Consider the following 144,179-nt stretch of genomic DNA (forward strand, 5'->3'; position numbering starts at 1 on the left):
CACAAACAAACATGTTTATTCACCACACAGAAAATAACGGAGGTTTTGGGTTTTGTGGCAGTTCCGTGAGGGAGACGGGCAGGGAGATGCTGGACAGGGAGGGCTTTTTGTTCTCATTTGGCCTTTGGCAAAAGGTCTCCGACTCCAGCAGTGCTCTGGAGAGGGCTGAGATTCTCTGCTGCAAAGATGTGTGGAGGAGTGCTGGGCACCTGCCAGCCCGTTTCCTGCTGCACAACATCCATACTGTGCTGCAGAAGTGCGTTCCTAGCGGACAACAGGCAGGACCATTACAGTACTTATCTGCCTCAAGTGAGGGCTGGCTGAAAAGACAGACAAGTGACATGTTTTAAACAAATCAATTTTAACGGGTCAAAGATAAAGGCCAAATTAATTCGTACATCGTTCTCAGTCCATTAGCTTTCTGCCATTCCATCAGATCGGATAATAGATGAGATCTCAGTTCTATAAACTCAGTCAGTGTTTGTTGACAATTTTACTCTAAATTAGTTATGAAATGACTTCCTGGATCTTTGCACAGTTGAATTCTTTGCCCAGCACTGCTGTCAAGCAACGTGACAGTATGGAACCAGGTCGCAAGACAATTTGGAAAGTGCTCTAGCGAAGAGCACAGAAAGCACATATGGGATCAAATAGAATGATAATTCTGGGATAACTTACAACAATTACTACCTAATATACTTCGCATAGTACAGTCACTCAAAAGAGAAAGAAGGTTTATTCACACCAATTTACCAGCCGGGGTACAAGCCACCTCGCAACCTCCTGTGCTGGAGTTTTCAATGGCTGTTCCAGGTGTTTAGATCCCATGAAACTGCATGGAGCTTGCCTATTGCAAGTATGGTGGCATATACGGCATATTAAAGTGTCCTTTAAGACAGGATCCCGTGAATGAATGATATGGGGGTAAAGCTGCGAATGCTTTTTGCTTATGCACGAGAACCTCACGAGAAAACCTCTCTTCTCACCTCCATAAAAAAACCTATGAGTCAAAGAGGATGGAATATAACCCTGCTTGCCTCTGGTTGCAAGTTCGACTCGTCATAAAGCAAACCTTGCTCCTAGAGAAGCTAGCTGACTCTCTCTCACTGAACCACAGGCGCCATCTCTGGCTAGAAAGTAGTGAGCTCCAAGAAGAATCAGTGTACTGAGCTCCATGCTATGATCTATGGCCTCTAAGCACGCACTAGTCTAACCTCAGAGATTGGAAGAACTTAGACTGATGTGTGTGGAGGCTCTGGCACAGAGCTTCGCGCCGAAACACACCTCGAGGAGAAGATGGGACGGCACCAATGACTATTTCTCGTTCTCTCTGCATTTTCGTCCTGCCTCACTCTCATTTATTTTTAAGAAGGTAGTAGGAGGATAAAGGAAGATTCTCTCTAAATCTTTTATGATATCTAAGAATTTATGCGTTAAAAAGACTATGACAAATCAGTAAACAACCGCAGTAAGTGACCAACCTACCGATTTGCATACCATCCCTGCCCAACAGCTAGACTTAAGTCGGTGTATGTCACTCTCTGATGCACAGGCACTACACATCCTTCAATGTCTCAGGGCACCTCTGCACAGGCGCCTCCCCCTCGCAAGACAGCGAACTGGGAGCAGTGAACCCTGTACACCAACGCAATCGGTCATGTTTAGCAGCGCTTTCCATATCTCATAATCTCGATATACTGGAAACATGATATTCTGTGATTCCTCTATGACAAACTGAAACCTCCCCTGGATCAGAACCCAGACATGGCGTCGTAGTAACGCGCTTGAGACGCATAGACCGTTGCTGGGTACAATGAAGGAACTAGGCAAACAACAGGCAGCATTATATGCTTTTCGCAGAGGAGATGAATCTCCTTTGACTCTATATCCTGGTATGATCTTAGTCGCTACAAGCAAGTAAGCGAGCATGTGCGTAGGCAACCAGCAGGTTTAGAACGAAATTCTTAGCTGCAAACCAAGGTAACTCGTTCTTCAATGTCGAAGAGGAGTCATGAGCCCGGTAAGGGTCATACCAAGCAAGTACAGAGCCACAGACAGCTTCTCACTACACAAGCCGACCTTCGAGGCATTGCATGTAGCATTGGTCGACCTACTATCACTCTCGCCAAAGCGAGCGTCCATTACCGTCCAGATCTGACTGCGGCAGAAGTGTCAGGACGCAGAGGAGCAGGGCGGCGTTGGCCATCTCAAGGCAGGGCTGCAGAAGTCTCTACCATACTGAAGCACACAGAGATCCCTCGTGAGAATACAGAGGGAGTCTGGGCAAGAAGGAATATAAATGGGCAGACTCACTGAATAACGGAAAAACAGTATTTAAACCTAGAAGAGAATTAGGGATTGACCGCTCTTTGTCCGCAAAGGGCAAGCATGGCCAGCGCTTAAATCAATGGTGTAGCGATCTTCCTCTACTATAACTCTCCATGGTTGAGTCCGGTCAACGCAAGCTCTCAGTACGGGCAGGCAATTGTGCAATGTAATCACCCAGTACACGGGAGAAGGATGGAGATAGCTTGAGCCAGCCAGGTTGCTTATGAGGGACTGTAATGGATTGCTGTGGACTAGCATACAATGAGGCCTCTTTCTATCTTGCATGTGCTTCTCTCCCTTCAAAATTAAGCTTACGCCGTTGAATCAGTTTGAATGGTAACTAATGTTTTATATTACGTATTTGGAAACAGGAGAAGAAACTGGAAAAAAAAACAGAAAACAAAAAAAAACAGCGAAAATCTTGACCGGGCTTTTCCTTAATGAGGCAACTGAGAACGCGACATAACATTTGCTGTTGATGCTTACGGAGCAGCGTGTGGGAGTCTTGTGTTGTCTGACCTATAATAAGTAATTTATGGGGTAGAAAGGTTCATGGCGATGCTTGCGAGGAAAAGAGGAGCGTCAGGTGCGGAGGACAGAAGGACACTGGCCAGGCAACTGCCAGCACAGACCTGAAGTTTTCAGGAGAGACAGTATGTAAAGACAGCTTGTCTTGTTCCTGCTTATCTTTACAGTCCTAAGCAGGGATGGTATGATAACAACCATCATTCACCCTCCTGGATAGTTAGCAGTCGCCTGTCAGAGTCTTATCACCAGATAGGCCTCACGAAAGCAAGCTTTGAGACAACAAAAGAAAACCAGTTCTGTCTTTCACAGCTGGCTGTACCTAAGCCAGACTCATGAGGCATTTCTGTGCATTGGATAAGAGCTGTGTCTGTGGTAAGGAGACCTGCTCTACTCTTGGATGTGTGAGGGAGGAGCAGTCCTGTGATCAGTGGTGGCATGGGGCTGAGACTTCTACTGGCTTGCACTCTCCTGGCATGGGCAGAGCTGGCATACAGTCAGTCACTGTGTCTGACACTACAGACATACCCTGTAAGACCCCAGCTCAGCTTTTCAGGCAATAGTTAGAGGAGCCCGACTGCACACTGTAGTGTTATTACTATTTGTATATTGAATAGGAAGACCAGGCACAGGCAGCTGTTGGAGGCATTTGGGGCAGCAGTGTATCTGGGAGGAAGGAAAGGGCAAAGTTCCCCGCTGTTCTTTTTGTCAGCTTCAGAAAGACTGGGCAGGATGCTGCTGCTCTTAGGAAGGAGTCTGATTGTCTGGGACTGCAACAATCCTGCCGGCAAGAATCACTGTCCATTTGTCTTCCTCAATAGCAGGACAAGCAAACCCTGGATTTCCAGTCTCTAGCTGATTCTCCATCTAGCGCTGCCCCTTTGTCTGCCCCTTCCCTCCACATGCTCCTTAGCTTTGGGGCAGCAAATTTCAGTTTTGCTGACACAGCTGAGAAGGCTTTAGCTGGCTTTGCCAGGGAGAGGGCTTTTCTGAAAACTGCTGATGGCATCTAAGTCCTGGAGAGGGTCAAGATTGAGACATACTCATGTTTTTGGCACTCCCGTGGCTGGCTCAGCAACCTGCACTTTGTGGCTCTTGCTTGAAGGCATGCTGCTCTCATGCCTCTTTGTGGGAACTGAGGCTCCCATATTTTGGATGCTGCGAAATCCCCATGGCAACCCAGCATCTGAAAATTAGGCATGGCCTTACAAAGTGTAGCAATGCCCTGGAAAGACTCACTCTAAGTCAAAGAATAATGGACAAAAGCAAGTCAGGGAAAGAAATTTGTGATGTTGGACTTACTAGGCTTTGACAGATACATGGTCTTTCCAGTTTTTTGCTCTCTGTTCCTTCAAAAAAGGTTTGCTCTACCATACTTAGGACATTGCATTACTTTTAAGGAGCAACGTAGCCTCGGGGAAATGAATGGATGGCTCAGAAGGGGAAGTTCATTCAAAGAGATGTCTGAGGGGGGAAATGAGAGCACTTGTGCTTAGTTTCTCACAGATCAGGGATGTATTTAGCTGAATTCTGCAGCTCCGCTGTACAAAAGTACACAAACAAACATGTTTTATTCACACACAGAATAACTGAGTTTTGGGTTTTTTTTGTGCAGTTCGGGAGGGAGACGGGCAGGGAGTGGCTGGACAGAGGAGGGCTTTTTGTTCTCATTTTGCCTTTGGCAAATGCTCCGACTCCAGCAGTGCTTGGAGAAGGGCTGAGATTCTCTGCTGAAAGGTGTGGAGGAGTGCTGGGCACTGCAGCCCGTTCTGCTGGCACAACATCCATACGTGTGCAGAGTGGTCCTAGCTGTACAACAGGCAGACTATTAGTACTTTCTGCCTAAAGTGGGGCTGTCTGAAAAGAAGAACAGTGACATTTTTAAACAAATCAATTTTAACTGGCTCAAGATAAAGCAAATTAATTCTACATGTTCTCAGTCCATTGCTTTCTGCCATCCATCATTCAGGATAATGATAGATTCTCAGTTTATAACTCAGTCAGTGTTTGTTGACAATTTTCTCTAATTAGTTTGAAATACTTCCTGGATCTTTGATTCTTTGCAGTTGCTCAGCACAGGGGAAAGGAGGGCAGTGCAATTTGGAAGCTTAGGAGAGACAGAAAGCCATTGCAGATACATCTGGTAGCCATACAAACTTCTGCTTCAGAAGAGGTTTTATTCACCATTTACCAGCCATGGGTACAAGCCACCTCCAACCTCCTGTGCTGGAGTTTTCATGCTGTTCCAGTGTTTAGATCCCTGAAACTGCAATGGAGTTGCCTATTTGCAAGTGTGGCATATGGCATATAAAGTGTCCTTTAGCAGATCCCCTTGAAGTTGGGGAGGAATGCTTCTTGTCCGCTGACAAACCTTTAAACAGTGTCTGCAAAGCAAAGTTTGAGAGCTGCTGCCTGTACCAGGCCCACTCCAAAAGCTGTCAGAGTGCAGTGTGCCACAGAACAGCATCATGTTTGGCCAAGTGGGCCATGAGTGTTCTCAATTTCTGCAGTAGCAGGAGTTCAGTATGGTAAAAAGCACAGCAACAGGTTGTCCACAGTGATAGTGGATTCCCCATCCCTGGAGACACTCAAGGTCAGGCTGAACAGGGCTCTGAGCACCTGGGCTGAACCAGATGGTATTTAAAGGTCCCTTCTAACTCAAATGATTCTGTGATTCTATGAAAAATACCCAGACTGTATGAGAAGGGGACAGCCTTTGCTGGGACAGAGGAACAGAAAACAAACATTTTGCTTTTCAGGGAGAAGATTCCTTACTAACCTGTAGTCTAGGGACAGAGAACAGATGTGCTAGGTACACCAACCAGGCTTCTCTGAGATGGACTGAGCCTGTCATACAAGTCCTGGCATGAGCAGGTCACTTTGAGGATGGGCAGAGTGGACAGAGGGGAGCATCTGAGAGAGGGGCAAAAGGATAAATGGCGGAACAGAAGGAATTAGGGATTTAGGGTACAAAGATGAGTGTTTTATTAAAGAGCAGTGGGAAACAGTACCAGGGAGAAGGATGGAGATAGCTGAGCCAGCCAGGTTGTTATGAGGACTGTAATGTTGCTGTGGAGCTAGCATACCATGAGGGCTGCCTTTTCTATTGCATGCTGCTTCTCTCCCCTTCAAAATTAAGCTTACGCGTGAATCATTTTGAATGTAACTAATGTTTTATTATTAGGTATTTTGGAAACAGAAACTGGAAAAAAAACAGAAAACAAAAAAACAGCAAAATCTTGACCTGGCTTTTCTCTTAATGAGCAACTGAGAACGCGAATAACATTTGCTGTTGATGTACAGCAGCGTGCTGGGAGTCTGTGTTGTCTGACTAAATAAGTAATTTATTGTGTAGGTTCATGGCATGCTGGAGGAAGAGGAGGTCAGGTGGGAGGAAGAAGGACACTGGCCAGGCAACTGCCAGCAAGACCTGAGGTTTTCAGGAGAGGAAGTATGTTGGCATGAGTGCAGCTCCATCCTTGGACTGCAGAATCCTGGCTTTTGTAACAGGATCCTCTTGATAGGTGATAAAACACAGTTTTTATTTGGAGTGTGAATGAACTTTCACAGCTGTGGCTTCCATCTCATTGTGTGCTCTCCAGCTTCCTGGCTTCTCCAGCTGGTCCCCTCCCTGGGAGTCACCTGTGTGCTGCTGCATGGAGATGTGGGACCACCAGTGGGAAAGCAATGAGCAGGCCAGACAGTGGAGAGTGCCTGATTTGTCCTTGTCCAGCAATAAGTCTTTCTTGGGGTGTCTTCTGCCAACCACTCTTTGGTAAGAGCTTTCCTGTGGAAAGGAAGCAGTGGGTCTAGCCAATTCATTCTGAATAAAGGACACAAAGTTCTCTAAGAAGTATGGGCAAGAGAAAGTATTTGCACTACAGCTTACAATGCAAGGACGAATTTGGGAATAATGCTCTCTGAGAACATTCCAGGTGGACACTAACGGACAGCAAATGGAGGTAGAATGCTGCCACAAGCCTTGACAGGCATCAGAAAGTGATGAAACAAATTGGTAAAACAAAAACTTTCAGGGGGCCATAAGGAATAACAACAAAACTATCCTCTGCCTAACTCAGGTGTAGCTTGCTAAAGGCTGAAAGCACATCAAGGAGTTATAATATATACTTCTCTTGTTTTTGTAGTTCTGTCTGGATTTATCCTGTTGGATGTTTCCAGTGCAAGACATTAAAATAGATGGATTTGTGCTCTGAGCCGGCATGGGCTGTTCTTTGGTTCTTTCATGCTCTCAAATTTCTACTGCACTTTTAAGTACAGTACTGCATCAAATCTTTATTAATCGCATCAAATCTTCATGAATTGTTAAAATAGAGTAGAAAAGCCTGTGAAAGAATCTAGTTATTACTATCCTAGTGGCAGAGCTCTGAGACATCAGTGTCAGTCAGTTCCTGCTTTGCTAGCCTCTGTTTGAGCATATATGATATATGTGGCTTGCACTAAAAAAAAAAAAAAAAGAAAAAATAAGAGAGAGAGAAAAACTCAACCAGATATTGTTTCTAGTGTGCAATGGATGCTGAGGGCAGCTTGATGACCAAGAATCGGGATAAGGCTGAAGTACTGAATGCCTTCTTTGCCTTAGCTTTTAATAGGAAGACTTGTTACTCCCTGGGAATGCAGTCCCCTGCACTGTTAGATAGGGATGAGCAACAGAATAGGCCCTTAGCTGCTCTGATGTTCACCTGGGTGAGAAGGATGGAGCATCTCACAGGGTTGCATGGATCCTCTTAGGACTCCAGGTTCACTGTGCTCTGATGCTTGCTTGGAAATAGACTGTCTTACACCTCCTGTGGAACCTCCTGTGGCCTCTTGTTCCTGGGGGAAAGCTTGCAGCCAGACACTGTGTGGGGCTGCTGCAAACTACTACAGCAGGGGGTGAGCAGCCACTGGAGAGTGTGCCTGGGCACTGGGGGGCTGCAGTGATGCCAGTATAGAGCTCCTTAGGGATTAATTTAGTCAGCAGAGTAAGCAGCCACCTGGGTGGGTAAAGCCGGATGGGTGGAGAAGCAGCAAAATGGCTATTTTCTGCTGTCTATGCCTGTGCCAGAGCCCCAGGGAGGTGAGGCAGGAGCTGAATTATGTGGAGCATGTGGGTCCTGCTGGAGAGCAGGAGGTGGAGAAATGGGGAGCACGTGAAGGCCCTCCTCTGGCAATGGCAGATCTCATCCCTTTGACAGCAGCAGGAAGAATTCATTGGAGATATAGGGCTCTTTTGTCCTTGCCAGGATTGCTAAGTCCTACAGCCTGAGTGTTTGTCCACCCTTTCGTACAAGAAAGATGGAGGTTCTTCTTGCTCTCTTGAACAAGTCCTCATTCCAACAGGTTCAGCATACATTCACTTTTACCTACTGCAGTGGGGGGCCTTGAGTATTTAATGACCAGAAGGGCGTTTCTATATTGCAGAGAACTTGTTCTACCTGAGAACAGTTTGTGAGATCTAAGACCTTCTGCTGACAGAAGGTTCCAGGTTTGGGTTATCAGATTCTGCTGTGGACTTCAGCACCCATTTCATGTCCCTTCATGGCTGGCTGGCTGGCTGGCTGGCCGGCCTTGAAGCTTATGGGGCTTGACAGGATCCCAGCAACAGAAATCTCAGAGTTCCATAGGATTCTGGAAGCCTGTGCTGGCACAGTGAGATGCAGGCTCCCCTGTGATGAGCTCCCTCTTCTGTTGTCTCTGGAAGTGTTCAAGAACTGTGTGGATGTAGCACTGATGGACACGGCCAGAGGTCATGATGGTGATGAGCCAATGGTCAGACTAGACAATCTTAGTGAACTTTTCCAACCTTAATGATAGTAAGGCTGGCATCTGCTAATTGGAGAAAAGCAGCTGTGATGAAAGTGAGAAAAAGCACCTTCCCTGTACCTTTTGGAGATGCTGTGTATTGGCTGTACCAGGCTTATGGGCAAGCATCTAAAGTGGAGTATGTGCTCAAGGGTTTTGCTGAAGCTCTGCTTGCTCTTACACAGAGATGTAAAAAAATATCATATGATTAAGTGATTTTCTGAACCTGAGCACTAATGCCACAAACATATTGGTCAGGAAATAATGGCATTTTTTTTCTTGCAAGGTATGTACTTTGTCCCTCACAGTGTGAAGATTTAAAGCTCCATAATTTCTTGATTAGGACTAATGCAATAGGGCAAGCTGGGCTCTTGAAGAATGTATGTGATTCCCCTGAAAGGTAATGAAAAGTATATACAAGTTGAGTAGTTGGCTTAGCTTCTGAAGTCAGCTTTTTCATACCAAGACGAGTATTGCTGAATTTCTTGCTGAATGGTTTGTAAAGTACAAGCATGCTTGGCTTCACTCAAAAAAAAAGACTGTCCCCAAATTATGATTTATAATAATCTAGATTTATTTCATTTCATCTTTAAATTCATGTCAAATCAGAGGAGGGTGGTAGTAAAAAACAAACATTTTTCTGAAACAATAACAAGGACATCGTTATGATAATTGCAACATAATTTACTCCATCAATCACATAGTTGTGTGGGTTTTCTTCTTTTCTAAAAAAGAGAGGAGGATAAATGGTTAGAAAACCATGCAAAAACAAAACAAAACAAACAAACAAACAAAAAAAACCTCATGAATTTTTAGCCAAATGTTTGTCTGTTGTTAATTATAAGAATCTGAATTTGCTGGCTGACTTATGGCTATCTTTCCACAGAGACTAGCAAACCATATGCCCCTTAACTAGTACTAACCTGCCAAAGTTATGTTTTTTGCTGAAAGCAATCTGGAGTGGCTAGTGCACTCACTGCATCTGTTTTGCAGATTAAGAGAGAGGAGCACAAAGAAAACAATTGTGCTTCTGCTTTTTTTATGTTGGCATGTCATGTAACAGCCGGGAGGAACATCACAATGGTTAAAAACTAAGATGAAAGCAATGCAAACCTGGGAAGACTGTTTTTGTTAAGTTTAATGATTATAAGCCTATTAAAGCCAACACAAAGATCAGGAAGGTGTGAGACTCTTACATTCCTTTCAGTGTTTTCTCCAGTTGGATTTTGTACTTTGATGAAATTCCTGCAAAATGCTGTAAACACGCACAATTTGATATACAGTGAGTGCCAGCCCATGAGTCTGTGGTCCTTAACAAAGGCCAAGAGCATAGTTTTTTCGAGTTTGGTTGCTTTATTAGCTCCTTCACTGTCTCGTATTAAGCTATGGGCTTGACTTTTAATCTGTAACAAAATTCTTGCAAGAAATTTTACTGTCTCACTAAGAAATATTTCTTAGTCTGTTAAATTTGACCAAGGGGGAAATTGCAACATCGCTTAAAAAAAATAAAATCTGTTAACTTCATTTTATAAAACTGCTGCTAAGCATCATCAGTTCATGACAACTGAAAGAGAATAGTCCTGAAAGCTAAGCATGCAACTTTATTCATGTGAATGATTATCCCTCATGTATCAACAGGACAGCGGAGCTCTGATTAGTTCAACGGCGAGATCTGCAGGGATGAGTTTGGGTCCTTGCTCTTACACTGGAGCAGTCTTCTCTTACATAAGGAGCTCCATGAAATCCGACGGCCTCTTCATATAAGTGAGGTCTTCATAGATATGAGGGTCTGTATCTTTGGTGCAGACAGTAGTCAGTCTTGTTTTGTAGGCAGTCAGCAATGGCTTACTTCTAAGATTTTTTCATCTTGGACTCTTCTGTCCTCCCATGTATGTTATCCTTTTGTCTACTTTAAGCATTCTGACATGCTGATCCTTACAGCTTGTGGTGATGTGCATGGCTGTATGGTTTTCTCATGTTTATGTTAGTGAAAGGAGAGGGAAAGCTAGATTTTGCTTGAAAGGATTCAAACAAAGGCTAGCTCTTTAGCTGTAGGCATTTTCTTTATTTTAGTGTCATCTTTCCAAGATTTTTGTGGACCTTCTTGTATCAATACTTAAATGCTGCTTGAATTATATAATTGAGCACAAGGCAACAGAATAAAAAGAGTTTTTTCCACTTTTTAATCTCCATGGAGACAAGTAAGAGGACCAGAGATGTGCTTTTGAAAAGCTCTTTTAATTTTAGTGAAGAGCTTCTTTCCTGTTACGTGCCTCTGGATGGCAGATCCTGCCTCCAGGTTTTCTTCACACTTTTCTGTATAATCACCTCCAACCATTAAGAAGTCACAGACACACTGAATCATAGAATCCTTAAGGTCGGAAAGACCAATGAGAAAATACAAATACAAACACAGACACCCCACCAAACTTAACAGGAAGCCCTCTTCTCCCAGTTTGTTAATGCATTAAAGCAATGCTAGAAACTTCACATGGAAACAGGAGTGACCCATCAAAGAAGCTCAAGGCTGCACTGAGGTGCTATTAAACAATGTTAAGGGTGGATGACCTTTGAACATATTGGTTGTTCTTAGCAGCCTGACTAAATCAGATGCACAACACCTGTGCTCAGAAAGTTCACAAGCTGTTATGTTAGTTTACCTGTTTAAGAGCTCATCATATTCACAGACTCCCACTGGGGAAGTGTCCTTAAACACCACTCGAGAAGATTCCCATCATTATGATAAGCATGCCAGCTGCCTAAACTCTCTTATGTCTTAATCAAGGACTTCTTAGCTCTGATTTTTTATTTCTGTTTCTTAAACAGGATTTAATCCACTGACCCATGATGCTCTGTGCAGGGTTCCTCACCAAGCCCAAAGAAATGACAAGAGTGGGACTGCAAGTAGTAAGGAGGTGGCCTAGTGGAGAGGGTAACATGTGCCATCCCAGTATTTGCTCAACTCCTGTGGTCTGATGGGAATCATTTCCTTCTCACTCTGAGAGAAAGATGGAAATACCCTGATACACTGTTGGAGGAGCATAGTGATGTACTTTTTAGAGTCAAATATACACATGGGAGCTAGGTAATGATTCTCCTTAACAAAGGGAATGATTTCTCTTATCAAAAAACCCAACAAAACTATGTAGGGACACAAACAAGTGGTTATTTGACATACTAGACACAGGAAGAACAGTTTTCTCCGAGGCATGGTTTTGTGAGTGTGGTTTCTCTGGTGTCTAATACTACCTTGAAGTAATTTGCATTATAAGTCCTTCACTAGTCTGCCTATATTCATGAGATACTGGCTGAATGTATTATGTCTGAAACTTCTGTCAAGTTCTGTGAATCGGTCAACAGCTTCAAAGGGCATCAGTGAGAATGGGTAGTTTGTGTGAATATATAAACCTGATTTCCCTAAGAAAATCAAGATAAAATCCACACAGGAAAAAAAAAAAAAAAAGAATTAAATTGTACCTTCAGCAGAGCAATTTCAGCTAAGATGATTTAACAGCTAAGATAAACATGGTGTTTTATGGTTGATGCACTAACCACACTTCTCTAAAAGGCTTTTCTCCTGTCCTGAGTACCTAGCACAATTTTTCTTAGCTGATAGATGTAGTCATCCGAAGAAAATATAATGACAGTTTATGAAGCAAGGTGACATTTACAGCAAGTTTCATAAATTTAAGATACATCGTTGATTTTTCCCAAAGGAATAAAAAGAAGAAGAGTAGTCTAAGAAATTTGCTAAGTCACAGACTTGATGTTTGCCTTGTCTTTGCAAAATGTCTCAATTGTTTTGAGTATAAGCCAGATGGTCTCAACCTCTGCTTGAAAATAGCTTGCAGCAACATTTCATTCGCAAAATAAATCATTAGAAAGATGTATTTTAAAATATTTTTTGAAGGTGAGGGATGATCAGGTTTAAACATATGTTGCTTTTTCTTTTAATCAAATCAACTGAATCAACTTATTCTAGTTAATACTCATCATGGGTAGCAAATAAATGCTTTGTGTTTGTGTAGATTACGAGTAGCTCTTCTAAATCATAGTTTAGTAGAATATGTACACAACTATGTCTACCTCTAAGCAAGTGCCAATTTCTAGTGAAATCATTTATATGCAGAAGGGTCAGCTCATGGTGTTGATTTTTGTTTATCTATTTTTCTACTGGATCTTTGTAATTACCAAAAGGCTCACAAAGAACTGTGATAATCTTGGTAGCAGCCATGTTATAGGAGTTAGCCAATAAATAGCCAAACTGAGCAATACATTATTTAAGTCAACTTGATCATCATCTTCTTCATTTCCTTACTGTTGTAGCATGTGATTTTACAAATGCTTAGGATAACAGAATTAGGATGTATCTTCCAAAGTTTGACTCATGTCCTAGAACAACTGCTTTCTATTTAAGGTATTTACCGCTCACATCTTGCATTTCACCTTATTATTTTAAATAGGAATTGTGTCCATCCGGTTTGTAGGACTGTAGCAATGAACACTTATGTAAGCAAAGAACCTTATTAGAGAAATTTTTTACTTCTTGTTTGTTTGTTTGTTTAGGGGTTCAATTTTTGCCTGCCAGACTATACATTTTGCAACTTCTGTGACATTCTCTTAATTCTCTAGAACAGAGAACATCATTCTCTCCTGAATGACAGAACCAGCTGTGTGGGTGTAGGTCTGTGTGATGGATGAGTCTCGGTCTTACTCTCAAGCAATTTACTTGAGTCAGCATGATTTGTGTTGCAGCTGAGCTGATAGTGCTTTGGATGCTACATTTCCATACCAAGAAGGACACTTTAGAGATTGAAATTAATTCAGCTTTTATAACACAAATGCTTTTCATTTCATACAGCAGTACTGGTATGATGACCTTGCTGAGGCCCACCTGGCCAGCTGTCCCACATCTTGTTCAAATCTTAAAAGAGAAGAAGGATTTTGGTGTATACCTATGTGAAGAAAACAAAACAGATGGGAACACAGAAGGGTCATAAAATAATGAGCTTAATCTGGCCTGTCACTTAGAAGTTCAAATGTAAACTGGGTGTTAAACAGTGCAAATGAAAGCTCATAATGCTGGGCCTGGTAAAACCCAGAAAGGCAGTAAGCAGAAGGACTATTATGCTTTGAGAGAAGTGGATCCTGTAGACAGCTCGTTGCCTTACATTACACTACTGTGCAGAACCAGGTGCTTGAAGATAAACACTGTGCTGTGTAGGGACAAGGGACATGACATCACGCGATACCTTCATCTGTCATAACCCTGGGGCTACAGTTATAAGGCCGGAGCTTGATGGCATGTTTTGCACAGATCTTCAGGCTGCAATATTCTTTGTTTATTTATTTATTTTTTTAAACTTAATTCTCACAAGTTATATTGTATTTGACAAAGAAAAAGGATTAGCTCTACTTAAAGTCAAAGGACTGTTAAAAATCTCCATCATTGTCTGCTGGAGTTTTGTAACTTCAAATGCATCTGAGTACCCCTAGTAATAAGATCCTAAAAGCTTCTTGAGAGCAAAGGGGATATTCCTGGAGGAGCATGGAAAGGTGGATGTGTTTATTGAGAATTTGAAGAGAGTTAATGATAATCAAGAACTACTCCATGCTTGTGTGCATTGATTTGTATATTCATGTGTGTTTTTAATTATATATAGAATCATTATAGAATAATTTGAATCGGAAGGGACTATTAAAAGTCATCTGGTCCTACTTCCCTACAATGAACAGGGAGACCTACAGCTACCTCAAGTTGCTCAGAGCCCTGATCCAGCCTGACTTCGAATTTTTAAATATATTGGGCAAACTATCTTCCATCACGCCAACAAAACAGAAGAGAATAAAAATGTCCTTCTATAATATGAATTGGAAAGGTATAATGGTGTGAGGAATACTGCTTTGTACTTAATGAAGACAAAACCTAACTGAGTTAAAACAAAAACAAACAAACAACCACAAAACCCTCAACAAACAGGTTATTTCACATGTAACTATGTTTCTGCAGCTGCCATTTGAGAGTCACAAGAGATGGATCTTTTCCTGCTGAAGAGGGCAGAAGGCCTCAGTAGCATAAGCTTGAGTACAGGGTGTAGATAATCCCATTGTGGCGTGAGAAGCCTACTGCACACATTTCTTTATTTCTGTTAGAATAAAAGTATAGCTGTGTCATATTTACTGTGCCTCTCTTGAGAAAAGGAAGTGGACTGTCAATAAACAAGGAGAAAAACTGTATGAACCGTATCTGAAAGAAAAGAAGTTCACTAAAGGGTGTGCTGCTGTGTGATTAACACCAGAAGAGATGTGGTGTGTTTTAGCTTTAGGCTGTCATTTCTCAGCAAGACTTCCTACTAGTACAGAGTAAAAAAAAACAATAACACAGGTTCATGCAGTACAGTTACAAAGAAAGAAGATAAAATCATTGGCCTCGTAATTTTTGGCTCCCTTCCCTTCCTTTTTCTGCCCCTTCCCAATTCTCAGATGTGTTTCTGGTCATTGTCCAGCAATTCATTCTTTCTTCGCATCTGTTCATTGTTCATTTACACTCCTGGTCATTTTGCATTCACTTGTCTTTCCTTACAGTCTTACATTCTTTTCCTTGTTTGGTTTTGCTCACTTTTTCCTCCTTGCTTTCTAATTTTGCTTATGTTTAATTGCCTTTCTGCCTCTGTATTCCCCCTTCACTTTTTTCTAATCTTGGTTCTGGACTCTCCCTCTGATTTCCTTATGTGTTAACTTGAAAGTGGAGTCTCAGATAGTGTAAGTTGTCAAATCTGCCCTTCCTCTGACAGAAATCTTTGTGCTCCCTGCCTGAGAAGTCAGCTATTCACATTTCTTAGAAACTGCTATGATATGCTTACTGATGTGTTCAAGCACCTCATGGGAAAATGTAACCTCACATCATTTGTTGGATTCAGTGGAAATCCAGTACTTCATACACACAAAGAATACCTCATACTTCATGAGATTATGAATCACTGTTTAGCAATGAACGATGTTGGAGGCTCCAATTCTGATTCTACTCTGCGTTTTGGAGAGAGAAAATCAAGCAGCAGGCCCAGAGGGTCATTTGCACCAGTTTCTTGATCTGTGAGAGACTAGCAGCATAAAGTCTGTTAAGTTTATGGGAACATTTTGCTTCCACAGTTTGCTTTGCCAATCTCTGTAGCTGTCTCAAAGACAAAAAATTGTGCAGTACTTCAGGTAGTAGTTATCTCACTTCTGCACCATCATTTAAATGTTAGCTATGTAGCCTAAGCTAGTTTATTAGAAACTCTCTGGGGGTCAATAGAGAGAGATAACTCTGTCCTGGGATGCATTTGACTGCCTTTTGGATTGCTTTCTTTCTGTACAAATTACACAGGAATGTAGCTTAGCCTACATCACAGTTGTGTAAGATGTAAGATGAATCTCACTGTTTCCAAGTTGTCTTCAGTGTGATTTTCCTGCTCACTCAATACAATTAAGATTGCTTTTATCTAATTGTTGTTTTTTTTTTAATCATCCTACTGATCAACTGCTCCTCAGTTCTGAAATAAATGACATCTGAAGAACAAACAAACCTGTGACAGAAAAGAGTTTGGTGTTACATTAACCTTGAATTGGGCTTACAGTCTTTTCAGTTTTACAGTGCTTTCCAGTTGCATAGTTATATTTCTCAAAAAATAATATACATAGCTAGTAAAGTCATTGCTGATATCAGCTGGATTTGGGCCTCACTGTTCTTTTCTAGGCCGGTTCCTTGAAGGAATTGTTTCTGGTGCAAAATAATAGTTCTTCTGGTAGGTCTGTCTTGGATGGTACAAAAACTGTAGGAATACCCTTTGCCCTTTTCACTGGTCTCACAAACAGCTCCCAGAGAGTCTGAGCAGGTCTGAAAAAAGCATCAACTCAGATAAACTTCTTGAATAAAAACAAAGCCAACTTAGCAAGGAATTACAACGGGAATGCAATTGTTCTGTGCAGTATTGACAATCAACTTCTCCATATTTCTTTCACCGGAACTTAAAGTTAATGGCATATTGTACAATGGTGAATTCACATAATGATATCACCAAGCTTTCTTGCAATTAATCACATACTTTTCCAAACACACTTCAATGTAATTCTGGTACAAGTTTTGGAAAAGTTCTGGTCATTGTCTGAAAAGCCATTCTGCTGTCATGCCTGCTAATTGTAGAGCAGCCTCCTGGCTGCTGTCCCACCTGGGGAGTCCGGCATGGCTGACTTTGGGCAGCTCCCTGCAGCAGTGAGGCTGAGCTGCTTTTATTGGGGCACTCTCCGCTGCAATGATTTGTCCCTTTTAGTTTTGAAAACTGGTGTTTGGCAAGAGCTAAGGTTTTTTTCCTGTTTTTATGCCTTGGGAGTCTGCTAGATTGTAATGCAATAGCCTCCATTCATTCAGAGCTCCTCTCCACATCTGTGCCCATGTTCAACAACAATAGTAAGCCATGCTTACCTGCTCAAGGCTCAGCCTACAACAATCTTCCTCTTATTTATAAATCAAAGGAACTTAAACTCTGAGAGGAAATGGCTGGCACACAAGTAGGTGCAGCTATCCCGATGGATGCAAACTAAAAATGCCTTGACAAAGGCACACTGCTTGCCTGAGACAAGAAATGCCTGTGTTTGGGGAAAAACCCGAACCTCAATCTGTTCCCAGTAGAACAGTTATCTTGAGGATGAGTGGTCTGGAAGAGGAACTGGATACAGACTTAGATTTTGCCTTCCCACTGTCTGTCATGGGAACACCCCTTGGTGCTTCCCAAGGATAACGCATTGAAGGTCTATTGCTCTGACCCAAAATCTTGTCATTTGAGTCATATCTCTGCCTCCAATGATTGCACATTATACAGACCAAATATGATACTTCCTGCAAATAAGTAAAAGCTCATGTGAATGTCATCGCACGCATAAGTTATATTACATTTGCTGTCACCAGGAAAAAAGTGCCCCGAATACTGATGCATCAGTCTCTTTGGCAGGGACTGGTTTATCAGACCTAGTAGTCTAAATTTTTTCTGCAAAACGACAGACATTGTCCTGTCACTGTGTGTTTCCTTTTGATTTTATTGTACTGGAGGATGGACTTCTAATTTATATTTAATGAATATCTGCTTGTGTCATTGTTGAATGACTCCTCCTTTGGAAATGAAGAAAGTTTTTGTTGAATTCAGGTTGTGCCAATTAAGACTGTAAAGGTTTTCCATTTGTTTCCTGTTCACACCATCTGAGCACGGAAATATAAATTTCTTTAGTTGATGTATCTGAAGGCTTTTTGAAGCATAGATGAACCAGGACTGGCTCTCGCTTTTTCCTTGGTGCCCTTAGCCTTGCTGAAGTTAATGGGATTACTCTTGTGTAACCCAGAGCAGAATTTGGCCTTGCAGATGGGCGTAACTGCCTTATAAATTAGGGCATGATACAATACGTAACCATGACAAATGCTCTATTAGGAGACCAGACCAAAGTTTGGTGCCAAAGTGGTAATAATTTACCATCTGGCTGGTCACCTCAGGCATTTTGCAGCAAATTAAAAATATAAAACTTGTACATTTAATGCTAAGTGCTGGCCTGCTCTATTTGCATAGAAGTGCGTGTGCTGGGCTAACTGCAGTCTGACTGACAGCTGGAGCCTTGCTCTATAAACATCAACACAACATTTTCTCAGCGCTTCTATTCCACAACTGATGGGAAAGAATAGACTTGCAACTATAAAGTCTATTTTAAAGCCGTTTCCTTACCCACTGACCATTCCTTCTTCTGGGATGGGAGGGGTGCCTTTAGTGAAGGATGCACTTCAGGAGAGTGAAGCTCCTGTTTCTGCTGTTCAGGCTTTGAAAACCAGCCATATTTGGTCTGGAGGATCTTCTTAGGAATCCCAGACCATCAGTGCCAAACAGATCTTCTGTCCATGGGTAAACTGAGAATGGATCTACCCCACTGATAATACAAGTGATTTGTTTTTCATTGTCAATTCAACTGATTACAACAGCCCATTTGCTGTAAGAGAGAGAGGTGACCATGAATATCCTAAAGCGGACTCGTGATCTCTGAAAAACTGAGAACTTTTGAAAGAGATTAGAGAGATGATAGAAAGAATTCTTTTGGCAAATAAAAAGAGAAAATAACCCAAGCATTGCAGGTGTCCTGATTAAAGTTCTCCTGGCATTCCCGTCCAAGTCTACAGGAATTGCTGAGCTCTGTCCCACAGCTACAGCAGGAGCCAGGGTACTTCCAAAGGTAAGAATTATTATTTTATGCAAAAGCTTTACACATTTTCCACATAGAGAATGAAGGCTTAGCAGTTTCAGCTGTGTGTTCCAGGTTCTTGCTTCTAACCTTATGCAATGTTAGAACAGTATGTGCATACAGGAGAAAGGGAAAAAAAGAGAAGGAACAAAAAAAGAAAGTTTGGAGAAACAGCCAGCATGAAACTTCTTGATGATTTTAGCTCTGTGATGAAGAAATGGCTTCTGTGGTGATAGCATACCTGCTTGAAGTGACATTTCTTGCAGAGAGGCACAAAGTACCTAAAACATTCTCCTCAACGTGTCAAGTAACATTTTGTTCACATACGTGATGCCATGCCTGTATTCTCAAAGGCAATGAGGCACCATGACTTCCTTTACATCATCAGGGCATTGCTCTGCTTTGCAGTATATACTGACTCTTGTTCTACGTGTTTTTTTGATGGATTTTTTTTTTTTTTTCTGTGTGTGTGTGTGTATTCATTTAAAAAGTATTAAGAGCAACTTGGAAAAGTGATTTGGCTCAGCTAACAGCTACAATAGCTTAATCCAGGTTTTATTATACTGAGACTTCATTATATGAAGTGAGTCACTTTGCAGCAAGAAAGTGAACCTCGAGGAGTTTGAGGTTTTGTAAATCACAGAGTAGTTTGGGATTTGTGAATAGTGAGCCTTTTACCACTGCAAAATTCATCCATTTCTTTCTGCAAGAGAGTGGTGAATTAAAAACCCTGTGACTAAAGCAAACTCAGCGTGTGAGGGAGAAAACACTTCCTCACGGCTATGCTTTCAGAAACACCCTACGTATGATGGGTACATGGCAGTCTTAGATGAGAAGTTCTCTCTTGCTTCATCTTTTTTTCTTTCCTATTCAAAAAAGACATTGGAATAGACCATAGAGGGCCCAAAGGAGGTCTGCAAAGATGATCAAAGGGCTGGAGAACCTGCCCTTTAAGGAAAGACTGAAGGTGTTGAGTCTTTTCACTCTGGAAAAGGGAAGTCTCAGCTGAATCTTACCACAGTTCTCTAGCGTTAAAAGATTGGCTCCAAAGTAGACAGAGGCTTTTTATTTTTTCTCTTAAGGAGCCACATGAAGAGCACAAGGGGCAATAGATACAATCTGAAGTGGGAATGGTGTCATCTTGACATAAGAAAGACATTTTTTGCCATTGATCACAACTTTCCCAGAGAAGTGAAGGAGTCCTTATCTCTGGAGAATTTCAAGGCACAACTGGACAGGGTGCTAGACAGTCTCATCTAAACTCTCTTTTCCACAGAAGGTTGGACCTAATGATGGCCTTTCAAGGTCCATCTTCCAGCCTGGGCTGTTCTGTGATTCTCATTCTGTGTGCACTGACATTTGTTATACCCCCTTCTTGTTCCATTTTTGTCTTTTTTTTTTTTTTTTTCTTTTTTACATTTCCATGCTTTCTTCCAGCCAAACACCAGCTCAGTAACATTCAAACTTATTCAAGCTTATTGCGTACTACTAGTATGCTCACATGGATTACAGCTGAAGGAAAGTGTCTGAGATGAGAGGAAGGACATGACATACAATTCAGTGAAGCAGTTATGTACATACACATGGCTCATGGCTACAGAAACAATCCCAGGACAGAAACTGGACTGAAGCTGAAATACATACCCCAAACATACAACCCCTTTTAACTAGGAGTAAGCCCACAAAGCAGCAGCGTTTCATCCTTTCTTTTGCAAGGGCTGCACCAGCATGGAGAAAGGGATACTGATGAATCTGGGATCTTAGCAAAGTGACATTAACGTGTAGGTTGGAGCTGCCTTATCGCCAGGGCTGAGATATCCAGGTTGCCACTGGATTGAACTTGGGCTGTTGGGGAGCCTGGGCCTCCCCAAGTTCTAGGTCTCTCTGGGTGCTGCTGTGCGTCTCGCTTCTTTCCAAATCACTCCTGATCATCTTGATCCATCTCCCAGCCACTGGATGTTGCTGCAGCTTTGGTGACAGGGATTAAAAGTGCTGGCTGTTTTCTATGGTCTATCCATCTTCTGTTCCTGTGAGCTGGATAGCATGAGGTCTCTAAGACTGCCACTGCAAGAGTTATTTGCCAACTGCTGGATCATTCTCAGGCCCTCTTTTTTACTTCTGTTTAGCGTTCCCACATCTCTCATGAAGTGTCATGTCAAATTCACCCAATTCCTTTAGCCAAAAACACAAACCCCAAATAGGAAAAAAAACAAAACAAAAAAACATTTTGCTTCTACTCCTAAGCTGAAACATTCCCATATTTGAAATTCAGAGCAACAAACAGTTCATAGTGTGCTTGAATTTTATTTAAAAGAAAATGGAGATGTTTCTCTTTTGGTCAAATTAAACATCTCCCTTGGTACACAATGTTTTCTTTCCTCAGTCTTTAGGTTTACTACAAATAAATATGAGACACGATTACTATTTCAAATTGATTTGAAATGATATGAGGATTTTATTATGATCTGCTAGTTAAATGAAGTGTCAGAAATACACTGCCATTCTTGCTTGAAATTCTGGAGGACAGGGCACTGCTGTATTTACAAGATGAAACAAAAGTCTCCCTTATTCCCATCAGTTGCTAAAGCAGCCCAACATGCCTAGTCATCCTTACAGTATCACTCTGAGTTTACAGATAATATGTTTTATTTTCTGTGTTGCTGCCAAATGACCTTCCATTTCTGCTTTTCACTGATTTACCTGTCTGAGTTCAGTAAAAAGCAAATAACTATCCCTGCGGAGCAGAGCTGTTTCTGCTATTGCCAATAGTCCCATGAAGTTCACATAGTATGGAATAATTGACGAAACACTTTCAAGTTCTTCTCACCACATGAGAGAGGAAGCCATAGGGCACTGGTCAGTCATATGTTTTGGTACTTTCTTTATTTTTAGAAACTCTCATAAATCAAATTATTAATAAATAGAGGAAAGACAGACACCACTTTTCTTGTTTTCATTACTTTTTATCACAGTGGGATTCACATACCACGTTTACCCTGCAGGGAGAGAAGACACTGGGGCTTGGTGTAGCCTTTTGTGGAAGGTTTTCTTTCTCAAGTCCAATTCATAAAAGATATCCCGGCCTTGGTTACACACTGCCCAGATCCTTGAGAACTCTCATTCTAGACCTGCATGAGGATGGATTGTTCTCTACAGTGTTAATTCCTACCGTTTTGTCTCATCTGATTTTAAATATTTCAATCAGTAGGGACTCATGCTAATCCTTCTCAGTGTTTACTCATGAAATCCATGGCGGTGTTCTCTTTTCCTTGCAGGCAATAAACAGCTTGGTACCTTCTCTTACGACCTTGCATAGAGGAGAGAATTCTCAGTAGTTGCTGCATCTTCATGATATAGAAAGGCCTCCAAGCATAACTGCAGTTACTTAAGTTCAGTGACTACTGGCTGTGCCAATAGCTGAACATATGCGCGAGTGTTTTACTGTATTGTGGGCTTATTGCTGGCAATTTGAGGAAGGCAATGTAAGTGGGAGGTAAGGTAGTACCAGCTTGAGTTCTTCATTTGTGAATTTCTCTTTCCAGGTCATGATTAAAAAGTGTTAGGTAAGTTTTGTTATGCAAACCTTCAGAAGCGATCTGAATTTATATAGAGAATAAATAACTCTCTCCCTCCCTCCCTTTCTCCATCCTGAACATCAGCTCCAGACAATGAAAATATCCACACAGAGCAATGTATTTCTGGTACATTTCACACAGTATTATAAGGAGAGAGAAGGAAAGATCTAAATGCTTCAAAATGAAATACTCTGTTAAGCAGCACATGGTCTAACACTGATGTTTTAGGCATTGCTAGCCATACAGTTTACATGATGCTAGCTAGTATTTTTCTTTCCTATCTAGAAGTTCTGATACTGAAATAATTTACTGCCAAAAAACACAATTATTTTCATTATATTTTTATGGGAAAAAGAACCAAAACCATATATTTTATTCATGCTGGAACAAATGTTTTACTGTGAGGCTAATGCAGTTGTAATGCATGTATTGCTTTGTGTATTCTTACAGGCATTTTTTTTTCTTGTGTCAAAAAAGGCAGTCATATCTTTTTAAATGAATTTATTGTGCCATGTATTTCTCAATAGTTTGTTATTTTCCAGATGTTCAGTAATTTATTTTTCTTAATATTTGCTCCATTACTGCTAGATACAGCAGTCAGACTTACAAGGGGGTAATTTTGGGGACCATTCAATTTGTTGTTAATTGCTAGTAATTTTTGTTGTTTTTATTTTTAAAGCATCTAAATGCACCACCATGATCAGAACCCATTGTGGAAAGCACAATATGTACATTTAGGAGGAGACATGAGCAAGCTGCCCAGTGTAATAATAGAACCTCCCCTTTTATTGAAAAACTGCATTTTGCTTTCCTCTAGCACTCCAGTTCCTCCAGTCCCTCACAAATAAGGAAGAATTACTGGCATGAGCGATTCATTGAGTAACTCCCTTGATACATTAGCATGAACACCACATAGTGAAGAAAATGAGTTTGTATCTCGCTTAATCTCTCTCACATTCTTTTACAATAGCTTTTACAGCTTGATGAGCACATAAATGGATTTTCTTACCATTTCTAGTTAAACATGAATGTAAGAAGGGAGATTAGCACCTTTTATCATGTTTATGAATTCAGATCTACCTCTTCTGCTGTTGGTACATAGATATATTTTCTGTAGTATTTTCTTACCTCTTCCAGGTTGTCTGCTTGCTTGCATCTGACTTGGCTAGCTTCACTGCATAGCGAGGGGATCTTGTTTCTGACTCATTATTCAAGGCTATCAAAGAGCTTGAAATGAAGGGCACTGAAGAATACGGTTGTCCTAGTAGTGAGCCACAGGGTGATCATAAAAAATGGATGGCAGTGAAACACCAAAGTTAGTTCTGGTTGAGCAGTGTTCTACCTGGCCTACAACCTGGTTGTTCAGGGTCATTCAGGCATCACCATAGCTGTTTGTGATCTGCAGGGCAGAAACACTTTGTCTCTAACACCTTTCTTTAATTTTGCCTTTGCTTTTACCTGAGGAATATCCCCAGGTTACCACAACTGAGACCTAAGCTAGACACTGAGTGAATTTCATTGCCTTATAAAAGAGGGCTGTGACTTTCATTTCCCTAATTTAGAGCTAGAATCCAGAGATCCCATGTAGGAGCTGTTTGGAGTAAAGATGGTGCTGTCTTCCTCCTTTTGAAGCTACCATCCATCCCAAGATGCAGAGGAAGGAGCTTGGAATTGTGCTTCCCACACAATAAGAGATGCCAGTTTGCCCGGACTTGTCCTGAACACCAAGTGAAACACATGAGATTCATACTTGGTCCTTTCGATCAGTGCTCTTTTAGCTCTATCCATGGAGCCCAACCTTCAGCCTGGCAGGCCACAATAACCTTAACTACTCAGTAAGTTATAGTTTGCAATAGCCAAAACAGTTCTTCAAACTCGTGGACAATTCTTGGGCTGCTTCTATATTACTCAGCCCATGCATCCAGGCACGTCCATGTGTCCCTAAAAGCATCCAGGAAAAGTAGGAAGCTGACATGAAATTGCTACTTTGGTCTATTTCTGCTGGAGCAGACTGCGAGAAGTATTCTCATGGCAGAGGCCTGTGTTGGCTTCCCTTTTTCTCCTGGGAGCCTCTTGGAGTCAGCAACCGGGTGCATTGTAAGCCAGATGAATTCCTCTGGCAGTGGTGGTAGCCCAAGAGATTTCCTAGAGGCTCTGTATCCAATGTGTCCCCAGTAAGATGCAGTGGGAGAGGCTAGTAAATACCCCAGGAAGGAGCCATGTGAATCTCCCAGGAGCTGGCTGCAAATATTAAGAATTGTTCTGGCAGGCCATAGATCTTCATATTCTTCTACTGATACCCTCGGTTGTCTTGGATTTCAAACCTGTAATGCCAACAATGTGGGCGAAAAAATACTCCTCCTGGATAAATTTGGTGTGTGTTGACTATTGCTTGGCAATGTACTTGCAAGTGGGACTGTCACCAAAACTGAATGCCTGTCTCAGTATCCCAGTTCTGAGGCTATTTCATCAGAGGCAATGTAACAAACTCTTTCAGTAAAGGGTCTCACTCCACATCTGACCCAACATTAAGCCCACTCTGCCATGGTCCTGGAGAGTCTTTGAAATACGTTTTGACTTGAAATTATGATTAGTCTCTATATTAGCCATGTTAAATGGCAAATGGTTTCTCTTTCTTTCTAAGGTTTCTTTTTCTGAAAGAAGCCCAGTACTGAAGAGTTTCTTGTGGTCCCAAGAACACATTTTCCACATCTATAATTTTCACACAAAATGTGGAGAGGTCATGTAGCAGCACAAGTTTTGTTCCCCACAAGTTCTCAGTGGTGGTTTTACATCCATAATTAAGATGTCTGTTCTTACCACATAACTTGTTATATTATCTGCTAATGACCCAAATATTTCATTTTTCGGACATGGGACACAAGGATATCAGCATTATTATCTATAGAAAGCAGGAAACCACATGTGAGGCCTCAGAAATAGATGGGGTTTCTTCTCAGTTGGGCCTATATTCAAAAGATAAGGGAAAAAATGATTTCTTGTGTTGTTCTCAGGGCCATAAATTAGAGTGACTAAATCACAGGGCTGGGAAAAGCTGCTGTTCCTTATTGACCCAAGTGTGTGGTAGCTTGAGATTTGGGAGAAACTGACAGAAAAGATGCTCTTTTTGGTGTGAAAAGATTAATGGTGCCCATGAGCATCAGAGGCGAATCTGAGTTACCAGTGGTGGAAAAGGACATCAGGAAATACTAAAACTAACAAACTAGCAAATATACATTCCTTTGTAAATTTATTTCAGGACCTTGAAGTATTTATAACAAGGCAATATGTGCATGTAACTTTTTGAAGGGGCCTTGCTTTCTGCTGTATTACCTCTGATACGATCAGTGAGCATTTAGGCCTCATTCCTGTCATACTGTTGAGAGTGGGATCTGCTTCCAGGGTTACCTCTTGCACCTTCAAGAATCTGCTGAAGGTTTTCTCTGGGAAATGCATCTAGCAGCCTGGGATCCTTTCAGCTAATCCACTCTGGGCAGTAGGTATTTTTCTTCCTTGGAGATCTGGAAATGCACTCAAGTGTATGTTCCTTGTTTTGTAGCACAATACTCAGTGCCAAATTCTGCCTGCTTTACTTGTCTCAAGCTGTTACATGTTGCTCTCTAAGGGTTTGGATTAATGTTAGTTTTTAATTCCCCCTTCTTTTTTGTTCTTTATTTCTCTCTTTTTTTTCTTTTTCTTTTCCTTTTTCTTTTTCTTTTTCTTTTTCTTTTCCTTTTTCTTTTTCTTTTTCTTTTTCTTTTTCTTTTTCTTTTCCTTTTTCTTTTTCTTTTTCTTTTTCTTTTCCTTTTTCTTTTTCTTTTTCTTTTTCTTTTTCTTTTTCTTTTTCTTTTTCTTTTTCTTTTTCTTTTTCTTTTTCTTTTTCTTTTTCTTTTTCTTTTTCTTTTTCTTTTTCTTTTTCTTTTTCTTTTTTTCTTTTTCTTTTTCTTTTTCTTTTTCTTTTTCTTTTTCTTTTTCTTTTTCTTTTTCTTTTTCCTCCAACCTGGTTTGGAAGAAAAACAGCCACAGCGGTTAGAAGTATTGAATACCTTTTGTTGTTGTTATTTAGTTATGCAGTCTCTGCACACACTGTTTTAATACAAAATATTTTCAAATAATCGGTGATTAACTCAAGAGCTTATTTATATGTTAACCAACTGGGCTAGATATTGGCAGCAGCAGCTAATTGAGAGATTGCAAGGATATGACAAATACTATGGAGAGGTCATCTGTCTACTGAAATCAACTCAAATTATAGTAACAGCACATAATTAAATTTCAGCTTGCTTTCTTGACATGAATCCCTCTCTGGCTTGGTATTCATCTACTATTTGCCTGGCGTTATGCTTTCAGTGGTTTGTAACCTTGCTTTTCCGTCCGGCAATCACCTACTATTTTTCCAAGATTCTAAAAGACACCAAAGCTGTAAGGACTTTTTCTGGTTGCTTTTGTTTCTCTCTTACATATTTACACTTGTCTGACTGTAGCCAAAGAACCCAGAGTCAGCCTTTTTTCTCAGGGATACTACAAACTTTTGATGAAAGCTTTTATAGGTTATTCAATAAGTTAATTACTTAAAGTTCTACTAAAATAGAGCAACTCCTGAAGCCCTGCCCAGGTGTGCTTTCTCAACCTAATAAACCTAAGACCTTATTGTGGCCTTCCAGTACTAGGAGGGAACTTACAAGTTGGAAGGGAAACAATTTTTTACGTGATCTGATAATGATAGGAGAATGGTTTAAACTAAAAGAGGGGAGATTTAGATTGGGTGTTTGGGAGAAACTTTTCACTCAGAGGGCAGTGAGGCACTGGCACAGCTGCCCAGAGAAGCTGTGGTGCCCCATCCCTGGAGGTGCTCAAGGCCAGGTTGGATGGGGCCCTGGGCAGCCCTGCCCATGTCAGAGAGTTGGGGCTGGGTAGGCTTTAAGGTACCCTTCTACTCAAACCATTCTATGATAAACGGAGGTGGATTTCCTGTTTTTCATTGGAGATGGGTTCAACTAACCCATGCTGTCTATGGGAACAGCTCACCATGTGTGCATAAGCCATCACCAAAGAGCAGCTGAGCAGTTAGAAATACACACCTGGGTCTACATCTTGGTGACCATTACTGTGTATGTCTCCCTAGGTAATTTTAGGACCATGATTTTTTCCTTTTTCCCACTCCTCTTCCCTACACAGGCCTCTTGTGTCTGGGATCAGTATCTTGGCCAGATGTGGAGATCTGTTTTTGGGCTGAGCCTTCCCTCTTTCCACCCCCTCTCCTCTTCACCAGCACCTCATCTGTGTTGACATCCTCAGTCTTTTCTGTCTCCTGTGTCCGAGGCAGCTGACTTTCCTTGGTTTCCTTCCCACTCAAACCACTGGCTACCTTCCTTGCCTCCCCTGCAGTGCAGTGTTGTTATATTTCTTCTGATGTCTGTCTTTCTCCCTGCCTGGGAGAGTGGGTGTTCTCTGAAGGACAGTATGGGATGTCCTGATCCAGACTGGACCCTGCCTTATTGCCTTACCTCCATGGTACTGCCAACTTGGGAAAATACATGCATCACTCTGTCTCCTTCCTTTGCTCAAGGGCTTTTCTTTAACAGCCATCCTGACAGAAAAGCAACAACTTTGTCTCTGTTGTAAAGTTACTGAACTAGCAATAACTCCTTTATAGCTTTGCTGCCCTTGCTGTTAACAGAGAAGTGTTAAGTATCTGTATATTCTCACTTGGCTGCTGGCCATCCTTTCAATTTCTGGTGCAGTTTTTATCCTGACATCAGACCTGCTCATTGTAAAAACAGAACAGGTATGTTATGAGCTTTGGGATAAGCTTAAATGCTACTATCACTGTACAAGGATACTCCAGCCTTTATTAATGGACTTACTGTTTCTTTCCATTGCAGCTGTCTCCCTTTAGTACCTGCCAGTTGCTGATCAGCTCTATGCAACTCTCCAGCTCCAGCAGGAATTTGTTAGGTATTTCCTGCAAAGGGCTGAGAAGAAGCAGGAACAGGGGTGACAAGAGAGACAGGATGAAAGGGACAGTCGGGATGAAAGGGAAAGGCAAGAGAACCTGAATCTGTGGGTGGCCTGGAAGCTGCCTCTGAAGACATCAGAGCCAAGCGTGGGAGAGAAAATGTTTTACTTGATTGTTTGTCTCTGTAGCCTGCTGACATTTTGGACATGCCTGTGAATATCTTCTCATGGTGGCAGTATGGTATGAGGGACTTTATGCTGCAGAATACAGGGAGGCAACTAACCTTTAAAATTAAGATCAGCCAGTGAAGGAAAAACACTACTACTCTAATGTCTCCTAGCATCAACACAGAACTTCATTTTTGCCTCAGAAGTGACACTGTTTGGCTACTCTGATGCTGAGTAAGACTGTAAATGGGACTGGGAAGTTGTGATGAACCATCTTGTAGAATCAACAGAGAAAAGGATCTGCTAGTGTACCGCATACAGCATTGTCCATACCCTCTTCTTTCACCCACCATCCAGGGAGCCTGCAGCAAAACAAGTACAAATTCAGTGATGGTGGGTGCCCTGTGTCTCACTGGGATGAGTCAAAGCCCTTCAGTGCTGCTCTGGAGGGGTTGCTGTAAGACTTCAGCTGCTCCCACTGGAAGAGGTTGAGTGAATTAGTGCTAGATTTTCACTAGCCAGCCAGCTTGTGAATCATTTATAGCTTTTTGTTTCTTTTGTGTATTAGCTGATCTGGCAGATAAACAGGAAATAAATGAATAGTGACACTCCCATATGCAAAGAATTGGTACATCTGTCCCACTCAACATAGCACAGAGGATGACAAGCATTACAGTAGCTCACCTAATGCTGTTCTTTCTTAGATGGCAAAGGGGCATTTTCTCTTATCCAGTGATATAAAATAACTCTCAGGAAATAAATATTTATTCTTATGAGCAGAGATCACTATTATTTAAAAAAAAAAAAAAAAGAAAAAAAAAAGAAAAGAAAAAAAAGGATATTACTTGCATTAAGCTAAACTTTTTATTATTTTGCTTAAGTTTTATGTCCTCATGTACTTTTAGGCTTGTGCTGATTAGAGAAATATTGACAATTTTAGTGGCATTAAATTAACCCAGTTGCCATCAACTACATGAGAATTTGGGTATCTCATAGTTTTAAAATTTCAAGGAATATGTACATAAACAAATGCATATGGTGGAAAACAGGGAAAAAGAAGTATGTGAAAACTGGCTTCACTTCTGTTTCTAATAAGTAAGTGTATGGAGTGGAAGTGTAGGCCTCTCTAATTTACTGGTACCTGGAAATCTCATGCCAGACATCAGGTGTGTGACTTTCATCATCTCTTCCAATATTACATGGACAGGACTGTTGCAATACAGGTAAAGGTGATAAGTTCGAGTGTCACTCTAATTCTCCATACAGAAAGGTGAAGAGACTTAGGATGGAAACCCAGAAACAGTGATGATTTTCTATTCTCGCCACACAGGATCTACATTCTGCATGGTTTCCAAACATGGAAAGCATGGACATATGTCTAGAAGAGGTCATTTTTTGCTGTTTCTGATGTCTGTATTTTTCCGATACTAGGTGTTTCTATAGTACTGGAATGTTTCTAGTGTTTTTGGAATATTTGAAATCAGTAAGTTTCCAATATATGGAAACAGCTCTTATGTGACTGGATTTCGTTGAGTTGGGCACCCAGCTTTAAAAACAATAAAAATCTTCGTTCCACTGGGTAGTCCAAGTTAATTTAATGGAAGTCATGCAGTGTATGTAGAGCCATAGAATCAATAAGGTTGGAAAAGACCTCTAGGACCATCTAATGCAACTGTCCACTTACCACCAGTGTTGCCCACTAAACCATGTTCCTTAGTAACACATCTGCACGCTCCTTGAACACCTCCAGGGACTCCACCACCTCCCTGGGTGGACCATTCCACTGCCTGATCATTCTTTCAGAGAAGTTTTTCCTGTTATAAGGCAAGCAAAAATGATACTAATACTCCTCCTGTCCATCAAGATGGGAGGGGAGAAATCAGTTACATGACCCAGACCTTCAACTGAAGAAGCTTGAATTGGGATGTCTCATAAGGAGCCAAGGTTGTAGAGCCAGATATAATAAAATCCAATGTTATTTTGCTCCCTGCTGCAGTGATTAGAACTAGTCTGAAAGTTTCCTCCCACAGTTGCTTTCAGGGTTGGCTGGCCCATGGACAAGACCTCTGTGATCCAAAGCCTGATGATTGAGTTACTGGCTTGGCATACAAGAAATCTGGTTTCAAGTCCCTGCTTTGCCTGAAGCAGAGCTGACCTTTTTTTTTTCTTCCAAACCTTTACAGTGCTTCAATCGGAGGAACTTGAATTTAGGACTCCACATGCCAAACGCAATACCACAACCATCAGGGTATGGAATGTTTGTCTTGAAATGGAAATATTTCTATTAAAACCTTAGCTTTGCTGACAAAGAAACATACTTATATGAAGTGATATTTGTTTGATGAAGGTCAGTTATTAGATAAAATTAATTTCTTGAGAACAGAACCATTCAAGAGCTGGTACTCTCTGAAATAGAAATGCACTCTGGTCATGTCCTTTACCCTGTTGAAAGCAGACATGGGTTGGAAGAGCTACTGGCACCTGACATTACCCATTGCCCAGGATAATTTTTAAGAGGAGAAGCACCAATCAGCTGCAAGTCAAGTAATCACCTGTTCTTAGGTCATTAACACAGCTTTCTCTTTGTACAGAGGACCAGGCCACTGTACTGTTTATAGCCACGTGCATCGGCCAACTTACTACAGGGTAGCAAAAATAGCAGATAGATGAATATGAAAACAAGATATTTTATGATGAAATTAATTAGTACAAGTCATCTGTCTTAGAGTAAATCATCTCTGGACAGATCCTGAAGACCTGCCTCAGTTTGTTTTGGTTTAGCCTTTAGTGAGAAAAAACTGCTGTTGAAGCCAAGATCATTTTCTTCTCTCAGTGGAAAACTGCAATGATGCCTGGTTTGGCCCAATAAAATAATGATGATTCTCTACAAGCTGTGTTAAAATGATGACCTCAGTCTATTAAAACAATGTTAATCAATCTTCATTACCTGTGTGAGAGCTGGATGACAAGTGAAGATTTTTGCAAGCTAAGGCAAAGAAAGCAAAGAGCTATATCCGCGTCCATATTATGTGCTGCTTTTCAGTCATTTCTGCCAATGATTGATCAACTGACTTCAGCTATCTCTTCACAGTATTGGAAAGCCAAGGAAGAAAACATGAGGAAGTGTATATATATTTAAAAATACAGTGGTGGCTCAGCACATCCATGTACATATGGGTTTCGGAGAAAAATGTAATGATTCAAAGGGCCAATTTTAACTTTGCTAAAAGCAGCTAAATGATGCCCCTGTCCTACATTAAACTATGCTGTGATCAAAGAGGGCAGATGCCAAGTACTTGTGGTTTTACAGTTTTCAAATAAATATTGCTCAACCTCATAAAAAAGAACTTGAGAACAGTGAGTGTATTTGTCCTATTTTTTTTTTCTTCTTCCTGAGTATTTATTTCTTTATTTTCAGTATACTTTACAGGTATAGGGGATATTGCTGCTGTTCCTTCTCATGATTTCTACACAGAATTCAGCTGTGAATGCCACTTGACCACAAACCCAGCTAATTTAGATTGGCACGCTCAATCTCAGGATGTTTTATGGGCTGGCAGATAGAGAGCCCTGGCAGATCTGCTATGGAGCTGCAAAGTTCCGTACCCAACTGAAACTTTTAATTCAACACTGTCATTTTTAAATAACAGTGCAACTGCAAAACAAATTGGCAGGTACTTATGAACTGAATACTGCCTGAGGCTCTGTCTTTTCATTTTGCTGACCAGTGTGTCTGGTCTCCAATTTAGAAAGGCACTAGTGAAACCTTGTAATGCAGAGCTAACTGCGTAGTTCACAAAGCAGGAGATGCTTGCTCTGACTTGTTGATCCTTGCTAATTTCTTAGCTTCAGGAAGATGATAGAGGGCAACGTTTAAAAATAAAAGCACTCAGAAGCATTTATTGTAGTAACCAGTAGAGTATGAATCTTCTTTGCAAAGTTTAAGATTTCTGCCCTAGGTCCTGTATGAAGGTTGAAGGAGTTTTGAAGTATTAAACTAGAAGGGCCCTGTTGGGTAATGTACTCCTAGTGCTCTGCTGTCTTGGACAGCTACTTCCCATGATCTTTTTCGTGGACACTAAGTCACATCAGAGACATGTGGGCTGTCTGCTATAAATCAGCACAGTTCTGCTGAACCTGATCTGTGAAGCTCCAGCTTTTGTCTCGTTGTTTTGTAAAATACCTTGCTTCTTTACCTATGCTTTTGCATTGCTGCCTCCCTAGGCAGTGCAACCAGAAGTTGAATAGGATTTTTAAAACGAGTAGGGGCACACAAGTAATCTCACAAAATCCTGCATCACCATTGCATTAATCTTATTAACTGTCAATCTGCTAGCCATCAGTCTATGAACTAATCAGCTTATACTGCCATAAGGCATAGAAGTTGTATGTAATGACATGGCCCAGCAGCCAAAAATCATGGTTGCTTCACTTGTGCTGTGACAACCCAATGGAGAACACAGCTTTCATAGGTGGGTGTCTTCAATTTTTTGTTCTGTAGGAAAAACAGAAACCCAGAAAGCACCAACAAAAGCATCTTCAAAGGCATTTCCATTGCCATAAATCAGGATGTGTCTACTAGAAAAGAGAAGCAATCTCCAGACTTTGACCTTAAGCAACTTTCACACAACTTGAGACCATGTGCCAATACAATGTGGGCCTGAACCTTACACTGCTTAGGCTTCATTTTCCATTCACAGGATCTACCATGCAGTGGGCCACAGAACAGAGTGCCTTACAGACTATCCCCAGCCACTGGACCGTGTGAGCTACTGACATTTTAAGTGACAGATTACTGAAGATCATCTGGAAACTTGACCCTGCCACCCTTGATGAATGGAAAGGAGAGCATAAGGATGTTTTCCTGCAAAAATGTCTAGAATACAACACTGGCTATTCTAACCCAGGGCAGCAGAGGCAACATAAATGGCTGTTAGTTAGCTAAGAGCAGACTAGAGCAAGTAGAAAACAACAAGAGAGTGCTCTCTTCTCAGTTGCGTAGCATGTCTACAAGCAATGGAGAATCTAATCAGAGAACAGGAGTCTTAAGCATATTTGACACTCCCTAGTTTTTGCTGCTGGTATCTATGTTTATTCTTAAAAAAATAATAACCTACTCCATTTGCAAAACATTCCTTTATGAATCCATCTTGTGTGTGTGTGTCTTCAGGACTGATTTTTCAGAATGGCTTTGCTTACTCTAAAAGTCAATTACTATTAAAATAGAAGTTGAGACAATCAATATCATTAGTTCTACCTCCAGAAGGATGTCCTCCCTAGTCACATGGAAAGGAACTGTATTTGAAAGGAAGCAGATACATGGTTTCCCGACATAGAAAATCCATGGGAATAGGAGATACAACAGGCAAAAGTATCTTAGTTATTATCTTTCAGAAGGACAGAAGAGTTTCTGAGAATATTTGTGCAATAATTTTTCTGGCTGTGTGTGTAGGATGTTGAGGTTTTGGTCACCTGGTGTGTACTTGTCATTTTGCCAGTGCTGAAGGAAATATCCGCATACACTTGGAAGCAGTTTCTTCATTAATACAGTTATGCTTGTCTCTGTAATCATAAAAGTTCATGCAGTATGTTATGACTCTAAGAAAAGTCAAGCAACCCGTTGCTTTTTAAGGCAAAATCCTTTGTTTCAAGGCTTTCTCAGAAATGTGAATCATGTAGCATTGGGTGAGTCTTTTTGGTCACTTGTCTCTGCACATTGACCAGTTCAGCTGATTTATGGCCACACAAACTCTTTTTTAAATTTCTAGCTAAGTGCCATAGGAGTTCTAAAACAATCTTAGAGGTTTTGAGTCCCTCTTCTTCTCCTCTAGGGAAAGGAAGCTTGGGTATATGTGGTTATTCTGGGAAAGTCTGTGGTTTTCTTTTCACTCCCAATGGGTCAGAGATGTCTTCCAAACCTAGTACTGAGAAAAAGGACCACAATTCTACCTCAGGAAAGAAGATGTAACTTGAAGGCTGATCTGCATTTTCTTTCTCCAGTGACTTCTGAAGGAGAAGATACAAAGGGTGAATATATGGAACTCTGTCACCTGAACACTTTCTTTACTTCCCAGGGATCTTTCTTGCCAGTGAAATAATCAAAGCTAGCAAAGTCATTCCAGTGACTCCACAATGAGTGGGAGGAGGGAGGTATGCGAAAATTAGATGTATTATTTGGTAGATTCTCTGGATGCTTCTTACTTTTCTGTGGGGAGGATGGATCTGACATAGTCTGGTCCTATCTATTTTTTCCTCCTTAATCGGTTTCAAGATTTATCTATCATTTCTGTATAAGCAATGTGCTAACTCATACATACAATACCACATGCATTCATTACATTCCTCAGAGAACACAGGGTGAAGCTTGGAGTTTTGCAACTGTGGAATTCTCTTGCTCAGTCTAATCATACAATGAAGCAATTGCTTCCCTGTGCTTTGAAAATAGCTGTCAAAATGTTCTAGGGACTGCTCACCTAATCAGTTCAAATTACCTCATACCTTTAAATGATTGCTTCTCCTACTTTGTTGATGCTCTAAGTGTGACATCAAATGATGCTCGGAAAAGGAGTGAGCATTTCTCAGAAGGTTAATCTCTTTGCTGACTTGGGGCTTTAGGGATAATGAAAAGACCATGCCTATCTTGTAAACACAGGTCAGTTTACACCAGTGTAATCTCTTCTATGAACTGGAGAGCTTGGCCACAGATGAAGAAAATGAGATACATAAGAAAAGTAACATGTACTCAGATCTTAGCAATGAGCAGCTGTAACTGAGGTTGATACCCTTAACTGTACACTGGGGCAGTGGTTCCCTTCTCGCCTGGTGTTGCAGAAGCTACTAATGCAGTAGGTAAACAGAAGTATTAGCCTTATGCTATCCTAACACTGAAAAAAAAATTGTCTGGCCTACGATTCCAATCTCTTCCATCCTTAAAATCCAAGGCACTGACCTTCTCAAATACATGACTCATCTGTTGCCAGGAAGGTGAAAGTCCAGCTATTAATGAGTTGCTTTATTGTATACAGCTTTGAAAGCCCGGGTTCTGTTCAGCGCAGCTGAACGCTTTGGACCTCTTCCCATCACTTGATCCTAATCAAGCATCTGCACCTGGCCCAGCTTTCTATTTGGGACAATATGTTAAAAATTCATTGTTACACTTCTTTTCTTTCTTTCTTTCTTACTGTTTTATTTTTTCTTTTTTTCTTTTAATTGACTTTTTCTTCCTGTCTGAGTTAAATGAATGCTTTATAGGATGAAGACTGAACAATGTCAATGGAATGAATTGTGGAGGAGAGCCAGAGACACCGCTCAGATTTAGGAGAAAGTAGGAGTATTCAGCTGTATCCTGCTCACCCACTTTGATGTCTTTGGCTGAAAGAGTGACACATGATTCAGACCACCTACTCTCCAGGCCCTGGCTCCCTTGGTGGTCAAAGGGGAGAAGAAATCATGAACCCCACAACGCACACCTGTACCATGCCTCCTGCATCCTCCTTCACTGACTGCACAGGGATCAGGTGTCTGGCAGCTCTGGAGACTGTGTGGTTCCATGTGTTTGTCCCTTACTTGATCTTTAGCAGTGTAATATGGGCCATTGTCCAACTGAGACACCGGGGACACAGTCTGAGTGCACCTTGCAGTAAGCACGCTGTGTTTCTGTAAACATTTCTGAATAGGAATAGATGATATGTTTGCTTCATTTACAAGCATTAGGCAGCATCAGGACAAACTCCACTTGGCCTAGGAGGACCAGATCTGGAGCTGGATATGTCAGATGAGTCCAGGCAGCACTTCAACTTTCTTAGATTATCTTGGGCTTTTCATGTTGCTTTGTTTTAAACTCTACTTTTATTATTTCTTTTTAAAATGAGAAAGCTATTAGGAGATATGAGCAGGCTCAGAAAGCACAGCACTTTAGAGCTGATGGACACTTCACTTGTGGACTGCACTCATTTTGGACATCAGTGTGGACTTCAATTTCTGTCTTAAGCATCTCCATGTACTTGCAAGCAGAGTGAGTGACAGAAGTTTTATGGAACCTTCGCTGCAAGAAAGATTTTGAGGCTCTGGAACACATTCAGAGAAGGGCAATGAATCTGAGAGTGGTCTGGAGCACAAGTCTGGTGGGAAGTGACTGAGGGAACTGGGATTGTTCAGTCTGGAGAAGAGGAGGTTCAGGGGAGGCCTCATCAGCCTCTACAACCACCTGAGATGAGGTCATGGCAAGGTGCTAGTCAGCCTCTTCTGTCAGATAACAGCAGTAGGATGAGAGGTAATGGCCTCAAACTATGCCAGGGGAGGTTCAAGTTGGATATTAGGAAAAACTTCTCAGAAAGAGTAGTGCTGCAGTGGCACAAGCTGCCCAGGGAGATGGTGGAGTCACTGTCCCTGGTGGTGTTCAAGAAAAGGGTAGGGGTAGTACTTAGGAACATGGTCAGTGAGAAGAATGGTGGGAATGAGCTACCAGTTGGACTAGGTGATCTCAGAGGTCTTTTCCAAACTTTAATGATTCTATGGTTCTCTTCTATGGTTCTATTTTAAGTTGCTATAACAACTACAGATACCGAGAGAAACTATAGTCAAAGGCAGCTTATCTGCTAGGGCCTGTCCAGCTGCTGGTTATTGTTCCTGTTGCATCTGGCTTTTCACAGTACATCTGTTTAGCATAAATAACCTTTTTTATTGGAGTCCTATGGTACATCCAAACAATGAGCAAAAGAAAAAAGAGAAACTCTAAATAAGTTTTACAGTGTCAGTAAGAGCATTCACATTAAGGGAAACTATTTTGAGCAAATGCCAGTTCTTAATAAATTGCTATTATTCTGGTGTTTTTACAAAGTCCACAAGGGATTAAAAAAAAAAGAAGAAAAAAACCCACAGAAATTGTTGAAAAAATGGAAACGCTGAATGTCAATGTTCAATCACTCCTTTTAATCATAATATTTCTAGGCTGTTCTTCTAACAGATCGAGTGCCAAGATTTATTTATTTATTTATTTTTCTTCTTGTATCTATCTGAAAAGCCAGTGGCATAAAACAAGACCACAACTCACCTGGCTGAGCTCCCTTTCCTAAATGCTCCCTAGAAGGTTGTCTTTCAACCCATATTACCAACCCATGGTCTAAGCAGGCTTTCTGGAACCTTGAGGCTCTCCTGCACAGCTCAGAGCTCTACAGAAATGGCTGTAGTAAATCAGAACCTGCAAGCTCAGCCCTCAGAACAGGTGAGCCCTCCTACTGTTGCCCAGGTGATATATCACACTAAGAGGCAGCAGTATTTCTTAAAGACAGCAGGTTTTGCTAAGTATGCCCATAGTTTTCAGTCATGGCTATTGACTCCATTTTCTCGGTGTGATTTCTTAGAAATGGTTCCTTCCTGCCCACTAGCCCCTGGGGAACTCTGCTTGTTTCTACACTGATCAGGCTATTTTATGTTTGCATCTTTCACAGCTCCTGTGGGTGTCACTTGCTTAATTCCTGCCTGTGGTTATTCTGGGAAGCTGCTGCGTTTCCTTGGGATTTTCACACCTGGAGGAGCCCTTTGCTGATAAAAGCCATTGGCAGCACAAGAGTAGGGTAAGCAATGTGTGGCAGTGAAAAACAGATGCTTCACCTGGTGCTGGAAAATCAAGTGTTAGGCTGACTGTGACAGATGCTGGGTGAGGGTCATTTCCCAGCAGGAAGGAGCAGGGGAATATTGGAGACAATGGCAGGGGATCACAGAATGACAGTATCACAGAATTGCAGGGGTTGGATGGCACCTCTGGAGAACATCAAGTCCAATCCCTGCTAAAGCAGGTTCCTTATAGCAGGTCACACAGGAAAGCATCCAGGAGAGTCTTGAATATCTCCAGAGAAGAGGATGCCACAACCTCACTGGGCAGCCTGTTCCAGCACTCCATCACCCTGAAAGTAAAGATGTCTTCCTCATATTGCATAGAATGTCCTGTGTAGGATGTGGCTCTCAAGTTTCAGCGGTGCCGCCACTTGTCCTTCAACAGTTTGCAAAGCTTGCAAACACATTAACCGCAACAGGTAGCGCTTCCTTGCTGGGGAGGATTCGCTGAGCAAAGTGTCTGTGCATGACACTGAGCTCTGCGTTATCAAGCATCTGCAGATCAGAGGAAGCTGGGCTTTGTTGCAGTGACCAGGCTCTGGTAGGCCAGGACGTTTAGAGGGGGACCATACATTTGGAGCTGCAGCCAGAAAGTTTGCAGTCCTACAGGAGAGGCAGTTTTGCCAGTGGGGGAGGCTGGCAGGAGAGAGGACTTAACCCCCAGGAGCATTTGGGAGCTGGCTCTCCTGGCCATGGCTGGCTTTCCCTACCACAAGTTCACCCAGCCAAGGGATTGGGCCCTGAGCCTGAACCAACTCTTTTACTTTTCGGTACACACAGAAGTGCTTTTATAATGAGATTGGGCCAGAGTCCAGTGAGCCAGGGGGAATTAGAAACATTGTATGTGCTCTCATGCTTGCTTCATGGGGCAATTTTAATGAGTAATTGATTGCTAATTATATGTGCTGCTTTGTGGTGAAACATCATGGTACTTTGATATGGACCGGGAACCGAAAGTTGCAGTTGCTCTTGTTTTTGAAAAACATTTGGCCTGCTGATCTGTATGGGGTATTTTGTGCCTGATTAATTTAATGTATTGTCTTGGGTGAGTGTTGATTTACTTGCTGAATTCAAGATCAATTTTAATGAAGCTCTTAGAGCGTGATGGTTTGGGGACACAGGGTGCCATATTATTGGTTTGTTTAGATTGCTTACTGTTTTGTTAGATTTCAATAAGAAATTTTCTGGCATAGTGACAGCTTCCCACTTCCCTACAATTGAGCAGACAACAACAGAGCTTAAACAGACAACAAACTTTATTAAACTCACATGTACATACATAACAAGTACAAACTTTGGAGCAAGCAAGTCTGACCTATTTGCCAACAGCAACAAGAAATATGTTCCTTTTTAACTCCCAAACCAGGTGCAGTCTGGGAAACAGCAACTGCAGCTGAAGAATCAGACTGGAAATTAATTTGGAAAATAAAGTGCAGACATCGTGGAGGATATTAATACCTTCTCTGTTCTTCACCCCTGCTGTGTTCCTCCAACCTTTCTCTTAACGTTCACCTGGGGCAGGTCATAGAAGTCATCTTGGGAGAAGGATGGGGCAGGGCTCGGAGTACTGGGAAATGTCTTGCAGAGCTCTGTGTAATGAAAGCGTGGAGCTGGGATGCTGCTGGACTTCCAGTGTCCTTGGTGTGCAACTAGCTGTGGCACTACAAATCCACTGTGGAAATGTTCAAACCCAGAATGCTTGCAATAGCATTGCAACCATGACTACCTGTATTGATACAGCAGAAACCCTGGCGTTTGTTTTTATCTCTTCAGCAGGATATGGATGTGCCCCCTGGGTCCACTGCTGCATGTTTGGAAGAATATCCTGCTTCAACAAAGAAGTTAACTAGGACTTTGGAGTTGGTATTGGTTATGCTGGGAGCAGACCAAGGGGAATATTTGCTTTCCAATTCCAGAGGAAACTAAAAGTGGATCCAACTTGAAGGGAGTGTGGTGTGGGAGGACATGCAGAGACGTGGGAACAAGGAGACTCAGGAATGCTGTTGGAGAACTTTTCCACTCTTAAAATGCACGGCCATGGTTAGACTTGGTTAGCAGTGAGGCAAATCATGGCATTCCCAGGACTGGAAAGTACCCGTGAGCCACGCTCACCTTGGATAATGTCACTTGGCCCCTCCAGGCGAGACAAGTGGGTGGTGCTGGCAAGTACATGAACAACGTTTTTTCTTATTCTGCAGGGAAGGCACATACTAACTCGTCATGCTGTCTTTAATTTGATCTTGGATGATAAACAAGTCCAACAGTTTAATGTCCCGTGCAAAATAAATAAATAAAAAGCAATTATTATGTTATTTGAGAGGAAAAAGCCATTTGCTTGTTTGTGTTAGCAAAACATGAATTGGCACTTGCAGGGTCCAAAGGACCACAGATTTTTTGACGGTATTGGCTCCCACAATGCTGATTATTTTATTTTATTTTGTTTTGTTTTATTTATTTATTTTCCAGGGAGATTTAGTAGCAGGATGAGACAAAAGGATGCACAGCATGCCTGTAACATCCTTCCTCTCCTGAGTAGTGTCTGTCAAGGCAATGGGTAAACGCCTCCAGAAGAGGGACCACACCGAAGTTCTGGTGGTAGGTGAACAGCAGCACTTGCCAAGCAAGGCACCCCATTCAGTCTGTTTTCAATGATTTAAAACTGAACTAGAAAATGTGAATCCAGGCAGGGAGCTGCCATTTAAATTAAATTATCCACTTGAGATGACTGAGCTTTAAAAAATGATAATTCTGAGGGATGCAAAAAGAGTTAGGGCATAGAGATGACATGAAAGGAGTCCTTTCATGGCCTGCTTGACATTTCAGCAATTCTTCAAGCAGCATTTTAAATATCTTTTTAAATATAGTGCTTTCTCAGCCAAGTTTGCAGCATGAGAAAGCTGGAGTTTAATCTTTTTGATGTAAGCTGACTTGGTGTAGAGATTGTTCTTTCTTGTATGGTCACACTGCCTCTAGAGTATACACATATCCTCACGTGGCATGAAGCCAGGAAACACTAGGGTTAGAAATGTCACAGATAATGCATTAACTGAAACATTTGACTAAGTTATGTATTTGCATGATCTTGAGTGGAAAGGATATAAGAGGGCTGCTCCAAAAGTAATGCATTCTATTTTTATTATATTGGCCCACAATGTTAGAGGTGGATGTTAGTGATATGGCAATAGAGATTTAACCTTCCCACTCATATTCCATTACATTTTGTTGCCATGCAACAAATGGCAGCAGAAGGGTAATCTGGCAAAATGACATATGATATGGAAGTGCATACAAAATAAACGTGTGTCATTGAATTCCTCCATGTGGAAAAAATGGCACCCACTGACGTTCACTGACACTTATTGAACACTGATGGTGACCAAACAGTGGATGTGAGCACAGTGAGGGATGAGTGGTGCATTTCAGCAGTGGTGACAGTGATGTGAAAAACGAGCCATGTTGCAGGTGGCCATGGACCTATCTACAAGCATGGCATGCAGGCTCTTGTTCATTGCTGATGAAAATGCATGGCTAATGGTGGTGTCTGTATTGACAAATAGTGTTTTGTTGCTGAGAATCTGCTCTATTGAATAGTGTCAATCTGCTAATCCTATCTGTTGTAGTTTCCATGGGAATAAATAGGAGGTATTTTCTATCTCTCTACATATATAGATATACATCTATCTGTCTATCTAGATAGACAGAAAATTGGAGACTAACATACTTTGTATGTATTTACACTATAGGATATATACATAGAGTATATAAAATTATAAGTGCTTTTACAAGTTTTTACAATACTAACTTCCTACATGATTAGTAAGATTAGAAAGAAATTGGTGCAAATTGTCTTGTTCATCAGGAGTAACTTCACAGAATCACAGAATTGTAGGGGTTGGAAGGCACCTCTAGAGATCCCTTCATCGATTTGAAGTAATAATGTAATGAATATATATTAAAAGCAGAAAGATTAACAGAGTTAACCTGGGCCTTAAGAGCTTGGTCTTCATTTCCCTTCACTGTTATATTCTTCCTGTTTGGCTGCTGATTGTGTCAGTTCAGCAACTGAGTATCTGACTGTTAAAATCAGTGGCAGGTCATGCTCTTTTTGGGTGCTGCCAAGGAGTGCAGGAGTGAAGAACATTCAAGTGGTTGCCCAGAATTGTGGGCTGAGATAGCTACAGAATGTTTAGCCTAGAGAAGTTGATGTTCCATCTCTTCAGACATCTAAATCATTTCCTTTGGCGCTTGTGACAAAAAGTCACCTCTCTGCCACCATCTGACCATTATACACAGAGCAGGGTACTGCGCCTCTCTCCTACGCAGTGTCTCGAAGCAGCTAAGCTTCTCAGCCAAAATCAAAGCTCCTCCATAGGAGTCACAGTTTTCAGGACTTGAAAGGACTGCTATACATCTTTTACTTTTGTTATTATTTGTGCTTTATTTTTCCATCTGGATATGCCTCTCTTCTTTTCCCATCTGGAAATGCTAACTTGGCAGGTTCTGAATTTTTCTGAGAGCTTCCAGCTGTCTTGACAGCCAGAAGGTGCTACTTCATTTTGACAGTGTGATCATAGGATAGATCTGCACAAGAGCTCCTTGTGCTATTAGTCAAAATCATGGCTTTGTTTTGTTTTGTTTGTCCTTCTGCATTGACTCTGTGAAAGCTGTGTGGTATATTTCTATCACTTCAGGGTGAACTGGATCTATCTACTGCTTACATTCTGCATGTAAGTGCAAAGTTGAGCACGACTTGCTGTCAAGCACTGAGTAGATGTTGAGGCATCTCTGTCTCATGTTGATAGCTGTAATACTGGTCAGTGGCCATGGATCTCTGTTCAATGCACAAGGCATAGAAAACATCTGGGATTTGGGGACAGATGTCCTATTTGTGTTCTGCTTGAGCCCAGGCACACAGCTTTGTTCCTCTGAGACTCATTTAATTTGCTTTCAAGGCCACTTCCCAGAGCCATCTAATTGTCCCCAGGCTCTCTGTGAGGATCCTGTATGCCCAGGCACAGGGGTCTCAGCATGGGGGAGCCCACAAGCTGTCAGGGCCTCTCAAAGTAGATGTGACCACAGGGAGCGGCAACATGCCAGGGCTCAGCCATATGAACAGCACGTGCACGCCGTGCTGAGTGTGCCTTGTGATCAAGTATGAAAATGCCCCCATCCTTGGCTTTCTCCTTTTTTCCACAGTGGAGTGCCCTTCTGTCTTGGAGGCTGCAGCTCCAAGTAGCCCACCCAAAGGTCCCACCAGTAAGCTGGGTGGTCAGGGCCACTTACAAGAGTCATTGTCTGGTTCTGCTCACATGGTTTACTCTCCAAGTCTATTCTTCTTCTCCTACAGTCCCCCACTGGTGCAGTTTGTGCCACATATAAATTTAGAGAAATAAAACAATTTGCTTTGTTGAAAAGCAACCCATGATAGACTCGTTGCCTCTTCCTCTTTCAGTCTGCACTTGTTCGGTCCTGGCCCCTCTATGCTTTCTGCTCCATCAGCCTGACCACGCATCTTCATTTTTATCAGCATCTAGGGCCCACTGCTAACTCACTTACCAACACACCATCAATGCACAGGGGGAGAACAGAAGAATGTAATTCAGGGCTACGATACAGCAGTGTACTGGGAAGAGATGCTCAGATTGCTGTGGTGTGCCAGCAAGCTGCTGGCAACTGCGCATCATCCACCACACACCACAGCAAGTAGCCCTGCCAGCATTCGGCTGTACTGCCAGTGCTGTAACATGAGGTTACCATCACAAGAGCTTGTAGTAGCCATCTACCCTCGGAATCAGCTGCCTGGAAGATTCACCTCTCTGCTTTCACAGAAATACAGAATCACTTAGGCTGGAAAATACCTCTAAGATCACCCAGTCTAACCCCCAGCCCACCCCCACCATGCCCACTGCCCACGTCCCTCAGTGCCACATCCACACGGCTCTTGAACACCTCCAGGGACAGTGACTGCACCACCTCCTTGGGCAGCCTGTGCCACTGCATCACCCGGGTGCTTGCTGATGCTTTTTGGTGCTTTTTTTTACAAGATGTATGTTCCGCTGTGCATGGCAAGGTGGATTGATGTGGCTCAGCTGTTCCTCTGTTGTTTGACCGAGCTATATCCCACTCACAGCTAACCAGGAAAACTCAGCTCATTTAGCTCCCATGGACATCACTTTTGAATGCTGTGCATGTGAGCTTGAAACATAAGTGGATTTGTTTAAAAGGGAAACCAGAGAAGGGATTGACTAAAGTACTTTTTATCCTCTGTTTGTAAATGCACATACACCAATGAGTGTGAGACTGGATTGGGATTGGCTCCTCTTTGTCTTTGTCCTCATCCACATCCCCTACTGCCCCTGTCTCCTGCAGAAAGTCTCTTTGTTGGCATGCCAACCGTTGTTTCCCAGCACACTTCTCTTAGAAATCCCCGCTAAGTGCATATTGTTGTCTCTCAAAGAAGATATGAGTGTGGCAATGGGCAGTTATGCAGAAAGCCTGTGTGCACAGCAACTCATTAGCTAGGGCTTTTTTTCATAGAATTTTCAACTTTATTTTTGGTTGCTTCATCTGAAGGAAAGCTCCAAGGAAGGCGCAGAGAGAATGAGAAGAGTGTAAAAGGTGGGGAGACTGAACTGCATTGAGGAATCCTCTGTGACTTGCTTGTAGTGTAAGCCCATCAGATGGAGAAGGGGAATAAACAAAAGAATTTTCTTCTCAGCAGCGTGTGCTGGGACCCAGCACTGCAAATAAATTCATTGTTAGTTGGAGTCAGTGTTTTGGTTTCTCCCTTCCTTTGTGCGATGCTGTAGAGGAAGTAGATTAAAGATTGCCAGCTTTCTGGCAAAATATACTGGTGGCATCAGAATGACTTCATTATAGTCTCTAAATGAGCTAACAGACTAATAATATGTTCAGGAAAAAATACACATTATGAACATGCACACAGGTGTAGATTTAACCCCTTCCTTGGCACCCTTTGCTATGAATCCAGCTATTGCAGCTTAAGCCACAATTCAATGCTCTGCTAGCTGGGCAGTAAAGGATTTAATTCAACAGTTGCGTGCCAACTAATTGCAGCTGTATTTTCTTTTGAGTTCATCTACAATGCAAAGAAGATGGCAGCTGTTTGTTTGTTTGCTTGTTTGCTTGCCTGGTTGTGGCTGGGAATGCTGCTGCTAGGTGGAAATGCCAGCACAGTGATGCAGAGGCTCTGTGAGGCCATACAACTCTAATCTTTTATTTAAAATGCTTTCAGAAGCAACTTATACCTCACACCTCTGTTTGTTACCCCTGCGTAATGCCTGAGGTTTTCTGGGTGCAATAACAATAATGATATTGTGTTTCCAGAATGAGCCCATGGAAACCCTGGATGCCCTTGTATGTGCTCAACAAAGCCAACGTTTTCAGAATGTGTGTGATTTTTATTGTGTGTGAAGGTCAACTATCAAGCACTTGTTCAGGCATCTCTTATATGGGTCAGAAGACTGAACTTTGCCTGTCAGGTCATTGTCCTGATAGATGCTAGCCAGGTATCTGTGCTGTATGGTGGAGTATACTCATGTAATGAGTATATCTGTGTATATCTGTGATGTGTATCAGCTTTGCTACTCAGGTCTCACTGCATCTGCCAGAGGTCCAGGATTCCAAACAAACATAGGAAGTCCTGAAAATGTCCTGAAATATCCTAAAAATAGGAAGAATTTCCAGGTGGAAGAAGAGCAGGGGTTCAGGAAAACATGTCAGCAAATCCGTCTTTAACGTAAGCTATCTTTAATGTACAGACATTGCTATTCTGTGCCATGAATTTTTGAACTTATAATTCCTGCTTTCTGATGTATCCAGATGTATCTGATGTATCTGACTTTGGTATGCAGGAAGATGCAATGTTCGATGGAATCTCTTATCTCATGGCAATCATTTGTGTGGCCTTTTCTCTCTCATATGATGTTAACAGAGGGTGTTTTCATACTGCAGCCCATGGATAGTGTGATCAAGGCAAAACCTCTTCAAGGGTCTCAGTCTTCTGCTTGCCCACTATTTGCATAAACTGTTTAGGAGTGTTGTGAGCTTGATCTATGCTGCTTTACCACACTCTCTGCTGTCCTTGCCAGAACTGGTGACTATATGCAGATGTATGTGTAGGACGAGGCATCTGGGATTGGTTTATAAACAGTATATAATGAGCAGTTCTTCTGTAAAACAAGCTATTGTTTATGTAGGACTGCAACACCACTGCATCTTATTTTTAGGGTTTCTGTGAGAAGTGGGCAGTTGCCTTCAGCAAGCACATAAGGAGCCTGGCTGTTTGGTAAAAAATGGAAAACAGAGAAGCTTTTTGATTGAGGGTGAAATAAAAGCTATGAGTGGCTATTATCCATATCTCCTATTCCTCTGAGTTTGCAATAAAGCAGTCTCAGGGGTGTTAAGAGCTGTTGAGCTGGCACGAATGATTCTTTAGATAGTGTTCTGTTTAAGCCTTCACTCCTTTCAAGGTATTTTCTTGCTTTAAAACTGATTTATAATGTATGTGGTTTAGGAGCTATCAGAAACAAGCAGAGAACTCAGACTGCATGCAGGTACCATTCTTGATTCAACAAAGTCACCTTAGAAGAACATATGGATTTTCTATGGAGGTGCAAGGGGATTCTTTAGAAGGAACTCTATTGAAACAGATGATGTGCCTAAAAAGCAGAGAATCATTTTCTGCTGCCACTGAACACACTCAAGCCATTTCAGACATAGTCAGGTATCTGACAATCTGAGGTTACATAGAAAGTGGTGACCTGTATGCTTTAGTTAGTCACTAAAATGGTTGGGAATGAACCTGAATGTAAGTGGCCCATAGCCTGGACTGATTTTACTGGAGTAGCCCAAACTCATACCAGACAGATGTCTGGCTGCAAAAACTGAGTCCGTAGCCATTGATTGTTCAGTTGTTTTTCCTATTTGCTGCCAGGTCTTGAAAAGGCTGGTGGTGAGATCTTGTTCTCAGTTCACGACTGAAACGTGGGTGCGATGCAGACTTGATGGCTCACATCTTCCTTTTTTCCTGATATTTTTCCCCGAACTGTAGAGGAAAAATATAGCACACAATGCATCAGCTTTGTGTTCCAATACTGTGAATGTTTCATGGAGACAAGCCAGCTTTGTTCCCAGTAGCATTTTTGAATAGGATTTGGATGCAGAGTGTTCCTATAGGAGCAAATAATATGTCACCTGGAACAGCAGCTGGTTTGCATATGGTCACAACTACTGAGCTTTTTAATGCCAGAAGTGAAGAGCATGGCACCCCTAAAATGTCTTGTATTCATGCTAGGGTAAGGCTTAGCAGAAGTTGACTTTGCATGGTCTTGTCACCTTTCTGTTTGTCTACTCTAAAGGTAAAACCTGTCACCAGCATGGAGAACATATTCATCAGTGAACATTTATTGACAGGAAAACAATTGAAGGAACTGAACACTTTCCAAAAACAATAAGTGGGCTATAAAGAAGGTATATTTGATGGCTAAAATTCCACTTGTTACTGTGCAACACCCCTTGTAAGCATACAACACCCAGCAGAAGTATGCAGGAGTTAGTGGGAACAGGACTGTGCATGTAGGAGAACATGAAATGATCTTGTAACAAGCTATAATACAATCCTGACTCCTTTGGTGGTGATGTGTAAACTTCCACTAATTCTGAATAAGTTTGGTTGAGTCCTAGAGCAAGTACAAGATAAGCAGTATGGGGAATCCAGGTTCTAGCAATGCAGTCAACTATTTTCTTGGAACTGGAAATCTTTTTGGGAAAGGCTTCTTATTGGCTTTGTGGTTTAACACCAATAGGCATTAGATGGAAATGATTTCATTCTTGTTGGACTACTGTAGAAATTAAAAAACATTATTCATACAGATGAGGACAGTACAGATACTCAAACTCAATTACATGCTTCTACTGAGATGAAAAAGCAAAAATGACCTGAATTAATACTGTGAGTGTTAAGAGGGTATGAAGGAAAGCAAGAAAGCTGAAAGAAGACCTAGATGTACAAAAGTCATATACTTTATAGGGTATGGTTTAAGAAAGAAGTGAAGAACCCAGTGAAGCCTAGCAGAGGGCTGGGAAGATGGCTGGTGAGGGGGAGTCTCAGAAAAGAAAGGAAAGAGAAACTAAAACATTGTTTGGAGGATGTAGGACATCTGTGACAGTTCCCCACTGATTATACACTGTTAAAAATGGCAAGTCACTGGTTGCTTTCTATGTTTGATATTCAGAGGAGATTTTGTCTCTCAGCATTCTTTTTCTGCCTCCGTTGGACTGGCATAACTCTATAATAAAGTCACAAGACATCCTTCTAAATAAAACAAGGACTGAAGGCTTTTTGTTGTTTTTTTTTCTGGGTTATTTACTTATTTATTTTCTCCAGAAAGAGCCTAGCTTTGACCTAGGATGGTTCCCAGTGAAGTCAGTGGTGAAACTCCTACCATCATTTCATTAGAGAATGCCTGTAGTGTTATGGAGGCATTCTGAAAACTCTGCTTGCAAGACAAATCAAGAGCAAACAATACAAAATGGATCCTGCAGATGAACTTGTTTCTGTCACCTTTTCTGGGCCAGAAATGATAGGACATGTGTGCAACCAAAGTTTCAAAGTCTTTCAGAGTTTTCTGATGTTTTCTGATCAATGGACCCCAACAGTTTTTTAAAACATAGATAAAACATAGCATAAGCATACTGTCAGCCATGCTTCCCAGTCACTTTTCCCAGATCCTTGTAAGCACTTTACATGCTGTAACTGGCCTTTAGACCAGAGAATGACCAGTGCTAATAGACTCTCTTATGGCATCTGCCCTTAGGCAGTGTAAAACCACAGTGAAAGTAAGTGATATCCACTGCCCCAGACAAGTGAGAAATTAAACAGGGAAGACCTAGTAAGCATAGGCACAAAGGGGGGAACTTTGAACTCCTTTATTTGGAAATATTTGAAGCAACACCACAACACTAAGTCAATGATTTGTACATTTTTTCACATCCAAAAACTGTCCACAGTCAAGACTGCAGTCTAACATGCCTGAATGTAACTAGGTCGTTCTATAAATATATTGTGAATGGGATCTTGATTTCCCCATTTGTGTAAATACATACCTGTTTCATGTAAGTGCTGGAAATAAGTAATTAATTTATGCCAACAGAACACTCTGAAAGTCTGAAACACTGTGAGTGGCTCATATTACTATCATGATAGGTCAGGTCCTTCAATTCTGGTACATTAGTTGGCTTTGGGCAGATGTGGAAATGCTGCATGTTGTTTTCATTTCCTGCTCTCTTCTGAACATCCTGTCTTCCACTTATACCCCAAGGTGCTCTGCCAGGTAGTGCTGTTGTTTCATTAAGGCTGGCACTTTCATTAAGGCTGGCAGCTGCCTCCTCCTAGAAAGTCAAGATAGCACCTATTAACTGACTGACAGTAACTTCTTCCCATGTGAGGTCAGAGGGTGTTGATCTGGCTGAGATCAGGTCTTACTGGGGAGCCAGAAGCCTGAACATTGTCTTATGACCTACGAACCAGTGACTTCCCATTTAGAGCATCCTAGTGAACCCAGAATTTGCCCCCACAACAGCCATGATAACCACCCTGTGGCCTTCTCCCTAATGCTACCTACCATTTTTCAGGTATGAGGATCTCCAGTTGTTTTGCCAGGAGCCAGCCACTTGAGATCACCCCAGAAACCAATAGACCTTATTTAAAGCCTCTCCAGTGGGATTCCTCTGGATGAATGCCGAGGACGGTTTCTAATAGGAGAGTATCTGTTTTGGAGGGTGGGGTGCTTCTGGCTTCATTTCCCCTTGAAGTTTTCAGGTTAGTGCTTGCACACAGCGAGAGGCTTGAGATGAGATCTCATCCACAGTTGTTCATTTTATGATTCTATTTAAAAAAATAACATGGGGGAATTTTCTAGATTCCATCCAATCCATAATAACTTTTGAAAAGTTAATTTGGTGCAGCTGCTTTATAACTCCTCCTAAGGCCACAACTCAACATGATTACACAACCGCAGTAACTTTTATGGCTGAGTGGAAACACTATCTTGGTTTTGTTGTTCTACAAAAGCCAATATTTGGTTTAAAGTTTCCCTTGGATTTTTAATCCACTTTGCTAGGAAATCTCACTCACCACCAGTATTTTGAGATACTTCACCTGCTTTTGTACTTGCTTCGTACCGCATATTCACTAGGTCTAATGCACATTGGAAAAAAATGACAGCCTTTCTTCTTCCAGGGGAAGTTTCTGAACACGAAATGCATCATATTGATATCTTTTGTTAGGCTGTACCGTGCAGGTCTTTATGGGGACTCGGCTTACGTTCTTTATTCCTTCTTCCTGATAATCCACCCCCCTTGTGAGAATGGTGTCAAACATAGCATCCAGCTGGCTGGCCCCTGGGTATGCTAATAAAAGTTCTGCTTCTCCAATCATCCAGCTTTGCCCGAGGAGTCTGTCAGCAAAAATAAAAAGGGTATTTCTATTTAAATACCATACAGTGTCTGCTCATTGGAAATATTTTTACCGTGGTAGCATACATGCCACTACCAATAATGGTGTATTGTTGTTATATGTTGGCTGTTAAAATTCAGCCAGCACTAAAAATTGCCATAGAAAGTCCTAGTCTAGAAGGTATTTGTTTGTTTTGACAGGTTATTTAAAACAGGGAATGAAAAATAATTAGTGGTTTTGGACTTCTACCTTGCATTTTTTTTCTGTCTAAAAAGGTCTTAGATGATATTTGATGGTGATTGGATCCTAACAGAAGGCTTATATCCTGGGAAGGAGTGGGACTGAAGATCTATCAGGCAAATTCTGTGGTTCCTTTTTTTAGGGGGAAAAAAAACAAAAAAAACACGCTATTTCGTTTTCAGGATGAGAACAACTGCTACAGCTTTCTGCCCAGCAAGTGTTGAGTTTACACCACTAAAAATACAAAAGGGATATTTGATGACAATTCAAAATCAAGTATAATTACAGAGGAGTAATAAACATTAGTACTAACAATCATTTTTGCATTTCTCTGTTTGGACAAGGGATTAAAACATTTCTACCTATAACGTACTGAGCCTCTGAAAGGCCTCAAGTGATCCAAGTGTGCTCCAGGGTCCTCTTCATTCGTAGGTGGAAGTTATTGGCTCAGAGAGATGAATCCCCATATGGTCAGCCTTGTAACTGAAGACAGACGCCTAAATTTGTACATAGATAATTGGCCTGACAGCTAGAGAACACAGTGCTCTTCCCTCAGTTTGATACGAAGTTTGGCTGGCTGTACAGCGTGGCCATAAAGGTGTCCAAACTGAAGACGTATAGGCCAAAGATTTTATTTTTAAATGGCTGCTGAGAATAAGGGTCCTAAATCTATACTTAGACAAACAAACAAACACCTGATTTTCAAGCTGCTGAGCACCCAGTGGCTTGGCCACAGGTTTGAATATTTTGGCTTACGTGACATGTCCAAAGCCACACAGGAAATCTGCTGCAATTCCAGGAATAGAGCAAAGATCCTGTGCTTTAACCACAAGTTGGCTATGTTTTATTTGTCAGCAGTCATTCCCACAAGGAGACTAAACCAGGGATCTCACTGCATCTAAAGTCAGCAGGGTTACCTACTAGCAATGTAGCTAAAAGATATTCCTTGTTCTCTGAGCAGAGAAGCTGTATAGGGGACCCTGGAACAAAGGCTCAGTGCTTTGAAGAATCTGAATCCTTAGGACACACAGAAGTAGACATTAGGGATAAAGAATAGTATGTCTGCATCTGTGACATCTGCATTTCAGACTGCTGCGTGGGTTGAAACTGCAGATTGGAAATGCTGTTGTAGGAGGGAAGGGGAGCAGTAGGTGCTTAAAAAGCTGCTTCTGTGGTATGCAGCAGGACCGAAGATCCACTATGCAAAGCTGATCCTTTTTTGATCAAGGCACATGAAGGTAGCAATCTAATCCTACTTGTGGAAGTGAGTACACAGGACATTGCTTGTGTCCCCTACCTCATATGACTGCAGAGCCAGTATCAGCCTCTGTGTTGCTCTCTGACTTTGAGTCTACTCTGAAGTCTAGTCTTGCCCTCTGCCCACACTGCTTGCATACACATGGCAGCAGAGGTGGACTTTTGACTCTGTAAAGCAGAAGAGTTTGAAGGTCAGTGGCTGGAGCTGGAGCCTACATTCTCCTTTCAGTGGGCTGCATGCAGAAGCACAAAGCGCATCACAGGCCAGGTGTCAAACAAACAGCCCAAGTGTGGTTTCTCCAAGAAGGGCATGGAACAAGTTGCCCAGAGAGGTGGTGGATGCCCCATTCCTGGAGACACTCAAGGTCAGGCTGAACGGGGCTCTGAGCACCTGATGGAGCTGTGGGTGTCACTGTTCATTGCAGAGGAGTTGGGCCAAGTGGCCCTTAAGGTTCCCTTCCAACTCAAAAGGGTCTGTGATTCTACGATTCTATGAGTAGTCCTTGTAGCATGGATGACAAGTGTGCTTTAAGCCAGCCTGTAAGTCCAACTTTGCAATACAGGGATGATCTCCACTACCATCATGCTACCAAGCTGTGAATGCTGAGTGATACTGTGTATACTGAGACCAGTAGAATCCTAAGTCTAAACTGATGGAACTCAGGATTTAGTGATGCAGTACTGCTTTATATCAGCAAGGAATTACTCCTTCTTTTTCTTTTAAATGGAAGAACCAATTGCTGTCTCTCTGCTTACACGCTTAACTATATTTCCCATAAGTACCAGAGCAGACTTGAAAATCTGTTTTTGCACATTGTAGTTTATGCCTATTAGTATGAACTATTTTATATGGAGCTGTTTAGCAGGTGAGAATGTGCCGCAGGAAAGAGGCACTGAGCCATAACTTTTATAAGGAAAATGTTGAGGCTCTCTTCAGGGTATATGCATTTGACATTGTACAATACCAGACGGTGGTTTCTAAATGACATCTTATGTAACTCCTAAGTCAAGTAAGATAACAAAAAGGGCTGCATTGCAGTCAAATTACTATAACTAAAAACCTTCTCAACATGATACTTATATGCTTATTGCTAAATCGATAAAGACAATTACAGATTACAAAGTAGAAAATGTTCAAACATTCGTTACCATATTTTTTATCTCAAGGCAAGCTGCACATTCCTCTTAGACACATGCCAAATGTGTGACTTTAAACAAAACGTTTCTTGAGCTACATACGTATGAAGAGAATACGAGTCATTTTCTTAATTGTTCTGATCATTTGGTTCTATCTGAAGAGATTTTTTTCTCTCTCAAAAGGAAACATATTGAACTGTGGACAGGGCAAACACGGAAAAATTTAGGCCACGCAGTAATATGAATGGGAACCCGGGAATTGTGAGAGACAAGTGGGTTTCATTGGAAGTCCCATCTTGGTTTCAACAATAGGACTGATATCTTGTTACTTGCATTTAAGAAATGTGGATTTCCACATTCTAAACATCTTTCATGAATTACTGCAGATCTGACACATTTGAGTTATTACACTCCTCCTGGGAGATTTCTAAATCCAGTTGTAACAGCAGATTATATGAAACAGCTGGTCAAACAGAATGAGGAACCAGTTCATTGGCATCTGATGAATTAATAAAAACAGGCACAATACAAATTTCAGTGTATCTATTGTGTATCTATTCCCTGTATATATCGTGTACATATTGTATATCTATTATCTGTGTATATATATGTATATATATGTGTATATATATATGTATATATATGTGTGTGTATCTATATCTGTGTACATATTGTGTATCTATTCTGTGTATAAATTTCAGTGAATCTAGTGATTCTCCAGGTGAACAGGGAACAAGAAGAAAAGAGCAGGTACCAAATTACAGAAGCTGTTTGGCCAACAGGTAGAGGGTAACTAGTTCTTCATGGCTAAGGCTTGGAAGACATGTAAGAGATTCCCTGGGAAAAGAAGCACACTTCTTGCAGCTTATGCAAATAATAACAAAAGAACAGTGCTTACATAAGTTCATGCATCAGACAATCTGCTAATGCAAGTACAGAGAAGAACAGGCTTTGTTTTCTCGTAGGGGATGAGTAGCTTTACAGACAGCAATCCTTTGCATGTCACAGATCCAGTGGCAAGAAGAGGGCTGTGAGTTTCAAGACTATTTGAAGAAATGGGGAAAGGTGTTTCACAACAGTGATAGCACTGATTCTGTTTTCTTCATGGTGCTCTGTTTTCTTCATATGGAAGTTTCCATGCAGCATGTTATCTTTACAGGGAATACCCTGAGAAAGCATATTAAGGTGAAATGTTATTGTTCAGCTTGTTCAGAAGAAGCTGAACAAGCAACTTGTAAAATGAATAGAAAGGAATTAGCAGGGCTAGGTGGCTTTTACCCTGGACTGTAAAGGGAAACCACGTGGCAACAACTGAACTGGTGCTTACAGTGTGTGATCTGTCACCACATCTCTGGCATAAAAGAATCATGGAGCATGTAGACATGGTGACTGGGCTAAAATAGGGAAATGGTTTCAAACTTAGAGAGAGGATATTTAGGTCGGATATGAGGAAAAAGGTTTTTACAGTGAGAGTGGTGAGGCACTGGAACAGGTTTCTCAGATAGGAGGGGGATGCCCCCATATCTGGAGACACTCAGGGTCAGGCTGGACGGGGCTCTGAGCACCTGAAGGAGCTGTGGGTGTCCATGTTCACTAAAGGAGGTTGGACCAGATGGCCTTGAAGAGTCCCTTTCAACCTAAGGAAGTTCTATGATTCTATGATTCTAAAAAGACAGAAGAGAGAGCAATAAAGATGATGAGAAAAAAAAACAGGTTTCTGTAGGAGAGGAGACTAACAGATTAGAAAAAGGTGGATAGTAATATAGGTCCATAAAACCATGAAGAATGAGGAACAGGGAAGGATTACTCATTGTTTCTTGTAATAAAAGCAGTAAAGACAAGCTAGTAAAAGTATCAAGTAGAGGTCTTAAAACAGATGAGAGGAAGCACTTCTTAATGCAGTGAGTAATTAAGTTGTGATAGTCTTCATCAAAATGTACTGCGGAGGCCAAAGGTTTAAATCGGTTAGAAGACAGATTAAACAAATTCATATAGGACAGCTTTCTTTGTTGTTCATCAACATTGGCTGCAGGCTCCAGCCCAAAGAGTAAATCACCGATTGCCAGAAATGCGGGTGTGTTAGGGAAAGGAGTGCATTGTATCCGCTGCCTTCTATGCTCTTCCAAGTCATGAGCAAATACTGTGTTTTGGGAAGTGGACTCTTTCCCAAGGTAATCCTCAGGTTGTGCCTATCTCTGGTGGGGAGGTGGATCTTGAACCCTATGCTTGTGGCAGAGGCATGAGAGGGAGAACTCCCCACATTTAAAGAATGGCTGTTTGAAAGGACAGTTTAGTTCAATTCCTGTGGCAAAGTTACCGTTTTTGAGCACTCCACCACTGTTTGAGTGGTTGTGTTCATTTCTAGAGGTTTCTTGGATTGTCTTTTTAATCAAGTTAAAACAGGTAAACTTGTGTCTGTAACCTGTGTCCCAAGCTCTGCCATTTGTGGCTTACATGAAGGCGGTACAGATTGAGCTGGAGCAATAATCACAATCCTTGACTTCATCTGAGACAAATGAATATTAAAGGTTTGTCGGCTTGCTTTACAGGAAATGAATCTGGAGGGTTTGTTATTGAATCTCTGGCATTGCTATTGTGGAGGTAGCCCTCACTGACAGTGAGACTAGTATTAAGACTTCACCGGAGACTTAACTGTGGTGTTTATTACATGTACATTTTCTAGCAGTTCTTGCTTATGCTGCCATTATTCCTTACATTGAAGAAATGGCTGGGTAACAAGGACTGCCTCAGCTGGGGATAACATGTTATTAGTCGCTAAATGCTGAAGTAATCACAGTAAGGAAGAATCACAATACTGAGGTGCATGATGACTGAAGATTTTCTGTTTGTTTCTGTATGCTTCTGTCTTGTTCAGAACTGGGGAGATCCTACCATAACTCTGGACTATCTTTCTGCTAGGGCCAATACACTGGAGCCCTGTTACTATCATTGGTCTTAAATGCATGAAGACTCCAGAGAAACACCTTGGAATTTCTGGCAATTTGTTTAAGTGCATTTAAAGGTGAGAAGACATTTTGATGATAACAGATTTCTTTTTTCAAAGAAACGTGATGTTTTTTAGTTTTTTTGTTTTTTTTGTTTTTTTGGTTTTTTGGTTTTTTGTTTTTTGTTTTTTTGTAATGGCAATGCAGGCTTCTCCACAGTCCTTCAGTATGGTTAGCTCTGATCTAAAGCAAACCAGAGTTCTGCACTACTACTGCACTACTACTTTTGAGGCATGAGATTCTAACAGATGAAATTATTAAAGACTCAACTCAGTCTTCTGCAGTAGGGTACGCTATCATTATTACCTAAGAGGGAATAACAAGTGAAAGAGAATAAAAAGTTGTGTGGGAGTTGAAGTAAATAAACTTCAGGCTATTGGCTCTTTTGAATTCTGCCCTTCAACTGGTAGACATAAATCATCTTCAGGATTAACCTGGAACAGTTTGTTTGGTATCTCAGTGGAACAGCACTCCATCTCCCACCTGCAAATACCAAATGGTTTAGATGTTCTGCACCCACAAATCAAAGCCAAGTTTTCAATGGATCTCACACATATTACTTTTTGGAGGGCAATATTCTTTTTATTTTTCACTAGATGTAATGAGGTTACTTTTTATTCTTTTCTTTCCTTTTCTTTCCTTTTCTTTTTTCTTTTCTTTTCTTTTCTTTTCTTTTCTTTTCTTTTCTTTTCTTTTCTTTTCTTTTCTTTTCTTTTTTCTTTTCTTTTCTTTTCTTTTCTTTTCTTTTCTTTTCTTTTCTTTTCTTTTCTTTTCTTTTCTTTTCTTTTCTTTTCTTTTCTTTTCTTTTCTNGAAGAAAAGAAAAGAAAAAAGAAAAGGAAAGGAAAAGGAAAGAAAAGATAAAAAGTAACCTCATTACATCTAGTGGAAAAATAAAAAGAATATTGCCCTCCAAAAAGTAATATGTGTGAGATCCATTGAAAACTTGGCTTTGGATTTGTGGGTGCAGAACATCTAAACCATTTGGTATTTGCAGGTGGGAGATGGAGTGCTTGTTCACTGGGAGATACCAAAAACAAACTGTTCCAGGTTAATCCTGAAGATGATTTATGTCTACCAGTTGAAGGGCAGAATTCAAAAGAGCCAATAGCCTGAAGTTTATTTACTTCAACTCCCACACAACTTTTTATTCTCTTTCACTTGTTATTCCCTCTTAGGTAATAATGATAGCGTACCCTACTGCAGAAGACTGAGTTGAGTCTTTAATAATTTCATCTGTTAGAATCTCATGCCTCAAAAGTAGTAGTGCAGTAGTAGTGCAGAACTCTGGTTTGCTTTAGATCAGAGCTAACCATACTGAAGGACTGTGGAGAAGCCTGCATTGCCATTACAAAAAAACAAAAAACAAAAAACCAAAAAACCAAAAAAACAAAAAAAACAAAAAAACTAAAAAACATCACGTTTCTTTGAAAAAAGAAATCTGTTATCATCAAAATGTCTTCTCACCTTTAAATGCACTTAAACAAATTGCCAGAAATTCCAAGGTGTTTCTCTGGAGTCTTCATGCTGGTTTACGGCCAGTTGTTATTAAGACCAATGATAGTAACAGGGCTCAGTGTATTGGCCCTAGCAGAAAGATAGTCCAGAGTTATGGTAGGATCTCCCCAGTTCTGAACAAGACAGAAGCATACAGAAACAAACAGAAAATCTTCAGTCATCATGCACCTCAGTATTGTGATTCTTCCTTACTGTGATTACTTCAGCATTTAGCGACTAATAACATGTTATCCCCAGCTGAGGCAGTCCTTGTTACCCAGCCATTTCTTCAATGTAAGGAATAATGGCAGCATAAGCAAGAACTGCTAGAAATGTACATGTAATACCACGCACCACAGTTAAGTCTCCGGTGAAGTCCTCAATAGACTAGTCCTCACTGTCAAGTGAGGGCTACCTCCACAATAGCAATGCCAGAGATTCAATAACAAACCCTCCAGATTCATTTCCTGTAAAGCAAGCCGACAACCTTTAATATTCATTTGTCCTCAGATGAAGTCAAGGATTGTGATTATTGCTCCAGCTCAATCTGTACCGCCTTCATGTAAGCCACAAATGGCAGAGCTTGGGACACAGGTTACAGACACAAGTTTACCTGTTTTAACTTGATTAAAAAAGTTTCTTTTCTTTTCTTTTCTTTTCTTTTCTTTTCTTTTCTTTTCTTTTCTTTTCTTTTCTTTTCTTTTCTTTTCTTTTCTTTTCTTTTCTTTTTTACTCAGGACTTTCTTAGACATTTTTTTTCCTCGCCAAATACGAATCACATGTTGTGATCTATTTGATAGAACTTGGTTGTGACATTAGCCATTTCCCATCGCCTATCTAAGATAGAAAACATTACTTGTCCCTGGAGTCTGAACTCAGTTAACAATAAACACTCCATTGAAATATCCACAAGATCTTTTTCAACAGGCAAAAGCCCAATAAATTCTCAGCTGTTCAAAACGTGCAAGGATGAGTAAGAAAGTGTGGCATAAAGGTTTTGGATGAAAACCTAAGTATTCTGTTATCATGCTGAATGCAAATTGAGGATTTTCCATGGGGAACTAAGCTGTTTGGCTGATTTACTGTATAGTAGTCAAATATTTCTGGCTTAGAGCCTTTTGTAAAGTTATTTTAACAGATTAAATAGGAATCAGGGAAGCTATTAATTTTTCAGTCATATGATCTTATATTTACTCTTGTAATCAAATCATATTCCCACCCCCACGGTTTTACTAAAGAAATGCGAATCTCATACTCTGCCTGGAGTTCAAAGAAATTAAATTACAGTGAGTTTACTTTATATGAAATTGCTTAATCAGAATGCAGAGTTCCACTAATCATATTTAAATATAGTCACTGTAAGCCAAATATTGACCTTAGGTTAGAAGATTTTTATGGCTTACTTAACGGAGACCCATTTATAGAGCAGCACGAAGAATTCTAAATCATGTAGATGCAGGGCAAAATGAGATGCTTAGAAATGCAACAATGAGCTGCCACAGCCATTGCCATTCTTTGGAAATGGTGTTATTTTAAATTGCTTGAAAGATACTGTAAGTCTAATAAAAATAGTGGGGAAAAGGCAAGAAAAGAATAATTTTTTGGCTCCTGAACAGTAGAGTTTTCTAGAAGACAAAAATAAAATGCAATTCATTTTCACCTTAGATTTTGACATTTCCAGCATAGTCTTCTGGACCATCAACACAGCGTGAGTGAAGGTAAATATGTATGTGTGAAGACATCTGCCCATCTCTGTCTTCTTAATTTTATTTCTTGTGGTAGTTACAGGGTCAACAAAGATTCTCAAGTGCAGTAGTGACAATTAGTGCTCACAACGTAAAGCTGTAGAAAAGAATTCAGAGGATGCTCAGGTTAGGACATACAGCTTTACTGGATGATAGGGCTGCAAGTGAATAAACTTGAACTGGTGGACTCAGTACTCTTGCATGGTGAGTTTCTTATGATGTCTGTATTTCCATTGCTTTTCCTTATGATTGCACAAGTATTTCTCTGGACTTAGTGGCAAACAATGGGCAACATAAGTCACTCTGTCATAAGCAGGACCTATTTTTTTTTCTTGTATACCATTATTATCCATTTTAATCTTAAAGTGTGTACACTTTCACATGCAGTTTTTACAATAGACGCATAAAAATCAAGCTTTCTTGGCACTGTAGCTATTTGCAACAACAAACTCCTTCCTTTGCTCTGTCTTTTTTTTTTTTTTTTTTTTTTCATTTCACTTTCAATTTAATACAGTCTGAGTCTTCTTTAAATAACATTTCTGAGAATGAGAGGTAGAGGTGAGTTGGCACTTTCTTAGGTTTAGACACAGTGGAGCAAACCAAGGGGTGAATGTGGGCCAAACAGCCTCAGAACTGTAGTGTTGATGGGCCAAAATGGAAATCCTGCATGCCAGCAGTCCCCTGCAGATGGGCTCACAGGAAAATAGCATTTAAATTCTCATCTGGGTTCAATCAAATCATTACAAGCTTTGTTAGTTCTGACTGTTTTATCTTTCAGTGCAGTGGCCAACTTTTCAAGGCTCAGACTGGCTCCTTGGGGAAGTTCATGTTGCAGCACTGAAACTAAGTGCAAACCCTCTATCTGTCTGTCTGCCTTTCTAGTTCTAAACCAAGATTTTTATATCCCATGTCTCACCGAAGCAGAGCACTGTGCAGAATTTCATGTATCCCACAAACTTGCATGGATGTGAGTAGGCAGAATTTGGCCTTGACCAATGTACTGTGAAGCTGAATCAGCCCTATTTCATTCCAGTCTTTCACAGATTTGTCCACGGGAATGGTTTCTGTTGTTCTGCTCCTCATCCAACCTCCATGGCTTTCTTGAGGCCTTGGGCTGTCATCCATTCATGGAAACAAGAGGCCAAGTTCCTTGCAGGGCTTAAGGAATGCAAGCGTGCAGTTGGTAGCTAATCAGCACAGACGATCTTAGGTCCAAGAGAGGGAAAAGGTGAGAGAGAAGCATGCAGTGTCTCATCCTAGTTTCTCTTCTGTATGGCATGTATGTCCACAGACTGGAAGGACAGTGAGCTGTTACAGATACACTTAGCTGAGATTAAACAACTCCTTGGCCTTTGCAGAGTAAAAGGAATGAATCTTAAATCCAGGTGAAGACAAGAAGAAAACATCAGACACTCCTGGTCTTTTTCTGTGCTCTGAGAATAAGAAAAGTGCTCAGAAAAGAGCTTTCCTCCACTAGAATGGCAGATACCCTATATGGAGCAGCAGCACTGCAGAAAGAAGAGAGTGACTAAGGATGGGAAAAGACCATTCTAAACTGGACTGACAAGTAAGAGCAATACACGTAGATGAATATGGTTAGGAAAGAATGCATCAGGAGGTGCAAATAGGAGGCAAAGGGGTAAATGTGTCACAAGGGGAGTCGCCTAGGGGCAGGGTTCCATGTTCCCAGGGAACTCAAGAAGAAAGGAGTGAAAATGAGCAACTGTAAATGCAGATTCCCAAGTGACACTATTCTTGTGTCCCATGATCTTCTGCTACAGTGGGAGTCAGGCCAGCAGAGACTTGTGCCATTATAGCACAGTGGAGTCCTTTATTCTTATGTCCCTTAAGAAAATCACATGTGCTGGGAAGAGAGAGCACAGGAGTCAGTGTGAGGACAGAGAGGGGAGGACGTCTCCCAAAGTTCTCACTGACTCCCAAGCCTTTCCTGGTTACCCTGGACTCCAGTGATCCACTACCTTCTATTATTTCCCTATTCCTAGAGGTGTTGACTTGAAGTTTGAAGAGCTCTACTGAAATTAATCCACTTTAAGGACTGCAGCATGGGCTGAAGGTCTGAAAGATCTGAACTAGCAAGACCTCTGTGTTAGCATTTCTTACCACAGAGCGATATAGAAACCAAATGCAGAAGAACAGAGCACCTGAAGAAGGGAGCAGAATATACAAGGATCTGCAACAACCAAGAAATAAATAGAAAGAAAAGATCATCCACATCTCAGTAAATACTGACAACTCCTGCGTCTCTTAAAGATAGTCATGACCAGTAGCAAATGGGGAAACCCTTGGTCACTGATGATTAGGAGCACACTGACATTTTCCTTATACAAGTTCCAAGGGTTCTGCTCCTGGAAATGAGATTTCTTGCATGAGGAAGGCTTAGGTTGAGACAGACCTTTCACGTTTCTTTGTGGTGTTCTATCTCATACCTCACTGTTTTGGGTTATTAATTCCCATTTATATTTTCTTTTTTCCTCAATCTCTCTTTCTTATGTCCTATAAAAATTTTCTTCCTGTGCTCAGAATTACCCATCTCCTCATTGTTCAGTCTGGGTTCCTACAGCAATGAGCAACATGTTATGCTGATTCTTGTTTACCTGAAGTAATCATCAAGAAACCATTTTATAAGCTATCTCTCTGCTTCATATTAAAAAAAATATAAAATCAACAGATTTTGCATAGTTGTCACAGCCCTCGTTTACTTCATTTTCTTTTTTCTAGCACTCAAATAAGGAACAGAAGTTAATAATAGTAACATGCTGCTTTGTAATATTTACAGTCGGGATATTATCTGTTAGATGTGGTCAGTGTCCTCACTTCCACAGAAAGCAGCACTAGGACAACATCTGTTCACGTGCAGATATTGACAACGTAGGCATTTAAAACAGGTCACCCTGCACATCCTTTGTAGTCAATAATGACAAATAAGCACTTGCAGAGCACATTTCATCTTATATTAAATCAATCATCTACTTTAGGCCAGATGAGTCACACCCTAAAAGCACTTGTTTCTAGCATGAGTGGTTTAATGCAGGTGTCCATACTGTTTTTGCTTAAGCTAAAGGGATTCATATCCACATATCTTGAAGCTACACAAACATGAATCCTAGAGAAAAAAATCTTTAGTTTTCAAAGACAATTGGAATACTTTTCAGACTAATCATTGTTTTGGACCAGGGTATGCACTTTGTGCATGGCAATCTCCAATTTGTACCAGATGCAAAGGCAAAGATACTTACTACACATGCCCCAAACTGCGCAAATTCCTTTCTCTTTGTGTTCACTTAACCTCAGCTTCCATTCCACATAACTTGTTTCACCTCAACTATGTTTCTTGGAATAACATTGAATTTTGGTCAGTTCATTATTGGCTTTGTTTGTCTTTGGTGCACTGTGCGTTGGCTTGAAACACAAAATACTGTGGTGAAGGAATCCAATATGGTAATACAATCGCTTGCCTACTATTGCAAGAATAGTTTCCATTATGGCCCCTATTTTTCACACTCTTGTAACTTTCCAAAACACTCACCTTTGGAGGCAGTTCTCCCTGCTTGATGTTTGCCTGGAGGTTAAACTTGCCTGTGAGAGCAGAAATTTTAACAAAGACTTCTAGTCACTTTTACATTATGGGAGAGTGGAAAAAAAAAAAACAACCTACATTTTTTTCTGACTTGGAAAGAAAAATGTCTAACCACATTTCTAAGGAGAGCAGCAGTAAAGCTGCTGAGTGTTGTAATTTGACGGATAAAATCAGTTGAGAGCCCAGCTGTATCTTATAGATTCCGCTTTTTTGACTTGTCTCAATGGTCCTGGTGTCCACAGAAGTCTATTTGTGTCTATTTACAGCCTATGGGATCAGAGCAAAAATGACCAGTCATCCCAACTGCTAGCAACTAATTTTTGTCCCTTCTTTCCCATGCAAAATTAGGAGCAGTACTAACAGTTTTGTCTGTGGGAATCTGGAAATTATAAAGTAAAATTTCTATTCATTTCAACTCTGTCTCTCTGAATGCAGGTAAGTTTGTGCCTAAATGAGCTGTTTGTCCGGTTGAATACAGAGAACTGAGTGGTATTGGGAGTTTCTGTCTTTCTTCTGTCATTTCTTTGCTTAAAAAATCTGCATGATCTGACTGAAAGACTTGGGGCTGGATTGTAATAGTTTGTGAATCCTACACGAAGTCTGGCTATCAAGATAGTTATTGTATGACTACATCTGGTTATTGGATTATTACCCATGTGTACAAGTTGTCTTAGCTTAATATTCAAGCCACTAAGGAAAAAAGAAGGAAAGAAATGCAATAGTTCCAGAAGAACAACTTCTTAGTCAACTTATATGAAACTCTTAAAACTATTACCTGTGCTGCAAGCTGTAAAGAAGCTGCATCCACGTGAGTCAAAAAGTCAGTAAGATCACCATCGCTGTTGAAAGAGACCTCACTGACAGTCACTGCCTGGTTGAGAAGGCCAAATTTACTCAGGACCATTACAAGTTTTAGGTAAGATAAAAGTGCAGGTTTCTTTACAATTCTGGGAATGTAAATGTGCATGGAGGCTGTTTTAAGCTTTAAAACTCAACATCATTCTTCTACTGCTGAGAAGACCTTTTTCAGTCCCCTGGGTTAATGAACAGTCGTTAGCAATTTGCTCTAAACTAGTAGATTCCAGTGGCAAAGGAAGTGCTAAGAAGCAGTATCTGGGAACTCAGGCTTGTCTCTGAGCAGGTGCTTGATGAGATTAGAGAGGGGCAGGGCTAGAGCTGGTACCTACCGCAGCTTTCATGCTCATAAGATGAAATGATTCCAGCAGTAATTCCAGTGCAGGAGCAGTGAATGAACAAACCTGCCTCACTCTGGCTTTATCTACATTGCTCTTTAAGGAGCTTCAATGAAAGGCTAGAACACCCTGTCAGTCTTCAGATATCACTAGTCCATAGAGTATGGCATTTCTGCCACAAATCCCTGTAGCATTTCAGGCAGCCCCCCCTTAGTACTTAACCACAGTCACAGCCTATCACAGCCTTTTACTATGCACACAATTTTTAGCTGACCATGTTTGAGAGCAAGGCCTCCTAAAGTCACTTTCAAACTTAACTATATTGTGATCATGGAATCACAGAAATATAGAATCATGAGGACTGGAAAAGACGTGAGATTATCTAGTCCAAACATCAGCCCACCCCACCATGCCCCCTAACCATGTCCCTCAGTGCCACATCCACACAGCTCTTGAACACTTCCAGGGATAGTGAGTCCACTGCTCCTCTGAGAAGCCTGTTCCAATGCATGCTTAAAACTTCAGGCTCAGATGGGATCCGTGCAAGGCTGTTTGAGCAAACCTTAGTTCTTTTGCATCCATATGCACTGTTTGGTTTTTGTATAGCAACAAGTAAACTCACGCTACAGCCCCTTTCTTAACAAGGACCTTCACAGAACCACCCTTGTTTTATCTGGTTATGCATTTTCTTGAAGCTGTTCCTATGACCATGCTGCAGAGCAGGCCTGCTTTCTGATTTTGACACGGAGCTTGGTAAAGAGAATGATGCTGGTGGTACATTGGCTGGATTATTCTTCTGTTCTTGCTGCCAGGAGATGCTGTGAGGGAAAACCTCTCCATTTTTGAGCTCACAGTCAGGACATGTGTTGTCCTCTGGTATTCCTGAATATGGTAATCACAAAATGTTTTCTTGTATTGGGGCTTCTCTGGTCACTGCAGGTGGCAGTGCACACAGGTCAGAAGCATCAGTTGTGTGCATTGCACCCGTACTTCTTGGAAGTCCTCAGCCTGCCACTCGTGACAGATGTTTACTCTCAACTATTGACATATCAGTCTCCACAGTGTGATTATCCCCACTTTCATCTTTATCAGTGCTGTGTGACCCTCCACCCAGATGACCATGGGGAGTTTAGTCACATCCCGAGTTCCTGCCAAATGTGTCTTTGGGTGCCCAAGAGCTGCCAGGGCACTCAGCTGGGTGCCAGCATGGCCAGTGCTTTCTCACTCTGAAGTGAGAGTCTCTTCACCTGGTGCTCCAGGATGAGCAGAGATCCTGCTCAGCCAAAAACAGGGATGGGACATGGTGAGGACACTGTGCTCATGGAGCTGAGGTAAGGGCCCTCATACAGGTCAACGAGTGCAGAGAAAGGCATGTGCTGCAAAAATACTTTATGGTTGTCAAGTGTAAAGCTTTTTCCTGTGGTCATGGACCAGCAAACTGCATTGGCCTCACACAGAGAAGCTTCTGGCAAGAAATCATTCCTGAAAGCCAGCTCACATTATACTGCACTCCTGGGACTGCTGGCTCCATGGACAGAGCACAAGGCCAGGGGAAATGTGCAGACTGGTCAGCCCTTTCACCGCTGCATCTCCCTGGATGTTGTGGACCAGCTTAGAGTGGTGAGAAATTGCAGCTGTTGTAACCCAGGCATGGTACAGGAAGGGAGAAGGTGAGGAGAGGACAGAGCAGCAACAGGCTTGGCATAGAGATCCCCTCACCCCACACACACCACATATGTCTTGCTCAACCAGAGGAGAAAGGATCAAGTCAGCTCAAATTAGACATCAAGTGCAGAAGAAAGCTCCCCATTGATTACTGGGGCAATTTGCAATCCCTGAGATCATTCATCTTCACCGTACCCAGAAGAGATGGGTCATGATGCTGGTAAAAAGGATGTGAACATAATCACAAGCCACATGCTGTCCTGGCCTTTTTTCTTGAAATACAAGTTAGGCCTGAAATCCCTCTGCTGATTGCTCATGACAGTGACTCCAGGCTAAGGGTTATTTGCTTTTCCACATGTTAAATAGTCTGTAGAGTCAGAGCTTGTCAAAGAAGGTGCACAAAGCATCCTTCCCTAAAAATTATAAAAATCAAGAGAACTATAAAATATGAAGCTGAAACAGAATCCCAGGGCCCTCATGGTGCACGGAGCCCCACAGGCTCCATTTCAAGGAGCTCCCTGACCCTCATGGCTTGATTGCCTCTGACTTAAGGGCTCAGCCTTGATGTTGACGGCACACAATTGAGTCTCTTACCACCTTGTCTGGCTGAATTCCTGAAGCTCAAGTCTTGGGGCCTCAAAGAGCATGCTGATGACCTAACCAAAGCAGAACCCCTTCACTCCAAGACCACTTGGTCTCCCTAATGCATTCCACAGCCTGTGAAAAACTTCTGATAGTCAAGCTTTTACCCGGTGAGCAGTTGGGAAAGACAGGATATGGAGTTTCTCTACATTTCACTTCTGGGTGGACATACATTGCCCACAGTGAACAGCTTCTTCCATCTGGGGTAAAACTATATGAAGCAAATTACTTGTATAACGCTAGGCAGGTAGAACAGCTATGATTTTACATTAGGATGGCATGCACAGTGCAGGAATCCATATTTTGCTGTCTCTCTAAGGTGAAAGCCTATGTGCTAATGGGGAGGGTAAACAATTATGCTCAGATCTGCTTTTAGGAGCTTATCTTCTGGCTTTCACTTCTGCAGCTAGTGCTGCAGGGTCATGTCCCATGTCTCTCCACTGGCCTCCTCCACAATGATTCTTCAACAGAAATTTCTTTGGTCAAGCATAACAGGACAGGTGTGGCCTTGAGGCAAGGTGTACATTGCTTTGCTCTGATCCCTCTGACATGGAGACATTGTGTTAAAGAGCAAATGGAAAACAAAACCCCACGTTGTCCCCTTATCACTCATACTTGGAACTGCAGTCCAACAGGGCAATACTAGACAGCCGGGTGCCTGATCTGGTTCAGCACCGCTACGTTCCTGCTGTGTGGTCTTGGCAATGGGCTCGCTTTTCCATCTGTGAAATGGAGCTAGTGGTGCTTACCTTTGTTTTCAGGACGTTTCAGGTCTCAGCACGAAATGTTTTATGCAAACTAGGAGGGTTTCTGGTGCTATTTCTTAGTAATGAGCAGCAGACCTTGAATTTTGACCTTTACATGTTGTTGCCTTTTTTTTTTTTTTTTTTTTTTTTATGATTATCTGTACTCGCCTCACCGGGCCTGGACTGAGTGGACTGGTAGCAACTGAAGGTCAGAATGATTTTCCTGCCAGCTCTAACCATATAAGTGAGGGTTAGAGCTGTGCTGGAGGGGGGTGTATTTATGGCCATGCAGATGCGCTACCACCGCTTGGACGCCTTTCTGTTGGGAGCAGAGGGATGGAAGTGCAGCTCTGTGGGGACACGGTGTGGTCACTCCTGAAAACGGCACCTGCATGAGCCGAGACTCGGGATTTTTCCGCTGTCTGGATCAACCTCTCTCCGAACTTGTTGACAAGCACACTCAGGAGCTCCTGTCAAACAAGAGGGAGAACTGCAGCTTGGAGTGTGCTCTGCTCTCCAGAATACAACAGCAGTATTTTGTTGGCATCCTGGGTCCCTCACTGTGACAGCTGGTTGAAGAAACAGAAATAAAACAAGGAGCTCAACAGCTTGTCAAAACATAAGGGTGAGATTTGGACAGGCCCATCTCACACCTCCTTGGTCACTCAGACAGCCTTTGTGGTTCCCCGTGCCCCTCCCCAACCACCGACCTGAGACTTCATTCCCTTTCCAGGAGGAAAATGAAATATTTCTGTTTTCTCTGGGGTGAAAAGCAACTGGATTTAGTAATAAAAAAATCTCGGTGAAAAGGAATTGCTGTGCTCTGCCTGCTTCTCATTGTGATACTGTACAGGCTGTGATTTTAGACCTCATTTTGCATATGAATTTGACATTGTTTCCCTTATTAGTGTTGATGGTGCCATAAAATTTACTAGGGACATTATTTTTGGGATCCTGGCTAACATACGGAGAGCTCACGTACACACTGATATGTATCAGGATCATATTCTATTGCAAAGGTGGCTCTGAGCTCCTGAATTCCTCTTGCTAAATGGGATAATTGGTTTCAATCTTGAATGGGATAATTGGTTTCAATCCATTATTAATGATACCTGACACAGCATCTGATCTCTAGTTTCACAAAGCTCAGGATTGCTCAGATGAGCCTTTGGTCCTTACTTCTCTCATGAAGTGAGCTTCAGCCACCTTTGATATGATATTTATGATCAATTTAAAATACTGGTTAGCTATAAATTAATACAGGGACCTTCGTGTAAAAGAGCAAGGGAAATTCTAGGGCCCTGTCAGGTTTTTGGAAGCTCTCAAGTGGAATTTTATCATCTGCATAGTATGGATGTTAGGTGTAAGGTGGGGCCTCCTGGGACAGCATACCCAAAGACAGCTCTGTGCTGGTAGCCATGCGTTGTCTCTGGGTGGTAGGTCTCTGCGTCCTTCAGAAACAATGCTCTCACTCTTTCTAAGTCTCATATTGGCTATGAGATGCTGCAGGGTACGGCTCATGCTGTTCCCTCTTGGTGAGATAAAGCTCCCTTCAAGGTTCCAACTTGTTGAAGAAAATCTCACACCACATGCAGTGCGTCTGGAAGCTTCCAGATTGTTTAGAGCCACGTGAGCAAAACCGTATCTGTATTTTCAGCAAATACTTTCAGAAAAGATAGAGCCTTAAAATACATTGAGGTTGTAAAAAGATTCCAGTAAAAAGTGTATAAGACTGAGCTGGTCTTGTGGTTAAAAAACTTTGACACAGAACTATATGTATCACTGCAAGAAATACAAACAAAATGCCTTTAGCTTAATCATAGAACATCCCGAGTTAGAAGGAACCCACAAGGATCACAAAGTGCAACTCCAGGCTCCACAAGGCAACACCCCAAAATCAGATTGTATGTCTGAGAGTTTTGTCCAAACTCTCCTTGAACTCCGGCACTGGGGGCCGTGCCCACAGCCCTATGCATCTCATTCCATACCCACGTCCCTCTGGTGCAGCCCCTTTCCCTGACCCCCAGCTGCCCCTCCCCTGGCACAGCTCCATGCCGTTCCCTCGGGCCCTGTCGCTGTCACACAGAGCAGAGCTCAGCGCTGCCCCTCTGTGAGGAAGCTGTAGTAGAGCATCATTTTTCCCTTTGTTGCCTTTTCTTCATGGCCATTTCTGCATGGCCTGCCCCTTTGCATCATAGTTTGCGTCTTCGTGGAGAAAGAAATGAACAGAACCCATTTTGGTTCTCACTGTAGAGTGCTGACTGACTTTTGCTATTGGCCTGACATCTGAAGGGAAAGATAAGCATTTTGCTATTTTAATAAGACTGCAATTGCCCCTTCCAACAGGAAATATTATTTAGAGCAATAATGCCAGAGGGGTTGGAAGGACCTGCAGCATCTGTTGTGTTCCGTGTACTCGGAGCGGAAAAGAAGGGACATCCCATTGTTCTGATCTATGGAAAAACATATCTCTGGAAGACATTTAATTCACTTTTGCTTCACTGGCAGGCACTCCAAAGACCCAGATATTTTTTATATCTAATTAGCTTCCTTGTCATGGATGATGATGTTCAGCCAGGGTTCCAGGTCAGGAGCACAGCTTTGAGATGTGCGCCAGATGCAGACAGATATGGAGCTTTTGAAGTGAGTGATCTCCTCCCCATGGGTTTGGTCCTCTTGATAAATGGGCATACAGGTGATACACTGCTCTCTTCAACCCATTTTGGAGCACCTTGCTAGTGTGTTGACTTTATGGTAATTCTCATCAGTGAGCACAAAGCTTATCAAAGCTAAAATCTGAATTGAGAAAGCAGAAAATAATCAAGTTTTACAGATCAGTTCTAAGAAAAAGCCTGTCTTTGTTGAAAGGTCAGAGTCTTGCCTTCCAAGAAGATGAAGGAGGAATAAATACAGCTGAAGTTCAGCTTATTATACAGATGTACAGATGGTCTGCAGAATCGAGCCATACCCAAGTTCGGGGAATTGAGGTCAGAAAGGTCAGGTCTGTCCCCATGTGAAGCAATGCACCTGAATTATGCCACAGAATAATTATTAAATGAAAGAAAGTAGGAGCCTAGCTCAAAATAGTGCCTATGGTAAGCATATTAACTGTATCCTGGATAATATATAACACAATATTAGTCATCTTTCTTTAGGATATAAATGCAAGCAATTTTTTGATCATTCTACATATCTGCTGGGCAAAACATAGTCACCCTTTCAGTCCTGAAAACATCATAACATTTCCTTGGAAGTTTGCATGGTACATTACCCTTTACTCCATGTTTCTGGGCAGAGAGAAATTTCCTTTTGTTGAAAATAACCCCCCCCCCCGCCATAGGCCAATGTGGTGTGTACAGCCTTTGTATCCCAGGGCTGTTATCTCCTGCTGTCACTGACCAAACTCTTGTGGCATTCAGGAGGCAGTGAAAGTTCTCATGTTGACTTTAGTGAGAGGAGGCTGAATTCTTGATCTTTCTTTAAATCTAAGAACCCTTTTTTCTTCTGTTAAAGCAATTATTTGCTTGTAGAACTCTTTAAATTGAGGCTGGAGTAACACAGTGCCATGAGGGCTTTGATGTGGAAAGTGAGTAAATATTACATTTAGGACTTGGATTAAGGTTTCAAGGATGCCCCCTAAGCACATTAATGATTTCTAAAGGTTGTTGCTTATGCTGACTTCACTGTAAACGTTCTAAGTGAAGTAAGTGCCCACCAGCAGATGGTGCTTCTGCCTGAGAATTGCTTTCTTTCATGATGGTTGAAAGACCATTTCCTCACTCACATCATTATTATAAATGGTCCACTGAGTGGCAAAACAGTTGCTATTACATCATATGGGTTCTATATTTGAGATAGTTCCTGTATATGCCTTTCTGTCCACTCATCCTTTACCCCTAGTGCTGATTATGTTTGTAGCGCCTTTAATTAAATGGAGAGTTTCAGTTTTAAAAAGAATCCTGTAAAAAGTGCTTATTAAGCAGATGTGGTATCTGGCTACAGAATTTCAGTGGTAGGAAAGACAGAGCAGAATGATGTTTATTTTAGCTTGGGATGCCTTCCTTGCTGCCTTCAGTTGAGACATGTACATTCAAAACTAGGCAGACAAGCTTTTTTTCTGCTGTTACCATAGCAGTAAGTACACTGAAATGAAGATATAGGACCCCTTTAATTAGACAATACATTATCATGTTGCACATAGGTGTCTTGATACACTTCTCCTCCAGCATTTAAGATACCTCGATGGTTGATACATCCAGTCCCATGGTCCACGTGCCACTGTTTATGCTTAGCATATTGTTGCATGTGGCAGCATATAAACTCAGGTTAAGCCAGTACGATGCCAGTTTTGGACTTGAAGGTTGTAGATAACACTGAGCTTGTGGGCGACACTGGGAATGGAGAAGGATTGGTGGTAATGTGAATCTCTGCAAGTACATGAGGTATGGTTCTCCTTGCAGAAGAGCAAAAACCAGGAGTCTGATTCAACGTTTTGAGTTGGATTATGGAACTACTCCTTGTCATAGAGATCACAGAATCACAGAATAGCTTGGGTAGGAAGGGACCTCAGTGATCACCAAGTTCCAAAATCTGCACTAGATCACACATTAGATTAGGTTGTTCAGGGCCCCATCCAACCTAGCCTTGGTACTGAGACCCAAACTTGCCCTCAGGCTGCTGTGCCCTGCTGCATTCTATGCAGCTGTGAACATGTTCCTCTCAGCCAGGAGATGCCAGGATGAGGACAGTGTTACCCCAGTGAGAAGGTGAGAACTCTAAATGGGTCAGGCAGGGTAAGGTATCAATACGAGATGGAAATATCGTAAACTCATTCTTACTTTAACCACAGCAATCACACACTTGCACACAGAAAAAAGTGCATACTCCAATAATGTTGGTCTGCAGACATTCTTGAGTATTATGAATAATCTGATTTGTTTTAGAAGTGATGCGATTGTTATGAAAATGGTAATTTCTTCTCTTTCTCTCATCTCAGAAAGGATGAGAGAAACCCAGCAGTAGATGTGCTAAATTCAGCTTTTCTGAAGAGGCTGCTTTGAGGAACTGCTACGAAGGCCCAAAACTAAAAGAAGGAAGGACCATAAAGCATCCTTATGATTTTGAGGGGATAAATGTACATTCCATGCCGCAATGATTGCAGCCTGATGAATTGATGAAGATGCCAGAGTACGGTTTCTAGAAGACTGGACATTAGCAGATCCAAGAGGCCAATTAATCAGATGGAATCCAGTAAAAAGATTACTCTCTTGTTCTCCAGAGGCTGCTGCATGAACAAAATATAAACATACATATATCAGCTGAAATCCCTCAGGCAGCTCACCCAGAATAACCTTCTTTTGGATCCACTCCAGCTCCAGGCAGAGGCTCTGATTCAGGAAATTCTTGCTGTCCGTGGTAGGTCTGAAACCACACCTGCGTTGCTTCCCAAAAGCATTGTCTGTGGACCAGGCCTTGTGTGGTCACCCATGGGATGCCTACTAATATAGCTGTGTTTGCATGGCTTTGGCTGCTTTGGGTACAGGCATCACTGCTGCAATAGGTCACTACGGGAGTACCTCCAAATGGAGATGCTTTCAGGCACACACTGACTGTGCTTTCTGCTGTGGGAAAGCTACTGGAGGCCTGCTTGGGAGGGAAAGAAGCGCTTTGAGGATGGCTCCCATGGCAACAAGATAAGGCCTTACAGAGTAAGCGTGTGCAGCTCCCAGTGAGGAGTGAACCCTAAATTGAAAGCAGATGAGTGAAACAGGTGACTAATACAGATAAAGCCAGTGCTACTGGAAGGATGGGGAGCCATGAAGAGAGTGGGAAACAGCCAGATGCCATGTATTTGGACCGTGACATTGCACAGGATAGTCTTGAGCTTGCCTTTACACTTAAGGCAGTGATGACAGAGCAACTGGGACCAGTGACCACCCTGTTATGTGAGGTCTGGCACCTCACAGAACAACAGCATGGTTGATGATGGAAAACATCTCTGGAGACTGTCTGATCCAACCCCATGCTCAAGCATGGCCACACACAGCAAGTTGTCCAGGGCTGTGTCAGCTCTCTAACTAGCAGGAGACTCCAACAACCTCTCTGGGCAGCTCATGCCAGTGCTCTATCACCTACACAGTAGGTGATGTTTAGACAGAACCTTCTATGCTTCTGTTTGTACTCATGCCTCTTGTCCTTGCACCAGACACCACTGAAAAGAGCATGGCTCACTACTCTCTTCACCCTCCCTTCAACTACTTGTACACACTGATGAAATCATCATCCTGAGCCTTTTCTTCTCCGGGCTGAGCAGTTCCAACTCTCTCAGTGTTTCCCCACAGGTGAAACACTCCAGTCTATTCACCATTTCAGTGGCACTTAACTCTCTCCAGTGTGCCCACACCTGTCTTGTACTGTGGACCCCAGACCTGGACACAATGCTCCAGGTATAAGACATGTGGTGCAGTACGGTGTCCTCAGGGTGCCACATCCTCCTGCCCACCACCTTCCTGGGCGCCCTGCCCTGTAACCCCAGCCAGCCCAGGACTTCCAGTCCTGTCCTGTAGTTGTAATGTGGTGATGTGGTCAGCTGGCAGGGATGATGCAAGCAATACTATACAGATAGTGTAAGCACTTGATTGCCAGCATGGTGAAAACACACACTTATGAGTAGACTTTGCTTGCCTCTCTAGTAGCATGAGTGCTTGCTTGGTGTGGGAGCTGAAGGTGGGCAGACTGCACAGCCAGTTCACATATCTGGATTTCAGCCATGTAAGTGAATGGGTCCAAGGTCAAGAAAGGCTGAGAAAACAAGAAATGTGACTATGTGCATGCAACACGCACCAGGTTGAATGAGCAATTATTTCTTACCTCATGTGCTGACTCACTTGTTTTCCTTCCCTGCCACTGGACTTGCAATGATCAGTTGTTATTAATTTTTAAAGCTCTTGGGGGGATGTAGGGCCTCAAGATATGTTTTAGCTTAAGTGACCTCAATAGATTGTTATGTGTAGAACACAGATTTTTCTGGAAAAGTAAATACCAGCTTAATATACCTTCCTTTGACAGTGAAGTCGGTGTAATGAAATGATGATATGATATAGGGTTGCGTAGGGCGTTCACTCTGTTTTTCTATTTTAGTAAAATCTCCTGGCTTGGCCTTTGCTTCCCCTTTCATTATCACTCCATGAGCAGTATGAATGGTGACAGAGCTTTATTAAAGTCCCCAGTATAACTAAAGAGAATCTCTACTTGGCTGCATCCAGGCAAACAGGTTGGGAAAAATAAGCAGCATTTTTTTTTTTTTTAATATGCAATGGTGGAGTACAAGTAAAACCCAAAATATACAGTAGTTCTAGGCCTAACTTGACTTTTTCTTTTCAAAAAGCTGAGCTTGCCAGCAGGCTGCACATAGGTCCAGTAGCCATGTGGTGATAGCAGAGCATTTTAACATGACCTTAGTTCACTGCTGTTCTCTTCCTGCCTGCATAATGATAATAATAATAATAGGTTAACATGGTACAGGCACTCAGTGCTGCATGGACCCTGCCAATAACAAAGCTGCTCAAGTGCAACAGGATGAGAAGCAAAGCCCTCAGCTCTTTTCTTCAGTCTTCCTGGGGTGGGAGGCCAGCAGCAGTTCCAGTGATGCTTGCCACTAGGTGCCTGGATGGGATGAAGCTCTGGTGCACTCCGTGGAAAAGTGCATTGGAAGCTGAGCTTGCACTGAGGCTTCTGCACACATAAAGTGGTGAGCTGATCTCTGCATTAATTAATAATTAAACATTATGCTGGGCTCTAGATGGAGAGCGAACAGGCATGCTATTGGGCAAGCACTTCAATTCCCATCTTCTGCCCCATGCACCAGCTCCTGAGGATACTGCTGGGAAGGTGTACTGCTCCAAAAGTGCTTCCTTGCATGGCTGCAGGGAATGGAGCAGCATTACTGAGTGACCTGAGAGATTTCCACAGGGAGCCAATTCTGAGTAGAAGCATTTTGTGTCTGTAGAAGGCAGGTCCTGTTCACTGGCCAAATGTATCTGGTAGGTGTGAGATCAAGTGTGAGATGAGGCAAGTCTTGGTAATGCAAGGAAATGCTTCTAGCAGTGCTTGAGAAGCTCCAGTGTGTCCTGTAATTTTTATGATTTAATCCTTGACTTCAGCCCTCTCTCTACTGAACAGCATCATTTAAAATCAGGCCTTGAAATACATTCTTTCTATAAGGAGCCTCAGCAACCCTCCTGGAGAAATGGTTGAACTCTCCTGCCCCTGTGAATCAGACCGTTTCTTTTGCTGAGGAGTTATAAAAAACAGATGATTCACTCATATGAGCCACTTTTCAGCAACTAGTCCTTAAGTCTGTAGATATGCGAGTTAACAAAATCAAGCCCTGCAGAAGGGGTTTTGACAGTAACTCCAGCTCCAGTTCAGGCCTTCCTTTCTGTGTTCTGTCCAAGTTCCATACCAACTTCTGTGGACTTTAATTGAGCCAGAGTGGAGAACCATCTCATTTATAAACTGGGCTGCTCTGGAGATGCAGCCCTTGGCATCAGATCTGGCCAAAGGAGCCACGCACCTGTGAGCTGATCCACATCTCAGCTGCGTTCTACACTGACATCATCAAGGGAGACACTGGCAAGTACCTCAAAAGCAGCAGGTTGTAATCTCCTTTAATTTTCAGAGGCTCTTTGAAAAGCTCTGACTGCTCCCTGTCCTCTTCATGTTTACACGTTTACCTGGAGCTCCATCAGGTCAAAGCACCATTGCCCCAAAAGGAGGAAGTCTGATGAGAGCATCCTGGTGACATCTACAGCCTTCCCTTTGTGTTCCGTGTTGTCTGCTGGACAGGCTTTCAGAAAGATGACCTCAAAGAGGCTAAGGAGTGAATCTCCAGAAGACATTAGAAGCTAAATATCAGGCACGGCTCCTAGTGTTTGCTTTTTCATTTAAATGCTACAAGCAGGCAACACCTTCACATATCCTCTAAAACTTTTGCAATAGCAACATGTAAAACCATAGCAACAAAGCTGCATGATTGCAATCTCTTCCTGACCACAATTTTTCCACCCCTGCCGTTTTTACTGGAGGAAGCAATCCACTGCCTTGCAGGGTGGAAGGATCTCGGTTGCTGTGCAGTCCTAGCACTAGACACAGTGCCCTGGCTTATTCTTCCCAGCTGTTTTCTTTTAAGCTTTCAGGATTGGAGGAGCTGATTAAGCATGAGTCCCTCAATGCTGAATGCATCCCCATTACATATACTCTTATCTCAGAGACACAATGGGTTTTCCTCTCAGCCTTGCTTATGCTTGTGCTGCATAAAAAAATTTGTTTAAAATTCACTTTCTTTTTGAATATTTTCCTCTCACTTTAGTTATGACTCAGAGATGTTAGTTTGCTTGAATATATTTTTCTTTATTCACACAGGACCATTCCAGATGGGCCATTCCACTGTCTGCACTACTTTCACTCTTCTTATACAAGGCATTAAGAAAAGTGCACCCTAATGTGGGTCTCTGATGCGAGGAGAGAGTGATCATTAAACAGATATTATAATATTTAGAGATAACTTTTGCAAGCTATGATCATTTTGGGGTGATCTAAAGGCCAAAGCAATAGCCAACAGTCCTCTTTAAATAATGGGCTTTGTGTAAACCTTTGCTCTGAAATCATTACATTGGGTTTAGCTGTTATTTCTCCATGCCCCTCTGCATGTGTGCATGAACAGTTTACTCAGCTCTGGGTGTTCCTGCTGGAAAAGGGGTTGGGCCAGATGGACCCAGATGTCTCTTTCAGCCTCAGCCATCCTGCAATTCTGTGATAACCTTCAGAATCAGGATCATAGAATGGCTTGGGTTGGTGGTGACCTTAAATATAATCAAATTCCAAACCCTCTGCTGTGGGCAGGGTTGCCACCCATCAGATCAGGCTGTTCAGGAGCCTCTGCTTTGGGCCAGTATATGCAAGCTCCCATCTCACTAAGAGTTTTAACTTCCAGCTCTAACACATATAACTCCTCTGCTTTTATTTAACTTTACCCTTTACCCTTAATCCTTGACATGGCTGGGACTTGAACCTATGGCTTCTTTGTAAACTACCTTGAACCTGACCAAGGTGTTTCAACAACAAGGCTTCTTCTCTGCTGAACTGACAGGAACAGAAATCCTGTGTGAATGAAGGGAGTTAATACTTTTTCAAACATATACTCAAAGTGCTATAATAGGTATGACACACAACTAAGACTCAGGTTTTCACAGAAAGGCAGAAAAACACAATCATTGAATCAAAAAATGTATTTGCCCTGGAGCAAAAAAAAGGCCCAAGAAAATAGGCTAAGTCTGAAAACTGTAAACATCACTCCCTGAAAGATGGAAGAACAGTTACATAAGAAACAAACAATTGAAAAAATGATTACCTGGCTTTAAAAGAAACTCCAACCTATACAGAGTGAGATATCAAAGCAGCTAGTAGTGCTGAAAGCCATGCTCTTTGGTGAGAAAGATGTACAAACCAGAACTCCCTTATTCTGAGAAAGAAAACAGCATCCACTGTGCTTTGAATGAGTGCAGAAAGAGCATTAAGTGATAATGAGTTTACTGGAATGACAAACAGAAGCAGAAGGTGGAAAATAGGTAGCTAGCATCTACTGGCCCACTGCAGAGGCTCCTCACTAGAATGTGAGGACCAGGGAAGAGATCTAGAAGACAGGTGCAAGACAAGAGGTAAGGTAAAGAGGCAGTAATTGCCAACAGTGTCATGAGAAACCAGAAGAGATGGAAAATGTCCCAATATGTATTAAAAGAACTGATTATAAAGGAAAATCAATGTAAAGAAATAGTAAGTATATATACATATATATATACTTACTATATACATGTATATATATGTAAGTATATATATGTAAGTATTAAATGTAATCCTGAGTAATTTTGAGAGAAAAGGCTCTGGCAGTCACAGTTAAAGAAAAACTATAATAACATAATGGCCTTGATAGGTCTCTGTTTAACTTGGGTGATCTTACAAAGAACAATTTGAAAAGGAGCACACAGACTTAGGGATAGAACCACTGATTTCACAAATGGTCTATTAAGCTAATGTATAAGTAACAGGAGGAATCTAGGAGGAAGGTACAAAGTTTGATGCAGTGGGGAAAGTAATGAAATGCTATCAGCACTTTTAAGTATCAGTATTTAACAATACAGCATATCAGTAGCGAAAGATTGAAAAGATTGTGGGTTAAGGCTGTGTATACAAAGGTTTGAGGTCTGAAAAAAGTGACTAACACAATATTATGATTTAGCCAGAAGAAATGCTGAAGGAAAATTACATAGGTAAGTATTAAAGGATACTCATATCTCTTCAATAATGATGCTTAACAACTATATTCTTTTGTTTCTAAGAATTAAGCCTATGCAGGCATTCTTAGAATTCATGAACTATATATAGTAAATTGCAAGGTGAGACAAGGCAAGAGAAGGAAACAGTAAAACTGGCATATAAATACATCTAAATCAGTATTTAAATACATTAGCTGTTGATTACAACTAAAGTGTAAGTTTTGATGCTTTACTTCAAAGAATGCATAGAAACAAGCAATGGAGAATCATCCAGAAGGTGACTGAGCAAACTTCTTTGAAGGGAAATGTTCAAGCTCATGGGACAAAGATCCCATTAATGATCACTGAACCACAGAATAGCTTGAGTTGGAAGAGACCCCTAAAAGCCATCTGGTCCACCTGCCCTGCAATGAACAGGAACACCCACAGCTCCATCAGGTGCTCAGAGTCCTGCCCAGGCTGACCCTGAGTGTCCCCAAGTACAGGGCATTGACCACCTCTCTGGACAGTCTGTTCCACTGCCTCACTACACTTACTATAAAAATGTATTCCTTATATCCAGTCTAAATATCCACTGTTTTAGACCTGAACTGTTAACCTTTGTCCTATCACAGCAGGCACCGCTGAGTCTGTCCCCTAATCTTGTGTTAATCTTACTTCTCATTTGGTTCAGTTCTCATTTGGTTAACAACAGAGGAAGCAGTTAATGTCTGCTTGACAACATATGCAACTTTTGTGTATGTATGTGTGTCTGCGTGTTTGTGCAAGCATGTACGTGCAAGCATTGGCCAAATGAGACTGGCCAGGAACAGACATCAGAAGAGGCTGGTTGAAGAGCCAATCTATTGGCAGCCCAGAGTAGTAGCTCCCAAGATTCTCCTCTTGCAGCCTAACCTCCAGGGCTGTGGTTCCTCTTTCAATCCTACAGCTCAGTTCATGGCCCTGCATTTGGGAGCTCCTCTAATAGCATGCTGGTGTCTCCAACTGCCTTCAAACAGCCAGGGCCAAGCAGAGCACATCCCTAGCTAAGTAACAAAGGAGGCTGGACTTGCAGCCGTCTGTCTGGCTCTCAGATTTCACCAAAGCAAACAGAAGCAGCTTGCCAGCTACCTTGACTTCGAGGGTCCCAGTAGAGGGCACGTGGGAAACTGCCAAAGAGAAGTAGGGGATCAGAGAGGAGGCGTTGCCAGCAGCTCGCCTCCATGCTGGGAGGTGTTTGTGTGCAGAAAACCATCCAGAAGAAACGATAGCAGTAACCATGACAATGTCAGCAGCATGGCACTAGCGGGGCTTCCTCAGGGATTAACACTTCCCAGTACCATGAGCGTATCTCCCTTTTTCTCATGCATTCTGTTGATTCAGTGGTAGCCTGCGTTTGCTCTTATCTTCCTCAAAGCAGAGCTGCTTGTGAAACCGCTTTCTCTGAGAACTGCTGAGGCAGATCTACATGTAAAATGCAGATATCTTTTACAAAAGGGTCTGTCCCTTGTGCTTGTGGACCACTTTGTGGACACCTGGAGGGTTGGAACTTCATGATTCTTGAGGTCCCTTCCAACCCAGGTCATTGATTCTGTGACTCTGTGATCTGCATCTCCACCCACTGAATGTCGCTACCAGAGCCAGGAACTACTCCTAACTAGAGCTGAAGTTGTCTCACTTCACTAAGCATGTTGCTACTTCTAAGGTGTGACTCAGTGCTTTTCAGTTAGGTGTCATCACGTACCGTTTGCTGGGAAATAAAATCAACATTAGTTAATTCTTCTCTCCCTCTTTTATAATACAGGTTTTTGTTTACTGCTCCAGATCATGGGTGATGTACACAAACAGCAGAGTTCAGGGATGCTGGCTGTGTTTGCAGACCTGCTTCTTGCAGTATAGGCTGCATGGTCACAGACAACCACAGTCCTGGTGAAAGAAATGGAAAACCAAACAACAGGAGGAAACTAGGAGAAAGGCAGAGAAAGCTTATGTTCTTTGTGTATGGCAAAGGATGGGGGAAACATGAAACAAAGCAAGGAGGAAAACAATAGAGAAAGAGATAGAAGATCCATGTGGGCAACCGAATAGGACTGATAGAGCACAAAATTCTTCCTTTTGGGTGCTAACAGCATGGAAGACCTTCTACAGGGCCTGCTCAGCACTCAGTCTCTTGTGCTCATGTCAACCAAGGAAATTATTCATTATTTTGGAGAGCACCCGTTTACTTTTCTTCTCTCTGTAAACCTCTAAAAATGTTTATCCTTAGCCCTACTGTGTTCTTTTACAACATATGAATTTGCAGTAATAAGAATAAATTAGAGCACTCGGCATCGGACAGGATGACTGATGTAAGCTGTCAGCCGATGTTTGACTTTCCAGGTGAGATTAGATTTAGCATTTACCTTAATATAAACAGAAAGCGTGCAGCAGAAAGCACTTAATTAACAGGCAAGTGCTCGAAACCTTGTGCAGGCTGGAGGCTACTTGAAGAGTAAGATAGCTCTCTTGCTTTCAAGAGTATCACAGTATTATCCGGTGGAGTTTCAAAATCCTGATTGTTACTGGCAGTCTCATCACTGAAGGAGACAGCAAAGGTAAGTTTCTGTTGTTAAGACTTTATTTTCTATCAAAAAACCTACAGATTTTTATTTATTATTTCCCCACTGAAAGGAAAAGCATAGAGATTTTGCACAAAACACAAGTTTCAGGAGAGTCTGGGTTTCTGTTTTCTTACAGCTTGCTTGCTTTCATTAGACTGCCTTTATCCCATATGTTTGACTGTGTGGGTATAATTGTACAGAGATCTACACGCATGTGTACCCGTGTCCTTCTGTATGTGAATGCCTGTTCTGTGCATGCTGAAATCACAAGGCTATTCCAAGAAACAAAGGAAGGTAGATGAATATGTATAACACCCCTTCCTGGTTGAAGAACATTTTCTTTACTCTAGTCTCCATCTCAAGAGGAAAATCAGTGTGCCTGGATGCCTGTAATATGTGTCAGATAGGCCCACACTCACTGAACTTCAGGGAGGCATACTTGACTTCCACAGACTGCAAATGATCTGAGTAAGGAGTTGGACCTCCTCGGGTCTCTAAACATATTGAAGCACTCTGATACAGGGATTCTCAGCTGGTCCAAAATCAATACGACACTTTTGCTAGTAGGTATTATTATTTAATCCTTATATGCAGACAAAATTAACCATTGTAATCGTTATAGTATAGATATTTCATTAAAATACGTATTGTGTTGTCTCTGGTAGTTGTAACTTGCAAGAATGGCTGAAATACGAAACTTCACGTGGGCAGTGGAAGATATTTTCAAGGAAACTTTCCTCACTTACATGAATGGCTGGAGGAAAAACATGACAGAAGCAGCAAATGAACTGCAAGCCAAGGTTGATGCTGAAAACTTTGACTATGTTATCCTTTATTTGATGGTGATGATTGGAATGTTTTCCTTCATTATCGTGGCAATCTTGGTGAGTACTGTGAAATCCAAGAGGCGAGAACACTCCAAAGACCCTTACCATCAATACATCGTGGAGGACTGGGGCGAGAAGTATAAAAGCCAGGTTCTGAATCGAGAAGATCTCAAGTGTGTGGTCCATGAAAACTTTGGTGCAAGGGACAAAACAAGCCCTGGATCACCCTGACGTTTCAGAAACATCAGGGTTTCTGAAGAGGAAATCATGAAGCCACATTTAGGGAACTCGCTCTAATTATAGACAGCTAAGAAATTGTTCAGTAGATTTACACAGGGTGATCGCTGAAGAAATCAGCATCACTGTTTCCTCTGAGAACTCTGGCACAGCTGCTTTGAGGAACACCAAAGAAAAATGCATGACTGTTCTCTGCTTTGAAATTCTGCTATTCAGGAAAATAAAGTCATGGAGAGAATAACTTGAAATTTTTAGCAATTCTTTGAAATCCAGTAGCAGATCTGGATTACTGAACAGAAGACATCAGATGAACTGTAGGAGTTTTCAAGTGCTCAAAAGTGCTGATTCAGATCCAAACTGTATGACATAAGCCCATCTTAAAATAACAGGAAGCTGCACAATAAAATACCAAGCCCTCTATCTATTGATTGAACAGTGTGTTATGGTATGAATCACAGGAAGTAACCTATATCTACACATGTTCAAGCCAAACTGTTATTTTAATGACCTGGCTCCCATTTCAATTTAATTATTCACTGGCTGCAAAGAATGATTCATGGCCTTCTGAGGAGGCCTGTTTTATCGTAAAAGTATAGCCAGACTATCAGTCTCATCTAAGAGCATGTCCTGGTTGTCCAGAGCAGCTTCTAGAGGGTCACCATCTTTCTTGAAGTCCATAGCTGTCCAAATTGTCTCTTCTGCTGCTCCTCAGCTCTCCAGATTGATCTGTCTATCTGGGATGCAAGCTGGGTGATAGGGATTTCTTGCATTCCTATCTGTCAAGGCCCATGCTCCTGCTATGTGTCTTTCAGAGTAGGGGTTTCTATGACCAACTATCGAAGCTATTCCATTGCTGTGCTTCCTAAGGGTTTCCCATGTTGGGTACTAGTATCCATCAGTCAGAAAACAGGTTCTAAAGATGGTTTATCTTCTCCTGTGCTGCGAAAGTACCATGATGCTGGATGTCAGGGAATAATTAGAAGCAAAGACGGTACTACTTCTAGTATTAAAATGTGTTTCTTTTTGTAATGCTCTAGGTTTAGCTTCTATTCATGTTACCAGACTTTAACTGCTCAAAGTTCTCATTCTGGCTGTCAATTGCGTGGGCTTCTTGAATGCTTTCAGAGTTTTGTCTGAAACACTTCAGCCATGTCTGTGACTGCTTTCCTGACAATTTTGTTTTACTCATAGTAAGAGGAAATGATGAAGAAAAGAGTTTCTTGGGAAGCTTTGACTTGTTTTGGAGCTTGGTCTTGTGATATGGCACAACAGCTATTGTCATGCTCCAGGACATGCTCTTGTTATGGCTCTGATCCCCTCCAGGAGGAAGGACATTCCTTACCATTTACCCTTGATGCTCGCAGGCTGTAAGGTAACAGTTAATGTGCCCACCAAGCAGCTGGAGGGACTCTGGTAGCCATCTGGCCCACATGCTACAGCTATGTTTCAGCCATGGGAAGAGCATCTTTAGACATGGTATGGCAGCAGGAACAGCCACAGTGAATGTGTTCATGATGTGCCAACATCATGAACAGCTGCACCTGCTCAGGCTCTGCTCCCCACCAAAAACAATAGGCAGCTTCCACTGCTGGCTGTGCTCTGATCCTGGCTGCATGCAGGCATCTGTGACACTGAAATGGGGGCAAGCACCCGAGTTGACTCTGCCCTTGGGACATGCGGGCAATGCCTTAGGTCAGTCATGTCCAACCTGTGGCCCAACCCAGCCACCCCCTGCCCCATGCCATCATGGTGCACAGCCATCATTTGACACCAGCCAAACATGAGTGTGAGATCAGTGCTGCCTGGGCTGAAACCAGGGCACAGGGAGGGCACAGTGCAGTGCTAACTCAAGTGATGGCAAATAATTGTATGCATTTTGATACACTGGTTACAAACAGCCCCATGAATGGTGAAAAATATGCAGCCATGCTTTCTGTTTTGGTAAAGGAAGAGTAAAACTTCATCAAAAATCTCTGACAAACACTTGGAGAACTCGCTACAAATTAAAACCACTGCTGTCAAACCAGACTGATGTGTCAGTTTCACAAAAATAAATATCCCACTAGTTTTATGTTTTTGTTGCTCTCTCTTACGCTTTAATAAAAGAAATAAATAAGTTTTGTGGCTTAGATACATTATTACATACAAGAACAGCTCCAAAAGCACTCCCTCCCATTTTATTATGTTGGTCCACCATGTCAGAGGTGGATGGTGGTGGTGTGGCAGTAGAGGTTGGATCTTCCCACCCATATTCTATTACATGCTTTGTCACGGGACTGACAGCTGAGAATTTATCAAACAGTGTTATTATGCTCTTTGTATCCGTTGTGGTTCCCCTGGAAATAAGTAGCAGGCTCTACTTCTGGAGCAGCCTAGATAAAGTATATGAAGCCCAAGACAAATCCACAGTCAGCACAGCCCAGGCAAGCCCAAAAGTTGCCCCAGTTCAGCTGAAAAGAGACAGCCCACATAACACACTGTCTTAGAATCATAGAACAGAATCTTAGGATTGCTCAGGTTGGAAAAGACCTTAAAGATCATCGAATCCAACCACAACCCAACCATGCTACCCTAACAACTCTCCGCTAAGTCATGTCCCTGACCACCACATCCAAAAGGTTTTTGAACACATCCAAGGATGGTGACTCAACCACCTCCCTGGGGAGCCCATTCCAGTGCTTCCTGTAAATAAGTTTTTCCTGATATCCAACCTAAACTTCCACTGGCTGCAGGCTCCCCGTCATGTGGGGTGGTGCTGCCTTTGAAGCTGTTGTAGGGAACAGCCATGAGAAAACGAAGGCGAAGCTTTCCACGGGGAGCTTCCGAAACTGAAGTGCTCTCTTGCAATGTACACATCCTAGCCAGGCGCTGCTGGGAGATGTAGTTCTCCTTGCCGTCCCGCCCACAGCAATGGCCGCCCGCTGAGGTAAGGAGACGCGCTGTTAGGCCTTCCCCCACCACCCTCTCCCGCTCGGCTCCGAGGCGGACGGGCCGGCAGGGCGGGATGCGTTGCGGGCCGGCCGGGGCCCTGCGGCGCGGTGCGGGCACCCTCCCAGCCCGGCCTGCTCCGCCGCAGTCCCGCGGCCTGCCCGGCCCCGCACGGGCCCTGGGGAGCGAGGGGGGCTGCCCAGCGCTTTGGCAGCCGGGGCTGGGTTGATGGCCGCCACCCAAGGTGGAGCCTGCGATGTGTCGCTGGTGTTCTAGGGTGTTGGTTTGGTCAGGGTTTTATTCAGGTGCCACCTGAATGATGGGGGTGAGATGATGGGGGAAGTTCTTTCCTCAGAGGACGGTGAGGTGCTGGCACAGCTGCCCAGAGAAGCTGTGGTGCCCCATCCCTGAAGACACTCGAGGCCAGGTTGGATGGTGTTTCTTTATAGCCTTTGGGCTGTGCCATATTACTGTGTTTTCCGTCTGCCCAGTAGTCATCTTCTTCTTGAGGAGGAGGTGTTATCATACCTTCCAGATGGTAAGCCTGATGCATGATGCTTCAGGTGAAGTGTAGTGGTAGATCTTCTAGTAACTGTCCAGGTGGGAAGCATGCATTTTGTTCCCTGAAAAATATACAGCAAGGGACAGGTGATGAGCTCCCTTCGGTAGCTGAGGGAATATTCAGCCATCACTCCATTTAAATACCTCAGTATGCTGCTTTCCAAGGCCTTCCAGCTGATTACTTTTACAGTGTCTCACAAAGCAGATAAGAAGTGCTCTGAAATCCTCAGTCAATAGAAAAACATCACAGATCCCCTTTTGGAGGGTAGATGAAATTGTTAGTGGGTTGACTGAGAGTCTCAGCCAAGACAGCTTGAGTGGGATTGTGAGTTCCCAGTTGCCTGGTAGGAGTTTTCTGGAGCATGCAGCCCAGTCAATATTCTGCTGCTGCGTAAGAAAACAATGGTGTTAGTAGCTGGGCTGTGATGTGGTCGCTGTGGTGGAGTACAGCTATAATTCAGTGGCTGAGAAACCTGGATTCAATTCTGTGCTTCGCCACTGACTGGGGCCCAACTCTTCAGTCCGCGTGGGGTGGTCTGTGTTGCACAACGTTGTGCAGAGATCTGGGGCTGGCACCATCTAAAAGCTAGCTTGGGGAATTGCTGCAGCCCTCCTCGGGAGCTCATTAGCCCTGCTGAGGACACGAGCCTCTAGGGCTGTGTTGTGACCCTGAGCACCAGCTGTGGACCCAGCAGACCTCACAGCATTCAGAACTGACAGGATCACTGATCCAGCACTGAGGTGTGGCGCATACCTTCCCTTCCCTTCCCTTCCCTTCCCTTCCCTTCCCTTCCCTTCCCTTCCCTTCCCTTCCCTCCCTTTCCCTTCCCTTCCCTTCCCTTCCCTTCCCTTCCCTTCCCTTCCCTTCCGTAGTAGTTTGATCTGCTTTATGGAGGCCTGAGTGTAAATAGGGTAGTGATAGTGAAGAAAGCCACAGACATATGAGAGTGATGTCATTTTATCCCTGCCCTGCACAGGAGCATATGAGTGTGTGATGGATAGATCATGATGTCTCCAACAGGGCTTCAGGCAGAGCCTAATGCTCCTGCTTCCTTCTCACGTGGCTCAGCATGAGATCTTGCTTGAGTGAAGGTAACAGTGACCTTCTATGGGGCCCACACTCTGCTCCCAGAAGGGCTGTTTGCTAAGGGAGCTTGCATTTTCTTGAGGAACGAACAATGCCTGACCGTGGATGTGTTTTGAACTCCTATCTTTGCCTTATCTGCCTCTGAAAATGCAAACATGAAACTTCAGCTGCTTATTTGCCTGCTTGCTTTTAAGATATCACAACCTTGAAAGTGCAGCGCACGAGCTTTTTACTTCAGAATTGGCAACATCGTCGCTAAGGGGCATTGTTTTTCCAACATGAAGTGAATCCTGCCATTTATTTCTCCTTGCCCCATGCAGCTCCACCCATTCTTTTTTTGTCACGGGATTACAGCTGTCTCTACATCGGAATGGAGACCACAAGACTCTAGAGGTGAAACTGAGAGAAGTGCTTGACTGCTGGAGGCTGGTGATATTGAGTGTGGGAATACAGAGAGCGGCAGCTTCCGCATTCAGTTTGAGTTGTAAGGACAGTACGTAGAAATCTCTAAGCTCCATTTTGAGCATCATATGCCAGATGCATGTTTTTGAGTAGCTGAATTCATGCCTCTTTACAGCATGTCACAAAACGACTTCCATCTGAATCACAGAATTTTGAGCCATTTAGGAGAAGAATGAAGACTGTATGGTGATGAAGCCCCCAGCAAAGTCAGGATGAAGACACAACCCCCAGTTGGGCAGTTCAGTCCCTCCGCATCAGGCCAGGATTGTATAACTTGGATTTCTCTCAGAAGTTCATGGCTTAGTGGGTATGGTGGTGATAGGTTGACAGTTGGACTAGTTGATCCTAGTGATCTTTTCCAGCCTTAATAATTCTATGATTTTATGACTGTACACCAAGAGTCACGTCTGATGGTGATATTGGCTGTGCCCATCTGGAAGGTCTCTTTACATTTTAATGGCTGCTGAAATTCTGGAGGAAACATCAGAAGTTATAATGTTTTTTCGGGGGGGAGATGAAACACTATTGACTTGTTACTTCACTTGTTACCCTGGCATTTTATCAACAGGAGACGGGAGCTACACTACTAAGAATCAACACAGTAAATACCTAACAACAAGCTGGCTGTATTATTGTTTAGATACAGTTAGATCTTGCTAGCAGCAACTGACCTCACAGGTTCTGCTCTTCCTGATTCTGTCCTGGTGAGATATAATCCTGGAACATCCTGCAGTGTGTGCAGAGCCGTGTAGTATTGGACAAGCTGCCATCTTCAAGCTGGGCAATGCTCCTCTCAGGGCTTCTTTAGGAGGACGGGTCTATGGGCAGACAGGAGAGCTTCCCTGAGCAGCTCAGGATGGCCAGCTCTCATGCTGGTGTTGGGCCAAGAGAGCCCTGCTGCTGTTATTTCAGCTATGTACAGTGCTGTCCTGTGCTCACAGATGTCTGCATGCAGGACATGACAAACCCTGGGAGGTATTTTATTCTCCTTTCCCTCTGTGGGCAATCTGGTGCTCTTTGTGATTAGAACTTACGCTCCTTGCTCAGTGGATCAATTGAGTTAAGTGACTAACATGGGATAAGTGGAGAAAAGGAAAGCTCACCGTTCTCAGCCAGGCAATGGCAAGGAGTGAAGCACAGGAGCACTGGGAGAGCAGGAGAGCACACCATGCATGGAATCAATCTGTTCTGACAGACGAGAAGGTACTTCTGGGTGCTGTTTGTCTGCTACATCTGAGATATCAGCAAGGCAGCTTGGTGTGCACACTTGCCTTTGAAAGCAGCCAGTGCTTTGTTTTTGATTGGGCAGCTGCTGAGATCTGCTATGTGCAGTGAAAGCACAGCCTCCCCTCTCTGCAAGTGTGGCACCTGCTCTGGCCCATCAAACTCGTGTCCTTCAGCAGCACCTTGCATGGATGTTGTGCCTGTCATTCAGCTCCAAAAAGGCACACATTGGTCATTGCTGAGCCCTGCGACACAGATATCCTGCCACGCACTGAGCTGCAGATGAGCCCGTCAGAGAGGTGCGGGGTGCATGTGCTGAGTACAAACAGATGGGCTAATTCTTTTAACATTTCTGTTTCTTCAAGATGCTTCTGCCCCGGATTGTGCCTTTAGAAGCGTGACACTCATCGGTGCTGGGTGCAGCTTGCTTCAGGACAGGCAATATCAGCCTTCAGCCAAGATGGTGGCATTTAACTTGAAGGTAAGCATGTGTCATGGTCATAAAACAGCAAACTTCTGATCTTTGAAGGAGTTGGGTTTAAGATGTGGTTGGGTAAGTCTTGTGTTAAAGTTGTTTCCCTTGTCTAGATGATGGTTTCACTACTACACGGTACCTCAGGCTCAGAGGACTTCCAGGCTGGGGCCTCATACACTGAACCTGCTCCTCTGGCTTTCCTCTTTCTTGGCTTTTCTCAGGTTATTCTTTCCTCAGCTCCTTTCCTTACCAAAGTGTGGTTTCCCTGCTTTAGCTTGTAGTGCATCAGGGCCATATGCATAAGGGTACAAACCTAAGGCTCAGAAATGTTTGAGCCTTGTTCACTACCAATTGTAACTTGTTCAGTGAGTCTGTTTTATCATTAAAGTAGTGCTAACCACAAGCCTTGGCTTTGCCTTTCACAGAGCAGAGCTGTGGTTTAAAGATATTGCCAGTAAAAATGATGTTTTCTGCAGAATTGGGCTGAAGTGGCTAGATGTCAAAGGTAACATGCAGCTTGCATAGAGGAATGCTTTAAAAGCCTACTCAAGCTCTCATTTGCAGACTTTAAGGGGGCATGCTAATGGAGTATGGATGCAAGGCTTCTTTAAATTCAGTATTTAAACAATGGGCAAACAATTTTATGAGGTGGTCGAGGTTACAGGGAGCTACTGGGATACTTGCTATGGGACAATTTAAGCTGTGAACCTGCTGTGCATCACTGAAAGGCCAAACTCATCCTGTTGGCCAAATGGCTCTTTGAAACAGGTTATTGGGAAGCTCAGGTACCTTCAGTATCCTTCTGAAATTGACAGCTTTCACTGAGTGCCTCTGCAGTTCTCATTGTATTTGAGTTCACAGTGTTACCTGTTTGCATTTTATTTTCCACCCCATATGCATTTAGAGTAGCGTGCTTTTATAACATTGAAATGTGTTGTGTGATTTTATTGGCTTCAAGCAATAAAAACTGCAGAAACTGAATCATTGCAAGCTGTGCCCCTTTTACATCTTTTGTGGTTCGGAGGCGCGCATCTATACTTAATAGTATAGACCTGGGCAAATTTCAGGACTCTTGGATTAACATTTCTAGGTGGACAGAAGTATATTCAGGCATTTTATCTGATAGCTGATACACATGCTTCCATCACTCCTATCAAAACTGTTCAGAAGCACTTTACCTTTTATAAGCATCCTACAGTCCTCAGTTCTTCCCCTTTCTCAGCTCTAGGTTGTGCCAGCATTACATTCACTGTAAAGACAACCAAAGCAATAAAGACCTGTTCAGAGGAGTTTCATATACAAACTTGAGTGAAATGATTTGGATTTTGGCCTTTTCCCTAGATCTGCCTAGCTTAAAATTCCCTGCAGAAAAAGAACACGCAAGTATGAACAGAAGAACATTACCACTGCTTTGAATAATGCCATTGTTGGAGGAAGCTGTATAGCATCCCTGTAGATTAATTTTTAATTGTCCGAGCGTTCCAGTAACCGCTTAAATATATTGTTTTTTATTACAGGCTTTGGAGAATTTCCCATTGCTGATGTACATCTTGGCAGCTAAAACATTGATTCTTTGCTTGGCGTTTGCTGGAGTTAAAATGTACCAGAGTAAAAAAATTGAAGAAAAATTGAAGAGGGAACGTGAAGAGAAATTGAAAAGAGAAGCAGAGAAGAAGGGTGATTAAAGAATCTCTCAGGTATATAATTCGTTTGATATCCTGGGGTTTCATAATGGCATTGCCATATTAATCCCATTATATTTTGGCTTCAGTACATTTGGACTGTGTGGTTAGAAGTATTACCATTATCTTTGTTCTTCCAGTACATCGTTCCTGCGATGCTTCACTGTATTTGCCCACCCTTACCATGCCCATTCTTTGGAAGAAATGAAGTTACTCCCAGACAACTTGTCAGACACTGTTTGGGGTTTAGGAGATCTTAGCACAGTATTCTTTTTCTGTTCTTAATTTCCTTGAATTTTGTATGCCCAACCAATTGCACAGAAAGTCCTGATACATAAAGAAATCATTAAACTTGGGCAAAAACTGCGTGAGAAGCATGCCAGACAGGATGATGTAATAAGGTTCCTTGGCCTTAAGTCACATTGAAAAGAATCTCCAATTTCATGTTAGTTAAATACATGACAAGTTGCTGATAGTTTAGCTTGAAGGGCCAAATCTCATGCCACGAAGCTTCCCAAGGCAATAGAACTGCTTCAGGTTATATATCCATCATATAGACTAATAGAATCACTCAGGTTGGAAAAGACCTTAAGATTATTAGGTCTAACCATGACCCAACCATACTACCGTAACTAAAAGCCCTCTGCTAAATCATGTCCCTGAGCACCACATCCAAATGGTTTTTAAACACATGCAGGGATGGTGACTCAACCACCTCCCTGGAGAGCCCTTTCTAGTGCTTAACAACCCTTTCTGTAAAGAAGTTTTTCCTGATAACCAACCTAAACCTCCCCTGGTGCAACTTAAGGCCATTTCCCCTCATCCTGTCACCTGTCAACCAGCGAGAAGAGACCAACCCCGCTCTCACTGTAAGCACCTTTCAGATATTGGAATAGAGCAATAAGGTCTCTCCTCAGCCTCCTTCTCCCCAGACTAAACAGCCCCAGTTCCTTCAGTCTCTCCTCATAGGGCACATTCTCCAAGCCCTTCACAAGCCTTGTTGCCCTTCTTTCAACCTGCTCCAGCACCTCAGTGACCTCTCTGTACTGAGGTGCCCAAAACTGAACACAGTACTTGAGGTGAGGTCTCACCAATGCTGAGTACAGGGGCAGGATGACTTCCCTAGTCCTGCTCACCACACCATTCCTGATACAAGCCAGGATGCCATTGGCCTTCTTGGCCACCTGGGCACACTGCTGGCTCATATTCAGCCGACTGTCCATCAGTACACCATATATACTTCATTGACAAAAGCCAAAATGAACATAGTAAGTGTAGTGACATTTTAGTTTTTCATTTGCCATGTGCTAAATTCCTTCCCACTATCTTCAGAGCTTAAGCAATCATTGGATCGAGTCTGTTAGCAAAATGAGTGTGGTCTAATGCTAAGATTATACTCCCTGAGTTGTTTGGTGTGTGATTTATGTATCAATTCTTTTCGCGTTTCTCTGTTCTGCAGCAAAATGGGGATTCTATTCCTGCCTGCCCTTTGTAAACTCAGTGGGAGTTCGCTATAACAATGTTGCACATTATTAAAGTAGAAAACTTTCTCCTTTTGAGGTCATCACCTCACATATGAAGATGGTTTCAGTTTTTAGCAATGTTTACTAGTTTTGATTTCAAACGTATCACTTTTGTTTCGTGCAATGGAGATTGGAAATTGTGACTAGAAACGGGGACTGAAAATAACCATGGGAACAGAGTGTTTCATTCGCGTACGGAAAACAAGAAATACAGAGGTGTTTTTCAGGCTCCTGTTTACATCATATTGAGGATTTATGCCTGTGCAGACCTGTGTCATTTTAAACTTGTAATTTAAATTGGTTCAGGTAGCCACTGGAACATGCTGTGAGAATCCTTCTTTCAGTTTATGTTGAGTAAGTCAGAGTAAGTTACAAGGGGTTTCAGTGCTAAACAAATGAGAGGTGGGCACAAGGGCAAGCTGATCTGCAAATGAGCAAAGCTGCTGCTTTTAATGAGCAGATTTTACTGTGCTCCATGTGCAGTGTTAGGCCCCGGGGAGTTCTGCCTGGCAAAGGCTGTAGCCTGGAGGATTGCTGCACCAGGGTAAGGAGCTCATCCCACAAGACCTCGTGGTCTGGCATGTGATGCTGACCTTGTTGAATGACTGGCATTAAAGCAAATCTGACCAAAGTCCTCTTAGTCACCCAGCGTGGCCCACCAGAGGCCAAGTCTTTCCTAAATTCTGCCATTTCTAGGACTGTCACTAAGTCTTTCTATAACGGGACTGCAAGAAGAGGTGACTTCTCCTGCCCTAAAAATGTTCTCCCGTGTCAGTACTGCAGAGCTGTGATTAGCTCCGATTGCAGCCTGCCACGTGGGCAGGCAGATTTAGTCCATGTGCTGCTAGCATATCATGCCTGCTGTTCTCACTGCTGTTTCCCCACCCTGCAGATTCTGTGACACTTGGCAGCTTGCTTGGATTCCTTTCCTGGGAGAATGAAGGCTTCCTGTAGATGAAGGATGTGCCAAAGGAGTAAAACCCTCCAGAGTAACATTCACTTAAACTGTATCTCAACTTTTTGTATGTACAGCGAAATATCGAAGCTTCTATTTATGCAATAAAGAAAACGTTTGTTTAAAAGTAACGGCCTTGGTTACTGCTTACTTCAATACTACAGTTAGAGCTGCTGAGGAGGCAGCTTTTAAATATTAGCTGCAAGGAGGAGGCTGATTTAACAATAAGTAAAACACTGGGTCCATTATGGGTGTATACGGAGTTCATGGACAGACAGAAGGAACTGGAGAGGTCTCTGTGCAGCTTCTTCAAGCAACTGCAGGGGTACGAACTTAAGGCTTGTGGGCTCTCTATTGAATCCAAATGAAGAAAACAAAGAGCTTCTCAGAGCAGTCTCTTTCAAACCTCTTTTCATACCTAGCACTTACTTCAGAGTAATTTTGTTTTGTGTGGTGTCTGAGGACTGTGTATGGCTCTCTGTTTACCACTTGGCCTAGAAAATAGAGACAGTTTAATTACCATTACTGGCCATTCCTGCATGTTCAATAACTTGAAGTCTTAAAGAGTGAGCACACTCAGTCACGGTAGGTTAATCAACAGAACAGGTGGTTTGCACATAAACAAAACCTTAGGAATGTGCAGCAGTGGTAACCAGGTATGTTTGCCTTCACATTTCCTTTATAAAGCACCTCTAGATCCTTGTGTTTGCTGGAAGTGAAGGTGAATGTGAAATCTGACAGTGGAGTGAAAGGGAGAAGACTTGAGAGCCCAAAGGTTGTGGGAGGCCCTTGGGATGGCTCGCTCCTGCCCTCTCCCTGTGGCTACAGGCTGAGGTACCTGGTATGGTCATGTAAACGTTTACTGCCGCAGTGCGTGTGTCACAAACATTATCTGGCAGTGCATGCAGCTGATACAGCTAATGCTCAGAGAGCTTTTAGTGCAGTGGAGTTACTCACCATGAACTGTGGTGATCTGTAAAGTCTCACCGTTCATGCAGTCACCTTGGTGACCAGAGAATGTAAGTACTGCAGAAGCCTTCCTGTTCCTGGAAGAGAACTATTTTTCCTATGGCAGCTTCCAGACTATCTATCTGACTGGGGAATTCGTAGTGTCATTGCAAATCTGCACTTTACTGTCTCAGCAGTCATCTGTGTATGCAAACATGGAACTGAATAGCAATTTAATTAAATGGCTCTGTGGTGTTCAGTGAGAAACAGACTCTGCTAACCACTTCCATTAAACAGCTCTTGAGGGAAACACACCACCAAGAAGCCACACACCCAAACTGCACGAGGAAAATGTCAGGCCTTTGCAGTGTCCACCAGCATCAGAAGTAACGTGTCGACTCCATGAAGCCAGGGATTGCCTCTAAGTATTGGCCTTACTTTTGATTTTTTTCAGTCTCAACCAATAGTAGATTTTTCTAGACCTATAGTTAGAATGTGTCATGAATTGAAAGTGAGGGATTCTCCCTTTCAGTACAACTACCCTGTAACCAGAATCAAAGGGACACTATCTCCCTTTAAAGCAAGTCATACAGCATCAAAGCAATTGAGCTTCATTTAGCACCCAAAGAAATGAAGACTGGTGTTAAAGCCTGAGGGGGACATAGCTTGCTAAACATACGCAAGAAAGCAATTAACACCAGGAGTCTTTTTTGTTCTTCAATTGATTGTGGGCAAAAAGCAACTGAGTCTCCTCAGAAGTCCTTCTATATCACCAGCTCTTTGCATCTACAGGTAGCTCAGAAAAACTCTTTGTATATTTAAGACTCCAAATCTGGTCCAATCTGGCTGTTTTTTTCCCCTTAGCTTTGGAGTAGCACTATGGCACAGAAAACCCCTGGAGGTTGTACTGGGTATCGTAGCATGCTGACATCGTGGAAGTTCCAAAATACGATACCAAACCTGTTCCCAAATCTGAACCAATTTCTCTTCCCCAGTATATCTGGGTGGAGATTTGATCTATGCTACAAAGGCTATCTGGGTAAGTTGCAGCAGGTCCCTTGACCCTTGGGCATGGTATGTGCCACAGTAGCAGCCTTGAACATGAGAATATGCTGACACTGGGGGGAGACAGCAGCTCAAATTTGTTTCAGTTTTCAGTTCAGAAGACAGCTGAGGATCTCGAAACCTGTTTCTTTTTTTACTGAAGGAAGAGTTGTATGATTAGTCCAGACAAATTTAAAAGAGGAACAGAGAATTTGATTCTATTGAGTTTCTGCAAGTGCAAGAAATTATTATCCATGTTAGACATTATTTGAAAGTAAGTCAACTTGATTTTAGTTCCACTTAACGCTTTTAGTCTGAAGGCCATGAGTCTTTCACCCAAAATGCAATAGTAGTAGTTTTGGGGGAGACAGAGCTTTCTCAACCAGTACCCAGGGGCATAAGAGGTTGCCGTCTTGCTTGCTATCTAAAAGCAAGGCAAGACTAAGGCTATTTCCTAGGTGTCATGTGGAGTTCCTCATTTCTGTGTTAGGTCTAGTGGGTACAGTTCACGCACAAGTGGCAGAGCCTACCATACTGATAAAGCCATACAATGCCTATTTTAAATTGAGCTTGCCAACTAAGAAAACTGCACTGCTCTCCAGCCATTTTGCTGCAAGTCAGTGAGCTAAATAATTTTCAGGTCTCAGACTACCAGCTTCAGGAACCTCTTGCTATTTCCAGTATTTCCTTCCTCAGTTTTCCTCTTGGGGATCAGCTTTTCCAGCTGTTTTGTATTGCTTTTCTTACTGAAGGCACCGTGAATTCTCTATCTGGCTTTGAATCCTTCATAGTTCTCCTTGAGTCCCAACTCTGTGACACAGTGTCTCTACCAATATCTGCTGCATTCATGTATGGAGACAGTTCAGATAACATTTCTGGAACTTGTGTTTACATCCCCCCTCAGAAAGGTGCCAGAAGCCATTTTCAGATGGGAGAGCTATAAGAGGCCACCTGGTCTGGGGTCTCAATGGTGGCTGCATGTTTTGTACACAGTGCACATCATTCCACAGTTTGGCTTTGACTATTCAAGCTGGTTCATTTTGGCTACCAAAGCAAGCTCAGTGTACCATCTAGGCACATCTGGACCTTGACTGCCATGCGTGTGTATCAAACTTCTATCATGGGTATAATCAGAGCACCAGCTGCTCCTTTTCCACATCGTGATAGGGATACCTGATAGTGACCAGAATAGTTATCCCCATAGTGATGGATTTTTTGTATGTTCCTGTAGAGAAAAGAATTGTTTGGGCACAAATAAATGATTAGGCATGTATTCATGTGCATCTCCATATGGCATCAATTTCTTCCTCTCTGAGTCTGATAAAAGAGCTATTGAAAATATCTGTGTGTAATGGCATTAACAACTATGCCCCTCTATGAGATTAGTTCCAGTTTGACCAAAGATGGCTGTCATAAAGCAAAGAGTGCACATGGTTGCTTCCTTTCAGACACTAGAAACGCAATATAGATGACTGTCTTTTTTTCACTAATCTTTTTTGTTTTGGCAGGTTTGTTCTGTTTGTGTGGCACTTTCCAAGGTCCACGGCTCTTTTGATTTACTATGACTCACATTCCTCTGGCCCAGTCACTGATTAGCAGAAGTTTAGCGCTAGCCAACTAGAAATGTCAGGCACAGTCAGTTAAGAGGTGTTGAAGTCATATAATGAGCCTGGCCTTTGTGTGTATTTGTCTTCTAAAGCAGTTTTGTTTTGGTTTTTCACAGAATCACAGAATCACAGAATGACCCGGGTTGGAAGGGACCTCAAGGATCATGTAGTTCCAACCCCCCTGCCTGGCAGGGCCACCAAACATACGCCTTTACTAGATCAGGTTGCCCAGGGCCCCGTCCAACCTGGTCTTGAACACCTCCAAGGACGGGGCATCCACAACCTCCCTGGGCAGCCTGTTCCAGGGCCTAACCACTCTCCTAGTTTTTCTTATGCTTTTCCTGCATTGAATGTTGTTGCTGTATTCTTCCTCCTTGTCTTGTATCCCAACATTACATCCTCCACGTGGGCCTCCTTAGGCCCTTGGCCTAAAAACATTTGCCCTGCCAGTGCTCTGGGTTGCAGCACACTACTAGTACTAGTGGACTTATGAAACTGTGTTGAGCTAACCCTTGCAGGCCTGCTTCATAGACTGGAAAAAGATAGATGTTTTTTTCTGTGAAGATGAATCTTGGAAAAGCATTTAGAGGTAATTAGTCAATGAGACGTCATGAAAATGCAGGTGATTTGCATTCCGGCTAGCTTAGAGCAGAGGGACATCTGTTATAGCTTCCTCATCAACATATGCATTTGCATCTGCCTCTCCTCTTTATGCAAAGATACTTTAATCATTTTATTCTAGTCGTGCATTTCAATCAGATTTGGGAGAGGGAACGAAGACATTTGTTTTGACATACTGAAATGGTCAAACATACTGGGCCTCACCACAACAGCTACTGCTAAAAAACCTAATAAAATGATAGCTATTAAAATACTATCAAGAAGATATTGGGCTCATGCATAGTATTCCAAATGCTTTTGAACAAGGTGCGTGCTATTTGCTAACATCCTCCTATTCAATTGTTTAGTCATATGTTTTTACTTGTCATCCTAAATTATCAGTTGAGTCAGAACTGCATGAGCCACCATATTTTTCTTCAGTACAAAGCGCTATAAAGTCTTTTAGAAAACATGGGTTGTAATTACCCTTCTGCAGCAGCAGAGGGGGAGGGAGGAAGGAAGGACTCATCTCAGAGGATTTTATACAAAATACCAAAGTTCATTTAGTTTCAAACTTAGTTCTTTTCCTGCCCACAGGTTTCCATTCTCATTAGATATGACTGAGTAGAAAAGTTTCACCAGCTCTCAGCCTCCCAGGGGAAGGCAGGGAAGAGTGGATGTTGCCTGGGAAGCCTTCCCAGCCCTTCCCAGACCTCAGCAGGGAAAGGATGGTTTTTCATTTTTCTCCAGAAGGTCGGCCATCAAACACCTCTTCCCTCATTCTCATTTCCATTTTACCAAATCTAAAGTAGGACAAACAGATAAACTCCTGTGACAGACATTACTTCCTCACTGAACTTTCTTGTTGCTGAAATGGATGGAAAGCAGGTGATTCTGCACCTGGTTCCGTGGCCTCCACTGCAAATTACAAATGACTCCCTAGCAGCAGGTTTTGCAACAAGGCTCTCTTGTGCAAGACAGTAGAAGCAGAGACCCATAAGGCTGAGCTGTGTTGAGGTGGCAGTCTGGGACTCTGCTCTGTTCACTATTGATCTCACTCTTTTTCATGCAGTTCCAGAACAGAACAATGAAATCATCAGGTTTTTGTTGATTTGATGATAGCTGGCATTAGCCTACTCTTCTCCACAGCTTCATGCCAATATTATAGTGTGGGGTCATCAGGTGAAGGTAAACAGAACCAGTGCGAAAATGAGTCGTACATCATCTGTTTGTTAAGAAAACCAAGCTAGTGTGCAATTGCTGCTCATCCTTGTGATAAAGAGGGATCGGATTTATTTCTTTTCTTATGATGATTTCACACCACTTTGTATTCATTGATGTTCAGTGGCACAGTTCCTGCTTCAAGCCAATATGAAATTATGTTCAGGGCCATGATACCAGCACAATAAAATTCCTGCTCCTCTCTAATCTTTTCCCCTTTTCTCTCCTACTCTTTCATCCCTGCATTTGAAGCATGTAATTTTCCATTCTCTGTGACTTCCATATTTATAAAAACGAGCAGATGTTTTTCCTGATGAACATGAAGCTGAGAAAATATGGTTATTTTCTTTTGTATATTCATATCTCATCTTTAGGGAATTACGTGCATAGATTCTTCTGAAGGTAGAGACCTCTTTTTTGAGATATCTTTCTGCCACACCAAATTACAGTGCTCAAAAATTACAATTTTGATGATTTCCACACACAGGAGAAAAACAGCACAGACTTCCCTCAGTGTATCGAAACGTTTTAGTGAACTTGTGAATCATAACATTTCTTTCATGTTTCTTGGTTTTCATTTTCTGTCTTAAAAGTACAAAATAAAGACATACAAAGTGAAGGGCTACATGGACAAAGTAAACTGGGGGCTACTTTATAGGGATGAGAAAGCATTCCATAACCTTGAAAAGCACCACACTGAAAACATGACTTTGCATCACTCATAAATAAACTTTTGAACTCAACTCTGAAATAAATCTTTACATCTCAGTGCCCAGCTGGATTTAAACGAGCAAATCCATGTCGGGAGTAAAGAAAGTCTCCAGTGATGAATGCCATGTTCTATTCTGAAAGACTGAACTCTTCATCCTTTAAAGCCTGAACCAACTACTGATTGTTAGGCTTCAGAAAGGAACTTCCCTTTTAAAAAGATTACATGTCATTGGAATGTTTATTGCAGAGCATTGTTAGAAGCAAGGCACCAGACAAAATGAATTAATGAGCTGATAACAGGTGAATGTCTGTATTATGGGAAAGTCTCATAAACCTTCCATTATCTGTGGTGTCTGGCTCAGTCAGAGACCAGCAATACTCTGCTCTGGAGCTACATTTCCATGTGTGTCAAAGATAAGTCTGACATGCAGAATTAATTTTGCAGTATAAACTTTCTCAGAATGGAGTAGATTCACAACTGTGCTATGGTCTTATGATTCCTATGACAGAGGACTGGGCCTTAGGCATGCTTTTTTCACATTCTCATGGAGGAAAAGGATCTAGAGGTGTTAGTTGATACCTGTCTGAACATGAGCAAGCAGAGTGCCCCAGTGGCCAAGAAAATCAGTGGCATCCTGGTTTGTATCAGAAATAGCGCAGTCAGCAGGAGCAGGGAGGTGATTCCCCTGTACTCAGACCTGGTGAGGCTGCATCTCAGGTACTGTGTTCAGTCTGGGGCCTTTTGCTAAAGAAAGACATTGAAGCTCTGGAGCATGTCCAGGGAAGGGCAATGGAGCTATGAGGGATCTGGAGCACAAGTCTGATGGGGAGCAGCTGAGGGAAATGGATTTGCTCAGTCTGGAGGAGGCTCAGAGGAAATGTTATACCTCCTTACAGTCACCTGTAAAGAGACAGTGGTGAGGCAGGTGTTGGCCTCTTCTCCCAGGTAACAGTAACAGGATGAGAGGGAATGGCCTCAAGTTGCATGAGGGGAGGTTCATGTTGGGTATTAGGAACAATTTCTTCTCGGAATGGTGAGGCACTGGACCAGTCACTGTCCCTAGAGGTGTTCAAGAATCATGTGGATGCGGCACTGGGGGACATGGTCAGTGAGCATGATGGAGATGGATTGTTGGTTGGAGGAGGTGAACTCAGAGGTCTTTTCCAACCTTAATGGTTCTGTGATACTGTGATTTTTCTTTTTTTTGCAATAAGAGAAATTAACTGTCACTTCCTGGTGCAAGTGTAGCACATATCAACCTAGTCTTGGAAAACATCTGGAATATGATATTCATATTTAAAACGATCTCTTTTATTGGTACAATTGATATTGCTTTTAAAGTTTAAATCCTTTGAACAAAAGGGATCACCAGAGCAGGAACCAGTATCAAAGCACATCTGAGGCCTGAAAATAGGCAGAACCATTTAAGAAAGTGAGTCAAGGTAGTAGTTTTCCCATTTCTTCACTCTGTTAATCACTATCTTCCATTTGTTTGGGGTCATCTTCTCTATTCCTTTAATGATCAGATCACTGAAGAGGATACATCTGTAGGAGTGGGTATAGTCAACAGACCTCAGGGCAAAGTCCTTCCTGTTGTTTATAATAAACCATTTCAGAGAAGACCAGGCAACATCCATTGGATAGAGGTAGGTGTAAGACGGAGGCACAGAAAGAAGCTCATGGCCATTGGCTCTAGCAGTCTCAGGGCAACACTTGATGCTGGACATGTAGGTTACTGGTGGGACTGAAGTCAGCAATCCCGTCTCCTGCTCCTTGTTGCTCTTTGCCCCTAGAGCTATCAGCTGCCTTTTATCTCTTGTCACAATTACGCATTTCCCATAGCACGTGGTCAGAGAATCACAAAGCTCCTGAAAGACACCATTCTGATTTTGACTGAACAGTTCATTTCTTAACAGCAGTTTGTAATTCCATGGCACCCACCCTTGGCTGCTGCCGGCATGAACAACTGTCCATACTGGCCAACGTAGCCTGCCCTCCTCAGCTATTTTTTCTCCTGTTATAAGACTTTCTGAAATATCTGTTTCCCCTAAGAAGATAGTGTTGAAACCATCACGCTGCAGCGCCTTCAGAGCTCTTAAATACTGCAAGCACTGTGTCTTTGAAGCATCATCAAAGCATCCCCTAGTAATTGTGTGCCTGAGAAGCGGGTTTACAAAGCGCTGCATGTTGGCCTCTAAAGGGATACAGGAGTTGGAAGCTGCTGAGCTCACAATGTGTGTGGTTGCCCTGATAGTGCCTGTGATGTCACACCCATCCAGCAGCAGCTCCGGAACTTCCTGGTGGCAGATCATAAAGCCACTGTCTTGTATGCAACAGGTATAGAGTGCCTGGAGCTCAACACTGCAGCCAGCCAAGGGAGGTCCACCATGTTCAACCTGCACATCTTCAGGCTTTGGAGGGGGAAGAAATTATTGATGCCTCAGACACCACTTCAAGGTGATGTATTTTTAGAACTAATCTGGTTTTTAGAGTCTTTTCACCTTCTCATTTGGTGCACAAAGGTGGAGAGTGAACAAATGGCTGTGAGGTGTTTGGCCTTATTTCTGGGTTCAGCAACAACAAAGATGAAGGGTTTACCCCCAGAAAGAAGCATGCATGACCTGTCCCAACTCCAAACAGGGTCAAGAAGCAGTAGTTTTCTGCTGTCCCCAGTGGGCTCCCCAGGAAATGAAAGCTGTGGTGCCCAACTGATTTGTGTGCTCTTGGGCTGCTCCGTGACGCAAAGCAAAAGACAGCTGCAGTTATCAGGAGGCTTGTCTGAAAAGCATGGTCATCCTCTCAACTGGACCACACATGAAGGTATAACTGCAGTTGCCTGCAAAAATTGGGTTTGATCTTCCTCAGATTAGGATCCCTACAGAGAACAGTCCTGAAAGTGTTCTTCTGACTCTCCAGGCTCTTTTATTTTTGCAATATCGGGTCAAAAGCTAAGGGACAAAGGCTATTTTTGCTTTCATGTGACAATGAAAGGATTTAGCAAGATGGATGAAGGAGCCACAGGCCAGCCTTTCTGCTTAGGAGGATGAACAAGGTCTGTGGCTCTGCCTTTTGCTGCTGCCCCAGGACACTGTGTCCCTCCCAGCCTGTCAGGTGGCACCACTGTGCCTGTGGCTCTGTTGAGCCCTGCTTCCATCAGTCCTCACAAAATGGTCTGTGCCTTAGTGGATAAAAAGATACAAATTATAGTGCTAGCTGCTGGCATTTAGTGAGACAGGAGTGATGAACTGCTCTCACCTCCTGCTCAAAAGAATTATTTGAGAACTGGGTTCCACTCTGTTCCCATCATGAACCCAGAAACCCATCTGCTAACCTGCTTTAAAAAACAATTATTCACAGTCCCAGCACCTCAATGCTATTAAAAACACTTGAAGAGCAGGCAGAAGGTGGTAGTCTAAGACACAAACCCACATCTCTGTGGGCTGTGGATTGTTTCACAGCGCGTCCAGCCTCAGCGGCCTCCAGCTCCCCATCGAAAGAAGGTGGAGGCCTCACCTTTCTTCACGCTCTTTCTGGGCGCTGTACAGAGCTTAATTGTTCTGCTTAGCAAAGTGACAAATTTACCAATTACCCACAAACAAAGTCCCTATTAACGAAACAATTAGGATAGCAATTATCGGTTACGCACCAATTACCCATTTCAGTAGTAATTATGTCATTAGGTTACCAGCCATCACATTTGCACGAGTTAAAAATCATCACAAATCTTTTATTTTGAAATCCAGAATAAAAACATCATGAAATATGGAACATTATGAAATACAAACAGCGGTGGGTATGATGCTAGGCAAACAGCAGGTGTTTCTGCTGCTATTTTCCACTAATATGCCATTCCCAATTTAAATAATCTGTTTTCACTTGTGGCTGCCTGATGGCATACTGAGCACCAGCTAAAGTCTCACACCGAAGCAGTGCTTCTGATATCAAAAGAGAATCTCCAGATGTATGTCATTTTAGCTCTGGATCCATGATGGAGCCAATAAGAGAAGTACTTGCCAAAATCAGTGATGGCCCAAGGATGGAAACACAGAGAAAGGTAGAAACTTTGGAAAACAAATGGGGCCAGTATTTCAAGTAACAGTGCCAGATTTCTCAGAACAGATTTAGTACAACTGCTGGGGGATTCCCACAAGGAACTGTGAGACACCTTGTGAAAACTGATGAAATTTGGTTTTCTGCATTAGGGATTCTCCACCAAGGTTGAGCTTAGCACTTCTCCATTGGTAGCATCAGAGGCACAGGTCCCTCTATTGCCTGCAGTGTGTAGGAATGGGGCATCTTCAGCTGAACCTCTTTAGCAGATGTGGCTGAAATATCATGTATTGCAAGAGAAGATGATTAATGTGAGCAGGAACAGGCTCTCCCAAGGGGAAACCCGAGAGTATATCAATAAACACTACAGCCATACGTTAGCAATAACTTAATTTCCAGAAGCTGAGTTTTAGGGAGACAAACATCAAGTTGGAGTTCACCCTCTATTCTGGCACTTCCTTTGCATCAGCCTGTCATGTTTTCATGACAGAGGCCACTGCTGAAGGAGGTGAAACTTCACTGCACAGAACTCTGTGCAGTGATGAATGTCTGAAGCTTCTATCAAACACTCATGGAAAAAGGGATTTGATACTGCTTGCTGACACCATTGTGACTGGAAAATAGATAAATTGAGTCTACAAAGCAGGAGAAATTGTCACTGCTGCAAGAAGCCAGGCTAAAGCCTCTTCTCAGTGCTGGCAGCAGCCAGCTATTTATCTTTCTTCAAAATGGACTGCAGTATTTGCCTTCTTGTGAAAAACACCCATGCTGAGTAGAAGGAACAAATCTGGAACTGCGAGTGCTTTTTCCACCTTCAAAACACCTCTAATTTTTAAGATCTGAATAGCTAAGTTGTGGTAATGGGAGCATGGTTACCAAGCGCAGTCAAGAGCAGTAAGCATACATAGCAGATTATGGTTCAAAGCATGCAGCTATTAAACCAGACACTGTGATGAAGCCAAAGGTAACGGGGACCAAAACTGACAGAACTGCCTAATTAGTCACTGCTGGAGGTACTGTCTGAGGAGAATATGCACCTGTCCAAAAAAGGAGATGCCTGCACTGGAAAGCTGAATCTCTGGAATTTAAGCAGGAAGTGCGGAAAGCCAAGAGAGCGGTATGGATTTCATCTTGGCTACCGGCTGGAAGCATCAGCCTTGAAATGTGTCTTACAAGATCAGGCTGTGGAAATTCCCTTTAAGGATATGGGCCACATGAAGTAAATTATTTCCAGGCAAAAAGTAGCAACAAACTCACAATAATAACAGTACACTGTGGCAGCAAATGATTAAAAAAAACAAAATAGCAAACATGAAGCTATGGCTTTAGTAACACTCTGCTGAAGAAAAATTAGAGGAGAAAAGGAAAGGAATGCTTTTTAGAGTACCAAACTTCCTAATAGTAACAAAAAGTAAAAACACGCAGATACACAAAGGTGTATGAGTAGAACCAGCAACATCACTCCCACAGGCACATAAAGGACTTAATAGGATTTTTGCTTCAAAATGCCCTCATGTTCTCAGTGTACTTTCACTACTAGTTTCCAGACCCCTGAGACTTTTCCAATGAATGCAAGGACCAGTAAATGCAAGCTGAAGTCTGCTGCTGATGAGTGCCTCTCCAAAGCTACTGTCCTCAGCACCTGTGTGCCAGGGCTCTGCAGGACTTGGGATCTGCATCTTCTTGTGCCTACTGAGGCTTGGTCCCAGCATCAAGGCAGAAAGAACCCTCAAGCTGCCATGCCAGACTCCTGCTTATTGGCTACCACCAAAGGAAACAGCAGAGGCTGGGGGCTTGTGGAATTTCATGTTGAAGGGATCAGCGCTAGACTGAAGGAATCAGTCTGGGATTACCGATGCAACAGCAGCACAGCCCTAAGGCTGTGGCTCTTAAGTCCTGATGTTGGAAAGGTAAGTCGTACTGGAGGCTTTGGGGAGACATCAGGATGTCTTGGACCACCTCATTGTCCTGGGCTATGGGAAAGATTCAAATGGGAAAGAGCGTTGTTGAGAAATGCATGACCAATGTCAAAAACCCACTGCAGACCAAGCCTGCCAAGCAAGCAAATAAGTTCAAGTTTTGTGTGTGCTTCCAGGTCCTTGAAGTAACCTCCTTTCCAAGAAGGCTGACCATGGGCTTAGCTCCATGGCTGCCCAGCACAGTGGTGTGTGTGGATGCAGAGGCTGCTGCAGCTCTCTCTGCTTGCAGAGCACAAACCCAATGGGCTCACTGACAGCTCCAACCTCCCAAATAAATAAATCCTTAATAACAGGAAACAGGCACAACAGCAATGCCCCAGCTAAAAAGAATGCCCTGCTTGAAGCAACAGTCTTCCATTTTCCTGAGAGGGAAGTTAGAAAAGCACACGATAAATGCAGCCATGAAGGAGGTAGGCCAGTAAGGACTTCATTCCTAGCCTGTCCTCCAAAGGACCAGGGCTGAAATAGCACAGGTTGCTTGTTGTGCTTGGGAACCTTCACAGTTATCATATGAGAAGCTTGCACACGACCAGTCTGTATCTGCCCTGGCACAGCTTCTCCTTTCTCACTTTCATAAATGAAAAAATATCCTTATTGGAGCTCCTCATGCACAACAGAATAGTAACAATAAAAAAGAAGTTTCATACATTCCTCAGAACTGCATCTGTGCTCGTTGCCTCCAGTCCAGTGATATACTTGATGTCCTGCTTTTGCAGATCCATTAAGGCAGCACTGTTGATGATAACGAAAGTGTCTTTGCTCTCCTTTCCTGAAAGCTCCACCTTGCTTCTCTGAGGATTAAGCTTTCCAGAATAGAGATAGTCAATGTAGTTTTCAGGCTTGCTGGAAACAATGTTGCTGAGCATCATGACAAACAGAAGGAAACCAAAAAACCCAACAATAATGAGGATGTAGAAAGATGCCATTATCTCCTCCTGCATCTCCAGGGCTGGGTTGCTGTGGTTGTTGAATCGAAGTGTCTTCTTTTGCTCTACATACATATGGAATAATTTCGGCATGATCGAACTGCCATTTGTGTGGTTGCTGAAAGCCATTTTCCCTTTACACTCTGGCTGCAAATCTAAACAAAACAGAACAAATAAACCAAATCAGCTGATTAAAGCACTCCTGATGTTTGTGTCCGCAAGCACAGGTCTTGCACATTGTTCCCCTCCTCTGTTGTGTAACTATCTGCACTCGGATATCTACTGGCTGCACAGCTTGCATGCATAGAGCTACTGTGAAAGTCAATGGGAAGTTAACACAGGAATCAAGAGAATTAAGCACTGTTGTCCCCTGCATGAAAGATGTGCATGCATGTACATGGGCACGTGCTACTCCTGTATGCTGACTTTGTGTTGCTAGTGACGTAACATCAAAATCAGGACTCAGGAATAACACTATCAGTTCCAGCGGCTATCTCAGGGGAAAAGGGATGACTCACTCTTAGGTACCACCGTAATTCAAAAAACATTGCCACAAAGGTGTTAGAGCACTGGCTCACAAGTAGAGAGACATTAAATCATCCTCAGTAAAAGAAGCTGAACTGAAAAAGAGCTGTTGCAATGAACTAAATAAAACCAAGCGGATATAAGTTTGTTATCTTGCTGAGAAGGAAACTTGAGAGATAAATAATTTCCTGCCAAATCACATTTCATAGGGTTGACTTCTTTACGAGCTTCTTAAAAGTAATCTGCAGCACAAGAATGACTTAATATATTGCATCTGTGCAAATCATGAAGAAATTCTATTTTCAAAAATCTAAAATTTTGACTCCATTTCTCAACACCACATCTAAATAACAGTCATTTCTTTCTTTCTTCTTTTTGAGAAGAGTATGTTAATCTTGGAAGAGCTTTGTGAAAATCTGCCCATAAGGTTTTTCCCTGCTGTAAACAGAAGCCAGGAGTTTTAACCCAAATATGTAACTTCCACTAATTTTAAGTCATTTACTTTCCTTATTTCTCTTTTCATTACTTTGCAGCCAGCACTGGTTGACCTACTAAGCCCTTCTGTTGCAAAGGGTCTGAACAAACTGCAACTCTAGAACTCTGGGGACTTACAATACTTGAAGACTGGACCATTTCCATAAATCTCATTCAATCATTTAAAGAGCTGGATGTGAATAGCAGAATAAAATGCTCTGGAAATTCTCTGATGAACTCTAGAACGTTACCCATGGAAAATCTCACGGCCTAGGTTCCCACCTGGCAACCTCCTTTCTTTTCTCATCCTGGTTGCTCTCTCCAGAGTGGGCACTGGTGGCAGTGGACCTTTTGTCCTTGTGCCTTGTACTGGGATGGTCAGTGTTCCTGACTCAAGGAAGGAAGGCATTTCCTCTCCATCTGGCTAGGATGAGCCGGTCACCTGAGCGCTGAAGAACTGATTGGGTGTCTGCAATTGCTTGAACATCCTGGATGATTTAAATTGCTATTCCTGGTTAGGTTTCCTCCTCTTCGTAACTATTATCTTCTAATGAAGGTGTTTACTTTGCTGGCTGGGAGGTGACTGCTCTTCCTGGAATCTATTAATAGCCAGATAACTACCGTGGGCGGTTCCATGAGTTGAGCAAAAAGTTTATATGAGACCCACTCAGACCCACTCACAGAGGCAGGTGGAGATTTACCACTGCAGGGTGAGAAGTGGAGATGTGGCCAGGGCCTCTTCAACCTGTTCTGTTATGCCAGTTGCCCTCAGTTTTGTAGCTAATGCCATGGTGAACTGCAACACCTGCAGAGGACCAAAGCTCAGGGTTATACAAATGGCCCTTCCTGTGTGTGACAAAGGGACTCTCTATGACTGCAGCCCAGACTCTTGGCTCCCATAAAGATTGAGTCCAACTTCCAAGAGCACCATCCAAAAACGAGATACATGTTGAACTCCAGTATGATTGCGTTTTGTTGCTGTCACACAGCACAGAGCTCAGCGCTGCCCCTCTGCTCGCTCTGAGGAGCTGCAGCCTCCATCAGGCCTCCCCTCAACTCCTTTGCTCTGGGCTGAGCACACCGAGGGGCCTCAGCTGCTCTTTTCCTTTCCAGTCCTCTTACCACCTTTATAGCCCTCCCTTGGACTCTTTCTAATAGTTTTGTGTGTCCTTTTTTTGTACTGTGGCACCCAACAATACCGTTCTTTGAGCTCTCAAGAAATGAAGCTAATTAAACGTTGGATTGGCACTTCAAGTGTCTACAAGGAAGGGTATCACTGAGCCATGTGCCACCTCAGCACAGTAAAATCCTGCATGTACAGAAAACTTGTGTGGGGGGTGCATTTACATGTTGTAATGTTTTTTCTTCCTGTACAAAATACAACAGAATAAAACAACACGGCAGGTACCTACCCTCAGAAAACAATAATGAGAGGCCTGAGGCAAATGACATAACGAGCTGAAAGGGCAGAAAGTTGCCCGCTTGCTTTAATGGCCACCAAATTCTCCTCAGGCCAAGCACGCCGTACAGCGGGGATTTTTAACCAGCAGACAGTGGGGGCCAAGCACAACTGCAGCACCACAGAAAAAACAGAACCTGAGTATTGACCCAAAAATGAGAAAGAGGAAACCTAGAGTAGGATCTGCCTTTGGTGGTGGCTAGTGAAGAATTTGTGTCTGTGGTTGTGCCACATCAGGCCTGTAGGAGAGAGAAAACAGGTCTCGTGCTGTGTACCTGGTCTGCAGATCCATATACCCTTAAAGCCTCTGCTCATCAGCACTCCTCAAGACCTCAAACATCTGTATCTCCTTCCCAACCTTGAATTAGGACCAAGGATAGAAATCTGCCTTTCTTTCCATGGTGGGACTCATTCCCTTTCTATCCATTCCCCTCCCTACTGCTTTTCCACACCTTAAAGGCTGCATTATTTTTCATTTTGACCATTTTCTGTTTGTGTGGAAAGTTTTGTTCCACACATACTAACTGTATATACATGCTTCTGTCACCTGTCTCGTAAGCAGGCATAAATCCGTGCACAAAAATGCACATACATATACATGGGCTTAAACTTCTCCTCTCCCCACATACACGAACATACAAAAAGATACAAAAACACTGCCAGAACTGCATGCACTATGCCATATCTAGCTAATTTTCTAAAGTTTTTCCAAAAACAACCAGTATCTTAAGTGATAAACCTATTCGTTTTGAAGAGGACAGCGTTTTAAGGGAAAAAAAGATCCAGTGAGTGTACCCAGAATACTTGAGAAATCAAATTTCAAGCAGTGCCTATTTATCACTATACAGAGGACGTCAAAACAACAGCTATGGAACATTGTACCTGCCCAGACAGCTTACTTACATGCAGCCTTTGCTCAGTCCTGGGAGCAGCACCTCTTCCAGATGTCAGGCTTGCTCCCAGCTGACCAAAGCATTTAACTATTTAAGGAGCAGAGGAGAGGAGTGGCTTCTGCTTCTTGCCTCTGGCAAGTAATCACGGACACATTATGCGTGAGGGAGTGTCAACAAAGTAATGTGGTAACAGGATACTGTGTGCATAGAAGGCTTGTAGGATGTAGGGGCTCAAGGCAACTGCCTATCTGTGTACCTGTACCTCATCTTGCAGAGAGTGTGGGTAATGTTGACCAGGACTCAGTTGTCTCAGTATGGGCCACAATAAAGCATGAAGACTTTGAGGCAGGTGCTTGCTGCTAGACAGAACCCGTGTAACTGTAGATGTGGGCCTGGGGTGATTTTCAGTTATTCGTCATAGGTCTGTCATTTTAAAATCTGGCAGGAGTGGGAAGGAAAACAGCTCTGTACCTGCTACCCCTAACCCCCCTCCCAAATGTGTTTGGCTGATGCCATCTCACCACGCCAGAGGGAAGAGGCTGTGTAGTTATGTCTGCTTGTAGCGCACACCTACATCCCTGTTCTTCCTGCTCTACCCTCCTGGTGAAAGGATGGGGAAAGAAAGTAGATGCTGGATGAAGCAACCTTGCTATCTTTCATATTGCATCCTCCTGCTGCAGCCTCCTATATCCTGTTCTGCCAGCTGGGCAGGAGTGTTTTATTCCAGTCATTTCCAGTCATCCACCCTCCAATTGGCAAAACAGCACAAGCTATGCCCCTTAGCAATCAAGTCCCCCTCTAAGATCAACATACACCACCAACCACAGCTTACAACATTGCAGATTTAATTCAGGCTTTGTGATGTGGGCCAGAGACTGTTGTCACTGGGTTGCTTTGTATAACCAGAACAAAAGTGAAGGCACTTCTTGGAAGAGTTAAGCTCATGCTAAAGTAGGCTGAATTTCCTTCCATGCCAAAATATGGGAGGGAACAGGAATGTTAAAGGCAATGGTAAGAAAGACCCCATGACAGCAGAGCATATCTGCCTTCAGCGGGCAGCAGCAGTTAGTTATTGCTATTAAATTGCAGTTAGCTTCATAAATCTTGCTGCAGAACTCAGTTCAAACTATTTGTTTTTTCATGTTTAATCTTCTCTGGATCAAACACAGTGCTTTGAACGTATCAGCAACTTGTTAGATGAGCTGTACCTTTGGCTAACAAAGACAGAGCCAGAAATAGGAAGATAATCAGAAGTAGGGAGCTACTAGTTGGGGAAAAAGAGATCTAAAGGCTCCCAGAAGTAAGGCTGGGATGAGCTCCTTCCTGTGCTTCCCCTCATCCATGTATTACCTGCTTTGCTGCCAGGCTGTGGGAGCTGTTATCCAGATAACTGCCAGCTCCAGAAGTGAAACATGGCACTGAGGGCACTTCTGGTCCAAAGTCATGATCTCTCCATAGAACAAAACATAGTGAAGAACACAAAACACCCACAGGGATGTTTGTCTTGCCCTGCATCAGGCTGAGCTGCAGATGTGTGCTGGCTGTGTTCCAACCTCTCTCTCAAGCTAGAACATGGAGCAGCATTTGATGGCCCTTCTTCTTGGAAACAAAACCAAATGGAAACATATAAACACTGATAACATCTCCATTGGTGATTACGTCCATCTGATCCCCTCAACAATATGGGACTGTGAGTGGGACAGGCTCAAATCTACACCAAAGGTGGGTTTACTTCACCCCCGGTACTGTGTTTGGAGCTTACCTGCTAATTGGGAGAGAAAGGTAGTCCCAAAGGCTAATGAGTCCATCCCTTAGCACAGTTTATCCTCCAGAAGGTCTCGCTTTCTAGTGACTATGATTAGTGTCAGCAGTAAAAGTGCCATAAGACAGACACCCCTCATCCATCATACCAGGGCAAAGGATGTATGATCCCTTCTTGTCCTTCCCAAGACAGGACAGCAAGGATATCATGTCACTTGCAGGAAGAATTCAGGTACAATTCTCTATAAAGACAACAAAGGTGTTGGAGTAGACTAGATGTTTAGGTGAATAGAAGGACGGGAGTGCTGGATCCCACTGTGGTGCAGATGGCAAGAGATGGGCATGTATACAAACTTGTTCCTTCATTAGGAACAAGCACTCAGCACCTGCACAGGTGACAGCTTCCTTCCTCCACCTACAGACCTAAAATTCTGTGCTGGCACCAGATAGCACCATTCTTTCTAAAAGGAATGAAGGACAAAGGAATAGGTTTGGAGCACAAACAAAACAACAAGGCTGGAAATACTAATTTGGTAGCAGTGAAGGCATATGGACCCCCAGACAAGCTAAGGCATATCAGCTGAGGATCTGATCCCCTTGTCACTCAAGTTTCGTTATCTTTAAAGAAAGCATAAGAAAATAATATGAATTATTAAGGCTATTCTAGTCATATTTTTGAATTTTTATGGGATTTTAGTGTCACCAACTCTACAGTGAGAATCAAACTCCCAGAGGCCAATTCAGTGATTGGTGGAAATTGAACTAGTCTCTGTGCTCCGAGCTTCCAGCATCTGAGGACACCTGGAAGTACATTATCAAGACTGCCATGACTGGGAATGAGTCAGGAATAGAAGATTCAATGTGCAATTGAAGCACCTGTACAAGCCCAGGGGAGCAGTGCAACTCCACTGCACACTTTCCTCTGCATCGTGCTAGCTTATTTTCCACGCTGTCATCCCTGTGGTATATAACGTGGATCATGTCTTCAAGCAATATTTCCTGTTGAGCCAAGGTGACCTGCCTGTCTGGGAGGAAGTGGGATGAAGGAATGTCTGGATCTAAGATGAGCAACAGAACTGCACTGGTCATTGAGGACATTGGGGTACTGAGGATCTCATCCCCACATGATACCTCACACACAAGCCCTATGACTTCCCCTCCCCAGAAATCTGGGTCATGCCCTGGCAGAAACAAACCAACATGAATTTACTTCAGGAATGAACCACCCTCAAGACAGGGAAGTTGAGATGTGCCCATTCCGCAACAATCCTCCTTGGAGGCCAGAGGGTCCTGATGTGTCTCAGGGAAAGGCCAAGAAGCACAGTGCCCAGGAAGCTGATGTACTGGTGCAGCACCAAGAGGAACCAGCACTGGAGGAGCACTATGTTGAATCTGCAGAGAGTTAGGCAAAAGCTGAGGAGGATTTGTTAAGAGTACAGAGTTATTTTATGTAGAAGAATCTTTTCAAGTACCCTGGATGAGCATGGCAGCCATCTGCTATGTCCTTTTTCCAGCTTACTTGTTGGTGGCCAAGTTATCCTGTCTTCCTGGTAGATGCAGTGTCTGAGGGTGGGAGATGCAGGTAATGGACTCATCTCAAGGCAGTACATACAGACTTGAACAGGTTGCAGCAAGCCACAGATTGCATTGCCCAAGTTTCTGCAGCTGAAGATGAGCCAGAGCTTTCATTTTGCTATTGCAATAACAGGCCTTGGGCTAAGACTGTCTTTCTGGTGATCTCTTTCTCTCCATGTCCAAGTGTAGGTGTGAGAAAGAGCTCATCTGAACCCCCGTTTCTGCAAAACACTGTTGCAGCCCTGCTCATATACAGTCTGTACTCATATCTATCATTGCCCAGCTCTAAGTGCAACAATTTGTGCTTGACCTTATTGAACCTCACTGGGTTCTCATGGGCCCACTTTTCAAGTCTGTGATTCTGCTGATAAGTCTCAGGCAGTGAAGTTTAGGCTCCCAGTTGTACATTTACTTTCATCCCTTTTGGTAGCTTTTCCAGCATTTATTATCTGATCATCCTAAGTGCTTTTAGATTTCTCCATACTCTAATGCAGAAGACCTCCACAATCTTTGGTGCTCTCCCACCCTTCTCAGATACTTCCCTTGCCAGGAAATTTCATTTCCCAATGCTATCTGAGTGCTGCACATTGCTGGGAGACACTGAAAGCTGCCGGGACCCATCCTCCCAGCACAGAGTGTGCTTCAGAACAAGGCATCTCACAGTACTGCTGCGTTATCACTTATTTCACGCGCAGTCTTCGTGCAGTTGCAACTGCTTCAGGACCTGGTTGTACCAGAACCACATCTAGGTCTTGCTGCCTACAACTCACCTACTGGCAGTAAAATCCTGCATCTGGGAAGCAAAAAAAATCCACATTTATTGTGGTCCAATGTTCACGTTTCTGGCTCCCGCCCAAAACACACAGTAATATGATTTGAATAGTATCACCTTCAGGACAGCAATAAAAGTAATTGCCACTCCCATCCTGTGCTTCACATCCTGTTTCCACCACAGGCTACACATTAAGGAGCCCTTGCTGAAGACAACATCACCCTGGGACAACCCAAGCCAGCCCGCAGCGGTGGCTACTGACTGCTGGTGGCAAAGGAATATAAGCAGTGCCCTCTCCATATGAGGAGAGCTAGATCAGGTTAAACTGAATAGTGCTGAAGACCAGCACCACCTGAGGTGAATGCTGATAGCTTGAAACCATTTCTCCTTATCCTATCACAACAGACCCTGCTAAAGAGTCTGTCCCCTTCTTCCTTACATCTCCCCTTTAGACACTGAAAGACCTCTGTCAGGTCTCCCAAGAGCCTTCTTCAGGCTGAACAGCCCCAGCTCTTAGCCTGTCTTCCTAAGGGAGTTGTTCCATCCCCTGGACCATTTTTGTGGCCTTTCTCTGATCCTGAGTTGGACATTTCTAAAGCCATTAGCTGGGCAGCTGATAACTACCAACAAGAATGTGTACCTAAAGTCCCAAAAAATGGAAGAAAGAAGTGTTGGTCGAGGAGATGCATTTGTGTCAGGCTATGATTTAGAGAGGCACCCAGGCACACACACAACAGCAGCAGGCCAGGCAGTTTGACAGGTTACCCCATGTTGTCCCAGCCACTGTAATTGCTCATTTCCTCTTCCCCCTCCCCTGAAGAGTTCCAGATATAATACATTAGCCTGAAACACCTGCTCTAGGGCTTAAACATGTTTTCTCAGATGAGGCAAGGAGTATGCATCCATGCGGCAAGGTACTGACCGGTATACACTGGTCTGCTCCCTGCAGTAGGCGTGTGCTCGCTCTCCTTGTTGAGTGGAAACTGTAACATGTAATAAAGACACAAACACATCTAATAAAACCACAGCCAGGTTGCAAACATCCATTTTCTACTTTATTATTATTATTATTATTAATTTTAACAGGCTAATGAGTTCTCTGATGATCCCCAGAAGCACCAACTTCTCCTATGGATAAAGAAAGAGGGTAAATAAAGAGCATGCAGGGTAATACTCAGCTTGTTTCTCTTCTCATTGAAGGAAGGATGAGAGCGAATAAGTTTGCCTAGATCTGGAGGAAAGAAGGAAGAGCTGGTGCCACCGGTGTGGCTGTGATGCTCCTAGTGCCCTTGATCCTGGCTGTTTCAGAAGGAGAGCTGGGCAATAGGTCTGGTGTTTTAGCATGGCTGTTGATCTCTGTGAGCAGCTTCTAGATGGATTGCCCAACAATTGTCCGTGCTCTTACTGTGGTTTTACCTTGGCATCCAGGTGCTGCACTGCAAAACACTGAATGCATACCATGGCAAAGTAGTCATCCTCATTCTTGTACACCAGCAGACCACAGGGGATCAGTTTTCACCATATAACGCCATTCTTTTTACTTTTTGGGAACCATACAATCAGGTGACGCCCTTGTCTTTGATCCTGGTGAATCCTAATTGGATGATGGCAACCCATTCACACTGCATCCAATGACAGCAGAGCCAGCAGTTGCTGCCACCTCTACCTGTGCTCAAGTCTAGCCGGGAGGGCCTCTGAGGAAAGGAGCTGCCCCACGCAGTCAGGGTGGATGTGGTCATGTTTCATGGGAAACCAGAAGAAAATAGGACAGAAATCTGAGCTGGGTCAACCTGCCCTTGTCCTCTCCCAGGCAGTGGCACCAGTGAGTGCTCATGGAACAGGTGAGAAAGAAAATGTTGAGTTTGCCACACCAGCCTGTGCTACTCAGCAACTCATGCCCAATATGCAGAGAAATATCCTTTCTCAGCAACACTTCTGAAAGTTTGGTTCCTAAAATGGACATTCAGGAAAAGACCTATTGAGGTAAGGTTCTGGTCTTGTGGCACAGGACCTGAAAGTGCCTGAAAAAGCTTTTAAGTGTTTTTCTTCACGTCATGGAGCACAAAGCAAAACTCATTTGAAGGCTTCCTGTTTCCCTGCTTAGTCCAAGCAAACTCAGGTTGGACATTTGACATTTCCAGGCCTGCACAGAGTGTCAAGCGGCCTGTTAATTGCTGTATTTTGGAGATAAGATAGGAGGCTTAACTGATATTTCACCTGTTCTGCGGTCAGTTTGCCAGCACCACTGGAAATTTGATTAGCGTGAAGCACTATTACCTTTATTCAAATTTATTTTCTTTTGCTTACCTTTATTCAAATTTCCTTTTTCATTCTGCTACAATCCCTTTCCCAAGGCCAGGATTTGGATGGATGATCTCTTGGACTACTGCTGATGAAGTGTGAGATCATAGAATCATAGAGAAGTTTGGTTTGGAAGGGATCTCAAAGCCCACCCAGCCCCAACCTGCTGAGTGATAGAAGGATGGAAAGGATTTGATGCTTCATTCCTCTGCTCTCTGCATGCAGGCCAGGGCTGCATTCACACCTGAGCCCCAGGGAACTGAGCTGCTGTGAGTAGAGTTGCAGGTGCACCTGTAAGACAAGCTTGGCTTCAGCAGCCAGGAGAAGGGATCTGAGCTGCAGGTGCAAAGTTGGCAAGAGGTTATTGTTTGCACCCTTTTTCCCAGATTCTTTTTGCATTGTGAGGTGAGACGAGGATAATAAATGCTTGAGAAAACACTGCCAGGACAAAAAGTCATGTCAGATTGGAGGTTTCTAAGATGGCTGTTGCCATGGACCTGAATAAAGACCATAGGTTTGAGGTTTATGTGCACAACAATGAACCAGAGCAGCTGCTGAATAACCGTTCCCCTGACAAATTACCCTGCCACTGGAAGCTGGAGGTCATAAGGAAAAAGGAAATAGGAGCTAAGGCTTAGGGAACAATGTGCTAGATCCTGGGCTGATATGGCTTCCTTCAGCCAAAGCAGATGGGTTATACTTATTTCTGCCAAGCAAAGAGCTGTGGACCTATGGGGAAGATAGGGATGGAGGTCTGAAGGCCGTAGGCTGTGGTATGGAATAAAACACTGGAAAATGGAAAACATAGCAGTGTGGGGAGGCAGAATTAGTACTACGGATGGGACTGTGCCCAAGTGAGAAGTATGAACTACATATTGGGTAATCATGCACTGCTGAGTCTTTGGGATCAAATCAGAATGAATGCTTTACAGCTGGACCAATGAGTCATATTTTTCTTGTATAGAAAACTGAAAGCTACCTCAAAACAGCATCAGAATGAGAATCCAATTGGACCTTGGTCAAAATCAAATTGCATTTCTTTGAAGACCAGCTGTGCATGGTGTACCCATTCTCTAACTGCTATTATACAGAGTTAAGTGTTTTTCAGAGTAAATGCTCTCACATTAAGGTGCCACATTTTGTTTTGCTTGGCTTTAGGTCTTGTAAGGTTGGTGGCCCTACTCCAGTGTGTGGGTTTGTGGACTGAGTGGAAGAATTACTTCAGCAAAGCTGGGTGTGCCTGTGAAAATAATGGGCTGTAGCACAACCAGAAAATCCGGGTCTGCTAGAGAAAGCACTGCATCAGAGTCATCATTCTTCCTTCTGTTAAATCAGAGCAGATGTTCACTTTTGATCAAACCGTGGTCACTTTTGTATTTAGTATTTATGCATTTTCCATAAGATTTATATGAATCTTCCCTTTTCTTTCATCTGAAGCACATTCATAAATGCTGTTGAAGGCTGCCTTGCAATGCAACCACTCTTGCAAGCCCTGCCCTAGAACTACCATGAATTTAGTTATTTGCTAGGGTACTTAGGCAGGGTATGGGCCTTTGCTTCTTGCCATTGGAAGGCAGTTGACTCGGACCATTTTTCCAGTTGAACATGCCACAAGGGCCAAGCAGACAGGACAGCTTCGGTTTCAGGGAACACAATCCTGCCCATTTCACTGGTAAAACACAACGTGACCTTTCCCAGCCTCCTCTGCGAAGCAATTGCATTTGTGCTGGTTCCTTGAGCAATTGCTTGAGAAAGGCTTCGTGGAGGTTTCACATGCGCAGCTGATGGCTCCAGCTGGATAAGGAGATTAGCAAGTGAGTTTGGCTCAGTGATAACGATGTGTAAAACTGAAACAGGATACCATAGAAATATGATATAAGATAATTTCAGTTATCAGCTGTAAAGAATGTTCTGCTTACTTCTGATTGCTCATATCTTCTATTTTTATCGGCTTCCTCCTGCTAGTCTTTGTGTGTGTTTCCCGGTGTAGCAGGTCTGACCCAACCAACTGCTAATAAAGATAACACTGATAACTATAAAGTGAGGTGGGGGAGCTCATTTCAAGCTTATGAACTGGGGTTATCTTTGACAATGAATCATTTTCCACGTGGAGTTTTTAGTACCAGGGGTTTGATCTCCTATACCAGCACTAAGGATTTCTTACATGTAGAACAAGTACCTGGTCATATTAAAGCTGAGCTTTGTCTGTCCATATATACTGCAACAAGTTGCCCAGAGATGTGAATGCCCCATCCCTGGAAGGTTTCAAGGTGAATCTGGATCAGGCTCTGGGCAACCTGATCTAGCTGTGGTGTCACTGTTCATTGCAGGGGAGTTGGACTAGATGACCTTTAAAGGTTCCTTCCAACTCCAAGTATTCTGTGATTCTACGATCCCATACAAATATATCCTCAGATAAACAGATGAACATGTTGCCATTCAGGCAAATGACTGCATGCTGCTGGGGAAGGGCGGCTGCACCCTGCTGCACGCTGCAGCTCACACCATATATGGCTGGTGAAGGTCGTATTTGGTAGGGGAACCATAGGTGACATTCCTGTGACAGCTTTGCAAGCAGAGCCAAAAGAGATGTGCTTGGAGCTGGGGAGCTGCAGCAATCACAGGCTAAGCAGTCTAGCCTAGTCTAGGTAGTCTAGCCAGGTTTCCAAGGCAGGCAGAAAAGGGAAGAAGAGGGACACCTTGGCCACCAAAGGCCACATAACCTAGTTACAACTGTCCTGGAGTTTCTTCCTCTCTCAGAGGTTCAACATAGAATCCTGTCCACATTTATGCTGTACTCCACAGAATTTTCCAATATATATGCAAGAGAGCACATGGTATATTAATTCTTTGCCTTTGGTTAAGATTTTTTGTGTGTTAGCATCACATCACTGCTAACAAAAGTCTTAAATTTGGAATGCCATTTGTATACAATTCCACATTTCAGAATGCCCTTTAGTGTATAATTCCTTTTATATAAAGCATAAGCAGCCAGTGAGCAATACCTATGCCTGGAGGTATGCTCACTGGGCCAATGAGCAGCAAGGCTGCCAAATGGAATAAGCCATAGGTGATGAAGCCGGGGACTTAAGCTACTGTGGTCTTGAGAAAAATAAACCTCTGACAGTTCCCCTGCCTATTTTATGTCCCCTAAGCAACAAAATTGGAATCTGAGGCAACATTTGTGCAACATTTGCCTAATGACTTTAAGCTTCTTTCATCTCTCTGGTAAAATAAGAAATTCTCCAGAAAATCAGAAAATATGATCTGGTTACTATGAACAGTTACAATACTGTTGTATTGGTAACAACGTGATAGGTTTTGTCTATGGCAAAGGTGATGAGCAAGTGAACTAATCACACATTTGTAGGTACTCCTTGGCCAACCTGTGCTTTCGCTGCATGAAGTCAGGGACAGACTCAGTGTCAGCCTTCCTGTAGTAGTCAGTTGTAATGACAGAGGAAGTGGTGACTGTGTAGAAGTTCTGAATGATGCTCTGCAATGCAGGCTGCAGCTGGCTCTCGCTTCCCGTCTCTAAAACTATTATTACATAATCCAGAAATTTCAGAGCCTTTTTCGAGGAGAATACTGACAGCAGGCTGACCCAAGCTCTTAAGAGCTTATTATATGCACTCCTATCTCTCCTATGATCAAAATGGCCCTTTCTAACCTTAAAAATCTGCATCCCAAGATGCCCTGTTTGGGTGAGGTACCCAAACAACACCTTGTGCAAAGCCAAAAGACCTTCCTCCCTCGTTGTACTGAACACCAGAGTCAAGTTGCCTGGTGAACTGCAAGCACTGGGAGTTTACCTGAGGTAAAGAATTTGTGCCTAACATTTTATTGTTTCTCCAGATGTAGGTGTACTGGGACATATCCCAGCACCCAGGCTTGGCCTTCATTAATAGGGTGTAGAAATGTGACGGGTGAGTGGGTGCCCATCAGGTAGAATCAGTGTTCTTTCTGCAAGCTTATGAAACAGCTCAAAAGAAAAACTTCTAAGGCCACAAGCAACATTTGTAGTTAATATTTTATTGTTTTTTCACGAGTGAAAAATGTATGGGAAGAAGGAGAAAGACTGAAAGGTAATGTGAAGGTCCACTGTGGGAGGGTACAAGTGAAATAGAAAGGTGCTTTGTAACCTGGTTACAAAGAAAAACATTATGACTAAGGCACAGTGTTTCCTCACTTATTAAAATAAATAAAATGGGAGAGATAAAAAAAGAAAAGAAAAAAAAGAAGTGGAAGCTAAGTAATGCAGACAATGACCTTGTCACAAATAGCTACACTGGGCCTATTAAAATAAGGTGAACAGCAAGTGCCTCAGCCCAAAATACCTGAAAGCACCTGGAGTGGAAGGGGAGCTGCAGGAGGCAGACCTTTTGAAATGCTTAATGTTCAAAGGTTTTAATGCAGTGAAGGCCATTTTCAACGCAAGTTTAAACATTTTCAGCAATGTTTCATGGGTCTACACCTAGATAACCAACAAGCGAGAGCATTTGCTCTCTCACTGAGGGTAGGAAGTAGAAGCAATATACAGACCACATGATAAGAACCCAAGAGAGCAATGCCCAAGCTAATAAGTCAACAGCTATCCAAAGCCTGGCTTGGTCTACCTTTCTCTAGAGGAGACAAAGTCTCAGATAATTAAGCCGACAGAAATATTCCAAGCTTAAAACATTGGCCTTACCCTCAGCTTAATGGCAGGCACCATACAAATCTATTTTTAAAAATACACCGTGTTTTCAGTTGTCCTGTGTTTAAATATCATGGGAAGAGAAGCTTGGCTAAGCTGCTACTTCAATGACAGCACAGTGTTTTGCATCCCTTGCCTATCCAAATGCTTTGGTAGCGGTCTGCTGCCACTCTGCCTTTGCCTTGCCTTTGAACCAACTGCTTTGCATGACTTTTTTTTCAAGCCTTTCCCACTTCTTCTCACTCTCTGGTAGCTAAAAATGAGATATACATCTGCAGAGTTGAAATAAAAAGTCCCCACCTGCCCAGACCATTGCTTCTTTGATCCCATACAAGAAAACAGGCTTTGACCTGGCTAGGTTGCTATTTTAAGCAATGCAGTGTTCAGAGCAGACATATTTCTGCCTGAGAGCAGAGACACCTAATACTTGCTACCAAAGCAGCAGAGTTCAGCTACTGCCTTCTCCCTACAGCTTGGTTTACACAGTCCATGGAAGAAGGGCATATGGAGGCCACAGGCAGGAATACCTTGCTGACATGGACCTCACATTGGATAGTGCAAGAAATAAGCAGCTGTACTAAGGGGGCTGCTCTTGGGACCTAGAGAAAGAAGCTCATGGGCTACAAGTTAGGCACACACATAAAGCTGCATCCATGACTAAACAGCAGAGACCTTGAGAAACTGCTTTTCACGATGTGGAAATTCACTTTGCAACCACAGGCTAGCACCTAGGTCTTCTGCAGTCATTAAAGGTGATCAATACTCACAACACTGCATGTTACTCAGTCCTTGTACAGAGGTGGGTATTGCTTCTGAGATCAACCTGGATCCACAAGAAGGAAAAACATAAGTACTCTGCAAGTCTTATCTGGGGTACACAATGTGAATTAAGGACAGTCACTAAAAAAGTTCCCTCTGAAGTCCACAGAAATGGTTTTTCAGCAAAAAATGATAATAAAAGCATATCCTTTCTAAAAATTCTACCTCAAAAAGGTACATGATTCTCAGAGAAACTACTTATCCATAACACTGTACAGTTTATACTATGATTATTCAAAAATACAAAGGAAATCTTTCTGCTACATTTTCTTGGAAGACAATGGTATTACTTGAAAACGATTGCCTAAACAATACTTGTCTGTTAATACCTCTAGCTTATGCTCGATCCAGTTTGTTTTGAAGTACACTGACTACTGCGAGAATTCATGCTGGCAACACCAACATTTGTATTTCTCACCAGGTGAAGCTAAGAGTCCATGATACTCCCATTGGTGTGTCTCCTTCCCTGACCTTACAGTGACTGAAACAATGTGGTCAGGCAACTTTGCAGCACCCGAGCCATCACAAACCCATCGGCTTCACTGTCACCTCTGTAATTCTGCCTGTCAGCACCGGGAGCTTGGCAGGTGGGAAAGCAGCTAGCCTGGTTCATAGCAGGTATCGCTTGGGTTGTCCCCATGCAAAGTTCAGTCCAGTCCTTTCTCCCATTTGGCTAGGAAGACTTCTCCTCAGGAATGTGAATGCTCGGCTGTTCTACTGCCAGCTGGTTTTCAAAGACACAGCACAGCTTGTAATTTTCTATAAGCTTGGCTTGAAAATACTCCTGGTCCTTCTTGTGCCAAATGTCTGTTGCAATGTACGTGTTGTAGGGGTTGTGGGAGTCATCCAGCCTCCTGGCACGGATATTGGTCACCATGACTCCCACTGTGAAGAAGCCAAAGAGACCAACCATCATCAGCAAGTAGATGATTTCCAGGCTGCCGCCAGTGCTTCCAGCTGTAGAGGGAGCAGTGCTATTTGTCTGCTCCAGGTGGTCTTGAAGCAGCTTGGAGAGGAGAATGCTCAGGGCTGTGTCATTGGACAGCACCAACATCTTTTTTCTTTGGCCCTTTGCACTTCTTTCTTCCCTAGTTTCCCTAGAAAAGAAAAATAAACAGGGACATGTCATCAGACAAAGACATGATTTTCTCTGTTTGCTTTACTGGTTTCCCCCAGCAAGGAAGTTGTCTCAGGACATGCAGAGAGTCAGGACCTGAGAAAGTACCCGGGAGGCCTGCTCACCTTCTCCTTCCAAGCAAGGCCAGTGAGGATGCATCCATCCCCTGCAAATACTTGTCTTAAAAACCCTCCATGATACCAAAAGTCCTCAGTCTCCACAAATAGCCTATTATGGTACTTTACTGCTCCAGCCATTGGCCACTCACCCAGCCCAAGCTTATTCTCATGCTGCTTACAGCCCATGGCTTCTTCCCCAAGCCCCACACGCACCAGGACAGGCTCACATGCTACAGCAGCTGCTTTTGGCTTTGAGGATTATCATCCTGGCTTTCCAGTGATAGCAGTGACATGATGAAAGGGAATGGCCTCAAGTTGCACCAGGGGAGGTTCAGGTTGAGTATTAGGAAAAATTTCATCTCAAAAAGAGCAGTGATGCAGTGGCACAGGCTGCCCAGGGAGGTGGTGCAGTCTCCATCCCTGGAGGTGTTCAAGAGCCGTGTGGATGTGGCACTGAGGGACGTGGGCAGTGGGCATGGTGGGGGTGGGCTGATGGTTGTACTGGGTGATCCCAAAAGTCTTTTCCAAACTTTAATAATTTTGTGACTCTAAGAAGTTGAAGGGTCATTTTCCCTTTTTAATGTTATCTATGAATCTTTTCACACAGCCCTGTCACCACTGCAATCCCAAAGCCTCAACAGCCAGGTAACACAACTGAACAATCCCATCACAATGCCTAATTTTAACAGCTCTAGAAAATTAAGACAACAGTTTCTCCCTGCTTTTGCCCTTAACACTTCTGAATCAAGGTACTGTTATTCAAGGTGACTTCTGTCACAGCAATCTTTTAATAACATAAGATGGCTGTCAGTGCTTTCTACAGTTTTAAATACGTGATAACAGGTCGACCTGTTAGCAAAAGCTTCAGCATGGGCTTCCTGCTTTTTGTGAGATTTTTGTTTGTTTTGTGTTTGGGTTCTTTTTTTGCTGTTGTTCTTTGGTTGGTTTGCTTCATTTTGTTTGTAAGAAGTACTGTTATGTTCATTTATAATACATCAAGAATGAAATGAACCTTTGGGCACAAAGCCACCAAAAGACCCAGGCAGCAATTACATCTCTGCGTGAGGGCAGCATTAATGATACATAGCTGTTGTGCAGGACCTCTATGAAATAAGGATGTTAGCTGTGTACACAGCCTCCAGCTGTTGTTAATGACACTGCAGTGGATGTGAAGTGTCTGGAGGTTTCTCTGAATTGTCTGCGCCTCGTTATAACACAAATGCTGTAGAAGGAGATGTTGAGATAGAGGAAATGAGAACAGAACACTTATCTTGTGACCTCCTATCTCACATGTGGAGAGCAGTAATTTACTCTCTACTGTGCTTTGGCAGCTAAATGAAATATGCCATCAATTCAGACACGAATATGATCAAATGTACTTGTAAAAATTAATTGCTAATACAACCATCTATGCCGATTTTAGCACCAGATTTGTCCAAACCATTTTACTAGACTTCCATGCTGTGCAGTCGTGGATTTGAGGCCAGGTCTCATTGGAAGTCAGATGCTCAGCTCGGGATGATTAATGTCATGAAGAAAGTTTTGCTTTCCTTATCACACATTCCAGAGCAACACAATCAGCCCACACCACCCGAACCCAGACTCCTACTCTTGGTGAGTGAATGACCTTGCAGGGCTCAGGTGAGGCTCTCAAGGGCTCAGATTCACAACATTCTGAGCACTTCCTGAGATGAGCTGCCTTTCCAGCAGGAAAAATGAGCACATGTGGGAGCATGCCTCGGTATTTTGGTTTTAAATAGAGATGAGCCTGGGGGTGGCAGAGGGAGACAAAATCCCCTCTACAAACAATATTGTGATCCAACTAATTTCTTTAGTTGCATGAGTCAAAGCTACAGGAAATAACATCTTGGCAGCTTGAGCTCAATAGTTAAAATCTATTCACTTTTCACAGCTGTTTTCAGATCCTTTAATAAGGGAAGGAAGAGAAAAAGAAGCCTAAACCTTTATCTGAGATTTCTCCTCCTAAGTGCACAGAATGTGTCAACACTGTAAAATGTAAAACTGCTAATAAATCATTGCAATAACTACTTGTTGCCAGCCTGGCTCCATCTCCACAGCCAAATCAGACTTACAGGCTGAGGGAGGGATGAGGCACATTCTGGTTTCCAAGGAGGACAGCTCCTCCTGAAACATCAGTAAGCCTAAAGGTCTCATCTACCACTCCACAAGCATAGTTCAACTCCACTGAAACCCATTTAGAGCTGCAGTACACAGGACTGGGAAGAACTGTCTGTATCACTGGTCTAGCCCATGATAGATGGAAGTCCTAATGTCCTCAAAACTTTGTTCCCCACTCTCTGCGAATGTCTGCTGATGGGCTGCAAATCATCATCACTGTCCCAGTCCCTTGTGGGGCTCCTCTAAGGAGCTCCATGTAAAACTGAGAGCATCCCAAAACCTGGTGGCCATGGGCTGCAACCCCTGTAAGCCATCTGGGTTGATGGTCCCCATACCACACTACCCAATGGGAGATGTGTGGCAGGTGATTACACCTCCTATCCCCTCTATGTTTTGGGGGACAGGCATTAAGCAGTAGTAGTTCTTTGCCTGGTGTTAAGAATGGCCTGAGGCAAACTTGTTAAACAGTTCAGCAGTTCCCTTACTGGGCAGTGATTCAGAGGGAATTCCCTAAGGCTGATAGCAGCCTGAGCTACATCCTGCTCTCAGGTGTGTTGATGCTTCTCCACCCGTTACATTAAATGCAGATCAAATGTGCCTCCAAAGCAAAAAGTAGAGTGCTGAGTGCAAGTTTATTGTTAACACTAAAGTTTCTCAGCTGTGCAGATGTACTGCTGGCTTTGTTCAAGCTCATCTTTCATTGAATGTCAATGACGACCTGAGCCACTGCCCCACTGGCTGTGATCCACAGCATCAAGAAGTGAAATGAACAGGCTCTCAGCAGGCATAGAAGCATGCCTTCAATCTAAACTTAGTGCAGACAGGAGGATCCTAGGACGGTGTTTGCTTTCTCTGATGGTTGGAATTACTTGGGATGCTTTCAGCCTTGCTGCTGTTCTAAGCAAAAGTTTCCCCAGGGAAATATTTGCATAGGTTGGCTGTTAATTGCAGCTGGGGGCTCCACCAATGAGGAAAAAAAACCAAACAATTCAAACCCAAGTACAGCTTAGAGCTATGAAGTGCTACAGCTGCAGCATGCAAACCTATGTCTGTGAGATGCATAGTCTGACTCTGCTTTGGGTCTGTGGTGAGGCCAAGCAGAGCAGCTGGAAGATCGTGCATTGCCCAGCTGGGTGCTGAGGCAGCCGCATTCACCCTGCTGAGGAAGTAAGACGGTGACTTGGTATCTGCAGAGCTGTAAATTGACATTTGAGTTCAAGCAAGGCAATTAGCAACTGCAGAGAATCAGGCACTTAATATTACTTCTGTCTTCTTTATAAGCATCAGAACTGACTTATGTCTGGCTATTTCCCAAGAAAGGCAGAAGGGTACAGGTCTATGTGTTGCAGGGCAGGCTGTAGACTGCTCTCCCAGCCTAGGTGCTTCTGCACAGAGACCTGAACCAACTGGAGCTGCAGCCACAGCCCTGCCTGCTCCACCTGGGGCTGTGCTGGGCTGGATCCCAGCAGTGGAGCTTCAGTGGGCCCCCACAGACTGCCAGGGTCTAAGAAGTAAGGAGGCAATTTTCTGTCACATACCTAGAGGATGTGATTCCTAGCTTTGGAGCCCAGTGGGAATTTTTCCTCAAGTACAATGTAGGCAAATTAGTTTGCTTTGGCTAGTGGTACCCCTCTTCCCTGCTGAGTTAAAAAGTGGTATTATGTAGGCAGAGGTGGATGTTAAATGACAGGTGCTTATCTCCCATTGCCATTTTCTCAGCTCTCCTAAAACAAAGGACCTACATTTTAATTTATACCAAGCAAACATCTCCAGCAGTCTCTCACATTGCTGCCAAGAGCACCAGCAACCAAGCAGCAGGAACTGAGACTTCAGAGGCATTTATACCTTCAGAAAATACACTGCAGCATCAACTTCTCAGGAACTGATGACACACAGAAAAGCCTATTCTACACTGATGACAAAAGTCAGCACAGCACATTGCCCACCTCCCAGTTCTGTAAAGTGATTAAAGTCCCTCCAACATTAAAAGGTAATGGATCTTCTGACCTCATTTCCCTGCCTATTCATTACAGGGATGGGTAGTTCAGACAATAGCTTTCTGGAAAGCAGAGCGTTGCACAAGATAGACTCATTTGGTCCCTTCAGCTCCTGGAAACGTGTGCAACAGAACAGCATGATGCAAAGCTAGATCTGAGATGGTACAGTAGAGCAGCCCAGAAGCAAGTAGGGTTCTGGGGATGGATTTACAGTTATGCACAAGTTGCATGCACCATCTGCAACCCCTAGCAAATCTTCAACTCTTCCCCAGGCCACCCATCACTGTCCACTTAAGGTTCCTGTGCTACTCTAAAACACAACACTTGTACTGAGGGTACAACCACTTCTTCTCAAAAGCACCATGTAGACATCTAATCCCCTTCCACACACCATATACACACCATACTACTTTGAAGTGAAAAACCCAGCAACCTCCCCAAACAGTAGGCTTCAGCACATATAAGTTTATCTTCCCAGATGCAGCTGCCTTGGTCTCACACCCAGTCTGACAGAGCAGACAAACACAGTTGCGACTGCAATGGCAAACAAAACCTTTTGAGTGAAAGCCCTGCTCCCCCTTCTCCTTCATCAGTTCAGCCCTGCAACATTTGCAATCAACCGCTGCTCTCATCCCCAGCCCGGTACACACCTGGCAACAAACCTTGGCTGGATGCAAGGCTCCGAGCCCTCCTGGGTGAACTGAAGGTGTGAGCCCAGAGAAGAACATAAACTGTCTGCAAGCAGAAGTTGGCTTCTGGCTCCTCCAGGGATAGCAGCTAGGCTGTCACTGTCCCTGTTCCTGGGATCAGTGCAAAAGGTAAGAGGCAAACAGGAAAATATACAGGCTGGGGGAGGGCAGTAGCCTGTGGCAAGGGCCAGCCTCCTGCTGCAAGGTGTGGGCACTGGCCGTGGGTGCCAGGTAAGTGGGAGGTACTGGGGGCAATAGCAGGTAGGACCCAGCCCTAGTAGCTGTTGTGGGGTGCTGGTGAGGCAGCATGAGTGGAAGCACTTCCAGGGCTTCTCCTTCAACACTACACCATCAGCTTGTTCCAGGGGACATAGGCTGACCCCCAGCCATCACCCCAAAACAGCTGCTTTCCATGTGAGAAGAAATTTCTGCCATCACCCCTTGGCTAAAAGGGAATCATTAAAGCACACCTGGAACCTCTGAAATGAATCTAATAGTTTTGCAGGGCAGCTGGATTTAAACGCATAAGAGACAGTGCTGGCAGTGTGTGATAATGAGCTCCGGAGTGCTATGCAGGCTTCCCAGGTGTGCCCCAACCAGGGACAGCAGCAGCTGGAGAGGAGAAGTGAGAACAGGACAGCAGAGGAGAAATGAGAGGGTGACTGAAACATAAAAAGGAACAGGTAGAAGCAGTGTCTTAATATCTTCTCCTCTTTCAGGAGCTTTGTTCTATGCTTTTGGTGTGGTGGGGGATGTAGTCCCCACTTTCTGAGCAGCCTGATGGAGCCATAGGTGTCCCTGCCCATTGCAGGGAAGTTGGATCAGGTGACCTTTAAGGGTCTCTTTCAATTCAGACAATTCTATGACTGTGATTCATTGCTCATGGTATTGCTGTGTCCCATCGAAGAGAAGACTGTTAAAAGAAGATTCATGAAGGTTGGGCAGTGGCTAATTAGGAAAGAAGTGCACTGCTTGGTGAACAAATTGATCGAGTCCTCTAGCTATGCAGAGGGATCAAAATAGGGCTGAGGGTGCTCTGTCTACAGGTGGAGAAGGTTTTGCATGCTCCCTTCTGTTTCTGGGCAGTGTGGGCACACTGAAATATGTGCTCTAGAACTGGAGAGGGTCAAAAAGGAGGTGAGGGAAACAGGAAGAGGAAAAGGAGGACACACATCACCAGAGACAGGAGACAAGGAGCAGCCAAGTCCTGCTTCCTCTTCACAGGAGAAATTTGGGAGAAAATTAGATCACTTCCTCCTCCCATGGCCGAACAGTCAGGAACATGTTGGGAAAGAGGAATGCTGCTCGGCGTGGGTTGGCAGCTGTAACCTTTGTTTCAATGAGAGAGCTGTCTGGACAAGGACAAGGCACACAATGAAGCCATCTTGAGCCAAGGTTCGGTGACAGCTGAGCCACAGCACTGTGTGCAGGTTTGGCACCACAGTACAAAAAGGACATCAAACTGTTTAAGGATCAAAGGGGGGCTAGAAAAATGGTTAAGGCTCTGAGGGCAAGGTGTGTAGATGAGGCCCCTCAGTGTGTGCAGAGCAGAGGAGCTGAGGGGAGGCCTGATGGCGGCTGCAGCTCCTCACAGGGAGCGGAGGGGCAGCTGGGGGTCAGGGAAAGGGGCTGCACCACAGGGCGGTGGGCATGGAACGGGATGCACAGGGCTGTGGGCACGGCCCCCAGTGCTGGAGTTCAAGGAGAGTTTGGACAACACTCAGACACAGGTTTGATTTTGGGTGTTGCTGTGTGGAGCCTAGAGTTGGATTTGGTGATCCTTGTGAGTCCCTTCCAACTCTGGATATTCTGTGATTCTATGACAACAAGGATTGATTTTGAAAGATCTTGAGTTCTGTGTGACAAATCACTTCCACTGCCATGAAACCTCTGCTACAGCTGGGTGGATTGCATCTTTGTTACACAAGACCAAATCCATTTTATTTTCTTTAGAAACATCCACATAACTTTTATTTGACTTTGGTGGTACCTGACAGGGTGATTATTTTTTTAATATAACAAAGGTAATAAACAAAAGCAAGGCTGAAAGCCACAGAACCACTTTGCCCTCCCTGATCTGTCAATAGCTGCAGGTTTCATTTTCTTCACCATAATGACAACATGTGGAGTGACTGGATCCGTCATAAAGTAAATGCATCACATCTCTTGAAGGTGGTACGAGATGTTTCACAAGTACAAGAGTGTGCAGATCTCTCAAATCCATCCTTCTGATGGTGGTAGGGAAAATTTTTTAATGGGTCATAGCATCATTATGAGGAAAGAAATGGCATGGTAGGTGTGGGATGCAGAGAATAGAGGTTGTTCTTTCAAAGATTCCATGCTGTGTCTTAGAAAGGTTGCTACTGTGGCTTTCGCACATAAGGAGATAAAGTCTAATATCCAAGAGATCAGTATCTTTGGCACTTTCCCACGCATATCACATTAATCTCTCAAAACCAGAGGAAACTACCGGAAAGCTGCACAAACTCTTAGTTGCTGAGTTTTACTGGGCTTGCTACCAAAGCCCTGAGCAGAAACAAAAGAGCTCAGAAGTGACTTGGAAGGTGCCTTTTGTCTCCTGTGGTCCTGCATTGACCTGAGCCGGGCTCAGCTCATCTCTGCTTCCTCACAGCTGGCCGAAGGGTGGTCAGATGGGACTGTAGTCCCATAGTCCATTCCAGGAATTCCCACCCAATGGCATTGGTCTAACCCTTTGGGACAACCTCTAATTCAACCCAAACTCTGTGGAAATGACTTTAGATAGAGGTTATCCAAGCCATATTTCAAAGTCTGGGTTTTCAGGGAAGCCATAGCATGGGCTTTCAACCAAATGAAGCTCAAGTTGGAAAGCCAACATTAAAACTACCCAGAATGATGTGTAATATTTAGCAAACCTAATTAGTGACACTAATTCAATTACTGCTATCCAAATGCGTCCAACTCGTAAAAGCCAGGACATGGACCACCTGCTTCCCACTTGTGCACAACTCTGCCATTACACAGCCAGAACACAGACAGAGTCACTTGGCTGCAGGAGCAGGAGAAATGCCACTGTCAGACCCACAGCTGCTCTTGTCGGCATGGCTGCAGCAAAGTAGAAAGAGCTGCATGGATTTACACCAGCTGGAAAAGTGGGTTTGCAGTTTGCAGTCAGCCAACAAAATATAATTTAGACTTTATAAAGCCGCAATGTTACATTACAAATGTGCTGACACCTGCAGCATTTGGAAAAGACAGCAGATGGAGAAGTTTCCAGCTCTCTATAGCAAGGTTAAACTCAATTCCCTTCCACTGAAGAGTAATTCCTGGATGCTGGTAGAGGCACAGTGTTACATTTTTATGATGATGATTCAAATGAGTCATCCCCAATCAACAAGCAATCATTGCTTTAATGACCAGACAGGGAAAATGCGGTTTAGCGGTGACCGACGCTGCAGTTTCTTCTTCTGACTGCTCATCAAGTGCTGTGGGAAGGCTGTGTTGTGAGCTACAAACTTGTATGCAGCCCAAAATGTATCTCTCCTGAGCTGGCTGTGGGTACCAGCTCCAGTGGGACCTGTGTGGCAGTTTCTGCTTCTTCCCAATGACAGTGTTGCGGGCACTCTGTGTTTCACCTCTGTGCTTGGCAAGCAAGTGGACGCATCCCAACAGCAGCACAGGAACCCAGCAGTGGGGCACACTGCTTTCTGAACATTCCATTCCCAGTTCTAGGGATCACAGAATCACAGAATTGTAGGGGTTGGAAGGGACCTCTAGAGATCATCGAGTCCAACCCCCTGCCAAAGCAGGCTCCCTACACCATGTCACACAGGTAGGCATCCAGGCAGGTCTTGAATATCTCTAGAGAAGGAGACTCCACCACCTCCCTGGGATGTGGGAGTCTTCCTTGACCAAGGAAGGGGAAAGGGTCATTTTTCTCTGAGCAGCCATGGAGCAGCACAGGCACACCCAGGTTAGTCTGAGAGGCACTGCCTTGAAAAGTAGGTGACATGGCTAACAACCCCATGGGGATGCAGCCTGACCCTTATCTCCCATTTCTGATACAACTGCTGTAACCTTAGAGCCACTGCCAGCAAACTAAGAGCTGGTGACCAAAAATATGTGCTTCAAGAACTGCAGTCCTATCCATCATACAGACACCTACTCAGCTGCTCCCGGCTCCTCCAGGACTTGGACTGAGGAGAGACAGGACTTAGCATCCTCAGAGCAGATTGGTCCAGTGCTCACACTGATCACAGCTCAGGTTGTGGTCACTGCATGAAAGACCTTCTCTGCTCCACTGCTAAGAAGGCAAGAGGAGAGTGGAGAGCTCTGCACTGCCATGAGCAGCCAGAAGGAGTCTTGTGCACAAAAGGCTTCCTACATCTTGCTCAGGGTGTCTGCTTGGGATGAGCTGCTTGTTTGCTTTAAGGGCTTAAAAAAGGTGGGGCTACATACGCCTTCCAAAGGACTATCTTGAGATTCAGACACTCCAAGGGAGGATTTAAAGATGTTATCTAAAGTTTTCACTTAAATCAGGTGCAAGTGCCAAAGCTATATACTCATAAAAATAAATCATTATGAGCAAAGAGCAAACAGTGCAGTGGAAAAGCACTGAAGACCTCCACACTTTGATAACAGTGACATACTAACTCTAATTAGTGACTGGAAAATACTGTAAACTTTCTCCTCCTTTGGAGTTCACAAAAGTTGAAACTCATTAAGAAATCAAAATAACACACTTCCAGAGAGCTTATACGCAGCAGATGGTTTTATCTGCAACTCAATGTGCAGGCTCTGCTGCTGCAGCAGGAGGCTGGAGGGTGGTGGTGTGCGATGCGCAGTGCAGCTTGAGCTTAGGATCCAAGAGGAGCAGCAGTGCCCTGGCTAAGTGAGGGGCTCCAGGGGAGTCATAGGATATCCTGAGTCAAAGAGACCCACAAGGATCGCCAAAACTCATAGGTTACATTCACAGAGCACTTATAAACAAGCTAGATCCCCTGGTATTTGAAAGTCTACAGCCCTTAATGGTAGGATCCTTCAAGCACAACCACTCAACCCCACCAAAACCCCAGTGGGCAGAGGTGGCTTTGTAAAAGCGATGACCTACAGGGAGCCACAGTGTCAGGAGGGAGGTTTTAGGAAGCCACAACAGTATCACTGCATTGTTGGAGGCTTATTCATTCTCCTGATGCTTAAGGTATTGAAAACCTGACAGGTTTGCATTGTTGCCCATTTGGCAGTGGGTCGCTTAAGCAACAACAGTATTGAACCTTTGGCTTTTCCTCCATCAAGTCCAGCCACCACAGGGAGAGTTTCATACCCATGTTTTTGTCAGCAGGTTTCCTCATTCACCAAGTAGAGATGGTTTATGCTCAGAAACCAGTTTTGCTGGCAGTGCTGCCAAAAGAAAGCAAGACAAAGATCTTCTGCTGGTACAATAACACTAACTGTCCAAACATCCCTTCCAATCTGTCAGGAATTTGCATGAAATTGCTAGGCTAAGGGCATGATAGGAGGCATTGCTGTGCACCAGGAAGGTCATCCTCAAAATTTCACCCGTTCAGAAAAGGTACCAGGTCATGGGGGGAAGGGAAATCTTATATCTTGGAAAGCCAACATGCAAAATACCTTTCCAGTCATTTAGGTGAAATAACGAAAGCTATATCCCCACACATGCTACCCACAGCTTCCTATGCTTGCAAGCAGTGTGAAGTCCAACTTTGCCTGTGTTATCAAGGAAGGCTTTCAAAGGTAGTGCTATTCCTGGCTTTTTTGTTCTTTTCTTCTTTTAAAGAAGCTGTGTGTTTTACAGTCAGGTATAGATAAGCTTCTCACCAGAAGCAGGCACGCATATCTCCTCGCTATGCCTTTTTTCCCCTTGATCAAACACCAGATGCAAGCAGCATGAGCAAACTGCCACCCTCCAAACCCTGAGATGCTTTGTGTTTCTGGCTCACTGACCTGTGGCTGCCCGCCCTGGGACATGCTCCCTCCAGGCTCACAGCTACACTCCTGCAGCCAGATCTGAAGCGATCTGAAGCACCAGCACAGTGTCCTAAGCCTCTCATCTCTCCCTACCCCAGTTTTGCTCATATTCAACCTTGTTAGCATGAACAAGCTTTCACCTAGGGCAAGGAGCCATTGTTGTCCCCAAAACTGCCCAGTTGCCTTCTTGGGAAGATGCAGGAAGAGCCGGGCTTGTGGTTGCTTTGTGCCCAGTGGAGAAGGTGAGTGGAGCTGGGGACTCCGTTTTTCAACTGAAGGGAACCCATGTGGTTCTGAATATTAGATAGCTGCTTGGGCTACATAACAACTTACATGCAGCTTTATAAACTGAAGGGCAAGACAATTTCTTGTTTAGTATGTGAGAATAGATGGAATATGTTTCTTCTGCAATCACAGCCAGATAAAAGGAAAGGAAGTCCTGAGTCATAAGAACAGAAAGAATGGGAAAGGCAATATGAGAGTGGTGCTGCTCCACCTGGAGACAGCACTTTTCATCAGGTTGCTCTTCACTCTGTCTAATACTTCAGAGTAAAAGGGTGTGGGGTGACTCAGAAGAAGGGCATATCTGAGAGGGCACTCAGCATCTGAAATACCTTGAAGCAATGTGATTCATTTCTTCCAGGAAACAATTACCAGCTCCTACATACAAACAGCTGTAAATGACCATTTCTTTCAATCCATTTCTTTGTCTTACAGTAGCCAGAGCACATGTTTAGGGAAAATTGGTAAGAAACTAGTGTTGGGCTATGTGTTCCTTGGTACAGGCCCTCAGCTACCAGCAGCAGGTTCTGCATTCATACAGCCACGTGCTGTTAGATGACTCCCTGCGTCTTGCTGAAATCAGAGATGAGCGCAACTAACACAAACTAAGAATGCACCGAAAACATCTAGGAATTTTCCTGACCAAAAGGAGTGTGAAACAACAAACACCGAGGTAGCATCAAACAAGCATGCCTCTGGTTGGACCTTTCAGCTTTGCTAAGGTACTAATCCCACTGGTGCATTCATAATAACATACCACCACTTAACCATAAGGACACTGCAAATAATAAGACAATGACCATAAATTATTCTATGATAGCAAGACTGCTGCAGCATGTGTTGGGTTCCTTCCATGCCATAGGGCTTCTTACACCTTGCCAGTCCCCATCACACTTGAGCATTCCCAGCTGTGCTAACATGGCTGCTGCTACTTTGTTCTCTGGACAAGAGGAAAAGCACAGAATCATGGAATCATCTAGGCTGGAAAAAGCTTCAAAGGTCATCGTAAGTCCAACCATCCTACCAGAAGTCCCACCACTAACCCATGTCCCTTAGCACCACGTCAACACATTTCAGAAGTACCTCCAGGGATGGGAACTCCACCACTTCCCTGAACAGCCCATTCCAGTGCTTGACCACTCTCTGCGTAAGAAAATCTTCCTGATAGCAGATCTAAAACATCCCTGGTGCAATTTGAGGCTGTTTCCTCATATCCTGCCACTTGTCACTTGAGAAAAGAGTCCAACACCCGCCTCGCTGCAGCCTTTCAGGTAGCTGTCGAGCAGGCTGCAGAAGAACTGCTGGCCGTACCAAAATCGCCATCTAAGTTCTCCTCCCTTTCAAATAAAATCACCTCTTGTTTGTCACCTACCTGCATTGGGCGTCCCCAGCTGTCTGTGGATTCAGGAGCGAAAGTCAGTGATGCGTCAGGAGTCAGTGCTGGCTGTGCGGGCGTAGGATGGGTAGAAGGAGGCTGCCCATGGACACAAAGCATAACTAGACTTGCCGTGGGCTGAAGTTATGCAAATGTACTTAATCAGCACTTAACTCCTTACCTCAGAGCAGGACCCACAATACAGGGTGAGGAGGAGATCAGTGATATGAAGTTTAACATGAAGTCTGTTACTCAGCCGCTCCTTTCTTCAAGGCAACTCCTTTTCTTCCTTTCCTATGTTAGCACCGTTTTAATCACAACTTCCTCATAGCAGAGACCTCATTTTTCATTTACCTCAAAAGCCTCTCGCAGAGTTTGGGCATGATGTAATTAGAGGCAATGATGATAATTAATCGATTTTGAAGTTGCCATCTCTCTTCAGTGCGTTTAATGAATGTCAGTGATAGAGCTTTCCAGAAGTGCCAGAGGCTGTAGCTCCACCTAATGACATTGCTGAAAGTGAACCTTGAATGCATGCTGAAGGAGATTAATGGTGGTAGATAGGTGGATGGCACTGCTCTCTGTCTTTGTTGTCAATGATCTGGAGATGTGAGTCCAAGGCTCCGGAAAAAGATGGAGCTAGAGAACATATAAGCTAATGGTTTGCGTGGCTGGTAGACAAGTGCAGTGATGGGGAGAGGCGTATTGAAGTGTAGCCTAAGAGTTTCCTGCCAACCCACTGAAATGCATGGCTTGGTGATTAGCAATATCTCTACTGCCAGCCTTGAAACCTCAGCTTGTTGACCTGCTTGGTTTCTTACTGTGCAGCCACAAAAGAAAGAGGGACAGAGCTGCACCAGCAGCACCAGTGAGCAGCAGCCTCAGGGCGAGGACCCTGCTTCTCTGGTAGTTTGTTCTCAGCTGGGCTGACAGCTGTGACCTCAAAGGCACACCCACAGAACCTGGTGGCTTCCTCAGAGCTGTGAAACATTTTTATTCTGCACCACTGGCTCCTACCCTGGCAAGGGAGCAAAAATCCACTTCTGCTGCCAACCCAGAGGAGGGGTGTTGCTAGACCTCAGACTCCTGCTTCTACCACCTCCACAAATTCCTATCCCTAATAAATTCCACAACACCCAAATCAGAAATGCACTCACAAGAGCAGAAGCTTTGGGCCTGCAGGTTGGTGGGGTCTTGATGCAGAGCAACACCTGTCTTCTCCTTGCCCCAGCTCCTTGTGCCTTCCTCACTCTGGGGCTTTGAGTATGCATTCCTGCACACGTTTTAAATGTGCACATGTAAACATCTTTTTTTTTGTACACATTGCATATTTCTGTTACTTTGAGCATTTTCTTTCCTCATAAGCAAACAATCCTTCTTGTTTTGTTTTTTTTTTTTAATTCCCTCCCACTCGTAACAATGAACTAGGCATAGAGCGAAACTGTCCCTCCTTAAATCAGGCTGTCATGCATCCCTCTCCCTTTAAATAAGGGGCTATTGCTAAGCTCACAATTTCCATTCTCTTGCAGCCAGCAGCAAGGCTGAAGCCCATCCTGGCTCTGTCCTGGTGCTGTCAGACATGACCTCATTTGCCCATGCCCTCTGTGTGCCACGTGGGATGAGCCACGCTCAGCCACAGCCTGTGGATAGTATGTCCTCAAGCAAGAAGAGAGGTGACCTCAGCCAGAGTGTTTGTGAAATGTTTCTGTCCCTGGAGGTGTCCAAGAGCCGTGTGGATGTGGCACTGAGGGACGTGGCCAGTGGGAATGGTGGGGGTGGGCTGATGGTTGGACTGGGTGATCTTAGAGTTTTTCTCCAACCTTCATGATTCTGTGGTTCCCTTCTGTGATTCTAAAATGTCTGGAATTGAATGTCCCCAGAGAATGCATTGCCATTAAATGCATTAGCCGGTAATTAGCAGTACCAATAATTTTTAGCTGGTAGCTAAAAATGGTGTTGCATAGCCACACACACACAAAGCTGATCAAAGCTGAGCTGCCGAATACTCCATCACACCAAGGTGAGACCCTCGTGCCAAGCAGCAGGCCCATTTTATTTAGAAAACTGGATGTAGTTCTAACATTTTCCTTGAGCAATGGTATTGCTGACTGTGCCATTCATAATATAGTGACTAACTGATTTACTAATTTTAAGCCTACTTTGTTTATTCCACACCAGGAAATGGAAAATGTGAATTCCTGTTGTTCAGCTCCTGCACCAGATATAGTACATTATTCCTTTCGTTTGGAAAGTTTTGTTTCCAAACAGTATCTGTTACTTAAACTGTATTAATACAACAAATGTACCATCCAAATAGTTTCCAGTAGATCTCATCAAGAGGATGTTTTCTTGTTGGTTCTTTTTTTTCCCCTGGTGCTAAGAGCGGCTCTACTCGTGACACAAAGCTCCGGTCATTTACTGTCATCTTTTATCTCAAGTGTTTGAAAATAAATAAATAAATGAATGAGGTTCTGGTTTGCTCAGAAGTTATAACCACCACTGAGTCACTTCCTGCAACTGTCATATGGACACCTTGGTCATTGAGGACCTTGGGAAACTACTCAGTACTTCTTCTGAACCTAAAGCGCTTGGGTTGAACTTTGTGGACCTCAGCTGCCTGAGCTTCTGTCCCTCCCTACATCATGCCAGTCACCCCTGGACAGCCTGATCTGCTGGGTGGCAGCCCTGCCCATGGAAGTGGGTTGGAAGTCTCTTCCAACTAAAGCTGTTCTGTGATTCTGTGATGATTTCCTCAATGGTCCATTGATGAGCAATCAAAACAAAACCCCAGGAGGCCAGAGGCATCCTAGCAGCAGCACGTCTTGGGGATTCCCACAGCTCAGAGAGCCCATCCAGATGTCCTGACACTGGGTCCCTACAACCAAAGCTCCTGGAGCCTCACCATGAGGCAGTGGAAGGCTGGGAGATGGATGAATGTCTGAAATCATTCCATAGAAGGTACCAGTTGTTTGTCCGCCACTCAGCTCCACTCTGGCAAAGCTGATGTTTAATAACTTCATTTTTTCTCATCCTTCACAGAAAGTAATAATGCTTCTGATGGCAAATAAATTAAACACATTGACAGCCATGACTTAATTTTGGAGATGAGACAGCATCAAAGAGAAAAGAGTGCCTTAAAGTAGAGCTTTCCAAGACAAAGCAGCAGCGTGAAAACAATGCCTTCACTCACTCCATCACCATTGATATCATCTTAATACTAGTTCCCCAATTCAAATTAACTCCTTCAGGTTTCCATAGAAGAGAAAAATCTTCTTTGTTTTCTCTTAATCTCACCTGCCTAATAAAACCAGCAGATGCTTGTAGTCTGAATGCTGCTGTGTCATATTATTGAATGATCAAGGACATCAAAATCACTTAAAGCCAACAAGAAACAAAATGCAAGTTGACCCTGTCCCTCCTGATGAAGATAACAGAGCACATTCCTACCTGGCCAGTGGTAGATGAATGAAGATACCTATGAACACTGCAGCACCAAGTACTCAGGGGGACCAAGGAATAAATAGGTCCTAGGTCATCAGCTTGGGGCAACTATAAAGGTACTAAGATGATTCCACTAATGAAGCTACAGATGCTCCATTTGCAATAGCTGCTATGTGCTAGAGGAGGCGGGTGGTGGTGAAAGGACTTCACCCATACCATCTCCCAACCTTGGGCAGGGTGCCTTGGCTGCCACAAGCTGCTGCCATTCTGTCACAGCACCTTCGTGCGACTCCGCCCTTCTGTTTGAAGGTTTCCTTTCTTCTGCATGGCCATCATTAAATTTTACAGATTATAAAAGTTCATTCAAAGTGCAGATTTATACTTGCATTCCATTTATGATTTGCTGCATTCAGCATATCTTGCTGCTGGTAGGCATGACTACCACTGGAATAAAGATCATGGGCAACAGCTACTGCCAAGCAATGAAACACTGCATGGGCAAACTTTCTGGACAGACATGATTCTTTGGCTTTATTTATAGAAGAGGAGTACCAGGCAGGGCACTAGGTACTGGAGCACCTCCAAACAAGAAGGGCCTTTTACCTCAAGCTTGAATGAACCAATCCAGTTGTCTGCAAAATACACAAAAGTGTGTTTTCTTTTTCTCCAAACCCCCAGGGCTGGGTGCCTGTGCCAGCTGTCACATGAAGAGTTCCCTCACCCAGAGCCTGGACAACAAAATAAAACTCCCCTGGTGATTCAGTTTGTTTGATAGAGCTCCTATCAACTAACGCTAAAACAATGGAAATTGTAGACTCAAGTGAGTGGAAGAGACCCTTAAATGCCATCTGGTCCAACCCCCCTGCCCTGAACAGGGACATCCTAAGCTTCATCAGGTGCTCAGAGCCCTGTCCAGCCTGATCTTGAGTGTGTCCAGGGAAGGGGCATCCACCACCTCTGTGGACAACCTGTCCTTAATAAGCTTTAGTACAAATACATTATTTGGAACGAAAGGATTTCAGGCCTGCCTCTATCACCTCTTCCATGTGCATCTCTTCTGTTCTGTTTTCTGTAATGACAAAATAATTGTAAGGAGAATAAGAAACAAAGAAAAGAGTTAATCACCCTTAAGATGCTTGCATTACACTCCATCACCTGGCAGCCAAGACACTCCAGCCAAAAAACAGATGAATACATTCAATGGATCTAACCCTGACCCTCTGAGTTGCCGAAGGACAAACTGAATCACAAAATCATAGAACATCCACAGTTGGAAAGGACCTGCAGGGATCATCAGTTCCAAGTCCTATGTACAACACAGGCACCTGATTTGCCAATAAAGGGAAGGATCACAGGAGTCTCCCACAATGGCAGGTTTGGACTTCACCCAAATGTAAAGGCTGAGCTAAGATGGAGCCGGCTAATCGTGTCACCATGAAAGCCGGTGCTGATATGATTCAACAGCAGATGAGCTCAGGTGTTTAATGCAGTCAGATTTTGATTGTGTTTATGGTGCTCTGGTAATACCCTGGAAATATTACAGCTGCAATGGACAGACTGGGGTACAGAGCCTGGAAAGAATTTAGAGCTCTGTGAACACACCTTACAGATGCATCAAAACGTCATCTGATATTTTCTATGTTTAAAAAGCACTTCAAAAGCTTCAGCACAGCCAGATATCATTTTTACCTCTGAGAGATGTTTTAAACCACTACCCAAAGCACAGAGAGAGGGAATTTTCCTACAGATACTCACCCCACAGCTGGACTTTTGGAACTGGAAAATAATAAATAATCCCCCTAAATGATAGAAGCATTGCAGGAAGGCAGGATGTTTTTCACTCGCAGTTCTCTCCCTTATTTTGCTTCACAGCTCCACATCAGTTTTCTGAGCACTGGTGAAGAAAAGGCCCTTTATTTCTTTGTCCTCCTTAGAGGCACTGTAGGCATCTCTTGCATCTGGCCATCATTTATCATCTTCTCTTGTAAGTTCCACACACCTGGCCAGACCTCAAGACTATCTGCTGCCTAAATTCCCCGCGTGGCTCCCGTCTGCAGCCCTCTTTGTGGAGTTTGTTTGTGGCGTTGGTGCAGAATTTGCTGCGCCATCTGGCATTGTGTAATCAAGTGGAGCACAGGGAAATTGAGAAGTCTGGAAGCAAAACAGCTAGCATCTGCAGATACCAGGCAGCCTCGTCGCCAGCCAAGCTGGGGTGTCATTGGCAGAAACCTGCCATTTTCAGAGTCAGGCTCAGAGATTTTGCAGTGTCAGCTGAGGAAGTGCTTGCTTTTAAGCTGACCGGTGCTGTGGGGCTTGATTAATGATGGCAAAATGGCAACTTTCTCACTCCCTTCACCCCAGGTAACAGGTTATAGCACCCTTGGTGTAACAAGCAACCCCACAGGCAACAGAGCCCATTTTCCTCTTCAGTGCATTTCCTTTTCTGCCAGTAGTCAGCATCTATTTAGATGCACAGACTGCACCACGAGACTCAGCTGACCGGATGAAGGCACCCACTGCAGAGGAAATGAAGGCCCTGGCACCCACAGCCTTGGCTGTGCTTCTTGCTGCTCCCACTGCTTCACATATCTCAGCTTGCAGAAGTGGCACAACAGCGGGCCTTAGATCAATTCTCATTTGCCCAAGGGTATAAGTAATTCAAGTCAAGTCTTATCCAAATGCACATAAGAACAGGACCCATTTTTAAACTGGAGTCTGAATCTGAACAAAAAACCCAACCCAAAACCAAAACCAAAACCAAACCAAACAAAAACAACTTTTAAAGGTATAACTAGGAAAGGCCTAACCAAAAACTTCATTTATTAACATAATAGGTGCTCGACAAGCATTCATGAAGAGGCTGTAAATGCCCTGTCCTTCACAGCACCACAGAGACGCACACCTGCCCTTTACTGCCAATACTGTTGTGTGCCCTCTAGTTTAGTACTTGTCCTCTGACTGAGAGCTGTCCTAACTACTACCTGTATGGCAAATATACCCTCAGCCTGGAAGAAAGTCAGCATTGCCATTACTCCCTCAAGGAAGCCCAAACCAACGCTGCTGGGTGCAGTAACACTCACAGCAGGCCTCTGCTCAAGTGTTTAAGATACACTTTGCATCCTTTGATTTTCAGTAGACTTCATTCTTAAGTGTTTCTTAAATAGCTTCAAGAGCTTTCTGCATGCTGGGTAAGTCAGAGCCAGGGCTCAGACCGGGGCCACTTCTACGAACACCCTACTTGTGCTCAGCGACCTATTCTTCTTGGCCTCCTCCATATCTCCTCTCATTCTTGGGTGTCTCATCTTCTCCACTCACACTGTAGCTCAAAGCTGCTTGAGGCAGAGACTTCCTTGAGCCTGGTGTTTGCAAAGCACATGCGTCATTGTGAACAATTAATCACAGCTTTTAATCTCAGCAGTTCTTCTTTCCTCCTCCACACAGCCCACACACCTCCCACAGATCTTAAGAATCTTGATGAGCAACGTCCCTAAAAAAAACCACAGTGACACTTTGCTTCTTCCTTACTGATATTCCCTGACATAGGAAATGGGTGTACACAAAATGAGTCCCGAATGGCTCTGGCAATTGGGTGTATAAGGTAGACAAGAGTAAAGAGGTCAAGTACTGAGCAGTGCTTGTGGAAACCTTTGGGAACAGAGAGAAGTTACGGGACACGTGGATGAGTTGGGCCATTGACATGCTCTGTGGAGGAGGACTGCGTATTTACTACCAAGCAACACAGCTCACCCCCCCAGACACAGTACTATTCTTTTCCTGAATGATTCCATAGACTGACAAAGCATGGAAAGTTCTTGTTAAACGTTTCTCCCACACAGCACAATTTGGCAGGGAGATTAACAGCGTAATGTAATGCACCTTCTTTTTAATCTCATATAAAAATTGGAGCTGCTGAAACACTGCTTAATCAGCAGCTTGCCATAAGAACCGCTCCTCAGCAAATGCTTACTGGAACACTGTGCCATGCTTGGGAAGCTTTTTGACCTACCTACAGGAGCTCTATTATAACAGCACTAGCCTGTAATTAAGGCTATATCAAAGTTCCTGTGCTGCAATATGGCCCTAGAAGGAGAAAGTACACAGAATTGCCTAGAAAACTCGAGGTTACACGTGAAATTGCTCATGGTATCATTTCGTACAGCTGAGACTTCAAACTTAGTACTTGCCATGACTCACCCAAATGAATCCAAAACCTCACTGTCAGGTGCAGCAGCTCCTTCTCCTTTTTGGCAGTCTTCACACAGCATAAGCTATTTTATTTTCATGAGCTGTCATCTCACCTGTCCTCAAGGTATCTAAGGCAGTAGGTCTCCACTCCCTCTATCAGCTCTTCAGCATAGCCCAATTAGCTTCCCCTCCTACATTTAAGCACATTTTCTCATATGCAGTACTCTTTGATCCAGTCCATCAGACAGACCTAGATGAACCAAAGCACGCACATACATATACCTGCTTTCAGACTGAATTGCCTCCTTCATAAAACTTGAGGAGATCCCATGCAATGCTCAAGTCCTTAACTTTCAAAGCAAACAATGAAATTACATTTGCTTATACTTCTTACAGGAATGCCATGGTTGCACCTTGAAAAATAGATCCTGATCAGTATGATGGCTGGTAAGGTAATTAGACCTGTCCACTTGGTTGGCGTTCAAGTGGTGAAGCAAGCTCAGTGAACTGCAGACGTGCAACTGGAGCATAAGAAGTGGAAGCTCGCTCTCTGCAAAGCTCAAAAACAAGGAGGAGGGTAGGGAGCTGAGAGGTACTTGGTGTTGCATGATGAAACTGGTGCTTTGGGAGAGGACACAAACATGTGCTTGTGCCAGCTGGAATCAGGGCCATTACAAGAAGGTTCAGCACGACAACCTCTGTGGGAACATACATAGCGCCAGAGGGTATGAAGAACCTGGAGGACTGCTGCATCCAGAGTGGAGGCATAAGGCAGGGCACTGAGCAGCAGAGGGAGAGTAAATCTGAGTCCTGATGCTCAGCTCAAGCTCCCCTTGTACCTGGACTCCTCAGCTCAGCCTCAGGAACCTCTTTTCCTTCTCCTTCCCTAATGATTTCATGTAGGCTTCGCTCCAAGCTGTGGTAATGCTCTTTATGAGCAAGAGAAACAACTGTGGTTGGTGCTGGCCACAATGCTTAGGGCAAAGACAGAAGTGAGAGACAGACAGATGCCAGCACATAACCCAACATGCTTGAGGCTTGGCCAACCTTCTTCAGGCCCACAGCTATCTGCTCTTATTTAACATCTTAACATTGATATCTCATGAAAAAACAACATCTGGAGCACTGGACTTCAGCATACAAAAACTTTCTGAAAAGCTTTTTCATCTCTTTAAATGAACAGCTGTGCATGGCTGAGGAGATACCA

The 144,179-nt window shown here is 43.2% G+C and overlaps 4 protein-coding genes and 1 long non-coding RNA gene across 7 annotated transcripts; 2 read left to right on the forward strand and 3 right to left on the reverse strand.

Moving 5' to 3' along the window:
* Positions 1 to 55,561: 55,561 nt before the first annotated feature.
* On the forward strand, positions 55,562 to 93,430 carry KCNE2 (potassium voltage-gated channel subfamily E regulatory subunit 2). 3 transcript variants are annotated; one of them, XM_015881996.2, is made up of 5 exons: positions 55,562 to 56,359; positions 82,004 to 85,328; positions 89,030 to 89,145; positions 90,657 to 90,836; positions 93,237 to 93,430. In XM_015881996.2, exon 2 carries the CDS (start codon positions 82,019 to 82,021, stop codon positions 82,394 to 82,396), a length of 378 nt encoding a protein of 125 aa, XP_015737482.1. In that variant the 5' UTR covers positions 55,562 to 56,359; positions 82,004 to 82,018; the 3' UTR covers positions 82,397 to 85,328; positions 89,030 to 89,145; positions 90,657 to 90,836; positions 93,237 to 93,430. The 3 variants fall into 3 exon arrangements, with proteins under 3 accessions (XP_015737482.1, XP_015737489.1, XP_032304714.1); XM_015882003.2 differs by lacking the exon at positions 55,562 to 56,359 and adding an exon at positions 70,268 to 81,332; XM_032448823.1 differs by lacking the exon at positions 55,562 to 56,359 and having other exon boundaries at positions 70,269 to 85,328.
* On the reverse strand, positions 85,512 to 94,310 carry LOC116654326. Its single transcript, XR_004309482.1, has 3 exons — positions 94,257 to 94,310; positions 90,318 to 90,388; positions 85,512 to 85,953 (listed from the first exon to the last, which is right to left on the reverse strand). It is a non-coding gene; the product is annotated as an uncharacterized LOC116654326 (long non-coding RNA).
* On the forward strand, positions 88,314 to 93,430 carry SMIM11A (small integral membrane protein 11A). The gene is made up of 4 exons (XM_015882024.2): positions 88,314 to 88,643; positions 89,030 to 89,145; positions 90,657 to 90,836; positions 93,237 to 93,430. Exons 1-3 carry the CDS (start codon positions 88,613 to 88,615, stop codon positions 90,822 to 90,824), a joined length of 315 nt encoding a protein of 104 aa, XP_015737510.1. The 5' UTR covers positions 88,314 to 88,612; the 3' UTR covers positions 90,825 to 90,836; positions 93,237 to 93,430.
* Positions 94,311 to 100,720: 6,410 nt separating the features above from the next.
* FAM243A (family with sequence similarity 243 member A) lies at positions 100,721 to 101,673 on the reverse strand. The gene has a single exon (XM_015882036.2). The coding sequence runs from the start codon at positions 101,615 to 101,617 to the stop codon at positions 100,856 to 100,858; it is 762 nt and encodes a 253-aa protein (XP_015737522.1). The 5' UTR covers positions 101,618 to 101,673; the 3' UTR covers positions 100,721 to 100,855.
* Positions 101,674 to 120,167: 18,494 nt separating this feature from the next.
* KCNE1 (potassium voltage-gated channel subfamily E regulatory subunit 1) lies at positions 120,168 to 128,073 on the reverse strand. The gene is made up of 2 exons (XM_015882049.2): positions 127,684 to 128,073; positions 120,168 to 122,758 (listed from the first exon to the last, which is right to left on the reverse strand). The coding sequence occupies exon 2, from the start codon at positions 122,713 to 122,715 to the stop codon at positions 122,335 to 122,337; it is 381 nt and encodes a 126-aa protein (XP_015737535.1). The 5' UTR covers positions 122,716 to 122,758; positions 127,684 to 128,073; the 3' UTR covers positions 120,168 to 122,334.
* Between the last annotated feature and the right edge of the window lie 16,106 nt (positions 128,074 to 144,179).

Source organism: Coturnix japonica, chromosome 1 (genome assembly GCF_001577835.2).
Source record: "Coturnix japonica isolate 7356 chromosome 1, Coturnix japonica 2.1, whole genome shotgun sequence".
Lineage (NCBI taxonomy): Eukaryota > Metazoa > Chordata > Aves > Galliformes > Phasianidae > Coturnix > Coturnix japonica.

What these genes read in the sequence shown, in the direction of transcription:
- KCNE1 (XM_015882049.2), bottom strand. Translation starts at nt 122,715, where the DNA reads ATGTTGGTGCTGTCCAATGACACAGCCCTGAGCATTCTCCTCTCCAAG.
- FAM243A (XM_015882036.2), bottom strand. Translation starts at nt 101,617, where the DNA reads ATGCAGCGCTTTGTAAACCCGCTTCTCAGGCACACAATTACTAGGGGA.
- KCNE2 (XM_015881996.2), top strand. Translation starts at nt 82,019, where the DNA reads ATGGCTGAAATACGAAACTTCACGTGGGCAGTGGAAGATATTTTCAAG.
- SMIM11A (XM_015882024.2), top strand. Translation starts at nt 88,613, where the DNA reads ATGGAATCAATCTGTTCTGACAGACGAGAAG. An exon ending in CTGTTCTGACAGACGAGAAG is followed by an intron (nt 88,644 to 89,029) that starts GTACTTCTGGGT and finishes TGTTTCTTCAAG; the next exon opens with ATGCTTCTGCCCCGGATTGT. An exon ending in TGGTGGCATTTAACTTGAAG is followed by an intron (nt 89,146 to 90,656) that starts GTAAGCATGTGT and finishes TTTTTATTACAG; the next exon opens with GCTTTGGAGAATTTCCCATT.